Genomic DNA, 143,616 nt, shown 5'->3' with positions numbered 1-143,616 from the left:
GTGTTTGCAATTCTTTCACTCATCATTAGTCCTGGTGGCAATATCTCGATTTTCATAGAGGCAGCGTCAGTGGTACTATGGCTTTTGGTGGTGTTTCTACTTTTGGTTGGCTCTATCTTTATGCCAGTTTTGGACTCTAATTTTATGTCAGTTTTGGGCTTCGGCTTTATGCCTGCTTGAGTTTTATTTTCAGCGGGCTTTTACTCTTGCATTTGTTTGGACTCATTTTTATGAGTTCCACTATCATGTAATTGACACTGCCTTTCTATTAATGAAACTTGATTTCGGCGCAAAAAAAAAAAAAAAAAAAAAAAAAAAAAAAAAAGAGTCAAATTCCACCAGATACAAAATATACTCAATTGAATAGGAATCAAAATAACTCAGAAATGAAACTATATATTTTACCACAGAAACGAATTACTTATAGCTACAACAAAACAAACCTATAAATTGCTAGAAATTGTTCTCTCTGGGATCCAAAAAAATCCAAAAGCAATAGCTAAAAGGTGATTTCTGATAAAGTTTTTGAAGTTTACCCCGTTTGTTAAAAGACGAGATAATCATTTTGGGAGAAAATAGCTATCGATCACCGTGATTTTGGAAAGCACCTCAAGGGATGATTTTATTTCAGCTTTTGCGGAAAGCAAAACACCGAACCGGTGGTCTTTAATGAATTCTAATGAAATGCCCATAATATCCTTGTTAACTTTTCTAATTTACATCATCTATCCCTCATCTTCTTCCAGACCAACACGTTCCAACTATTCCTCATCTCCTTCCCACAAAAACCATCTCATTCTTCTCACAACATTTCAAAAGTGAAAACATTTCTTCTTATTTATCTGTCATAGCTGATTTATCTCACAACATCCGAATCTGTTTCTTCTTGTTTTGCATTAGATTAGCATGTTGGCTAGCTGTAATAGCTTATTGTTTTCACTTATATTTGTTACAAATTGTCTTACTTTTATGCCCTTCGGTTTCTGTTTATACAGATGGCTGGAACTTTTGGTTTTGGCGATGACTAGCTATTGAGGAGCTTTTGGCCATGATTGGCTGGGTGAAGGAGCGTTTGAGGAATTATTGTAACAAGAATTTCATAAATTGAGGTCTCTTGTGGCTTTTGGAAAATAATTATCTCTGCATATTATGAGATTCGATAGATTATTCTTTAAAGAAATATCCATTATTGAATAAATTCTCTATAGATATGCCATCATTATGCAAAATCTGATTGAGAGGCTGAGGCCCCTTTTGGGTTTGAAAGGCAGGGATTATTTTGTTATTTGCAAATTGAGTGAAGCCCAAAGATTAAGAGGAACTTTTTAATTAACAATTACCAATTCATGTTTCTTTTTGTGACTAATTTTTAGATTGTTTAATTTTTTATTATTTTTTAAAGGTTTATTGAGTTGATGGATTGTTGTTTTTCTGGGTCTGAGGCCTCAGACTAATGAAGGAAATGAACTTCTTTTTCCAGTTTATCCAGTCCTTCCATGGAGAGATACAATGCAGCATTCGAGAACAAATTCCTGCGATCTTCTTGCCCAGCTTCCTTCTTTGGGTTAGAAGCTTTTTTTAAGGCAGTTTTTCTCATAAATAGATTGCCCTCTTCTACACTTGAACACATGTCACCGTATGAGAAGCTTTTTCAATGTCCACTTGATTATTGATTTCTTAAAAGTTTTGGTTGTGTCTGTTTCTCTAGTATTGTTCCTTACAACACCAATAAATTATCATTTAAATCAATTAAATGTGTATTCTTTGGATATGACGACCACTACAAAGGTTAGCATTGTTTAGATGCTTTCAGATCGGGTCTATATTTCTCACAATGTGACCTTTGATGAATCAATTTCCACCACTACCTGCACCAAGCCTATCGTCAACACATACTGAGCCCAATTTAACACCACCTACTGATGAACCCAAGGCTGTCGTCAACCACCAAGGTGTTGAGCCCAATTCATCTAACCCACCTAATTATGTTGATGAGCCTCATATATACTTCCATACCTAATCGACCTGCTCATATTCGGCCCATTGTTTCAGACCAGCCCACTCGGTCACCACTTCACCCGATACCTATGCAATCTCTTAATGCCTCTCCCACACCAAACACTACAGAGTCCATCACCACCACCTGACAGATACATAAGTGTTAATAAACTTCGTATATGCTAGCATAATGATCAAAAGAACATATCTAGGGAGCAATCACTCTGTTAAAAAGTGTTCATTTGCCTATAATAATCTACAAAATTCCAGGAAAATTAAAAGTCAAATACTGATGAGGAATGTCTTTCGGGTGGGCTTGGAGTAGCAAATATTTGAGATATTAATCCCTACCTACTACACTACACGTGGCTAAGAATGGTGGCGGAGATGTCCCAAGTAACAAAATATCCCAGATATTAACATGGTAGAATAGCGACAAACACAAATGAAGAAGATAGTGCAAGCAACAAACACACTTGGCTAAGAATGGTGGAGATATCCCAAGTTGCTGGGACAACACGAGAACCAAGCAACATTCTATACATACATTTGATCTCTCCCAGTGGGGGACTCCCACTACGTAATCAAATCAAGCACAAATTGTGAAGCCAAGAGCTAAACCACTAGAAGGCAACATAGCCTACAGTGTTCGCATCTCTAGGAATTAATGAGATTGGCTTGACTTTGTTGGCTGTGTTATAAAATGACTTGAGATATGTGCGAATTTTGAGCTGCACGTAAAGTAGATGAGACACAGCATTTAACGAGGTTTGGCTATGCCTACATCCTCGGAGAGCAGCAGCAGTAACTTTTTCACTATAAAATAATAGAGCTACAACTTTAGTGTTTACAATATGTGTGGCTCACTGAATTTTCTCTCTAGGAGAATTTCTCTCTGCTCTCTCTTTCTCTTCTTTCTCTTTTTCCTTTTCTCTATTTCTCTTCTTCTCTCTTTCTCTTCTTCTCTTTTCTCCTCTTCACCTTTTTCTTCTTCTTTCTTTCTTTTCTTCTTTCTTTTTCTTTCTTTTTCTTCTTCCGTTGGTCTCTTCACCTTATGCCTATTTATAGGCTAAGGTTTTGGTAAATACAAAAGAAGATGCAAGGAAACTCTTGATCAAGGAAACTTCCTGTGGGCTCCACCATCATTTACAACACTCCCCCTTGGAGACCACAAATGAAACGGAATATGCCTCGTTAAAAATCTTGCCAGTAAAAAAAAAAAACTAGTGGGACAAAAACTGGTCGAAGGAAAAAGAGTACAGTGTGTAAAGGTCTTTATTAACAGCACGCTTCCCCTGATACTTGGCAAAATATCTTTAAGCCATACTGTTGATCAGCTTTCTGAATATCATAGTTGACACTACTTCTGTGAGTCAATAGTGTAACTGTCACACCCCGGACCGGCTCCGCCGTAGCGCGATATTGTCCGCTTTGGGCCTGGCTACATTCTCACCAGCCCGTACGGTTTTGTTTCTGGGAGCTCACGAAGCAACTTCCCAGGGTGGTCACCCATCTTGGGATTGCTCCAGCCTCCAACTCGCTTAACTTCGGAGTTCCTACGAACCCGAAGCAAGTGAGCTCCCAAAAGGCCTCACGCTATGAGGATGCGAGGTGTGCCATATAAGGCACATCACCCCCTCTCCGTTTGGTCGATGTGGGATCTCACAATCCACCCCCCTTAAGGGATCTGACGTCCTCGTCTGCACACTCGCACCCCACGGCAGAGTGGCTCTGATACCAAACTGTCACACCCCGGACCGGCTCCGCCGTAGCATGATATTGTCCGCTTTGGGCCTGGCTACATTCTCACCAGCCCGCACGGTTTTGTTTCTGGGAGCTCACGAAGCAACTTCCCAGGGTGGTCACCCCTCCTGGGATTGCTCCAGCCTCCAACTCGCTTAACTTTGGAGTTCCTACGAACCCGAAGCCAGTGAGCTCCCAAAAGGCCTCCCCTAAGTTCAGAGTGGAGCAGCGGACTGGCCCAACTCCACCTAGCAAGATATTGTCCGCTCTGGGCTGGGCCGACGCCCCCCTCACGGATTTGTTCCTGGGAGCTCACAGAGCAACTTCCCAGGGTGGTCACCCATCCTGGGATTGCTCTAGCCTCCAACTCGCTTAACTTTGGAGTTCCTACGACTCCAAAGTCAGTGAGCTCCCAAGAGGGGGTGATGTGCCTTATATGTGCACACCCGCATCCATCTAGCACGAGACCTTTTGGGAGCTCACTAGCTTCGGAGTCGTAGGAACTCCGAAGTTAAGCGAGTTGGAGGCTGGAGCAATCCCAGGATGGGTGACCACCCTGGGAAGTTGCTCCGTGAGCTCTCAGAAACAAAGCGGACAATATCATGACCAGGGTTAGGGTAGTTTGACTCACCTTCCCTGGGGGATTATCTGGTGCTAGACTATGGTTGGGATTTACACAATATTAGAATTACTTTATAGTTATATATGGATGTACAAGGGTACAACAGAGTCTAGAATGTCAGTTCGAGTGCTACCCGCACTACCTTAAGTACCCTCCCACGGTACTGACCAGGGTTCGTCCCGGGTTTTGGAAAAATTCGGGGCGGGTCCTTTCAGTTGGTATCAGAGTGGCGCGAGTGTGCCGACGAGGACGTCGGATCCCTTAAGGGGGGTGGATTGTGAGATCCCACATCGACCAAACGGAGAGGGGTGATGTGCCTTATATGGCACACCTCGATCCTCATAGCGAGGCCTTTTGGGAGCTCATCGACTTGGGTTCGGGGAACTCAGGTTAAACAGTTGGAGGTCGGAGCAATCCGTGATGGGTGACTACTACGGGAAAAGTTGCGAGCTGGAAAAAAACCGTCTCGGTGAAATGTAGCCCAAAGTGACAATATCCCTGGAACTGTGTGATTTGGTATCGAAACCTGACCTTGGCGAGGCCTTTTGGGAGCTCACTGGCTTCGGGTTCGTAGGAACTCCGAAGTTAAGCGAGTTGGAGGCTGGAGCAATTCCAGGATGGGTGACCACCCTGGGAAGTTGCTTCGTGAGCTCCCAGAAACAAAACCGTGCGGGCTGGTGAGAATGTAGCCAGGCCCAAAGCAGACAATATCGCGCTACGGCGGAGCCGGTCCGGGGTGTGACAGTATGAAGGTCTTTATTAATACCATGCTCCCCCGATGAATATCTCCCCCTCACATCATCCCAAAATGATGGTGATGGAGTTGAACCCTATCTGAAAAATATGATGTCCGGTATAATATACTTCCGGAAAATCATTAAAGTGTCCAACGGATAATCCTCATAAAAATACTTTAATACTTTCTTAGTATAAGCAAGAATCTCGTTGGCATAATGCTCGATCTTTAAGTCGAGACAAATATTTCTTGAGCTCGTCAGAAGCTTTAATGTGTTTGCAAACATATTAATGTACTCATTGAGGCAATTTATGCATATTAGTATTGAGTACAGATTTTGTGCTTCAGGCACATGTCATTCAGGGACTTGCTTCATGCAATTTCAATCCTTTCAAGGATTTTGTTTAAAGGGATTAAACTTTATGACACATTATATAGCTTTAACCCAGCTATTTATACATCTTTAGGGAATCGCTTCTGGCAATATGCTCCGTGCATTTAATAACCTTTAAAGATAACATGTTGGTCTCCGTAAATGTGCAATAAGGGGGCACAATTGAATTTGTAAATATGGAGAAAACCCAACATTCCTTGTTTATGCCAAAAACATTGTGTCATACAAAGTAGGTATATTCCCTTTTATTCCGAACACCCAAGTATAACTTTCAGTATTAACAAATTTTGGGGTTCGTACTGTGGGTTTGTTCTTTCACGTTCATTCTCATCTATAATGGAATTGCCTCATTCCATTTTGGCCAATGATATTGTCGACATTTAATAATTGAACGTGGTTCCAATCAACACAGCCCATTGATGATTTGAGTAGCTACTCCAAAATCAAAATTTGTCATTCATCAATTCATGATCCCACCATTCTCATTTGCATGCGCATGCATCAATTATAAGCATTTCTTTGCTTTTGGGTACCCAAGCCACTGCATGGGGCTTTTATTATGTGAGAATGTGGATTATAACCTCCAATGGAGCGTTATTTTATAGTAGGGCGTGGATAATCTCCATTTAGGGAGTTGGAACATTTAGAACCCATATATCTGTCATGCTGCAGGCATGCCACAGATTAATACATACATGTCAATTAATTTCTGGGACTTTAACCCATACAATTTGCTACGCATTAGGCGTGCACAATATCAATATTGACATGTCAAAGGATTGTCCTTTCGGGACTTCAATCCACATCATTTGCTACGCAACAGGCGTGCATCATATTGATCACTGCTATACCCATATTATGTTCTTATGGGACTTTAATCTGTGCAGTGTATTATCAATGTATCCAACTTGCAATCTGTAAAATTTGCATTAATAATTCATGGATACATACAAGCCATTCTTTTGGAATGGACTTATCTCCCCATTTGGTTACCTTTCAAGATAAAATATCAAATAAGTATATAAGCATAAAATAACACAAGTATTGCTTACATCCTTAGGTGGGAGAAACTTTTCTCAAGTATCATTCAAGCTCATATCGGCCCAGTAAATATAATGTAGCGCTTGATGATCTAGTTATATCCTGCAAGAGCAAAAATCACAATTCTTTTCTCTGTCAAAAACAAATAACCCTCAGAGTTAGGATCACTTCATGGATTCTTTCTTCAGATGTTCATTCTAAAGAAATAAAATCTCTTATGAACAGAGAGTTACAAAAAGAGAAAAAATGCAAAAAAAAATTGTGATATTGATTGCAAGATAAGGTAAGCAATCAGGGAAGGAAGCTTGGTGGGAGCAGACAACAAGCTCTCAATTCTCCTAGTCTAGAAGGACCTCAGGAGATTAGAGCATAAGGCCGCCTTCACAGTTCCCTGATCTTGCAGAAACATGATCAGGGATAGTCTTGCTTCCTGAATGGATGATCAGAGATAGTCTTGCTTCTCGGGCATATTAAGTGCTTACTGATAAGAAAAACAAGTAGATATCGCATCACTAGGTATGGAGTAAACTGGATGTCTTCTGCAAAGAAAATTTCGTTAGTAACACATTTATACACAAATACAATGAATAGGTAGAACCGGTGAATTTCAAATTAACCATAGGAAAATTGCGAGATTCTCGGGATACTTTTGAAAAAGTAGCTCCGTGAAATCCGTAAAGCAAGATCTGCTTTGAAAATAATACTTGAAAATGCCGAAAGTGCCGACAGGCATTATTAGAGGCCACGTGAAGTTTTGGACTCTGGGAAAGAAAAAGATAATATGGGGATTCGAGAAGATATTGGAATCCTGAAGATATTGCCACATTTTCGTCTATAGATATTGCCTTTGCAAAACTTGATTGGAGTAACTACGTTTCAACTCAACTTCGTTTCAACTCAACTTCCTTCATTTTCTGAAACTTTAGTTTTTGTAAGACTTTCTTCGAAACCTTCTTAAAATGGCTTCCTCTTCTTCCTGCCCAAATAATTTCAATTTAAATGATGCTCCCACAACAACCAGTGACGCCAAAGTTTGGCGTCCATCCTTTGTATCCCAAAATCGTCATCTCACAGTTAATGATTCTGTGATGATGAATGATGCTACTGCTGTCATAGTAGCTAGGAATTTCATTATTCCAATGGATGAAATGTTGTTGACAGGGAGGTCTGAGGAAGAGGCTATTGATGACTCAATGGCTTTTAGCATTCAGAGTGCTGCTTCTGTTTCTAACATGGCTGATCGTTTGCGTGCTAGAGCAAACGAGGTTCAGAAGCTAACAACTGAAAATTCGTCTCTTCAAAGAATGCTTCATGAGTCTCAAAAAGAGGTTGAGAAACTTAAAGGAGAGAATAATTCCTTGTTGAAACTGGTGAGTTCGTACTCTGTTGATACACTGAGAAAGCTAGACATGCTGCAGGTCTCAAATGAAAGAATTTTGGGAGACCATGAGAGGCTCATGGCTAGGCTTAAGAGGCGCCGTCCTCTTCCTTCAGAGGCTTCCAGAACATAATGTAATTTTATAGATTTTACAGGGCCTGCACCTTCATTGCAGGTGGAAAAAATCTATCTGTTGTATGCTCCTTTCCTGTTATAATAATAATGCGCACATTCTTAAACTTGCAATGTGGTTTTTACGTCTTTTCAAAATGACGGTTTGGAACCTTGTGCCTTATAGGTTCAAATAACCACATCGACTCTCCCAAATTTCATATCTCAACGCATGGTAGCCCGGAACTTTTGGCCTGGGCTAAACACAAACTCAGAATTTATTTGCCCTTTTCAAATGGACATGAAATATGAATTGAGTAAAAGCCACGATAATATCGCAATATAGTAGTGAAGAACATTAACTACTATATACCCACAACTTCAAGTTCAGGATCTCTCATATATTTGGATCCATGGGCTTCCGGCCCAGATATAACAAAATATGTGGGGAGCCTCAATTCATCATTTGAGGTTTATATTGATATTATCCATTTCGCGGTGTATTCTTAACAACCGGAATTCACAAAATATATTTCTTCCTTGAGGTGTCGATTATAACAAAATCGAACTTTATTAAATTCATCATTCTCTTATGCCAAAGAAATATGTGGTGTACCACAATTTGCAATAATACCTCAAGGGTTGTCCATTTAATTGTTGGAACTTTAGGTTCTCAATACTGTTAGATTTTGAACTTCGGGCCAAAATCACATATTCTCATGGTATGGACATTTTTACAATTTTCTGTACATATTTCGGGACTTCAAGCCCTTACATAATTGTCCATATTTTGAGGAACTTCTGGCATCTCATTTAATTGCTCATCCATGAGTTTAAGGAACTGCAGGTTCCCTTTTGTATATAGTGACGGTTTACCTAAAATGGTTAATATTTATGCATACGTCACTATTCATGTGAATAGTACTGTTCATCAAGTCATGAATACATATCTATTCATGTGTATAGTACATCTGCCAGTACAGTTATCATCCATGTGTACGGCACTATGAACCAATACGGTACTGTTACATCATTAAGGAACCCCAGGTCCTTATTTACATGTCAGGGATCAAGGACCCTCAAGTCCAATCACATGTTTACAAATATAGTACCGGAGAGACTGCCAGCTCTCATATCAATATCATCATCAAGGATCTTCAAGTCCTGATGTAATTGTATGATGAGGATCAAGGAACTTCTGGTCCTGATCTGCATACTGTAAAAACTCATCATACAGCACAATTAATCCATAAAATAAATTGCTGGTAAATAAATTACTGGTATGGACGATAAACCTGCACCATACTTTAAATAAATGTAAATGTGCGGTAAAATAAATTCATAAATTAAATTGCTTGCTGTATGGACGTTAATCCCGCACCATACCTTAAATAAAATTAAATGTGCGGTAAAGTAAATTCATAAATTAAATTGCTTGTATGGACGTTAATCCCGCACCATACCTTAAATAAAATTAAATGTGCGGTAAAATAAATTCATAAATTAAATTGCTTGCTGTATGGACGTTAATCCCGCACCATACTTTAAATAAAATTAAATGTGCGGTAAAGTAAATTCATAAATTAAATTGCTTGCTGTATGGACGTTAATCCCGCACCATACTTTAAATAAATGTAAATGTGCGGTAAAATAAATTCATAAATTAAATTGCTTGCTGTATGGGCGTTAATCCCGCACCATACTTTAAATAAAATTAAATGTGCGGTAAAGTAAATTCATAAAATAAATTTGCGATAAAGTAAACATGCTTGTATGGGCACTAATTCTGCTCCATACATTTAAATAAAAGTAAAGGCGTGGACGATAAACCCGCACCACCCTTTTAAATAGATATTGCGCTTGTATGGGCACTAATTCTGCTCCATACATTTAAATAAAAATAAAGGCGTGGACGATAAACCCGCACCACCCTTTTAAATAGATACTGTTGTATGGGTAATAAACCTACACCATACCATAAATAAAATAAATATGGGAATAAAACCACCACTAAAAATTGATCATATAATATAATATTATTATACTAATATATTAGCTATATGGCATATTATATAAAGTATGCAAAAAGTGATGGATATCAAGTTTGCTACTACTTTTCCACCTGCAGAGCAAGTTAAATAGTGTAGGATAATACTAAAGTAATTGAAATAGTGTAGCACAAAGATTATACCTTAGAGCTTTTCGTGCTGATAACGTGTTATAAAATGACTTGGGATATGTGCGAATTTTGAGCTGCACGTAAAGTAGATGAGACACAGCATTTAACGAGGTTCGGCTATGCCTACATCCTCGGAGAGCAGCAGCAGTAACTTTTTCACTATAAAATAATAGAGCTACAACTTTAGTGTTTACAATATGTGTGGCTCACTGAATTTTCTCTCTAGGATAATTTCTCTCTGCTCTCTCTTTCTCTTCTTTCTCTTTTTCCTTTTCTCTCTTTCTCTTCTTCTCTCTTTCTCTTCTTCTCTTTTCTCCTCTTCACCTTTTTCTTCTTCTTTCTTTCTTTTCTTCTTTCTTTTTCTTTCTTTTTCTTCTTCCGTTGGTCTCTTCCCCTTATGCCTATTTATAGGCTAAGGTTTTGGTAAATACAAAAGAAGATGCAAGGAAACTCTTGATCAAGGAAACTTCCTGTGGGCTCCACCATCATTTACAACAGGCTGCATTAATGGAGCTTTATTAGCAAGCTTGCTACATGTATAAATTCATGTTGTAAGTCATACAAAGAAATCAAGTTGAAAACAGAAAATGTTGTGTAGCTCTCATTCTCTCTACACTCTCCACTCTCTCTACTTGATCTTCTCTATATTTTCCAAACTTTTGATATGGTATCAGAACAGCGATCTTGCTGATTCTAGTCTTGAATTGTTGCTGCCATCATGGGAGAAGACGATTTCTTCCATCTTGAAAGTAGCACCACTGATCCTACTACTCCTTCTCAACCTACCTTCACCGAATTTGTTGCTCAAATGGCTGAGTTGATGAAGACACAAGAATCGACATTAACTACGACCCCGACCCCCACTACGACTATATCCTATGCAACCTCTTCTGCACATATTGGCATTAAGTTGGATGGCTCCAACTATGCCTTGTGGTCTCAAGTTATTGAGATGTATGTTGTTGGCAAAGACAAGCTGGGATATCTCACTGGTGAACTCCCAGCACCTTCTCAGATAGACTCGACGTTCAACCGATGGCAAACAGAGAATGCAATAGTGAAAGGGTGGCTAACGAACTCCATGGAGCCAAGATTAATTGGCAACTTCATTTGATTTCTGAAGGCCAAAGGAGTTTGGGATGCAATAGCCACAACTTACTTTGATGGCATTGACACCTCTTAGGTGTATGATCTTAAAAGACGAATCTCCCGTATGCGACAAGGGGGAGGCTCGATTGAAACTTACTACAATGATCTCCAAGGCTTATGGCGAGAGATCAATTTTCATAGTCCACATGAAATGAAGTGCGAGTTGGATATTAAGAAATACTATGATATCATCCAAGAAGATCATGTTTATATCTTTTTGTCAGTCTAATTCCCAACGTCCAATTCCCCAGTTGCTACTCCTCTCCAAATGCAGCCATTTGCCAACAAGACTACTCCACCTTCTCGACCCAAGGCTCCCACAGATGGGAATGGTTGCACTCACTGCGGGAATCCAAATCACACTCGAGAAAGCTGTTTTAAATTGCATGGCTATCCAGATTGGTTGGAGGGTCTTAAGGCTCGTAAACTTGCTAGAGGAACCGATCGTGCTACCCTTGTCACCACGGATCCTCCGCTAACGTTAATTCCTCCAGAAGAATCCACCTCAGCACCAGAAAATGACTCCTCGACTCTCAGTGACTCAAGTACTGTGGATATGTATTTCATACATGGAATACAAGTGACTCCACATGTTGAATTATTGACTCAGGAGCCACTGATCATATGAAGTTTGATCCAACTGATTTTCTAAGTACAACTACACCACAACGAACAAGTATTGCTAATGCAAATGGTATTACCTCCCCTGTGATCGGTGCTGGAACTATTAGTATTTCTCCATCTCTTTCTCTTCCAAATACTTTGCTTGTTCCATCATTGTCTAACAAATTGATGTTTGTTGGCCAAGCCGCTGAGCAAATAAATTGTTATGTACTCATGTATCCCAACTTCTGTTTATTTCAAGATATTCTCATCAAGGAGATTATTGGTCGTGGTACTAAGAGAGGGGGGTTGCATTATTTGGATGATTTCAGTATGGGAAAGGCACATAATGTGAAGCACTCATCAACTCGAAAGGATCAACAACTTTGTCTATGGCACCGGCGTTTGGGGCATCCGTCTTTTGACTATATGCCACATTTATTTCCAAATTTGTTTTCAAGTTCTTTTATCACTGACTTCCAATATGATACTTGTATCTTAGCCAAGAGCCACAGAGTCTCTTATCCCTCAAGTACAAATACAAGTATTACTGCATTTGCTTTGATCCATTCTGATGTTTAGGGTCCTTCACCTATCTCTACTACTTCTAGCTTCCGGTGGTTTATCACTTTTGTAGATGATTGTACCCACATGACTTGGCTCTTCATGATGAAAAATAAAACTGATGTGTTTCCCATATTCCAGTCATTTCACAAGCAAATTGAAACTCAATTCTCTACCAAGATTAAGATCCTTCGCTCTGACAATGAGGGCGAATATATCAACCATGACTTTCAGACTTACTTCCAAATGCACGGCATCATTGATGAGACCACTTGCCCTCAAACTCCGCAACAAAATGGTGTTGCAGAATGAAAAAACTGACATCTCCTTGAAACAGCATGAGCCCTTCTGATTGGAGCTCATTTTCCTCACCACCATTGGGATGATGCTATAGTCACGACAGTCTACCTCATCAACAGAATGTCTTCCAAGGTTTTAGACTTCTAGACTCCATTACAGGCTCTTGCCCAACATAGGTCATTGCCCTCCGTTCAGATGCTTCTGCCTCTAGTCTTTGGTTGTGTGGCATTCATCCATCTCCATAAAAATCAACGTGGCAAACTTGATCTATGTGCTCTCCGATGTGTTTTTATGGGCTATGCTGCCCATCAAAAGGGATATCGGTGCTATCGCCCCTCTAGTCGTCGTACATATGTCACCTTAGATGTCACTTTTATGGAGTCTAAGATGTTTTTCCATGATCCAATGTCCAACTCTCTACCTCAAAGGGACATACAAAGAGAAACAATGAGCAATGAGACTCTGGAAATTCAAGAACTTGGATTGGACCAAAACAAGCCCAAGCAGTGAGGGATCAAATGTAATCTGCCCAAAAACGACCGTTCAGGAGGAAACCAGCGGCCAGTAGCCTCGAAGCAGAGAGCAATACTTGTTTTCTGAATATGTCAACAATGATGATGAAGACCCCCCTCACATCTCAGTACTTACTGATCAATCTTCTGAGAATAATCTTGAGGTAAGTGCGTCTACTACATCTACTGCTTTACTTGATAAAATTGTTAGACATCAATTACCTGTTAGACAAAACCGTGGAAAACAGCCAATTCGGTATTAACTGGATAATGGCAGAGCATCAAAGTATCCAATTGCAAATTATGTTTCCACTGGAAAATTATCCAAACCTCTCAAAGGCTTTGTACATCAGTTATCGGCAATTCATATTCCAACCAAAGTGAGTGAAGCATTGAAGGATCCAAAATGGGTTCAAGCAATGAAGGAGGAGATGCAAGCTTTGGAGAAAAATCAGACGTGGACAATGGATAACTTACCTCAAGGAAAAAGGACTGTCGTATGCAGATGGGTGTACACTCTGAAATACAATGATGATGGGTCGATTAAACAGTACAAAGCAGGGCTTGTGGCAAAGGAATACACACAGACTTATGGTATCGACTATGAAGAAACCTTTGCCCCAGTTGCAAAACTTAACGTTGTACGAGTGCTATTGTCTATTCCAGCAAATTTTGATTGGCCTCCCTACCAATTTGATGTGAAGAATGCCTTTTTGCATGAAGAACTCATGGAAGAAGTATACATGGATATCCCACCAAGATATGTTACATCTACTTCTGCTAATGTGGTATGCAAATTACGAAAGGCATTGTACGGATTGAAGTAGTCTCCCCGGGCATGGTTCAAGCATTTTACCTTGGCAATGAAGAATTATGGTTTTAAGCATAGTAACTCTGACCATACTCTGTTCTTGAAACACAAGGGAGGGAAGGTAATGGCTCTAATAATCTATGTTGATGATATGATTATTACTGGGAATGATATGCAAGAAATCTCTCAACTACAAAACTGTTTGACAAAAAAATTTGAAATGAAGACCCTTGGTGGACTCAAGTACTTCTTGGGCATTGAAGTTGCTCGATCAAAGCAAGGCATATTTCTCTCCCAAAGAAAGTATGTTCTGGATTTATTAGGAGAAACAGGAATGCTAGATTGCAAACCCGTGGACACTGCAATCGTTCAGAATCACCACCTTAGGGAATATCCTAATCAAGTGCCCACTAACAAAGAAAGATATCAAAGATTAGTGGGGCGATTGATCTACTTGTCCCATGCCCGACCCGACATCGCATATGTTGTAAGTGTTGCTAGTTAGTTTATGCATTGTCCAAGTGAAGATCATATGGATGTGGTTCTTTGGATTCTTAAATATTTGAAGTCAGCACCAGGAAAAAGATTGATGTTCTCTAAAAATGGTCATCGAAATATCAATGGCCATACATATGCAGATTGGGTGGGGAATATCACTGATAGATGATCAACATCAGGTTACTTCACATTTGTGGGAGGTAACTTGGTTACTTGGAGAAGCAAGAAACAAAATGTCGCTGCCTTGTCTAGTGCAGAAGCCGAATTCAGAGGTATGACCAAAGGAATTTGCAAACTTCTTTGGTTAAAGAGATTGCTTACAGAGATTGAATATGCACCAACATCTGGAATGCACCTACATCTGGAATGCATCTATAGTGTGATAACAAGGCTACAATATCCATTGCACACAACCCTGTTCAACATGATCTCACTAAACATGTTGAAGTGGATCGACATTTCATTAAACAGAAACTTGAGGACAAAGAAATTCAGCTTCCGTTTGTCAAGTCAGAAGACCAGCTAGCCAATATATTGACAAAGGCAGTCTCTAGCAGAGTATTTCACAACTCACTGATCAAGTTGGGTATTGGCGATATCTATGCACCAACTTAAGGAGGAGTGTTAGTATATCTAGGAATTAATGAGGTTGGTTGCATTAATGAGGTTGGCTTGACTTGGGGAGTGTTAGACACCTACTTGTAATTAATATTGACCTTGGTTAGCAAGCTTACTACTTGTATAAATTCATGTTATAAGTCATACAAAGAAATCAAGTCGAAAACATAAAATGTTGTGTAGCTCTCATTCTCTCTACACTCTCCACTCTCTATACTTGATCTTCTCTACATTTTCCTAACTTTTGACATACAGTCCTATATAACCAAGCCCCGTAATCATTCTCTCTCTACATTCTGATCAAATTTCTCCATTTCTATTTAAAAACCTTTCTATTCTAACTCTATACTCTTGTCCTAAACTAACCCAAATACCTTTTAACCCCTTCACACAATCATATGCATATTCGAAAAAACATTTTAGTAACTCAAAATTAAGTGAAACCTTTACCTATAAATAATTGGTATGAAGATTTTAATACATGGAATAAATGAGAGAAGGTTGAGCAATAATAAGGTTCCACATGTCCTACATATATTGGATGGTACACTAGCCATTTGGTATACTCGAAACACCCAAAAATTACTTTAGATGCACCACATAAAGACATTATCAATTATTGTTTATAAAACGTTATTAAGCATGACCAATGGGAATGAATGCTATATGAAGAGAAATTATAGTCATAGGACACATGACAATTATAGAGTGGTAATATCACTAGCTAAAGTGGTGATATTGTATCACTCTATAATTTCTCCACATGACTAGTCAATCACATTTTGCAATAAGACAAGTCGGTCCAATTAATGTAATAGTAATAATGAGTACTTCATATGATGTGATGTATATATAAATCTCCACTTTCTAACCTTCACATATAAACGGTTGCCAACACTACAACAAAATTCAACATGGGGCAATAAATGTTGTGTACCTTAATGTCATTAAAAGTCTTATACATTTAATGGCAAGTCTTTGATATTGATGTATAGTTATGTTTTTTAAACTTATTTGATAGCTTTCGAAAACTCATTTGACCTCTAAGGACACGGTAGAACTACTAACCTTTTATTCTTTGACATCCCCTTATGAGCTTTGTAGATTAGGTTTCCAAAAAGCAATTTCAAAATTGTCATGTTGTTATCCACAACATGAATGTGAGCGTTGTCATGTTGAAACATTGGAGGATGTTTATTTAGTTAATTATCTATTAGTTTATTCTAAAAAATTGAAAGAAAGTGCATTGCATGATGGGATTTAACTTATTTAAGTTGATTATATAGCGAGATACGAGTGTAGAAAATATATAGTAATTAATAAAAGAAGATGAAATATACCATAATCATTTATCTATAATGATTTACTACAATATTTTACGCTTTATACATTGCATTGTAAAATACATCATACATAAATGACTTAGTACCATATAGAGTTCATATGAAGTTCAAATTTTTCACTATCTTCATCATCTCAATATTATCGATATTATCGCGATATCATGATAATAAGTTTTAACTGCTCAAAGAATTAGAAGGGGTTCACCGGAGAGTTCTAAGCAACTCTTCTATATTAATAGTCAATCTGAAATTACCAACACAATTAACATAAAAAGGAGTACAAACACACGAACATTAAAGATCCCATGGCCCAAATCTTAGAAACTAATCATCGAGGTACAGAGCAGCTGCCAATTCCTGAAGTGAAAGATGCAAACTTAAATATTATTACATTAAAACATACAAAACATATACATCCACTGCAAGTTATGATCATCGACTTGGTTAAAGGCAAACAAGAAGCCAATTCAAATCAGTCGTGGGCTACGCAGTTAGGTAATAGGTTATTCCAACCCCAAACCAGGTAGAATCTTCAATTGCTGGACTTGTTTCTGAAAAATTAAGTATTGTAATTAACAAACGGAACGGGTAAAAGAAAACCCAATCCAACCGCACTGTCATCTTGTCTTCTTCCTCTCGTTCTCTCTGGTCTCTGCCTTGTTCTCTTGTCCTCCTCTCTCTCCACTATTCAAGTCCATATCTCTCATTCTCCCCCATAACCCAAACCCAGATCAGCACCCTTTCACCTTCTCTCTCTCTCTCTCTCTCTCTCTCTCTCTCTCTCTCTCTCTCTCTCTCTTCTCCTCCTCCTCTCTCATCTACTCCATGCCTCTCATTTTTTTCCCATAACCCAAAACCAAATCAACAGCCAGTCTCGTAACCATATTGAGATGATTTATTTTTTCTATTTCAGGAACTGAGGAGTTGGGCTTTCGTGGGAGGAACTGAAATTCAAAGAAAAAAAAAAGGAAATCGGAGAAAGAGACATTTTTTTCTTAATTCTAAAAATAAAATTAAAAATAAAAAAGAAAATCAATTGGCACATACTCAGCATGTGCCAAGGGGCTAGTAACAATGACGATAGAAGAAGAGCGTGGAATTAAGGATAATGAAAAAGCTTTACCATAGGAGTATGCAGTCCCAATCTCTTGGACCACAAGAGTCCAAGATATTATGATCACCCACCATTGGATATTAATCCAATGATTCAAAAAAGTTTCTTAAAAGGAATGCAAGAGTGAGTGAACCATTGAATTTACATCTAACGGTGAGTGACCACAAATCTCTTGAACCCCTTTAGTCCAAGAGATCAGGACTATAAGAGTATGCAGTCCCGATCTCTTGGACCACAAGAGTCCAAGATATTATGGTCACCCACCGTTGGATATTAATCCAATAGTTCAAAAAAATTTCTTAAAAGGAATGCAAGAGTGAGTAAACCGTTGAATTTACATCTAACGGTGAGTGACCACAAATCTCTTGAACCCCTATAGTCCAAGAGATCAGGACTGTAAGAGTATACAGTCCCGATCTCTTGGACCACAAGAGTCCAAGATATTATGGTCACCCACCGTTGGATATTAATCCAATGATTCAAAAAAAGTTTCTTAAAAGGAATGCAAGAGTGAGTGAACCGTTGAATTTACATCCAACGGTGAGTGACCATAATATCTTGGACTCTTATAAGTTATGAGTTATGACTTTAATAATATTAAATAAAATTATAAGTTATGACTTTTACCGTAAATGAATACACCTCACTTTAACCTTATTTTAATTATTTAAACCACTATAGCCTTACCATATGCGTAATAAATATATTTATTATTATTTTTCAACAATTTAAATTATAAATTTTATAATAAATAAATTAAAAATCTAAAATTTGCTACGAACTCATTGTTACATTTCTCTTCGTCTTAAATTTCAAAAATCTAATTTTGACTTATAAATATATAGAATTATAACAAAAACTCAACTTTGTTTCTAAACAAACCAAACAACTAGTTAATGTTCTATGACTAACACTCTTATTTTATTGATCCAATGATTACCATGAACTCAAATATGTGAAACCATGATTACATACAAAATTCCAAAATATAACCCAAAAAACTCTATAGTCATATGAATTAATGTCATATATTCAATGAACTGTTATCATAAAACATCACACAATACTCGAGTTTGAGTCCTAACCTCATAAATAGTTATCATGAATAACTCAAATTTTGAGCTGGTAGTCCTAATAACTACAAGTGCTAAATATTTCATCATCTGACACTAAAAGCTAAAACAGAGCAAGAGTTACAAAAAAAAAAAGCTAGAGCACCAGCCAGCCAGTGTGTGATTACCTCTGTGGTAGAGGTGTTTATTTGCAAAACCCCATAGCACCAATTCGAATCCTCTTATGTGCGCCTCCCACCGCCACCCTAGATTAGTTGATATAGCTCTATCTTTAAAAAAAAAAAATACTGAAAATAATTATAAATATAAAAGGCCGGAGCACCAACATGATCAACATGCTGCACTGCACACATACATCTAGCACATACAAAAGGCTTGACAGCAACATGAGCTCCAACACCATTTCAATTTTTACAAGCTTTCCTTGTGCTTCCAACTCACAATTTTGCAGCTTGCTCAGTTTATGGTTAAAAGAATCACAAAAAATTTAGTTAACCCCCAAAAGAATCTCACAAAGTTGACAAACACTAAAACAAATCACAAAAACATAAATAAATAATTAGAAATAGGACGTCTTACATAGAAATAGCTGGTTTTCTTTAGGTCCTCCTCAGTGTCAACAGAATATCTTCATCAATCAAATATCATCATTCATCTGAACTTTTGGTAAACTTCTTGTTGGTGCTCAAAATGGCCCGGCCAATATTGAGTCCAACTTAGTGATGAGGTGTATAGAGTCTTCAGCAGAAAAGAAGGCTAAGGCCTTTGGTAAAGGGAGAACCTGCAGAAGACAAAATGGGAGAAGCAATCGTTAAGCTTCGGACACCGGTGTGGTGCTGGCTGAAGACTCTCCGATGCTTAAGTCAGCTATGAGTGGTAACTTTGGCAGAGTAACAGTAAAGGTGAGAAAGTAGTTACCCTTTTTACTTGGGTACTGTTCCCTATTTATAGAGAGGTAAAAGTGGGAGGTTTGCACGAAGTTTTAATGTAGGACTTTTTGCAAGTCGCGGTAGTGGTGACACGTGTCCTGGAGATTAGGTTTGGCAATTGGGAGCTTTGGTAGGTGTCTGGCACCTCGGAAGTGTGTCTTCCTTCGGTAAGGAGGAAGGCGTGGCTGCCTTGGTGCTAGTTGCTTTGATGCTGGGTAAACAGTAGTCCCTCAAGTTCGCGGTCAAGAAGTAACTTTTGGGTTGGGAACTTGTGAGTTTTTGTGTAATCGTGACCGAGCATTCCAGCTTCAGTGGGAGCCGTAAGGCATTCCCTCGTCCCCCAAGTTGGCAAGCTAGAAGTTGCGTCAATACATGGAATGTAAGATACAAGCTGTGTGAGCCTTTAGAACTGCTGGTAGCTGGGTACCTGGGCATTCTGCAAGGAGGCTGGGAGCTGGGCCCTTAGGTTTTAGGGGCTATGCTTCGACAGGGGAAGGATTGAGTTGGTCCTTTCTTGCTCCATCAAGCCTTGTCATTCGGCAAGGCTGTTTCGATACATATACTCTTTTTTATGTTTTTTTATTTTTATTTTTTATGAGAGCTGGGAAGCTAGACATTCAACAGGCTAATGCTTTGAAAATTTTAGGGGCTCCTTTTGACTTCCACGGCCCTTGCCGTTTGGCAAGGTTCCAGCTTTTTTTTTTTTTTTTTTTAAATTTTTTATAAATTTTTATAGAGCTAGGCCTTTTTTTGAGCTAAGATTGTTGTGAGCCCCCAAGAAAAGCCTCATGACTCCTGCCGTTGGGCAAGGGGTTTGAAAAGTCTAGGGCTTAGGCCTTTGGTTCCGTTTTGGAGAAAAGGTTGGGCTTCGGCAAGGCATGGGGAAAATAGAGTGGGGCTAAGCTTGTGTTGGAAATAGGGTTTGGGAGGAGCCAGGGTATCTTTCCTTGTACAAGAGGTGCCGTTCAGCAATGTATGTGCGCAAGGAGGCTAACCCGATTGCAGCAAAGGTTGCTTTCAACACCACCGAGTTGGCAACACTATCCCTACCGTTCAGCAAGGCATATCTAGGACTAAATCTATGCTTCTTTTTCTCGTCGATCAACGGTTTTTCACAAGGGTGTTGAAGCAGATTGGGTATTTGGTCCTTAGTTCTCGCGGGGAGTTGGAGTTGTCCCTATTAGCCAAAGCTCAACCTTTGCCGTTTGGCAAGGAGTGATCGGAAATTTTTTGAGAGGCCTCCTGCTGTGTATTCGACAAGTGGAGATTTTCGTGGGCAAGCTAGTAGGTGGTTTCAGTATAGCATAGTTTCGGCAAAGCCGGGTCGGTTGAGGCTAGGAACTCGAGCTTTGGAAAAGGCTTTTTCGAGCTGGTCCTTCAGCAACAAGTATGGTCTTGAGTCCCGATTTGTGCTTTCACAGCTCTTACCGCTCGGCAAGGGTGTCTTGATAAATTTTCGAAGCTTCTCTTTCCGTTGTGGTGATCTAAGGTGTTTTTGTTGTGTTCATGTTTCGGCAAGAGGTGTAGACTTGCTGTGAATTTCGTGGGTCTCTAAATAATTATGCACGGCCCTTACCGTATGGCAAGGCATGGGGAATTTGCTAAGTCTTGACTCGGCGTGAGTGCTTCTGTCGTAGCTTCAGCGTTGTATCTGAGAGCTGGGCCCTTGGATTTATGTCAAGAACTTTGGCAAGATAGGGTCGAGAGGTATTGGAGCTAAGCCATTGGCATATTGGTGGTGCCTAATCCCTTAACAAGAGCACAGCCACCCTTACGTACGTGTCTTCGAGTGTTTTAGTGCAGGTGAGTTTGGAGCTGGGCTTCGTCGGTCACCACTTGGTAGTTGGGCCATCCTTTCGGTAAAGGTAAAAATTTTGTGACCTCCCAAAATAATTTTTCATGGGACTTGCCGTTCGGCAAGGCCAGCCTTGCCCATTTTGTAGGCATGAAGGGGGTTGGTTTCGGAGCTTGGTTTGAGGTTGTACCTTCTTTCAAGAGGCTAGGCCTCTCGATTTTTGTATTTGAACCTTGGTGGGCGTTTAGCTGGGCCTCGAAGGTTTAGGCAATAGCCGGGGTGTCTTGGGGCTTCGGCAACACAAGAAAGAAACTGGAGCTAAGCTGGGTCATTAGACTCTTGGCAAGAGCTGGGCTGTGAAGGAGGATCCGGAAGCCTTGGGCTGGGCTTTTTCTTGTGGGAAGTGCAGCTAGGCCTCTTGCTAATGTAAATATTTTTTAAGGGCCTCCACTTTGTCATGCATTGGCTTTGCCATTAGGCAAGGTCCCTACGACTTCCTCTAGTGAAAAACAAAAAAAAAAAATTTGTTGAATTTCTCTCCTTTTCCTTTTCGCATGTTGCTTCCCATTCGGAAATTTGGTTGATTTTGGTTTGTTGAACTTGCAACAGGATCCCGGCAAAAGAAAGTGGGGCTTAAGCCCTTGGCTATAAAATAACGAGCTGGATCAACGAAGCCTGGGTGCTAAGCAGATTCGGCAAGGAGCTGAATTTGGAGCTTGGGCCCTTTTTTCAAACCTTGGAATCGAGTCTGCTCAGGGCGTGGATGTGTCAAGGCTTTTTGGCAAAGCTGAGGTAACTATTTTGATGAGGCCCCCTTTTTTGTTTGCATGGCCTTTGCCATTCGGCAAGGGCATGAGTTTCTTTGTTAGTTGTTTCGCAAGGCTTCTGTGGTGTTGACTTTGGGTTGGGCCTCTTAGAGTTAGGGCACAGATTTTGTTGCTTCATTTTTAGAAAAATGGTGAATGGTGAGCCCTTTCGTTTTACTTCCACAGGTCTTGCCGTTCAACAAGGTCCCTTTGAAATCTCTTCGCTGTTCTTTTGTGTTTAAAATATTTCAAATTGTGTGTAGGTACAAGAAATTTGAGAGGAAAGTAAGGGGGTGCTAGGGTTTTCTCGTGAACCGAGGCGTGGGTACCCTTGGTTCGTTATAAATAGGAACTTGGGGTGGCGAAGGCACTACACTTGATTTTTGGAGAAAAAGTGCTAGAAAGTGTGAATGAGAGAAGGAGATTTTAGCGAGGTTTGGTGGTGTTGCTTGTGGCCAAGGTGATTTTCGGCGATTCTTTCGTGGTGGTGCAAACAAGGTTAGGCCCTGTTTCTTTGAAATTTTTGAATTGAAATGTCTTTCTTTGCATGAACATGTTGAAGGCTAGGAAGAACACCTTGAATATGAGCATGAACATGATGAACACTTTGAGCATTGAGATGAACATGTTGAATGCCTGCTTGTAAACCAAAGAACATATAGATTATCCATCTTTTTGTGTTGTTGTGTTTTGATCCTTCTTGCATGTGCATTAGTTCTATTTTCTTGTTTTTGCATATTGTAGATGTTTGAAAGTTCTGATAGAGAAAGTCATGACCCCCTACCTTTGGTGAGGATGATACTGAGAGTGAAAAACCTAGCCAATATGTTTGTTCTGAAGAGGAGAGTTCAGAGACAGAGGGTGTGGTAGAAGGTATTATAGAAAGTAGGATGGTAGGGCATGGGGGTGAGAGGGGTGAGCCATCAGTAGACTCCAGGTCAGCTGCATATATTGAGATGTAGAGGAATTATATAGAGTTAGAGGCTATAGCGAATTGGGTTCTAGCTTTGCTGCATACGCTAGAGGTGGGTTCGAGCAACTAGGCATCATCATCGGGGTCCGTGGGTATAGCCGTGGCTTCAGTTTCAGAGGGAGTGGACATTCGGGTTAGTGTCCCTTTGGCGAGTCGGAACACATTTACAGAAGCAAAGTTGGCCCAGCTTCGGACAGACTATTGTGTTCCACCCTATGTGGGCATGAGGTTACCCACTACAGCTGATGTGGTTAGATATCCTTCGCATGGGTCTGTGATAATTTTTACAGATATGTACCGACATGGCTTCAGACTATCATTTCATCCATGGGTGCAGATGATGTTGGGAAAGTTGGGATATGCGCCGGAGCAATATAATCTCAACTTTTGGATTCTTCTTTATGGAGTTTATATCACTTGGTGGCTAGCTGGGTTGGGGGAGCCAACATTTGAGCATTTCATGTATTTGTACTCGGTTTCGAAACAACAGGGAAGTTTTGGCTAGGTACAGGCCAATTGCCGAAATGCGAAGGAAAGGGGTTACTTTATTAGTCACAAGCCATTTACGCAAAAGTCCTGGAGAAACAGGTGGTGCATAGTTTATGGTGACTGGGAGTATCCGCTAGGGAAGACCGTTACCCAACACATTCCTACCCACTTCCAGTATATAGGTCCTCAACCTCATCCTTTAAGATTGTTTGATGTTTGATTGTGTTTTTCCTGTTCTCACTCTTGCTTCTCTATGTTTGCTTGTGCAAGTGTAAATGGCTAAGTAGTATCTAACTTTTGGTGTAGGTTCGGTGAAGTGGGGGCCTATCTCCAAGGAGCAAGAAGACGAGGTTGAGAGGGTGAGGTCACAGTTGTCAGAGACCGAACATGAGTGCCAGAACCTAGCCACTTTTGTTGTTTGTCTTCTGAGTCCCTTCTGGTTGCAACTAACATAGTTTTGTTGTTGTTTTTTTTTTTTTGATGTGCAGTTGCGGGTATTATAAAGGGGAGCACGAAGGTGGTAGTGGATATTTATGATGCCGAGATGCAGAAGCGGCTAAGGGAGTCTCGGGCCAAGAAGGCTGAAAAGGAGACTGGAAAGCGCCCCAGAGATGATGATGAGGGCCGGGTTGCTGACGTGCTGGGAAAGAAGAAGGCCTTGGAGGAAGCTCATTAGCATGTGATGAGGATGGGGCCGAGACTTCCTTCCTTTAATCTGTAGGCACTACCGAAACTTCCATTTGGTATGGAGGATATTGCTGAAAGGGTGGAGAAGGTGGACTTCGGCAAGCTACGTCAGTAGAAGAAGGAGGTGAACTTAGCCATGCACCGGTAGGAGGTGCCCTAGTGAACGTCTTCCTGGAAGGCGTAAAGAGTGACCCCGAGGCTTTAACGAGGACCTCGAACTCTTCCTATATAGATCGGGCCTAGAAGACGATCCTCACTTCTTCCTATGTAAGTTGTGACATACATCTGTTTGTGAATTTGTTTGTATCATTCTTGTTTGGTCTGATTGATGATGCTTTGTTTTGCAGGCCTTTGGCGAGATGTATGTCAACAGGGCAAAGGCAGATAAAGAGATTCAGAGGCTGAAGAGGCGTGATGAGAGGGCCAAGAGTAAGATGGAGGAGGGGCAGGAGGCCACCCGAGAGAAGAACACATTGCTGCTGCAGAAGGCGGCTCTAGCCAAGGAGATGGAGGAGCTGAAACGGTCGAAGGCCTAGGAGGTAGCTGCTGCCCGAGTCGAAGCGATTGAGTCGTTCCAAACTTCAGGGGAGTTGAAGAGTTACATCATGGACCGGCTAGAGGATGAGCAACTTCGTTGGGAGGATAGGTTGGTTAAGTTCAACCCCTCGGTTGAGATTAACTTTAATACGAGCAGCGAGCCTCCTGCACCTGTTCCCACTACCGGTGCTACTGCTCCGACTCCAGAGGCAAAGCTGGCCACTGGGGATGCCCCCTCTACTGAGTCTTGAAGGCGTTGCCTTCTTTATGTATTCCAGCTATTTATTTGAAACACTTGATGTTTATTTCTGCTTTGTATGAATATTTTGCCTTGCCTGGGGTAATGTTATTTTGATTTGCTATGATATTAGACTTGTTGTCATTTGATATCAGTTGTCCTAGCAAAATGATAATCATGTAATTGATAGTAAGTAGCCAGAGTCAGGCATTTCATTTAAATAGGTGCCGGAAGGCAGGGGGTACAAGAGTTGGTTGAGTCAAGGCTCAAGACCGAAGTATAAAAGAACATATTGTCTTAGGGTCTAGGTATGTTTACTTATAGTAATACTTTAAGGTGATCAACGTTCCAAGGATGAGGCAAAGTTTTGCCCTTGGGATCATGAAGCTGATAAGTGCCGGAGCGGCAGATTCTGATAATCTCTTAAGGACCTTTCCATGTAGGACCCAAGGTACCTTCAGTAGGATTCTTGGTGGGCAAGGAAACCTTGCGCATGACCCAGTCTCCAATTTTGAAAGCACGAGGCTTGACTCGAGAGTCGTAGTATTTGGCGATATGCTGTTTGTATGCCACATTGCGCATGTTGGATTGGTTACGAAACTCGTCAATGAAGTCGAGGTTCAGGGCTAACTGCTCGTCATTGGCTTCGGCATCATAAGTGGAGGTTTGGTATGTGGACTGACCAATCTCCACCGGTGCTACGGCCTCGGTACCAAAGGAAAGAGAGAACGACATTTCTCCTGTGAAGGTGCGGAAGATGGTGCAGTAGGACCAGAAAACTTCTGGGAGTAGCTCTGGCCAGCAACCCTTGGCTTTGTCAAGCTTGGTTTTCAGGGTCTTTTTGATAATTTTGCCTGACCATTGGACTAGGGATGGGCTGGGGAGGCGAACCAAAGATGGATCTTGAGGTTGGAACAAAATTGTTTGAATTTGGCATTGTCAAATTGTCGGCCATTGTCTATGACGATGGTGCTTGGGATACCAAAGCGATATACGATATTTTGCCAAACAAAGGTTTCAATGTGGGCTACAGTGATGGTGGCTAAGGCTTCAGCTTCAGCCTATTTGGTGAAGTAGTCTACAGCTACAACTGCATACTTGACTTGACCCTTGCTCTCAGGCATAGGTCCGATGAGGTCTAGTCCCCATTGGCAAAAGGCCAAGGACTGACCATGGCTGTCAATGGTTCAGCTGGGAATTGTGGGATGTTGGCAAATCGGTGACACTTATCGCACTTATGGGTGAAGGCCTGGGCATCAATGTGAAGTAAGGGCCAAAAGTATTCTTGGAGAATTGCCTTATGAGCTAGTGAGCATGCGCCTGAATGGTTGCAGCAGAGCCTTCATGAATTTCCGAAGAACATAATTACCTTCCTTTGGAGTCAGACACGGGAGGTAGGGAAGGCTGAAGCTACGCTTGTATAGGGACCCGTTAATGATCAACTATAGGGTAGAACGATAGCGAACGCGTCGTGCCTTAGCAGAATTAGCTGGTAGTGTTTGGTTCTGCAAAAACTAAAAGATAGGTCCATCCATGTAGGGCTGTGATCAATGGCACAGATGAGTAGCGGTTGCGTGCTGGGCTGGTCCAAGAACTCAATGTGGATGTTGCGACCTATGCCCTGCTCCAAGGCCGAGGCTAACCTGGCCAACACATCGGCATGGCTGTTCTCAGAACGTGGCACCTTACTTATAAGATGAGCATCGAAGTTTGTAAGCAAGTGGCGGGCATGCTGGAGATAGGCTGTCATAGAGATGTCCTTGGCCGTGAAGTCCTAGTTAACTTGGTGGACAACGAGCTGTGAGTCATTGAATATTTGAATTTGCCTAACGCCTATTTCTTTGGCTAGCTGAAAGCCAGCTAAGAATGCTTCGTATTTGGCCTCATTGTTGGGGCCGTGGAATTTGAAGTGGAGGGCGTACTCAAGGACATCCTTGTCTTGGGAGATGAGAACGAGGTCGGCCCCACATCCTTGGGCATTAGAGGAGCCATCCACATATAAGGTCCACAGAGGCTAGGTCAGGTCTAAAGTGCCTTTGCTGGTGGCGTGGTCCTGTCTTGAAGGGAGATTGGGTTCGGTTATGAGCTAGGAAGCTGCTGAGGCTTGGGGTTCTGTGAATTCTGATATGAAGTCAGCGATGGCCTGGCCCTTTGTAGCTGGGGGGGTTTGTAGTGGATATCAAACTCACCAAGTTCAATGGCCCACTTAACCAACCTCCCAGAAGTTTCAGGTTTCTGCAACACCTGCCTGAGTGGTTGGTTTGTTAAGACATGGATGGTGTGAGCTTGGAAGTATGGTCTGAGGCGTCTAGCCGGGACTACTAGGGCGAATGCCAGTTTCTCAATGTCTTGGTACCGGACCTCGGTGTCCTGCAATGCCTTGCTAACATAATGCACGGGGTGCTCCACGCTATCCCTTGGTCGGATGAGCACAGAGCTAACCGCCGTAACCGAGACGGAGAGATAAATCATGAGGATGTCTCCGGGCTCAGGAGTTGACAATAAAGAGGCCTCGCCCATATACTTCTTGAGCTCGCTGAAAACCTTGTCACACTCGGCAGTCCAGGTAATGCTTCGCTTGCTACCCTTAAGTGCCTTGAAGAATGGGGCCCAGCGGTCAGTGGCCTTGGAGATAAATCTGGTCAGGGCTGCGACAAGCCCTGTAAGGCTTTGAATGTCTTTGACCGTCTTAGGTAACGTCATGTCTAAGATGGCCTGGATCTTCTTCGGATTTGCCTCAATACCTCTCTGGCTGATCATGAAACCAAGGAATTCGCTCGAAGCCACCCCGAATGCACATTTTGTGGGGTTGATCCTCATTTTATACTGCTTCAAGATGGTGAACATGACAAAGAGGTTAGGGATTTGCCTCAATACCTCTCTTGACTAGCATGTCATCAACATATACCTCCATGGTGTTGCCAATCAGTAGGGCGAAAAAGCTGTTCACCAGACATTGATAAGTAACCCTGGCATTCTTGAGGCCGAAAGGCACCGTACAGCAGTATAGGCCACGATCCGTAATAAAGGAGGTGTGGGCTTAGTCCTCGAGGTGCATGAAGATCTAGTTGTACCCTGAGTAAGCATCTATAAAGCTAAGGAAGGCGTAGCCAGCTGTGGCGTCAACCAGCTAGTCAATGGGGGGTAGAGGGAAGCTATCCTTCAAGCAGGCCCGATTAAGGTTGGTGTAATCTACACACATACGCTAGCCCTTTCTTGGTTTGCGGACCATCATCACATTAGCCAGCCATGTGGGATAGTCAACCTCCTTAATGAATCTGATACTACTCAGTCTATCCACATCCGCCCTCATGGCCTCATAGCGCTTGGGGTCATAAGCGCGACGCTTCTGTAGAACGGGTCGGACGACAGGATTAATACTGAGCCTATGGGATATGATGTTTGGTGATATGCCAGGCATGTCATTGTAGGACCATGCGAAGACTTCAGAGTTGAGGCAAAGGAAGGCGACGAGGTCAGAGCGAAGCCCTTGTGAGAGGGAGGTGCCTATCTGGACCTGCCAATCCGAGATGTCGTCATGAAGAGTAACCAGCTCCAGGTCCTCCACAGGTTCAGCCTCAGGTGTGACAGACTCCTCCTTGGGGTTCTCAGGTCTTTCAGTGCCAGCTTGAGGAGGGGCTGGAGCCTTGGTTGCTGCAAGGACCTCACTCTTATGTTGGCGATTGGTGGATTTGACTGCGGAAGCATAGCAATTTCGAGCACTAAGTTGGCCGCTGCGCACCGTGCCTGTGCCATTGGGTGTAGGGAACTTCAGCAGCAGCAGATGTGTGGAAATAAAAACCTTCATTTGGGCCAAGGCGGGGCACCTAAGGATAACGTTGTAAGCTGTGGGACAGTCAACAATGAGGAATGGGGTGGTGATCGTCGCCCATTTAGGTGCAGCTCCCATAGATATAGGGAGATGAATGCTTCCAATGGACTGGACAACATCACCAGAGAAGCTCCCAAGGGTGTGATGCTTCGGTCGAGTAAGTGAGACGGGACTTGCAGCTCATTAAAAGCTTCAGCAAACATCACATTGACCGAGCTGCCAGTGTCCACCAAGATACGCCAACGTCGAAGTTGGAAATGTCCGCACGGATAATGAGTGGGTCATCATAGGAAAGGATAACACCACGCTCCTCCTCCTCGCAGGAGGTAATGGGGACCCAGCTCGATTTTTGGGTCTTCGACAAGCGTCCTGCGTGGTGCTGAAGACCTGGTGCGCATAGGTGGAGCAGACATAATGTTTGATGGAGTTGTTGGAGGTTCCAGCCAAAGTAGGACCACCACTGATGGTCGAGATCATGTTGATCTGCCGTTGGTGAGGGTTAGGTGAGGGTGGGAGGTTGTGAACATAGTTGTCCAGCGTCTCTTCACGGATGAACCCTTCAATGATGTTGCGCAAGGCAACACAAGATTTGGTGTCATGACCGCTGAACTGATGAAAGCGGCAGAAGACGCCCATGTTTGGCATAGGCTTGCCGAACGATCTCCGGGGGGTGGCTTGGGGATGATTGAGGCTTCACGCACCAGGACGTTCTCATAGGTGGTGTTGAGGATGATGAAGACCCCGAACCTGGGCCTGGGTATGAAGGGAAGTGGGGCCCGATCACTTGTCTTGGGAAGGTTGCTTCCATAAGATTGGTGGTGGTTGCCATATCTGCCACATTTGTTATTACTGAAGGGATGCTGGTAGCTATCCTTTCTTTTTGGGTGTAGGTACCCTGGGTACTTGGGGCTGAGGTGGGGCTAGGGCAGGTACTGAAGCAGGTGGAGGATCAGCGAAAGTGTTACGCACCAGGTTGGTTCAATAGCGTGAACTGCTGCCTGCTTCATTGGCTCTGCATATGTGTTCCAACTGTTGCCATGAACCAGGTAGTGAAAGTTGGACTTGCGGAGGCCACTTTTGAAAGCCCCGAAGGCAGCGTGATCATCAATCTCTGGGCAGCGGGAGTATTCGTGACTGAACTGGGCTGCATACTCCCGAAGGAGTTCATCATCACACTGCCGAAGCATATACAAGTCGTCGGCGGAGTATAGGCAATCAGTCTTGATCATAAAATGGTCTAGGATGGTCTGTTTGAGACTGTCGAATGAGTTGATGGTGCAGGGGTAGAGCCTATAGAACCAGTTTAGGGCTAAGCCGCTGATGGTGGAAGGAAAGATGAGGCACATGCCTTCATCAGTGAGGCCCTTGCACCCAAGGGCAGACTAGAATAAGTAGATATAGGTGAGGGGGTCCCCCGTGCCAGTGTAGAAGGCAATACGGAGCGGCTAGATATCCTTCTCCTGGTGGTAGTTGAGGATACGTTCAGTAAAGGGCCCAGGTCGTGGTTTTGCCCAGACGGGTTGATGACTGCGATGTTGTTAGCTCTCCAAATACCAGATCTTCTCAAAGAGAAGCCTCATGGCCGGGTCAGCATGAGGGAGAGTCTCGGGTGCTGAAGGCCTGTGAGGTGGGCAGACAGGGGTTGGGGAACGTTCCTATTCTTCTAATGCCTCGGTGTGGTAAGGTGGCCAGGCTTCTGAATTATAAAATTCTCAGCTATCTGAGTCCCCTACGCCCTCTTTGTCGGGTAAGTGGGTGGGCCCTGTTGGGGGGCCCAGGTGTGTCAGATTTGGGTATTCGAGGTTAACAGGAATAGGGATCGACTCTGGTTAACGGTCCGAGATGCGGTCCCTGTAATCTTTGTAGATCCTGACTGGTTCATGAGGCCGGTTCTTCAGCGGGGGAATGCAAAAGAGTTGCGACTGGGTTAGCTTCGGATGAAGGTGAACTTTACCCTTGCGAAGCCTAGATTGGGCCGAGGCACTGTGGCTGAAATGTACTGGCTGGTTTGGCTGGGTATGCCCAACATTCTGGGTGAGGTCTTGTTGGGCATCCTGGGTGTGAGTCCTCTCCCAGTTTTGCTTTAGAACATGATAGTCATGCTCCAGCTCAACATTCCTGCAATGAAGATGCTCGTATTTCTCCAACAATTTAGTAAAACTGTAGCGAAGGCGCTCCACTTGTGCCTGGAGATTGGCATCTGCCGAAGGTTTTCTTCGGGAAGTATCATCGAGGGGTATGGTGCTAGGCATCGTGTGATAGGACCCGCCCCTGAATTCTCGAAAAGCAAAGCGAATCTCGTCTCGTTACCGACATCTCCCCAATGCTAGGCCCACTTACTAAAAATCGAGACTTTCTACCAAAATTTTGGCAGAGTCTCTCCTGTAAATTGAACATTTCCCCAAAAATTCAACCTGCTCAAAATTCACAGTTTAAGGTACCCAACCAGCAGTATGCTTTAAAGCAAATAAACAGTTTACAACAAAGGCCTCCGGCCTCAAAAATCAAACCCTAGCAAGGGCGATCACAGAACATATCTAAGGAATTCAATTACAACAAAAACAAAGTTCAAGGGAAAAAGAATGAAAGAGTCCTACGAAGGCTCAAGGCTCGTAAGCACACGATTCGGCTCAGCTGCGGAGCTCAGTCAACTACTGGCTGAGGGGCGCAAAACAGAAAAATGTGAGTGGACAAAAAAAAAGTTCAGTTTAGTGTAAACCAACATAATATAACCCCACTGTTTAATAAACCATGCAAGAAATCCAAATGCATCCCAAATTATCATAATCAAATAAATATCTATATATGTCAAAACCAAACCAATACCGGATGCCAAGTCCGAAATCCAAACAGAACACTAAACAAACCCACCAATTAAATATTATAAGTCCCAAACCAAACTCTCGAAAGCGTACCCATTGGCACGACCGGCAAGGAAGTATCCTCACTGAAAAACAAGAATGAATGAATAGTTATATACATATGTAAATATATATATATATATATAATAATAATATGACCAACACCTAGTTGTACTGGGGAAACAATCCAACCGGGGGATTGTTTGACTAGTCACCATGGCAGAGTCCTGAAGAGTCCTCAATTCACCATGTAACTAGGGAACGAGCCGTCCAACTGGGGGACTAACTCTCAGCCAGTACGTACAGTCGATACCCTCAAAACTCGTACGTCTGTGACCAGTCCTACGCGCGCGACTACCCAATCAAGGGTCTACAGCAACATCCCGTCAAGGATGCCCCGGGTTCCGACATTTCCAAGTATCTCAAGTTTCCGTATCCAAGTTCCAAATCTGGGGAGGTACATAGGGTAGTGCTTATAGCACTCCAAACTGACATTCTATACTCATCACTTTCCAAAATCTCATCTCAACAACCCAAGTACCCCACACATAGCCAAACATATATAGAAATTCTCAAAATCCATATATACATACTCAAGATACTCAAATATGTCAAAACCCAAAATATATTACCAATACTTTATGAAAATAAAGAATTTAACTATTAAATATAACATGCATTTCAATAACTATTTAATTCATATGCATAAAATTCTCATTATAAAACCATGCTTATAAGTTGAAAACAAAGTCCACTCACAAGTAGTCCCACACTGCTTGACCCTGAGAGGGTCCCGCCTGCTGCGTATACGTGGTCGGAGTACCTATTTCAGAATACCAATACGAGATTAATACAAAGTGTTTCGAACGAGAACTTGAATTAAAATCCTAATTTCCCGGGTTTCTGGCGGGTGTACGAGGAACGGAACAAACTGGAAGTTCCTAAGAGTTTCACAAGGTTTAAGACAAATGTCCAGTAATTTTGGTCCGAAAAGGACGGTTAGATCACAGATCGCTCACGATCAGACGGTTATCGAAAAATCTTCAAACTTTAAATTATTGAATCAGAACATTCGGGATTCCAATTCATGATCCTCAAAATCCTACGCACTCGTGACAACTAGGAGATCGCATTGGGACAAAAATGCAAGTTTGCTACAGTGCCCACACACCTCCACATGCGTTGGCAGTGCGTGGGTGTTCAAAGCGATAACCCTTCGTCGGAAAAACTCAACACCTCGGCACAAAACTCCTATCCTAAGTACAACACCCTATTTGGATTCACTTTTGTTCTTGGGCCTACCCCAAAAAGTGACCAGAAGTGGCCGGAATCGGAAATCCAAAATCGGCCGAACCCTATGTTAAAATTCAACTGACCTAAGCTCACAATTAACAAAATCCTACCCAACCATCAGCTAGAGCATGGAAAATAGATAGAAAACCATACCTTACTCGTCAAATTTGGTGGAGAAATGAGAGAGAACGAGAGGCCGAAAGTTGGATGAAAAACTATCAAAACAGCTTCATTTCGTGGCTGTTTCCGGCGACCACGACGGCGGATAGAGGCTGGGACCAGTCTAGAATCGAAGAGGGAAGTGAGGAGGTTCTAACGGGACCGGTGCCGCCCCAAGTGGCGGTGTGTGGTGGCGGTGGCGACGGTGGGAAGTTGCTGCCGTCGCAAGCGAAAAAAAAAAAAAGGGAGGGGGGTTTCTGGTTCACAGGAGAGAGAGAGAGAGAGAGAGAGAGAGAGATCTGGTTTTTTTTTAAAACCAACTTCGAAATATTTACGATTTTGCCATTGTCGATGTTTTGATCGTAACTTCTTCGTTACAGCTCCGAATCGAGCCTACTACGTGTCTACGGACTCAACTCAATACAATCTACCCAAAAATACTAGCCACTACCCCAAACTCTATCCTGGTAATAAAATGACCAAAATACCCCTACCCCAAGGGTAAATCCGTAAATTCAAAATTAATTAAATTAAGAAATTTAATTTAGAGTCAGGGTGTTACATAATTACCATAGTACTTCCAAGGTTGGCCTTCTTAATTTGCTCTACATTAGCCCTTAATCTCTCGTATTGTTCCTTGTATGAACCTTCAATGACCTCTTTGCCAATTTTTTTGCCCTATACACTTGATTCTGTGTAACATTCATTGCATATGTTCCCTCACCTCATCTTGAAGTTGCCCACATTCCAATTGGGATTTCTTCTCATCTTATCACAAAATCTTTGTGAAATCCATGTTGAATTAGCATATCTCAACCTGTCTACTCTGCCACATGTATGATTAGCATGTATAGCCTTTACTACAAAAGTGGATTCCTCTTTATCAATCCTAGATGCACAAAGAACAAATGCACAGTTCCTAGATCCATGACACAGGACCTTCATTCTCCTCTTGTCATTTTTATCAAATTTCAACAGCTTGCCGTTTACAATGGCATACTCCTTTATTGCTTCTTTCAAGTGCTCCCAATTTGCAAATTGCATCCCCAAATGAAATTCTGGATTTTTAAGGTCAGTAACTCTCCTATATTGCTTGAACTTTGGTAGGCAAATCCTCTGTTTTTTGTCACATGTTGATTGCTATTCTCATTATCTGAGGTGTTCCCATCAGAATATAAAGTATCAGAATATGCCCTATCATAAGATATCTCTACTGGCCTTTGTGTTGCAGTCTCAACATTCACTTCTTCATCACAAGGCATATTTATGTCTACATTACAACCTTTTTTTGCCTCCTCATATTCACTAAATGCATAATCACTATCCACAAACTCTGAATCTTCTTCTTCTTCATCAACTGCAGCTTCACAATCTCCAAGAGAAACAACATGCTCATCAGTATCTAAAGCCTCATAACCTCATTCATTTGGTCTTCATTAAATCTCCCACAGTTGTATTCTTCACTCTGCAAACCAGGCCATTCCACAGATGTTTGAGTCCAAGTATTTTCACTTCTTTTTTTTTGTCAGTGTAGTATAACACTAACACTCTGTTACTTGTTATGCAGCCAACCATGTCACATATAACACTGTCATTGTCAATGAGCTTTACATTAGTTTCACCTTTACTATCATACATCTTACAATATATTTGCAAACATATCTCCTTCTTAGTTAGGTCCACTTCATATCCTAACACTATACCTATTTTCCTTAAATCCAAGAGTGATAGATAATCATCCACACAGTTCTCCAAATAACACAATGTCCCCCCCTTATACACCCCATCTTGTACATCACCCCCATGGTGAATTTCCAACGTGCAGAACTCACTCTTATCTACAAATGAAGCAGTAATCTCAGTTCATATATTCAACACCAATTTTTAAAATCTCAGCTCACCTAAATAAGGATAAATCACACTTCAATTAAAGCAAGGATAGTACATACCAAGTGTGCTAGTGTGTGTAACTGTACAATCAATTGACACAAATCATACCAGTAGGACCACAAACCCTTAAATTCAACCAAGGATAGTATGACCAAGTATGGACTCAATGCCTGACCAAAACACAAGATATGGATTCAATGTTGACATAAAGACAAAAGAAAACAGTTTTTTATTTGCCCAAAAGAGAGACAATAATAAAACCCTCAATTGCTACATAGTTGGAGAAGACACAGATAGAATTCCAAAACAACATAAAGCAATTAACATATAAAAAAGCATTTCTTGTACTTTCATTAGCATCGCATATTGTATATTGGGGGGGGGGGGGGGGGGGGTGGGCTTGGGGTGTGGTTGTGGGGTTCTCTAGATGATCTGAATTCAAACTCTCCATCAAAGTTGTCAAGAACACCTATTGACCCCACAATGAGATAACCAACACATATCGACCTAGACGACCTTAATAAACAATGACCCAGACAAAATCGACTCAAACTGCAGTCCAATTCTTTAGCTTTTTTGCTATTGTTTGAAATCTTTAGCAGAAACCCTTTTGTCTGAAAGCTTTGTCTTGTTGACTCTTCAGCCTTTTCTTTTCTTGTTTGGTTCGTACCTCTGGTCAAAGTTCTGATGTGTTATAACTCGTATCAGAGAATCTAAAAGAGTAAAAGTCTTTTCTGTCACTCAACTACTCCCCACATGCCTTAAATTTAACGAAAAAATTGACAGAAGTAACAGTGGGACTAGTTGTTCACACAAAACTAAAGTTAAAGGACCACGAGTACTATTTTAGAAATTGAGGTACTCAAATGCAAATCGTGTCAAAATTAAAGGCCTAATAAAACGATTAACCCATTGATATCGATTGCTTTGGCTTCTCCAATAATACATATAATTAGTAGTTTAAACATTTCACGCAAACAAACCCTAACTATTCTAATTCAAAACTTTAAAATAAAGAAAAATAAATCAGTTTTCCAATCTCTGCACTCACAGCCGTCAGCCAAAAGAAACTAATGGAAACCCAAGGGGGATTAGCCTATTGCACAAATGCAAAGCAACACAGCCAAACTTGGACAATTAAGTTTGTGAAGAACACCTAGTGAAACATATAATAAAACCAATACTATATAATTTGGAACAGATTACCGATAACTATTTTATTGGACTAAATAAGGGTTCTATTATCATAAATAACTAGCTATATGCTCCCTAAATTTGTTAAATTCTCATTGTAGTTGAGAATATAAAGCCAAAGAAAACAAACCGAGAACATATGAACAAAGAATTAAGGAACTTAATCCTAATCATATCACTTTAAGCTGTTCCAACTTCAACTAAAGCCTACGTCAACCCTTTTTTTCTTCAAATCTAATCCAAACAACCCATAAGTTCTCAACAAAAAAAGAAGAAAAAAGTTGAATTTAAATTGTGGGCATTGTCTGAATTATACCACTTGAGAATTAAGCAACAACGTAGTAAAAAAAAAAATCCATTAAGATTAATTGAATAATCCCATCGATTGGAAAAGTTCATCAAAACTAAAATAATTTCGAGAATCTTATTTGAAACCTGAATAAAAAGTAAGAGTAGTATAAAATTTTGAGATTACCTACCCAAATTTTGAGGAATTGGGTTTTTATATTTTTTTTCTTTTTATCGAGTAAGAAATAATTAACACTGTTGAAAATGGAGTGCAAGTTAGAAAATTAAGTATAAAGAAAAAGAAATAATATAAAAGTAAAGTAAAAAGAAATTAATATAAAGTAAGAGTAGAATAGGAAAGAGAAAGAACAAAGAAGAACAAAAAAGAACAAAATTGATTAAAAAATATTTAAAAACAAAAAAGAGTATAAGTAGACAAAAGAGAAGTGGGAAAATGAAAAAAAAACCTCTAGAAACCATATTTGGAGTAACATACAAAAAATTGTGTAAAATAGAACCATTAATATTATGTAGATATATATATAAATTCAAAAATAAAATAAAATAAAACATACAAAATCCAAAAAAATTAAAAAAAATTAAAAAAAGAAAGGAAACACATGCACTAATATCATAAAGTGGGGTACAATGTATGCGTGGATAAGGTTTGTGTATGAGAGAGGTAGCAAAATTGTGTGTTGTAGAGAAACAAAAAACAGTCGTGTCATGATTACAAGGGTATTAGAGATAATTTTAGAAATAAATAACCATCAGCTTTATTGAAAAAAAGGACCGTGAAGTAAAATTTCAAAAGTACTGTCCTTAATCAAGTGGGCTCTCATTCTGGAGTTATTAATCATTTTCTCACTTTATATTAAGGCATTTTATTTGTTTACAACAAAAATATGCAAACAAGAACCTTTCAAAATTCAAACCTAGGGGCAAAATCATCAAAGCTAAAATTTCGGGATAGGTCATTATATTTTACGTGTAGTTAAGATCGTTCGGTGAGGTTCGTCTAACCTGCCAGTGCACGTTTTTTAACTCTATAACAGCTCATATTAGCACCTGAGTGTCCATCATCACAGCTCCGATTGGCGTCTTTTTGCACATTATAAAGTATAATTATCCTTAAGTAAGTGCACATTATGGACAAACATAAAACATTTGCTCAATTAGATCTGCACTTCCAAGAGCCCAAAGTTTTTTTTCTTTTTTGTTTTTGTTTTTGTTTTTGTTTTTGTTTTTGTTTTGTTTTCCTTTTAAAATAAGTAAGAATTCTATTCAAGAAAGGGGGAAAAAAAATATTGCATCATGTGCAAGCCCATCTTGCACGTATAGAAATACCACTGTCATTGTGTTTTTGATGTTTTGCATTAAAATATTTTATTGTTGATTGTCAAAATGTGGGCCTTGTATTGGTAGTTTAGTTGAATTAAATTACTATATTTAAGCAAAAAAACATGTGCAGAAAAATTAATTTTTACATTTGGTTAAAATAAATAAAAACATATCAGATGGGACATGGCTGAGTATGGTTATACCATCCCCGTCCCCGTCCTCACTCCCAATCCTCGTCTCCTTACCCGGTATGAAATTTCAAGGAATCCTCGTCCCCATCCCCATCGGGGGATTATATCCCAAATCTAGCCTGAATCCCCGATTATATATTTATACAAATATAAAAACTATCCATATTACACTTCAATTTCACCTTAAACTATCATTTAACTTAATTAAATTCAATAGAACTATAAAATTTCACTCAACTAGTCAAATTCATTTCAATTTAATTTGAGAAAAATAATAAAATAATAAATTTTTCTTAGAGAAAATGGGGTAAAAATTAATGAAACTAATACAACATAGTGTTTTCATCAACAATTCATCATCAAGATGAATGTCCACACTCAATTGAAAAAGAAAAAAACTTGCACAAGAAAGGGATATGTGGCTGTACATACAGCTGCTAAATTACAACTGCTATGCTACTTTAATAGACTAATTTAACTTGTAAAGGACCCACTAGTGTAGTGGTTTGAAGTATTTACTTCCTCAGGCAAGGTCTTGGGTTTGAGTCCTAGCATCCTTGCAGTGTGTTTGAGTTTAGTGTGCTATCGCCTCTTTCAATAGGAAATGTCCTAAATAAAAAATAAAAAATAAAAGACTAATCTAACTTAACTTAATATTATTTAATTAGTTATTTATACATTAAAACTTTTTAATTGTTATATTATATTATGTTATATATATTTATTAATTTAAAATAAATATATCATTTATTGGGCTGAATCCAAAGATGAGGATAACAATACTATCCATACCTAATCAGATATTTTTTAAAGGCTTATTATCACAAAACGTCCCTAAGGTTTACGAAACTATCAGATTGCATCCTTAATATTTTTTTGTGTCATTCGTGGTCCTCAAGGTTAGTATGCATGATCACAAATGGTCTCTATCGTTATGTTCCGTCAAAACTCTGTTAGTTTGTTGACGTGACATATATATATATATCACAAAACATCCGTGAGGTTCACACACCTATTACAAATGGTGCTTACAAAATTTTTAAAATTTAAAATTGATAACATTTTTTTTTCTTTTTAAAATTTTATGAATTTAAATTATTTTAAAAAATATATTATATTTTAAATACATGTGACACTATATTATTGTAGATGTGGGCTCCATATATATGCCACATCAACAAACTAATGAAGTTTTTTAAAATAATTTAAAATTTAAAAATGAAAAAACTAAGGGTTTAGGGTTCATAAATAGTCTCAAGATTAAAATCCTTCTAGGTGTGTGAACCCAGGGATGTCAGCAAACTAACGGACTTTTTGACGAAACCTAACGGCAGGGACTATTTGTGATTGCACATACTAACTTTGAGGACTATGAGTGACACAAAAAAAATTAAATGATGCAATCTTTAAAAACCGATCCTCGTGCTCGCTCCCATTTTTAAGATCCCCGTGCCCGCTCTCATTTTCTCGTACCCACTTTTTGAGATCTCCGTGCCCGCTCCCATTTTCCCCGTGCCCACTTTTCTCCGTGCTCACTTTTTGAGATCTCCGCTCCCATTTTCCCCGTGCCCACTTTTTCAGCAATAATAGACCCGTAGCAAGATGGAATCTACTTTTTCGAGTTTTCAGAGCAATAATAGAACCATAGCAAGATTTCTAAGCAATAATTGATCATCTTTCTCTTCTAGTACATCTGAGCTGAGCCCCATCCCACCACCACACAATCGAATCTTATCTTCTCACATGTATTTTTATTTTTAAATTTTGTGTTTCATCTGGTTGATTGCTCCCCAGAATTAATTCTAGATGTGTTGTTTTGATTAAGCTAGCATATACCAAAATAAGGCCATTATGACGTCAGTTCCAGAAGGCCTCTTCATTGGCAAATTTGTAGCAATTCTCGAGAGTGAAGCAGCCTCCATAGCGGGTGTTGGTGATCAAGTTGATGAGATTAAGCAGGAGCTGGAATTCATGAAAGCCTTCTTAGCGGATGCTGACGGGCGCAACAAAGCACACACACAAGTAGAGGAGGTGTGGATCAGAAGCGTTCGAGACTTGGCCAATGATGTTGAAAACATCATTGATGAATTCATGTATCACGTGTACGAGCAGCAAATTGGCGGTCGATTTGCCCGGTGGATCCACAAAACCATTCAGTTTCCAAAGCAACTTTGGTATAAGCGTAAAATAGCTACAAAGTTGCAGAAAATTGCGATTGCAATTAAAGCTATTCCAGAGAGAAATAAAAGATATGGTGGTGGTGCAGCTGTAGAAGGAAAAAGTACTTCTGAGGATATTCTCAGATGGGTGCAGAATCAAGCGGAGTCTTCTCTTTATCAGAAGGAGGATGAACTTGTCGGGATTGAAGGCGATAAGAACATGTTACTGGGATGGCTGAGGGATGAAGCCAAGCACCAAACTGTTGTGTCCGTGGTCGGGATGGGAGGATCAGGGAAGACAACTCTAGTTGCAAGGACCTTCACCGACGACGTTGTGAAGAGCCATTTCGAATGCTATGCGTGGATTACTGTTTCCCAGTCTTATGTGATTGAAGACTTACTTAGAAGATTGATCAAAGAATTCCACAAAGCAAAGAAGGAAGACCCTGCAGACATGAATGCCATGAGTTATAACGAATTGCTGGAGATTTTGGTGAACTGCTTGGAGACTAAAAGGTACCTAGTTGTATTGGATGATGTGTGGGATGTCCACCTTTGGGAGAAAATAAGGTTTTCATTTCCAGATAAACAACTTGGAAGTCGAGTCATGCTTACAACTCGAAGAGAAGACATAGCATCCTCTTCTTTTGGAGTTGAAAGCCATGTTCACAAGATTCAACCGCTGGAAAAAGGTGATGCGTGGGAGCTCTTCAGCATGAAAGCATTCTCAAGTTATCCAAACAAATCTTGTTCAACAGAACTTCTGCCTTTAGCTCGGGAACTTGTGGAGAAGTGTGAAGGCCTACCTCTAGCGATCGTAGCCTTGAGTGGTCTTATGTCTTCTAAGAAGTCACTTACAGAGTGGAGCACAGTCTACAACAGCTTAAATTGGCATTTAACAAACAATCCTTTGCTAGAACCTATGAAAAGCATCTTGTTGTTTAGTTTTAATGATTTGCCATACCGATTGAAGCAATGCTTTCTATATTGTTCCCTTTTCCCCGAAGATCATGTGATCGTAAATAATAGGCTCATCTCATTGTGGATCGCTGAAGGATTTGTTGAACATGTCGAAGGGCTCACACCAGAAAAAGTTGCAAATGGCTATCTTATGGAACTCATTTTTCGTAACATGCTACAGCAAAGGTTTCGAGGACCCCTCCCAGCATGTAAGATGCATGATCTTTTGAGGGAGATTGCTCTGTCTATAGCAAAAGAAGAAAAGTTTTGCGCTGTACATGATGGGAGTGAAACAATAGAAGAAACTGGGGCACTCCGTTTGTCAATTCAAACAACTAATGGAGAAATTGGATCATGCACACGTATATCACGGCTTCGTTCGTTTCTTGTCTTTGCCACTGCCGTATCCTCATTCTCTTTCCCAAATAAATTACCTTTTGACCTTAAATTGTTGACGGTTCTAGATTTGGAGGATGTCCCAATTGATAATCTGCCAGACAATCTAACGTCCTTATTTAATTTAAAGTTTTTAAATTTGAGTAGAACTCCAATTAGGGAGCTTCCAGAATCCATTGGAAATCTCCGCAACCTTCAGACCTTAAACATCACGCTGACAGAAATAGTTGCACTTCCAAGAGGGATTTCCAAGTTGATAAACTTGCGCCATTTACTTGTGGGCAGGTTCATTTCCGGAAATTTTATTGGGGTAAGAATATCATCAAGTATTAGTAAGATGAAGAAATTGCAATCTTTGGCATATATTGAATCAGAAGGAAATAGTATTAGACTTATTGGAAATATGACCCAGCTTAAGAACCTTGGCTTTACAAATGTGAAAGAAAGAGACGCCGAGGACCTATGTGCCTCAATTCAAGAGATGAAGGCGCTTTCCTCCTTGGGTTTAATTGTAGCAGAGGGAGAGGAATTTCTTCGAGTTGACGCATTGTCTTCACCGCCTCCCTGCCTTGATATACTTGACCTGGTCGGCAAACTGGAAAAGGTACCACATTGGTTTTGTTCTCTCCTGTCTCTCACAAAATTGAATCTGCATGGGTCCAGACTTGAAGAAGATTTACTACCTCATATTGAAGCGTTACCCTCTTTACATTTTCTTTTCCTTGATGATGCCTCTGTTAGGAAAGAGTTATGTTTCAGCAGAGGCTTTGTGAAGCTTTGGTTTTTGCGGTTGGGGAATCTCGCATTATTAAATAAGATAACTATAGAAAAAGAGGCGATACCAAATCTCAAGGTCTTATTCATTCATAGTTGCATGATGTTAGAAACATTGCCACAGGGTGTTGAGCACCTTACTAAACTACAACAATACAGATTTGATAATGTTTCAGAGAAGTTTAGAGAGTCCATAAAAGAAGGAGGTGTGGATCATCCAAGGATGCTACTCGTCGACGACAGATGTAAGAAATATACGTAAGTATCTTTTATCCTTTCATTGACTTTCCTAAACTTAATGATTTGGAATATTGCACTTGTGTTCAAGAAATTGTTCTCGTTCACATCTCTGTTAATGGATGTAAAGCCATATAAATTGTTTGTTAATTACAATATTGCTTTTGTCTTTTTATATATTTTGCAGAAACAAGTCCAGGTATGTCGATGTTGAGAATTCACAGTATCCCACACAATCTGGGATTAGTTAGGAAACTATTTCATTGTTGTAATTTGTAATTGATTCTGTACTCTTAGCCAAAGATAGATGATAATTTTCTTCTGGTGCCTATGTTTACTTTTATAAACTTTTTCATTTGTATGATTCGAACTCTAAAGAGGGGGGAGTAAAATGAATATCTACAAGCTCTAATATGAGGTTATATAATTTTGCTTCACAAGTGGAATGCATTCACAAACCTTTAAGAAGCTCACACAAAGCATGGTTTTGATTGGCAGATTGAAAAGCTTCACAAGTGGAGATGGCGCTCACGTCTCAGATATCCTCGGATCTATATAATTTAGAATTATGGTGGAGGTATGGGTGCAAAGGAAGTTTGGAACCATTTGTTGGATAGGGACTGTGTATAAGTTTTGGTCCTATTTTCTGTAGGATTTTTACTGATAGCTGGGGGTGTTTTGTTGTAAGATTGTACTGTTTTGATGGATAATCTTTTTTATCTGTTTCTTATTCAGGAGTAGTAGTTCATGATTTTTGACATGTTCGTTTGTTAAAACTTTGAAGGGTTTTGAAGATAAGAAAACAATTTATTTATATTTTTACTGAAATTATCTGTTTGGTGATTGATTGTTGACTGATACAAGTGTATTTTTGGGTCAGCTCATTTTAGGCTTTGAGTTCAGACCCGACCCGAACGAGAACCAATGCCTTACTCAGTTTGGCCCAAGGGTAGCACAAAATTAGACTCGACCCGAACTGTGCCCAGGCCTATATTCTGTAATAAAAACCTAGTCATTTATTAATGACAATTATGAAATGAACAAGTTCTATTTATTTTCGCCAATTTTTCATTTCACATTTTGTTTGGGCCAAAAGTAAAAACGCACGCTAGCCCACTTCTCACAAAGGCCCATAAAAGAAAGAGAAGACAAGGGACTGAGCTTTGATTCAAAGTAAGGGAAAGCCCAAAAGAAAACAAATAAGAAGGCCCATGGTTTTTTCACGGAAGTGGCAGAATTGTAAAAACATCAAAATTCAAAAGGGCAATCAACCCCTGAAGCAGTTCAATAAAAATTGAGAGGAAAATTGAATGGGGCCCAGCTCCTGGTTCACCAACTATTTTCAGAAACCACGTGACTGCCTGATTTAGACAAAGTCAACAATTTCAACTATCACAAAAAGTTGATTGGGAATTAAATGAAAGCAGGTCATTAGCAAATGACTTCTCTGAAACTCTGGGGCTAAAAGATCAGAATCCTTTTTTATACAATTCTGCGTCAAAGTAGGTGATCCTTCCAAGAGATAAGCAGGAAAATAGGGAGTTGTTCAAACTAGAAAATCAAACTAACTATCACAGTTTTTGAGCTCTCACAAGGGGCAGTTGAAATTGAAGAGGGGTTAGGTTCTCTTTCAAAAAAACAAGGAAATGATTTTCTTAAGAACTGACCATTGAGGGTGATAAAACCCCATTTTTCTTTGCATTTAAAAATGAAAGATCTTTTGAGAATTTTGCCGCCCATTATTAAAAGAAAGAAACCCTACTCCAAAGTATTTCTTATAAATATAGGAGAGGCTGAACAGAGCAAAGGACTCAAAAAATTCAACAATCAATCAAACAATCAAAAATCAACCAAAGGCAAAAACTCAAAATGATCACTTAATCACTGAGAACCTTCAAAACAAACTGGAGCAACTAGAAGCTCAGTTGATCCACAAAAGAAGCCAGCTATAGATTAGAACTTCCAAAGTTCAGACTTAGAGAAATAAGTCATTCAAAACGAGAATTCTCTCGTTACAAATTTGGTTCAGCAAAAACCAAGACAAGCAGAGTTTGAGTTTTCACAAATATGAAAACCTCAACAAATTTATGAAGAGCCCTGATCAAGCAAAACAGGTACTATAGTGAAGTTCCAGCTCAGTAAGTCCTTAAATCTAGCCACTTCTGCCCCTTCAGATTAAAGAGGCTGTAGTTCTGCCCGTTCAAAAGTCTCCCAAGGCTTGAAATAAATTAAAGCTCTGCAAAAATTAAACTTTGGTATCGATTTACAGCCGAAGCTAAGCAGTTGAAGTTGTTGACAGTTCAGTCCAGCACAGACATACCCAGTCCAGCCCCAATTAGAGACTTCTATCCAGGCAGAAATGTAATCCCAGCTTTCTTTTTGTCTTTGTAGAGTTGATTCTTTCCTTTCTAGTTTTGTAAAAGGCAGTTCTGCCTAAAAACAGTCCACTTTATTATCAGTTATTCTGGCTAGAACTACCAATCTTGTACTGAGATAAATTGTGAAGTCCTCACCAGTCTGAGGCAGGAAAGGAACTTACTTGGAAGATATTCCTCACCCAAATTCACAATCGCTTATTTAGAAATCAGTAACTTGGGGCGCAAGTTATCTATTTCAAAGAAGTCTGCTAGGGTTTTCATTGCTAGCAGTGGCATGCTCACACACTAAAGAAAGCTGACTTGTTGACCAGTCAATGGTTTTCAAGGCAGTAGGGAACTTTACCTTCCATCACAAGAGCAAACTTAAAACGGTTGAACACATTTCATTCAATTATCATAGATGGGCGGAATAGACAAAAACGAACCAACGTATTTACATCAACTACTCAAAAAGTCAAGTAACATTTATATTCATCTTTCCTTCGATCCCAAGATCTGTTTATATTGCTTGTGGATCCCACATAGTTGGATAAAACTTCTTTAACCATTTGCCATTGATTGGCACAACATGGGCTTCTTCATCTTGATCTTGTAACCTATATGCCCCTAATCCAAGGACTTGTTTAATTACAAAAGGGCCTTCCCAAGTAGGTGATCATTTTCCATAACCAGCCACGTGGGCTCCAACGGGCAAAACTGTTCTCCAGACAATCTCTCCCTCTTCAAAGCTCTTGTTTTTAACTCTTTTATTATAAGCTCTTTCCACAACTTCTTTTCCTGCTAAGAGTTTGTTGAGGGTATCAATTTTGCTTGTATTCAATCCTTCCAATTCTAGCAGTATTGCTTGTGAATAGTCTTTTCCAACTAAGTTATGCTGCTGGGCAATTCTAATGGATTGGACTGTGGTTTCCATGGGCAAAATCGCGTCATATCCATAGGTTAGAGCATATGAGGCCATGCCAGCTGCCTCTCTATTTGAAGTTCTTTAGGCCCATAAGGTTTCCGATAATTTTTCATGTCATTGCCTTGGATTTTCCTCAAGCATTTTCCTGATGATATTAATGACCACCTTGTTGCTTGATTTTGCTTGTCCATTTGCCTGAGCATAGTAAGTAGTGGACTGGAGTAACCTAATCTTAAGCCAACTTGCCACATCTTGCATCTCTCTGGATATGAAAAGTCCCTCTATCAGTTGTGGTTGATTATGGTATGCCAAACTTATGCACAATCTGTTCTTCATTGAAAGTGATGATCTCTTGAGATGTGGTGGATTTGACCAATTTAGCCTCCACCCATTTAGTGAAGTAATCTATAGCCACAATGATGAAACAGTGGTGTTTGCTACTGGCTAGATAGATTTTGCCAATGAGGTCCATTGCCCATCCCCTGAATGGCCATGGCTTAACGACTGGATTCATGGGGACTGAGGGAGCTTGCTGGATTGGTCCATGTCTTTGGCAATATTCTATGCAGTCCTTCATCATGGTAGGCCAAAAATAACCTTACCTTCTGATCAGCTAGCACATTTTACTTCCACCTTAATGTGCTCCATAGATTCCTTCATGGACTTCTTCTATGACTTTCATGTATTTTTCCTTTCCCAAGCATCTCAAGAGTAGTCCATCCTTGCTCTTTCAAACCAAATCTTCATTCCACATGAGGTAATTTAAAGCCATGATTCTTATCTTTTTCTCGGTGTTCACCCATTTTCTGTTTGTTCCTGTGATGGCAGGGCAAAGTTCCCCATTGCCTTGAAAATCATTGATTGGTCAACCAGTCAACTTTCTTTAGCGTGTGAGCGTGTCACTGCTATTAATGAAAAATCCTAGCAGACTCTAAAATAGATAACTTGCGCCCCAAGTTACTGATTTCTAAACAAGCGGTTGTGAATTTGGGTGAGGAATTTCTCCCAAGTAAGTTCTTTTTTTGCCTCAGACTGGTGAAGACTTCATAATTTTTTACAGTATAAAACTGGTAGTTCTAGCTAGAATAAATGATGAGAAAATGAACTATTTTCAGGCAGAACTGCCTTTTATAACACTCAAAAGGGAAAAATCAACTCTAGAAAGACAAAAAGAAGGCTGGACTTCCATTTTTGCCTGAATAGATGCTTCTTATCCGGGTTGGACTGGGTATGCCTGTGCTGGACTGGACTGTCAACAATTCAACTGCTGAGCTTCAATCGTAAATCGATACCATAGTTTGAGCTTGGCATAGCTTTAGTCTATTTCAAGCCCTGGAAGGCTTTTTGAACGGGTAGAATTATGGCCTCTTCAGTTTGAAAGGGGCAGAAGTGGCTGGACTTGATATTTATTGAGCTGGAACTACAGTGTGGTACCTGTTCTGCTTGGTTAGGACTCTCCATAAATTTGTTGAGGTTTTCATATTTGTAAAAACCCAGACTCTGCTTGTTTTGGCTTTTGCTGAACCAAAATTGTAACGAGATAAATCTCATTTTAAATGATTTTTCTCTAAGTCTGAAACATATTTGCAGCTAGCTTCGTTCTTGTGGTTCAATGAGCTTTTGGTATGCTTTAGTTTGTTTGAAGGTTCTTTGAGATCAAGTGATCATTTTGAGTTGTTGTCTTCGATTGGTTTTTTGGTTGTTTGATTAATTGTCCCTTTGGTCTGTTCACCCTCTCTTATATTCATAAGAAGTGTTTTTTTTGGAGTGGGGCTTCTAATTTTTTAATAATGGGCGCAAAAATTCTCAAAATATCTTTCATTTTTATATGCAAAGAAAAAATTTAATCAATTCTGGCAGATAAGCTCTCAATAGTCAGTTCTAAGACAATCACTTCCCTGTTTTTCTTGAAAGAAAACCTAACCCCTCTTCAAATTTAGCTGCTCTTTGTAAGAGCTCAAACTGTGATGGTTAGTTTGATTTTCCAGATGAACAACTCCCTGCTTTTCCAGATGAACGACTCCCTGTTTCCTACTTATCTCCTTTAGAAAATATAGCCTGCTTATCCTTGGAAATGGCACCTGCTCTGGAGCAGAATTTTTTAAACATAGAAGAGGGATTTTGATCTTTTGGTTGTAGAATTTCTGACAAGTCTCCCTGTAATGGCCTGTCTTTATTAATTCCATATCACCTCCCTTTTGAGATAGTTGAAATTGTTGACCTTTTCAAAGTCAGGTAGTCACATGGCTTCTGAAAATAGACTTTCAAAAAAGAATCTGATGATCTTTTACTCTGGGCTTTGAGATCAATGGTGAGCATTCAAAAGCCGGGCCCAATGTAATTCTTCTTTCAAGATCTACTTCAATGGTCAATTGCCATTTAATTTTGACATTTTTACAATTCTGCCACTTTCGTAAAAGATATAGGAAAGCCTGGTCCTTTGTTTTTTTGTCTTGTGGGCCTTTCTTTGCGAAGATAGGCTTGCGAGCGGATTCCTTTTGGCCCAAACACTCGGAAGGGAGGGTTGGATATTGCAAATAATTGATTATAGGCAATCTCCAATCCTCCACAGTCATTATGGCAGAATTGACATCTATCTCTATTACCCTGACTAGAACAGATGGTAGACTCTTTTTCCCCATTTCGATGATTCTCTGTACACAGTCTTCATGTATTTGCACTCCTGTTGCAATCTGAGCCATTTCATTGGCTGCAAAATTCTCTTCCCTTGGTGTTCCCAAGTGGCTTCCATGAATTCTGCCAGGAGATTTTTGGCTGCCACCAAATAAACAGCTAAGGAAGGATTCAAACACTTGTATTCTCTAGCAATTTGCTTTAGAACAAGCATGGAATCTCTTAGGATTTCCATAGACTGGATTCCTAGTTCTGCCATCATCTCAAGACCAACGATCAAAGCTTCGTACTCTGCTCTGTTGTTGGTGCACTGGAAATCTAGCTGGGATAAATAATAGTGTCTGATTCCCAATGGATCATCTAAAATAATTCATGCTCCAAAAGCCAGGTTGATTTTAGATCCATCAAAATATAAATTTCAAGGGGTGAGATGGACTGAGTATATGGGATTATTAAGACAGATGTGAGCTCTACTCAGCAGATCTGCATTGGCCATATCCATGGAATCCATGTTCTCAATCTCTTCCCCTGGATGATCTGCCAGGAAGTCTGCAAGAGGCTGTCCTTTGATAGCCTTCTAAGGAACATATTTAAAGGAAAATTCTGATAAGGCCAAAGTCCATTTACCAATTCTGCCTCTCAATATTGGCCTTGTTAGCATGTACTTGATCAAATCTATTTTAGCAATGATGTAGATGGTAAAGGGTAGCATGTAATGTCTGAGATTTATAGCAGTGAAGTACAAAGCCAAACACAACCTTTCAATCACAGAATACTTTCTTTCCACTTCTGTTAGAGTTCTGCTCAGGTAGTAAACTTCATGCTCCTTCAATTCCTTGTTATCTTGAACCAAAAGGCTCCCAATAAATACCTCTAATGTAGGGACATATAATTTGAGTGGTCTGCCACTCTTTGGTGGAGACAACTGGTGGACTCGAGAGGTTCCTTGAAAGCTCGCTGGTGCTGTTCTTCCCATCTAAATGCTTGTTCTTGTTTCAACTTTAGCAATGAGGAGAAAGGCTGGATTTTCCAGGCAGAATTGGATATGAATCTTCTGGGAAAGTTGATCTTCCCTTAGAGACTTTGCAATTCTTTCTTCTTTCGAGGTGGCAAAGCTTCTATGATAGATTTTGCTTTGTTCTTGACAATTTCTATACCTCTTTGGTGGATTAAGAACCCTAAGAAATTGCCAGCTTGAACCCCATAGACACATTTTTTGGTATTCATCTTCAACTTGTGTTGCCTCATTCTTAGAAGAGCTTCTCTTAAATTAGATACATAATTTCCCTTTTCTGGCAACTTAATCACCATGTCATCTATGTACACCTCTAGGGAATGGCCTATCATGTCCTGGAATACGAAGTTCACTGCTCTTTGATAGGTAGCCTCTGCATTTCTCAAACCAAAAGGTATCACAACATATTCAAAGACGCCTATGTATCCTGGACACATGAAAGTAGTTTTGTCAATGTCTTCTTCTGCCACATTATCTAATTATAGCTAGCGTTGCCATCCATGAATGATAGCTTTCGGTTATGAGCTGCTCCATCTACCAACATATTGCCATTGGCATGAGGTACTCATCTTTGGGAGATGCCTCGTTCAAATTCTTGTAGTCCACGCAAACTCTGATTGCTCATGTCTTTCTTTTAAGAACTGGTACAATGTTGAACAACCAATCAACATAAATGGCTGGCCTGATAAAACCTGCTTTAACTAGTCTTTCTATTTCCTCTTTGACCTTCAATTATGTCTCCATAGAGATCCTTCTTCTGGCCTGCTTGACTGATAGGTATCCTTCTTTTATTGGCAGTTTGTGCTATACCAATCCTCTGTGCAGTCTAGGCATTTCATGATAATGCCATACGAAAGAGTCTCTGAAATCATGCAGAAGTGCAATGATTTCATCCTTCAATGGTTCTTGTAGCAATGCACTGATAAAAGTAGGCGTAGGATCCTCTTTTGTCCCTAAGTTTATTTCCAGCATAGGGTCTACCACTTCTGGCAAGGAGTCATCCAATGCTGCTGGTGCAAACTCCAATTCCTCCTCCTGTAAACTTTCTTCCTGCTCTTATGCACTCTCATGCATGAATTTTGCCGTATTAACGGCTAGATTCTGCATAGAGAGCTTCATTTCTTCCCAATATACCAACAATCTATTTGTAATGGATCGGGTTATTGCAACTCGATCCTTCTCTTGTTGGTTTGAGCTAAACATCAGAATTTTGGAGGTTTAGGACAGAAGGCCTATTCCAGTTTTCTAGAGAACTGGCTAGACCCTCTTCAAGGAGCCTTTGGGCCGTGACACCATGGGGGCGGCCATTCTGATTGACTGTAAGGAAATTAAAAGGACCAAGATCATCATGACAATACCTGGCCTCGAAACACATTGTAGATGGTAGAAATGGCCATGGATCGGCCTCTACTATCTCCATAAAACCTTCTTCGTTCCAGAGGGCTAATTGTTGGTGTAGGGTAGAAAGAGCACATAGGCTCTGGTGGATCCAGTTCCTACCGAGCAATGCATGGTAAGTGGTAGAAGTGGTGTCTACCATAAAGAAAGCAATCTTAAGCTTCTTGGTTCCTACTATGACATCCACATCTAGTATCCCATAGGTCTTAGTGATGCCCCCAGCAAAATTGGTGACTGTAAGACGCGTTGGGATTAGGTCTTTTTCTATTCTGCCCATCTTAGCCAAGGGTCTGTGAGGTAGCAGATTGATGGTTGCGCCTCTATCTACCATTACTTTAGTTATAGGAATCCGACCAAAATTTGCAATGATGAACAAGGGTCTGAGATGATTTGTCATTTCCTTAGTAGATTTGGTAAAGCACAACTGCTCTGCATGCATTTTCATGGCAGTTCTGCCTGTTTTGACACCGATGTTTTGCTGTTATGGCACTTCTTCCACTTCTGCCAAACTGCATTCAAAACTTTCTTGGGATAGTACATCCCCTACCATGGTGCTTTCTTGTCCTTCTGCTGCTCTAAACTTTTCTGACAAGATAAACACCATGTTGATGCATAAATCACCCTGTAACAAACCTTCCAGTTCTGCACCAGGAAAGTTTGAGTTTCTTCATCTAGTTCTCTATCGTATTTCACCTGTTCTTCTCCATATTCCTTAGTCCAGTTCTCTTGATCATCTATTTCAAGGATTCCAGTTTGGTCGTCTACAGATGGTTCATAATCCATCTGCTCTTCCTCATATTCTCCAGTCCAGTTCTCTTGGTCATCTACTAGAAGAAGTCGAGATTGATCCTGTAACTGTGAAAGCTCCAACTAATTACTCGCAGATGAAACTTGGTGGATAGATTATTCATTTAGAAATTCTGCTTCTGTCAGTTCCTCGGGTTGGTACACTGCCTGCTCTGCTTGAGGATCCCCTTCTGGATCATTCTCAATTATGGGAGAACTGATATCTGCAAACACCTGTGTGTTATCCCTATTCTCAAGGTAAGTGCAATATTTCTTCTGGATTCTCATGCTCTATGTTCTGGTCAGCTTGAGGGTTGGCTTGCCTTTTTTTTTTTTTTTTTCCCCAACAGAATACCATTTGCCTTCTATGATAGTTACCAATAGCCTATCACTTCTGGGTATTTTGATTGGCATTTCCCTCTTTGGCTACTCAGTCACCTTTCTAATGTGTTGGGCAGGCTTCTAATAGGACCTTTATCTGGCTGTGGCCCTGGATAGGGTTGGAATTATGGTCTGCTGGTGTGATGGTCCGATTCTGTAAAAAAAAACGCTCGTTATGGGTTGTTTCTGCTCATCCCGAACTATCTCCAGCTCGCAATTGCATTTGCATATGCTACACAGAACTACTCCAACTGAAATAATAGCCTTTGGCTCTTGATTCACCTTTTTGTGACTCTTCTTCCCACGTTAGGACTGATTTCAAATATCAATTTGCCTTTCTCCTGTTTTGGCCAGCTTAAGTTGACCATGTTCACCTGAAGTTGAGGAAAATGATTTGTTGTCACTGTGGGGGATTTCTTAGCTAGCTTGAGCCTTCATGCTATTACTCCTTCTTATATGATGTCTCTAAAAACAACACAACTATTGGTGGAGTGATTCCAAGAGTTATGCCATTTGCAATATTGTTTACCCTTGAGTTCTTCTACCTTCAGCAACTTTTGAGGTGTTTCTATCGCCTTCTGTAGGAGCATTTCATTAAACAAAGCGTCAACTTGGGTTAAATCGAAAGAATAGGTCTTGTTATGTGTTGGTTTGTTTAGGACAAATCCTCTTGTAAATGGTGGTGGCTTTTGATCTCTTGGTGGTTTGATCAAAGCCCTGCAGTTGATAGGGTGCTTTAGCTTTGCCATTTTTGCCACTACCACCTCCATTACTTCTGAACATTCTTGGCCTTCTTCTTATTTCCCTACAACCAAATGGACTGAGGAAGATGGTGTCTTGTAGTATGTGCCTTTAGAACAATTTCTCTTATGCTGCTCTTCCCTTAGCAGTTCTCCATACTTGGATGCCTTATTTGCCAATTCTACCAAGTCTTCAAGCACCATTCCATCGAATCTCTTTCTCAGAGAAATATTGAGGGCGATTTGGGCCATCTAGATGAAATGCCTTTCTTCCATGGGGATTCTGCACTTCATTTTGAGTTTCCTAAACCTGGTGATAAAGTCCTGGGCAGGTTCATCTTTACTCTGCTTAAGAGCAGCAAGGTCACTAATGGTTACTTCTGGCTAAATTCTGAAATAGTAGTCGTGGAAAACATGCTTCATCTGAAATGTCTGCAATGTCTGGACGAAATTAGCTGGCAAATTAGTATACCAGGTAAAAGCTTGTCCGGACAGGGAATTCCCAAAAAGCCTAAGCTTCAATTGGGGATTATTCTCTATAACTATGCACTGGATAGAAAATGTGCCTATATGTTCTACTGACGACGCGTGAGTGTCCTCTCCATTGAACAAAGTGAACTTGGTATTTTGAAACCAGGGGATAGAGGTATCTGATCAATGTAAGTAGGATATGGCTTCTTGTAAGTAGGCCTTTCACCTCTTCTGGCCTTAGGATCTATCATCTCTCTAATCATTCTTTGTGGTGCCCCCATGTCATTCAAAGCGCTAACAGGGGGTAAGTTTCATCCCTATTCTGGCTGATTATGTTTGGCCTCTGTTCCATTCTATATGGTCTAGCTATGACCTTTTCCTTATGTTCTTCTTCTTTTTCGAAATCTGGATGATTTCTCCAGTTTGCCCACTTCCTATTCCTGTCATTGTTGGCAAAAGGGTTAATTTCCCCCTCCACCTCTTCTGCCTCTTGGCAGTGGGGGAAATGGATTAGGATCCATCCTTCTAGGTCTGTAAGACAACATTATTCTCTGTTTAGGCAGATATGCCACTGGCCGGCCATGTGGAACTTCTGGTCGTAGAACAGGTAGAAGTTCTGGCTAGTTTTAAGAAACCTATACTACTGCTGGACCAACTGGATAAATTGGAGCTTCCTGTTCCTGGATGACAAAGGCTCATCCCCTTTGTCCAGCCTGGATCTCTGTCGGTCTAGGCACTCCAGTTATTTGTTCAATAAGTGGATTTTCCTGGTATGACCATGCTAATCCTGGTAGAGGTCCGAAAAGGAGTTCTAGCTGCTAGATTATAGAGTTTGGGTTTGGAATTCTCGCAAAAGCAGCCTCACGATCCTTTCTGAATTGCCTATTGACTTGCCATTGCATCAGGGGTGTCATGTTGTTCAGAGTGTCGTAGCTTCTTTGTGTTGCAGCTTCTTATCGGAGCACAACCCCCTATACTGGAGCCAAACTGGGACGTTGACTCCTGGTACTGCCATTAGCTGATTGCCTAGCTTCACTCTCCTCTGACTCATGTCCTCCGTCCTGGAAGGCTGGTTGATCTCTTTCCAAGGCAAAGCGCGGGTTTTGGCTAGAACTTCCAATATTCATATGCTGGAAAGAATTCTTTAGGAGTATGTATATTGAGACGTCCTCTTGGGCGTGCCAAATTGTTCACCCATATTGATTTAGTTTTATGATGGTAGAGTAAAGCTCCCCATTATCTTAAAAACCATTGGTGGTCAACAAGTCAACTTTCTCTAGTGTGTGAGCGTGCCACTACCAGCTAGTACCTATTCTGCTTGATTATGAATCATTCGAGAGCTATTCTGGCAATTCTGAGAGACCAAGGCATTTCTGTAGATTTGTTGAGGTTTTCATATTATGAAAAACCCAAATTATGCTTGATTTGGCTTATGCTGAACCAAATTTGTAACAAGAAAAATATTGTTTCCTTTGTAAACTGTTTCTTTAAATTGAACTGAAGTCAGACACCTAAGTTCTGGATGATCTATCTTTTTATAAATCAAAGAGTTTGGTTGCTTCAGTGTTTGAAGACTTTTGAGATCGATTGATCTTGTTTTGAATTTGTCAGTATGACTTTGAGAATTTTTGTTTTTGATTGCGTTTTTGGCTGTCCTCCACCCTGTTCATCTCCTCTCATATTTATAGAGAATCTGAATGAGGTTTTATTTATTTATTTTTATTTTTTTTTAAGATATGGGGGCAGATCTTTGAAAAGGATTTTCCTTTTCCCAACGCAAAGGGGAAGTTTATTTTAATCTGGCTAAAAGAACCATTATGATGGTCAATTTACTTTTTATGGCAAACAACTCTCTTGTTTCTTGTTTTCATTTTTTGAAAACACAACCTGCTATGATGCGAAACCCTCGTGAGTATAGAAAGGAAACTTGGCCGCCCTATTTTTCTGGCATTTTTAAATGGTCATGGAGAGTGTTCTTCTGCTTAGCCTATTTTGATTAACTCCCTATCACTTCCTCTGCCCCAGTTGAAAACTTTGACTTTCATAGTCACATGGGCTTTTTCCTGAGAGAAAGATCTTTCACAATATCTGCTGATTTGAACTCTGGAATTGAGATCAACGACGATGATCAAATTTTTGGGCCTTTGGAGAGATTAGAAGCTGGGCCTAATCGTAAAAATCAATTAGAAACTGTTTTATCCAGATTTAAATCACCATTTAATCGCAATTAATCTTTAATCTGTTATTTTGACTCTTGTTATTTGGTCTACAACGGTTTGGGCCTCTAAAACCCTCTGGACTGATTTCTGTCTTTGATAAACAGGGTCCAAGCTCCTATTTTTGACATGGGCCGATAATCAGTTGGGCTGATGTGTGCATTTTAGGCACAAACAAAAGTCAAGAGCGAGCCGTGCCTTTTGGTATTACTTAAACTTATACTGTGTTCAGGATTTCAGATTCTCCGTTCGATTGGCTATTCCTTATAATTATGTACATGTATGTTGTTATTTAGAGAGAGAGGGAGGGAGAGAAAGGCAAAGTGTACAAACTAGAATAATTGATATCTCTCTAGCAATCCAAGCCTTGAGTGTTGGTTGATTGAGCTACTTATATCTTGCTCTCTGGCTATGGTCTTTTACTAAATCCGGCTCTTTCCTTTTTGTGTAACTTCAGAAACAGAGAACATGATCTTCTAAGAATTAAGTAGGATTTTCAAAACCAATTTTTCAATTTGATCCCTACGCTGCATAAAATATAAAAAATTAATACATGTGCTGCGATGTTTCTTGTATTTTTACTTGTATGTGTATGCATGTCTCTGTTAGATAGCAGTAAAAATTTGATCAAATTGGTATAATGCTCATCTGATTTTGTTGACTTATGACAGTTCAGCTGCCACTTGTGGACATTGTTTTTAGAGATATTTAGTGATATACCCATTTCTAGCACTAATATTATAAATAAACCCTACACAATTGAATTCCTATAAACAAACCCAAAAAAAACCCAAAAAATGATAGCTGGCCTTATTGAATTTAATATTGATTATTAAATTACTTTGATGCCCTATTGAGTGCTTTGGGTATTTTTATGAGATTTTGGGGTTGGGCTTGTTTTAAGAAATTGATGGCAGTTTGTAATTTATAAGAAGTTAAAAGCTTTTTTGTTATGTTGTAAATGGGCTTTGGGTGTGTTTCTAAAGTCCATTTTATATAGGGTATTTTTATAATTTGGGCCCTCATATTGGGTATAATAGTGAATCTCCCTTGTTTTTACTCTCTGTAGATCGATTGAAATTCTAAGTGAGCAGTTGTTAGGGTAAATCTCAAGAACCTTGAAGCCTCTGATTCTTCCAAAGGGGAAAGGCATAAGGTAATTCATTATTCACGTTAACATTGTCACATTATGGATTTAGTTTTGAAGTGAGAATCTTACTTGTATTTCTCGTAGACCACCTATGCAATTCAGCACAACCTACTACTCTGCACTTTTCTAAAAGCACAAGCTCTTCAGATGAAATCAAATTTATCTTATAAGTTGTTCTTTAGGGTAAGTTTCAATGTTACTTACTAATATCCCTTGACATAATGTTGTTATTGGATATCCTATATATGTGATCACTGTAGGTTAGTCGGTTGAGCATTGATTTTGGTTACTTCTCATTTTGTATGTCAAGGCTAAAAAGTTTGAAGAATGGTCCATCCTTTGCGTTAAAAAAGACATGAAAAGTGTTTACACCATAATCAACCGAGCATACCCAGCATCAACGCAACTAGCACCAAGGCAGCCACGCCTTCCTCCCTCCCGAAGGAAGACACACTTTCGAGGTGCCAGACACCTGCCGAAGCTCCCAATTGCCAAACCTAATCTCCAGGATATGTGTCTCCACCACGGCGACTTGCACAGAGTCCCACATTGAAACTTTGTGCAAACCTTCCACTTTCACCTCTCTATAAATAGGGAACAGTACCCAAGTAAAAAGGGTAACTATTTTCTCACCTTTACTGTTACTCTGCCAAAGTTACCACTCGTAACTGACTTAAGCATTGGAGAGCCTTCGGCCAGCACCACACCGGTGTCCGAAGCTTAGCGATTGCTTCTCCCATTTTGTCTTCTGTAGGTTCTCCCTTTACCAAAGGCCTTAGCCTTCTTCACTGCTGAAAACTCCACACATCTCATCACTAAGTTGGACACAATATTGGCCGGACCATTTTGAGCATCAACAGTTTGACGCCGTCTGTGGGAAACGACACTTGAATCCCCTCTTTCTCTATCAGCCCAGCTGGCTCCTTCACCTATCAGGCCCCGTCGCCTCTTCTTCACCCCACACTCTGCTATGCTGACCAAGGATAGCCACGATGTCATATCCCGGGATCAACTCCACCGCAGCACGATATTGTCCGCTTTTGACCCCCTCTCTGCCCTCACAGTTTTGTTTCTGGGAACTCATGAGCAACTTCCCAGTGGGTCACCCATCCTGGGATTGCTCTAGCCCCCAACTCGCTTAACTTCGGAGTTTCTACGACTCCGAAGCCAGTGAGCTCCCAAAAGGCCTCATGCTAGATGGATGCGGGTGTGCACATATAAGGCACATCACCCCCTCTCTGTTGGTTGATGTGGGATCTTACAAATTAAAACTGAACTAGCAAGTGATGATTCATTGTTTGAACGAATTTATATTTGTTTAGCTGGTTGGGTTTCTTAGAAGGGTGTAGGCCTATCGTAGGTGTTGGTGGCTGCCACTTAAAAGGACCCTCCTTATGGCAGATCTTAACTGTAGTTTGTATGGGAACAATGATATGTTCCCATTAGCCTATGCCATAGTTGAAATAGAAAGCAAAAGTAGTTGGATATGGTTTCTAGAACTCTTAATTGCAGACTTGGAGATTCAACATGATTTGGCATGGTAATTTATAAGTGATAAACAAAAGGAGCTAATTCCTGCTATGTGAACAATTCTACCAAATGCTGAACACAGAATGTGCGTGAGACATTTGTATAACAACTTCAGAGGCCAACACACAGGACTTGCTCTGAAACATTTGTTATGGGCTGCTGTGAGGGCAACCACGTTGCCTTAGTGGGAAGCAGAGATGGATAATATGAAGGAGGATGTAGATGCTTGGGGGTGGCTAATTGAGAGGCCAACAAAAAATTAGTCAAGATCTCATTTTGCAACACACTATAATTGTGATTTGTTGTTAAATAATATATGTGAAAGCTTCAATGCAGCCATTATGGATGTAAGGGATAAGCCAATCCTAACATGCCTTGAGAGAATAAGGATGTATATTATGATTAGGATGGCTAATAGAGTGGCATCTTGTCAACATTGGAGGTATACTGTTGGTCCTAGAATCTTCAACATAATAGAGAAAAATAAGTTGGCATCACGTCAACACATACCAAGGTTGGCTGGGGAGAAGAAATATCAAATAAGTCATATGTATGGGGGAGAATTTGTTGTAGATCTAAGAGCAAAGACTTGCCCTTATATGGGAGGAGAGAGGAAAGAGAAACATTTACGTCCAAGATGCACTCGTAGGTTTTATCAGGCAGCAGAGTTGCTGCCTAAGTTGTAATTTTTTTTTTTTTAAACACCTAAGCCAAAATGATGTCGTTTTTGGCCAGTTTTTTTTTTTTTTTTTTAAATTTAAACTCTTAAGTGGAACAACGTCGTTTTGACGTAGAGGGAAAAAAAAAAAAATGCATTGAGCGCTGCACAGGCACGCAGCAAGCTGCTTGTGTGTGCTACGGCTACTTCCTCTTTGTGGCATTTCCTCAAACACCTTCTAGGGAATTTTCAGGGGTTAAGTTCTTGGCCTCCTATGGTAAATTCTGGGTTTGCAGGGGTCAATTGACCCCTCTTGCCCCTATGTGAATCTGCCATTGCACATAGGTCCTCTTCGTCTCTTTCTTTCACATTTGTAATGCCAAGGAACGTAAGCTGGGTCATATTTCCAATAAATCTAATAATGTTTCCTTCTGGTTCAATATATGCCAAAGTTGCAATTTCTTCATCTTACTAATACTTGATGGTATTCTTACAAACACAATTAACATAGACAAAAGTACAAACACGCCAAATATAAAGAATCCATGATCCAAATCTCAAAAGCTAATCATCGACAAACGTCTGCCCATTGTTGAAGCAACAGATGCAATTTTATGAACATCAACTTGGGTATTATTTGATTTTCAAAAAGAGTAAAAAGAGTACTCATGGGTAAATTCTTCAATCAGTGTGGACTTGTTTCTGCAAAATGCATAAAAAGACAAAAGCGATATTATAATAACAAACAATTTATATGGCTTTACATCCAAATCATTAATTTTGGAAATATTCCAATTCATTAGGTTTAGGAAAGTCAATGAAAGGATAAAAGATACTTACATATGTTTCTTACATTTCTCGTCGACGAGTAGCATCCTTGGATGATCCAGACCTCCTTCTTTTACGGACTCTCGAAACTTCTTTGAAACATTATCAAATCTGTATCCTTGTAGTTTAGTAAGGTGCTCAATACCCTGTGGCAATGTTTCTAACGTCATGCAACTACGAATGTCTAAGAACTCGAGATTTGGCATCGTCCCTTTTTCTATAGTTATCTTATTTAATAATGCGAAATTCTGAAACTGCAAATACCAAAGCTTCACAAAGCCTCTGTTGAAACATAACTCTTTCTTAACAGAGGTATTATCAAGCCACAGAGAAAGTAGAGAGGGCAATGCTTCAATATGAGGTAGAAAATCTTCTTCAAGTCTAGACCCACGCAGATTCAAATATGCGAGAGAGTGGAGTGAACAAAACCAATGTGGTACCTTTTCCAGTTTGCCGACCAATCTAAGTCTATCAAGGTAGGGAGGCGGTGAAGACAATGCGTCAACTCGAAGAAATTCCTCTCCATCAGCTACAAATAAAAGCAAGCGGGAAAGGACCTTCATCTCTTGAATTGAGGCGCATAGGTCCTCCTCGTCTCTTTCTTTCACATTTGTAATGCCAAGGAACTTAAGCTGGGTCATACTTCCAATAAGTCTAATAATGTTTCCTTCTGATTCAATATTTGCCAAACTTTGCAATTTCTTCATCTTACTAATACTTGATGGTATTCTTACCCCAATTATCTTTCTGGAAATGAACCTGCCCATAAGTAAATGGCGTAAGTTTAGCAACTTGGAAATCCCTCTTGGAAGTGCCTCTATTTTTGTCCCCGTGATGTTCAAGGTCTGAAGGTTGTGGAGCTGCCTAATGGATTCCGGAAGCTCCGTAATTGGAGTTCGACTCAAATTTAAGTATTTTAAATTAAATAAGGATGTTAGATTGTCTGGCAGATTATCAATTGGGACATCCTCCAAATCTAGAACCTTCAACAATTTAAGGTCAGAAGTAAATTTATTTGGTAAAGAGAATGAGGATAAGTCAGTGGCAAAGACGAGAAACGAACAAAGCCGTGATATACCTGTGCATGATCCAATTTCTCCATTAGTTGTTTGAATTGACAAACGGAGTGCTCCAGTTTCTTCCACTGTTTCACTCCCATCACGTACAGCGCAAAACTTTTCTTCTTTTGCTATAGACAGGGCAATCTCCCGCAAAAGATCATGCATCTTACATGCTGGGAGGGGTCCTCGAAACCTTTGCTGTAGCATGTTACGAAAAAAGAGTTCCATAAGATAGCTATTTGCAACTTCTTCTGGCGTGAGCCCTTCGACATGTTCAACAAATCCTTCAGCGATCCACAATGTGATGAGCCTAAGATTTAAGATCACATGATCTTCAGGGAAAAGTGAACAATATAGAAAGCATTGCTTCAATCGGTATGGCAAATCATTAAAACTAAACAACAAGATGCGCATCTTCATAGGTTCTAGCAAAGGACTGTTTGTTAAATGCCAATTTAAGCTGTTGTAGACTGTGCTCCACTCTGTAAGTGACTTCTTAGAAGACATAAGACCACTCAATGCTACGATCGCTAGAGGTAGACCTTCACACTTCTCCACAAGTTCCCGAGCTATTGGCAGAATTTCTGTTGAACAAGATTTGTTTGGAGAACTTGAGAATGCTTTCATGCTGAAGAGCTCCCACGCATCACCTTTTTCCAGCGGTTGAATCTTGTGAACATGGCTTTCAACTCCAAAAGAAGAGGATGCTATGTCTTCTCTTCGAGTTGTAAGCATGACTCGACTTCCAAGATGTTTATCTGGAAATGAAAACCTTATTTTCTCCCAAAGGTGGACATCCCACACATCATCCAATACAACTAGGTACCTTTTAGTCTCCAAGTAGTTCACCAAAATCTCCAGCAATTCGTTATAACTCATGGCATTCATGTCTGCAGGGAACTCTTCCTTCTTTGCTTTGTGGAATTCTTTGATCAATCTTCTAAGTAAGTCTTCAATCACATAAGACTGGGAAACAGTAATCCACGCATAGCATTCGAAATGTCTCTTTACAATTTCATCTTTGAAAGTCCTTGCAACTAGAGTTGTCTTCCCCGATCCTCCCATCCCGACCACAGACACAACAGTTTGGCGTTGCTCTTCGTTCGTCAGCCATCCCATTAACATGTTCTTATCACCTTCAATCCCGACGAGTTCATCCTCCTTATGATAAAGAGAAGACTCCGCTTGAATCTGCACCCATCTGCGAATATCCTCAGAAGAAGTACTTTTTCCTTCTACAGCTGCACCTGCACCACCACCATATCTCTGACTTCTCTCTGTAATAGTTCTAATTGCCATCGCGATTTTCTGTAACTTGTTGGCTATTTTACGCTTAGACCAAAGGTGCTTTGGAAAGTGAATGGTTTTGTGGATCCACCTGGCAAATCGACAGCCAATTTGCTGCTCATACACGTGATACATGAATTCATCAATGATGTTTTCAACATCATTGACCAGGTCTCGAACACTTATGATCCACACTTGCTCTACTTGTGTGTGTGCTTTGTTGCCCTCGTCAGCATTCGCTAAGAAGGCTTTCATGAATTCCAGCTCCCGCTTAATCTCATCAACATGATCACCAATACCCGCTATGGAGGCTGCTTCACTCTTGAGAATAGCTACAAATTTGCAAATGAAGAGGTCTGCTGAAACTGACGCCATAATGACCTTATTTTGATATATGCAAACTTAATCAAAACAACACATCTAGAATTGATTCTGTTGATGCGAAAAAGTGGTTTGACACGTGGCTCGCCCAACTTAGTGATATTATGTCTTCGGAAGGGAGTTAGTCTTCGGAAGATTAAGTTCCTGCAAAAAGGACACGTTCGGTAAGACCTTGGGGTACCGGTGCGGTACCGGCCGAAGGCTCTCCGATGCTTAAGTAAGTACGAATTTAGTAAATGTCAGATTACAGATCAAGCGGTAGCGTACCGTTGGTTCTTCTGTCCCCCTCTTTTGGGAATAGGGGTCTCCTTATATAGGCCTTGGGAGGCGTGCACTATGTTCATATTTCCGATGTGGGACTGTAGGAGCTAGTCGTGAGCATGACACGTGTCCTAGGGCAAAAGCATCAAGATGTATAGGATTCGGTAGGGGCCATGCCGAAGGGCCTGTACTGACAGGTGTCGATTCCGTCCACGTGTCAGGTGGTCATTGGTTGTTAATATATGGTATAAACAGTAGTCCCCCAAGTTCTCTTCCGAAGGTTCTTCGGAAGGGAATTTGGTTCTCCCCTGATGGTTCGTAGATGCCCTGCCGTTCGGCAAGTTTGTTTGGGAGAGGCTCCCCTGAGACCCGAAGGGTCGCCGATGCTGAGAGGGGTGAAGGCAGAGACGCTTCGTTTTCTGCGCCTGGCGTGCAGAGACGCTTCGTCTTCTGTACCCGGCGTGCAGCCTACGCCACCATTCATTGGGCGACACGTGGCTGGTGAAGTGACGCCTGACGGCGGCATTTATGAGCCGTTTGGTTTCCCGAGGTGTACCGTTGCAGCCATCTTCCTATAAATTGAGGCTGCTCCAGGCGTAAAACTCACTTTGCATTTTAGAGTTGACGCGAGAGCTCTGCGTAGGCGATTTCCGAAAGGTGTAAACGGCAATCGAGGCAATTTTCAAAGGAGTTACCGGCAATCAAGGCGATTCCCGAAGCATTTGAACGGCAACCAAGACTTCTTATAATACTCGAGGTAAGATACCGTTCGGTACTCTCATAATAATTTCTCGTATTTTCGTGCATGCTTTCATAGCATAGGCTTAGCCGATCGCCTATAGGGGATTTCCTTCGGTAGTCTAGTGAACCATAGGTTGTGGCGTAGACATCGGTGGGGTAGTTCATTACACAACCTTAGCCATCTTTTCCCTGTTTTGTAGATGTCTGCTAGCGAGTCGTCCTTCGGCAGTGAGCCCAACGCGTTCGATGGGGAGTTGTTTTCGGGCTGGGACACGTCCAGTGGGGCTGCGAGCCTTGAAGCCGAGGGTGGAGAGGACACTGATGTAAAGATACTCGGTGAGGAGGTGAACTCCGTTCCCACCCACGGCATCGGCAAAGGACTGATGACGGGGCAACCGCATCCCTTGGCCGCGTCTATAAGGACGGTACCCGCGTTGGTATCTTCGATCAGCCGGAGGCCTCTATATCCGGTCGTGATGAGGTCGTTGTCGGTCCTTCTCGTCCGAGGGTGACGATCGTCCACCGGGAGCGATCTAGGATACCGGTGGGCATACCGAAGAAGACCCTGTTTGGGGTCGATTATATGGAGCCGAACAAGCTTACCGAACGGGAGCTTGAAAAGATTAGGGCCGAGTACCTCATTCCGGACTCGGTGAAGATGATGATTCCGAGCCCTACCGAATCCCTCAGCGATCCTGGGGATGGTGAAGTCGCCTTCTTCACCGACATGCTTTTGCAGGGGGTCAAGTTGCCGTTGCAGCCAGCCGTGCAGAAGATACTTGCCCAGATCGGGTATGCCCCGGGCCAGTACAACCCCAATTTCTGGGTGGCCCTGATGGGGGTGATAGCTGCTTTCGGGATTGCTGGGGAGGGGGAGCCTTCCTACGAGCAATTCTCGTATCTCTACAGCATCACCAAGTCGAAGAGTGCCGATCATGGTGGCTGGGTTCAGGCGAACTGCCTGAAGGCTTCCGAGCGGGGTCACTTCATCTGCTCGGTGCCGACTCCCCAAAAGTCGTGGAGGAATTGGCGGGTGCTACTCTCTGGTGATTGGGAATCGCCATCGGGAGTACGTCCGCAGTTCCCGGTGCCCACGACGTTCCAAATCGCCGGTAGGTTTCTTAGTTACAGATCGGTAGGATGTATTTCTGTTTTCTTTTTATATTTGTTTACTAACTCTCTCTTCGGTCAGGCAAAATCAAGCAGCCGACTCCCACACAAAGTGAGATTCGGCAGATCGACAGGGTGAGGCTGAAGGTCCCTGCTGCCGATCGAGTCTACCCGCGCTTCCTCTTCACCAACAATCTGATCAGAGCTGGGCTCGTCGACCCTGCCGAGAGTGAGTATACTTGCGTTTTCCCTTTTTTTTTTTTTGCATTGTTTTTCTTGCTAACTAACCGAATCTTCTTGGTCAGTGACGGACGCCAAGAGAGCTGCCGAGGCTAAAAAGATGAATTAGTCCTCCAAGAGGCGCCTCATGATGGGCCTGGAGGGCAAGAAGAAAAAGAAGCAGCCCGAGGCAGCTCCTGTTCAGCAGGAAATGGATCCCGAGGATGTGATCCTCGAGAAGCGCTAGCAGCAGTTGGGCGCCGAGGCCATCGCTAGGCCTTCTGCCGACGCTCACGTACCGAGGCAGTCGGATGCCGAGGCTGCTGCCACAAGAGCAGCTGGGAAGCGACCGGTAATGGTGGACTTGGAGGCCTCGCCAGCTTCCAAACGGAGCCGTCCTTCGGAGGCTTCGAGGGCCGTTTTCGCGGCTGAAGACGAGGACGGACCTACCGAGGCCGTCACCATCGCCTGCCCATCGAAGACGGTCCAGTTCGTCAACCACATGATCCTCGGATCTCAGATGGAACTATCCGAGGTTGATGAATTGCCGAAGAAGCTTCTTCGGGAGCAGGCAGGACGCGCCTTCCGACTGCAGGCGTCGGTAAGAATTCTTTTCCTCCATTGTCCTTTAATTATTTTTTGCTGCCAAGTGGGGTTTCTCTGACTTTCTTTGTTGTGCACAGGCGTCCATGGAGATGTGGCTCTGCGTCAAGCGAGCCATCTCCGCTGCCGAACGGGCAAAGAAGGCCTATGACGACGGCCGGGCAAAGGTCGCCAAAGCGGGTAAGGCTATCCAGGACCACGCCCAGCTTCTGAAGGAGAAAGAGGCTGCCGAACGGCTGGCTCTCGCTTCAGAGGCGATGGTGGTCGAGATGCTGGCGGCTCTGGAGGCAGCGCGGGCGGCAGCGCGTGATGCCGAGGCCGCTTCGGAGGCGGTTCAGGATACCTTAGAGGAGTCCGAGCGGACCAAGGCTGCGGAGGTCGAGGCTGCCGTTCAATCGGCAATCCAGGGATACCGTTCTTCCGAGGAGTTCACTGCCCTGCTGGACGGGGAAGTTGGCTCCGAGATGGCGGATATGTTGTACCGATTCAAACGGTACAACCCTGGCCAGAAGCTGAACCTCAACTTCGCTGCCGATCCCCCTCCCCTTCCTGAGGGAATAACTGAGGAAATGATCGAGGATTACGAAGGGGAGGACGCCGCCGAGGGACCTGGAACTGCTGAGGCCACCGCCGGGGACGAAGCCGCCGCCTGAGGGCGTTTTTATCTTTGTACTTAGTTAAAATTTGTTTTTATTTATATTCCGAACACATTGGTGCCGAGGGCATCCTTTATGCCGAGGGCATTTTAACCCAACTGTTGATTTGTAATTGTTAATTGCCGTAGGCTAATTACTAAGTTTGAGTACTTTATAACTGCTAATTGCCGTAGGCTAATTGCCGATAGAACGTCACTTATTACCGTAGGCCAATAGGGACGCTGTTGGAGGTTGAGTTTCAATTTTGACAAGTCCCGAAGGGATCTGTAGGGTAAAAACTTTAACGATCATTTATTGCCGTAGGCTAATATAGAATGTCGTAGGATGATAACTCTTAGCTGCCGTGGGCTAGCGGGACAGTTAAAGAGAGGTTGAAGTAATAGTGCCGAAGACTTTCTATTAACGAGTTTCGAAGAACAAATACATTGAGTAATTACAATTCCAACCTGCCGTAGGCTAGGTCACTTGTAGTAGTACTTGAGATGTTCTACGTTCCAAGGATGGCCGAGGGCCTTGCCGTTGGAGCCTCTTAGTCGGTAGGTTCCCGAGCGAAGGATACCGATGATTTCATAAGGTCCTTCCCAGGAAGGTCCGAGGGTTCCTTCCGTGGTATCCTTCGTCGCAAGCGATTCCTTGCGCATGACCCAGTCCCCGATTCGGAAAGAGCGGGGTCTGATTCTAGAGTCGTAATACCGAGACACACACTGTTTGTAGGTTTCATTCTGAAGGTTGGCCTGTGCTCGGTGCTCCTCGAGTAGGTCAAGGCTTAGAGACATGGCCTTTTCGTTCTGCTTCGGTGCGAAGGTTTCCGTTCGGTAGGAAGGTTCGCCTATTTCCACGGGCACCACCGCTTCCGATCCAAAAGCCAGGGAAAAAGGGGTTTCTCCAGCGGACGTTCGGTAAGACATCCGAATGGCCCACAGTGCTTCGAGAAGCTTCTCCGGCCAAGCCCCTTTGGCCTTGTCTAGCTACCGTTTCAGTAGCTTCTTTACTATTTTGTTTATCACCTCGACCTGACCGTTCGACTGGGATGGGCTGGTGATGCGAAGAACAAGTTGATTTTCAAGCGGGTGCAAAATTGCCTGAAGAGTTCCGAATCAAATTGCTTGCCGTTATCGGTGATGATTGCATATGGGATACCGAATCGACAACAAATATGAGTCCAGACGAATTCCTCCATCCTTGCTGCCGTTATGCTTACCAGAGGTTCGGCTTCCACCCATTTGGTGGAGTAGTCGACGGCAACCACTGCATATTTGACGTATGGGCCTTGAGATATGGGGTGGTGTAGCCACGTTTGTAGAGCACATCGTTGATGACTGTGTATCTTGTTGATCAGTATCTAAGCTTCCGCGCCTGGGCCTTGTCCTCAGGAAGGGTGCCGTTCGTCAGGTACAAGTAGATATGAGACATCCATGTATCCTCATACCGTACGGCACACGCTTCGGAGGCTACCGTGCTCGGTGGGGTAAGAATCTCCACCGGTACCTTTCTCCCGACCTTGTCATTTATTGCCGAAGCCAGGCGTGCCAGTGCATCGGCATGGCTGTTTTCGCCTCTGGGGATCTGTCTGATCTCGTATGCTTGGAAGCTCTGGAGTAGCTGATGGGCGGTTGAAAGGTAGGCGTACATGGAGGCGTCCTTGGCGGCGAAGTCTGCCGTTACCTGGTTCACGATGAGCTGGGAGTCGCTGTGAATTCGGATTTGCTTTGCATTCATGCTCTTGGCTAACCAAAGGCCGGCCAAGAGGGCCTCGTATTCCGCTTCATTGTTGGAGGTCCGAAAGTCGAATCGGAGGGCGTACTCGATCTTGAGTCCGTCCGGTGTTGTCAGCACCAAGCCTGCTCCGCATCCTTACTGGTTTCCCGAGCCATCGACGTGCAAACCCCATATGGGAGTTAAGGTGTCAAACCGTTCGGCGTCCAGCTCGTCCGGCAAGGCGGTCTCCGTACTCGACTCGTTCGTCGGCTGTGCTGTTGATGGGGTGAGCTCGGAGATAAAATCGGCAACAACCTGGCCGTTTTCGGCAGGCCTCGGGACGAACTGTATGTCGAATTCTCCGAGTTCGATCGCCCACTTGATCAGTCGGCCAGAAATTTCTGGTTTCTGGAGCACTTGCTGGAGCGGTTGGTTGATCAGGACTTTGATCCCGTATGCCTGAAAGTATTGCCGAAGTCTTCGTGCCGAGACAACAAGGGCTAGAGCAAGCTGCTTTAATGGGGGATACCGAAGTTCAGCACTCTGGAGTGCCTTACTGACATAGAAAATTGGTAGCTCTGCCTTCTCTGGTTTCCGAATCAGTACCGAGCTGACGGCAGTTCCGGATACCGAAAGGTATAGGTATAGGATTTCTCCGGCCAGTGGTTTTGACAACATGGGGGCTTTGCTCATGTAGTTCTTTAAGTCTTGAAATGCCTTATCGCATTCGGCAGTCCATGTGATATTCTGTTTGCCCCCTTTCAAGGCTTTAAAGAACGGTACACATTTATCGGTAGCTTTCGATATGAAGCGGGTCAAGGCGGCCACGCGTCCGGTAAGGCTTTGAATGTCCTTCGTCGTCTTCGGCCTCTCCATATCGATGATTGCTTTTATTTTCTCGGGATTCGCTTCGATTCCCCTCTGACTGATCATGAATCCGAGGAATTTCCCGGAGGATACACCGAAGGCGCATTTCTTCGGGTTCAGTCTCATCCGGTAGTCTTTTAGTATGCCGAACATGATCGATAAGTTCTGCAGGTGATCTTCGGCAGTTCTGCTTTTTACCAACATGTCGTCAACATAAACCTCCATGATGTTGCCGATGTAACCGGCGAAGATTTTGTTGACGAGCCTTTGATATGTTGCCCCCGCGTTCTTCAAACCGAACGGCATGACATTATAACAGTACAACCCCTTTTCCGTTATGAATGCGGTGTGTTCGCTATCGGGAGGGTGCATGAATATCTGATTATAGCCGGAATAGGAATCCATAAAGCTCAGCAGTTCATGGCCGGCAGTGGCGTCCACGAGTTGGTCTATCCGTGGTAACAGAAAGCTGTCCTTCGGGCAGGCCTTGTTGAGATCGGCATAGTCTTGGCACATTCGCCATCCGCCCGTGCACTTTCTTACCATGACGGAATTTGCCAGCCATACCGGATACGTTGCCTCCCGGATGAAGCCGATGGTTTGAAGTTTATCGACCTCCGTGCGCATTGCTTCGTACCGTTCGGCATCGTATGATCGGCGCTTCTGCCTCACGGGCTTATAGGCGGGGGAAATGGTGAGTTTATGGCTGATAACCTCCGGGGCGATGCCGGGCATATCCTCGTAAGACCATGCGAATACTTCCGAATGGTGCCGCAGGAAGTCTATGAATTGCGTTCGGAGGTCTGCAGTAAGTCTTGTGCCGATTCTAACCTGTCGATCGGGCTGCTCGTCGCTCAAGGTTATGGTTTCCAATTCTTCTGCAGGCTGTGTGTGAGGGGTCGAGGATTCATCTCTAGGGTCGTCCACCGGTCCCATACCGTTCGGTAACCCCTGCACAGTCATGGTCTCGTTAGGGAGTTTGAAAGAGGTTGCCTTGAGTGCCGTAGCGTAGCAAGTCCGCACACTCAACTGATTTCCCCGGATTGCTCCCGTGCCATTCGGGGTTGGGAACTTCATCAGTAGCATGTGGGGCGAAAGATGTGCCTTGATCCTTGTAAGTGCCGTTCGGCCAACGATGACGTTGTATGCCGTCTGGCAGTCAACGATGAGGAAATGATCGTATGCCGTCGCCTTTCTTGGCGCCGTGCCAAATGTAATTGGCAGTTTAACGCTGCCGATTGGTTGGACCAGGTCCCCGGAGAAACTCAGCAAAGGTGTCAAATGCCGGTTGACCAAGTTGTCGCTGATTCCCATCTCTCTGAAAGCTTCGGCAAAGATCACGCTCACGGAGCTCCCAGTATCGATCAGCACTCGCCCTACATCGTAGTCGGCAATTTCAGCTCGGATGATCATCGGGTCGTCGTGGGGATAAAGGATTCCCTCCTCTTCCTCTTCGCAAAATGTGATCGGTTCCCAATGAACTTTTGGTACTTCCTGATGCCGATTCATCTCGATGCCGAGCACCTTAGGAAACTGTGCGGCACGCACGTACTGTTTCATCGAACGGTGGCTCATCCCTGCAACGGTAGGTCCACCACTGATAGTGCTTATCATGTTTATCTGCCGAGTTGGGTTCGGCACCGGCCCCGGTGGGTCCCTGGCGATGTACTGGTCCAGTCTCCCTTCTCGGATCAGCCGCTCCACAATCTTTCTCAGGCTTATACAATCTTCTGTATTGTGGCTGTTGTGCTGATGGTATCAGTAGAATTTACCGGTTTCCCGGTTGTCTTGCCGATTGGGTCTTCGAATATTCAGTTTGGGTATTATTTCTTGTTCGATCATCAGAACAGCCTCATACGTGGTATTCAGTAGGGTAAAGACCTCGCTGCCGTGGTCACGATTGAGTAGGGGTCCTCGGTTGTCGTTGCGACCATACCGCCCTTTTCCCTTCTTCGGCTGATCTCTTCGATCGGCACGGTTGTCTTTCCACTTATGGTCTGTTGAATATGAGTCGACCCTCTCGTACAGCGGCGTCTTTGCCGGATAAGCGTTTGGCTCTGTATCCTCTCGGCGTGCCGAAACACTTGGTTTCGAGTTAAAGTACTCGGCTTTGGCGTGCACCGCTGCTTGCTTCATCAGCTCATCATACGTGCGCCAGTTGCTGCTGTGTACCAGGTATCGGAAATGCGAGGACCGAAGGCCGCTCTTGAAGGTGCCGTAGGCTGCCCTATCATCTGTTTCCGGACACCTTGAGTATTCGTGACTGAAGCGCGCCGCATACTCTCTCAATGGCTCGTCTTCTCTCTGCCGAATCGTGTACAAGTCATCGGCAGAGTAAAGGCGATCCGTTTGGATCATGAAGTGATTGAGGAAAATTTGTTTTAGCTCGTCAAAAGAATCTACCGTTTCCGGCTCCAACCGGTAGAACTAGTTCAGGGCTGCTTCGGTAAGTGAAGACAGGAATAGTAGACACTGCCCCTCATCACTCAGACCCTTGCATCCGATGGCGGACTGAAATGAATGAAGGTGAGTTAAGGGATCCTCGGTACCAGTGTAGAACGGTATGCGCAATGGCTGCACTTCCCGGTCCTGCCGAGAGCGTCGTGAACGGCCCGGGCCGAAGTTTTCCCCATTCCGGTTCCTGGGAGCGAGCCTTGTCGTTTTCCATTTTCTGGACCTTCTGAAAAAGGAGTCGGACAACAGGGTCTCGGCTTGGTATTTCCTCGGAACCATAGTCTTCCGAGCGTCTTCGCGGGCTCACAGAGTAATCCCCCGAGTATTGGGTCGGTGCCGAACGGTAGGTAGAAGTTTGCGTATTGGAAGGGATATACTCGGACGCCGACTCCTCTGTGGTGCCCAACCCTTGGACCCTCCGAATAGGCGACTTGCTTCCTAAGGTGTTCATCCGGGATTCCCTTAGTCGAGCGCTAATCCTGATCGGAGACCTCTGTCTTTCCGCCTCTCGATCGTTAAGCCGATGTCGGCAATCGGACTAGACCTTCTTCGGGACGTGTGGTTGATCCCGGGGTGTCGGCACCACCAACTGTTTGGAAGGCGTGGGCGTTGCCCTTGCTGCCTTTCCGTACTTCCTCCTCCTATGAGGGGTTTGCAAGCTCTCGGAAGAGTGAGTTGTCTGGATGTTCTGCGTGTGCTGCTGGTGCAGTAGTTGCTGGGTTTCATCCACCTTGGACGAAAGGAGGTGGTTGTGTTCCTGAAGCCTAGCCATGTCCTTCCGCAGGGACGCGATTTGGACTACTAGCTCGGCTTCGGCGGGTGTTTGGGTTGAGGGGGCGTTTCCGAAGGGAGTGCATGGGGGTAGCACTGGGCTAGCTCCAATTTGCCTTCCGAACAGCACTCCTTCTTCTGATAGGAAAGTGGGTACAGAAGTGGTCCCCATGTGTCTAGGGCATAGTGGGTTGATGGTTTTTGTTTCGTTTCCCACAGACGGCGCCAAATTGTTGATGCGAAAAAGTGGTTTGACACGTGGCTCGCCCAACTTAGTGATATTATGTCTTCGGAAGGGAGTTAGTCTTCGGAAGATTAAGTTCCTGCAAAAAGGACACGTTCGGAAAGACCTTGGGGTACCGGTGCGGTACCGGCCGAAGGCTCTCCGATGCTTAAGTAAGTACGGATTTAGTAAATGTCAGATTACAGATCAAGCGGTAGCGTACCGTTGGCCCTTCTTCTCCCTCCCTTTTGGGAATAGGGGTCTCCTTATATAGGCCTTGAGAGGCGTGCACTATGTTCATATTTCCGATGTGGGACTGCAGGAGATGGTCGTGAGCATGACACGTGTCCTAAGGCAAAAGCATCAAGATGTATAGGATTCGGTAGGGGCCATGCCGAAGGGCCTATAGTGACAGGTGTCGATTCCGTCCACGTGTCAGTGGTCATTGATTGTTAATATACGGTATAAACAGATTCTGGGGAGCAATAAACCAGATGTAATAATAGGTAAGAGAAGAAACTTGTTCTCTTGTGATAATCAAAAGACAAAGTAGTGGGACACTATTTTAGATATTGATGATGTTCCTTACTTCATGCAGAATGAAGAGAAAATGGTGGCTTGATATAATAGCCCCTACCGACCTTAAAAACACAACTAATACCAAACACCGTTATTATTTTAACCCACAACTACTACCAGCCAACTTACAATTTTTTTAAAAAAAATTTCCTCGGGTCTCTATAAAACAAAATGAAAAGCCCGGGCTTACATCCAGGCCAAGTCCTTTTCTGCCTGTGGGAAACCGTTTTTCTTTTCTTTGCTGATTCCTCTCAATGAAATTTCCCAAAAAAAAAAACTACTACCAGCCAACTATTACTATTAATGAAGTCGAGATTATTTTTAACAAGCATCCGCTAAGAAGGCTTTCATGACTTCCAGCTCCCGCTTAATCTCATCAACTTGATCACCAACACCCGCTATGGAGGCTGCTTCACTCTCGAGAATTGCTACAAATTTGCCAATGAAGATGTCTGCTGAAACTAACGCCATAATGGCCTTATTTTGGTATGTGCTAGCTTAATCAAAACAACACATCTAGAATTGATTCTGGGGAGCAATCAATTTAAAATTTTAAAAATCAAAATACATGAGAAGATAAGATTCCATTGTGTGTGTTGACTTGTTCTTTATCACTTTAGTTTGTCTCCTTTGTCTCCCCTCCAATTGTGGCGCCAATTGTGGCATAAATCAAGGAGTCAATCTCCTTATATATATTGTTGTACAATTGTAATTAAAATCAACCTTTTGAAATCAAAAGAAAAGCATTCTTTCTTTTTTGGTATCAGAGCTAGCATTCTCTGATTGTTTTTTTTTTTTTTCTGCCGTGTTCTTGATCAATTGCAGCGAGCAATTGTGAAGTTGTTGCTGCCCCTGTTTTGTTAGTCTGTCCGTATTGTTCCAGAATCCCATCAACGCTGCAGGTTTTAGGCTATACCGACAGCAAGAGAGATGGCTGAAGAAAAGGGAGCTGGTTCTCAGATTGTTCCAGCGGCCGCTCCAATTATGGTGCAGTCAGAGAATTCAAGCTTTAATATTGGTATGGTTTTGGATGAAAAGAACTATGATTTATGGGCTCCTCTCATTCAAATCCATATTGCTGGAAGGAAGAAGATGGGATATCTTCGTGGGTCTATCAAGGCACCTAACGAAGATGATCCTAAATATGATGATTGGTTCTCTGAAGATCAAAAAATTAAGAGTTGGCTTTTGTCTTCAATGAAGCCTGAGATTATGAAACGGTACATTAGGCTGTCTACATCGAAGGAGATTTGGGACTCCCTTAAGACAGCATACTTCGATGAGAATGACGAGGCTAGAATTTATTCGTTGAATCAGAAGGCATCACGTCTTCGTCAGAATGGCCGACCTTTGGCTACCTATTTTGGGGAGCTAACTGAGATTTTCCAAGAATTGGATCACTTTAATAAAGTATCCATGGAGTGTGAAAATGACATCAAGGTGTTTCAAAAATCCACTGAGAGACAACGAGTCTATGTGTTTCTTGGTGGTCTCGATGATGGGTTTGATCAGGTGCGTGGAGAAGTGCTACGGAAGGATCCCCCACTTGGCCTTCAGGCTTCTTATGCATATGTTCGTCGTGAAGCCGATCGGAAGGAAGCAATGAAGACGGAGGTTGACAAGAGTGAACCCGCTGCCATGGCAGCAAAGGCCCGTGGATCACCTTATGGGCCTAACCGAGAAGGGTCACAAAACCGCCCAGGACAAACTCGGACTAGCCAGCCAAGCCGAGATCGTCCTCAAGGTAAGTGCCCACACTGTGGCATGCCAGGACACTCCAAGAGTCGCTGTTTTGAGCTGATTGGATATCCCGAGAATTGGGATAGGACCCGTGATCCTCGGTGCAACAAGTCTCGAGCCTCTGTTGCAGAAACCAAGAATGATTCGGACCAAATCGCAGACAAGGCATCTGCCATGATTGCTGCGGCAGGTAGTGATGGTAAGGCACTAAGTACCTCTACTTCTGTTATGAATAATACATGGATAATTGATTCCGGAGCTACTGAACATATGACTTGCGATTCTAGACAGGTTCCATCACTAAAAACATCAACACAAACCGAGGTCAATGTTGCTAACGGTAATGTCGTCCCGGTTATTGGGGAAGGCACTGTTTCCCTTTCTAAAACCATGAAACTTGACACTGTTCTTGTGGTTCCCTCTTTAAATTATAATTTGTTGTCTGTTGCTCAAATAACCCTTGCCTTACAATGTTTGGTTATTTTTTGGCCCTATTTTTGTGTTTTTAAGGACATCCGGACGCGGAAGACGATTGGTTATGGTATTAGAAGAGGAAAACTTTATTACTTGGAATTGACCACCAGTAGTTCTAGCTTGCTGACTCAAGCTCTTTCTGTTGATGATTCTCATGGGGATACTAATAAAGTGTCGGACATCTGGATGTGGCACAGGCGCCTTGGGCATGCTTCCTTTAGCTATCTACATAAGTTATTTCCTAGTTTGTTTGTCAAGACTGATGTTTCTCAATTCAAGTGTGATGTTTGTGAAATGGCTAAGAGCCATCGAACCTCATTTCCTCCCAGTTCCAATAAAAGTATCATTCCTTTTATGATCGTGCATTCTGATGTATGGGGACCGTCAAAAATACCTACTCTCGGTGGTGCTCACTGGTTTGTTACTTTTATTGACGATTGCACCAGAATGACTTGGGTTATTTTGTTAAAATCGAAAAGCGAAGTTAGTTCGGCCTTTCAAAGGTTCCATAAAATGGTTGCTGTGCAATACAATCGGAATATCCAGGTTCTTAGAAGTGACAATGGTGGTGAATATGTTAATATGGAACTTCGTTCCTTCCTAGAACTGCATGGTATTGTTCATCAGACCACGTGCCCATATACTCCTCAACAGAATGGGGTTGCTGAACGCAAAAATAGACACCTGTTAGAAATGGTTCGTGCTTCGCTCATTGAGGCACATCTGCCTCTACATTATTGGGGAGAGGCGCTAACGTCCGCAGCTTATCTTATTAATCGTCTTCCTTCTCGTACTATCAACTTCCATACACCATTTCAGGCGCTCACATCTCAGACTAGCAGTCCACCGACTCCCAATCTTCCCCCACGGACCTTGGGGTGTGTTGCTTTTGTTCACCTCCATCCCCATCAACGGCATAATAAACTTGAGCCTCGAGCCATTCGTTGTGTTTTTTTGGGTTATGCTACTACCCAGAAAGGATATCGTTGTTATCATCCTTCGAGTAAAAAGATGTTTATTACTCAGGATGTGATTTTCCATGAGAATGAAATGTTTTTTGGATCCCCCACATCCTCACTTCAGGGGGAGTACAGAAGTAGTGAAGTTCTGACCCGAGATAATACTGAAGTTTTGACCTTTGATTACTCTCATGTGGCTAGAAATGAGCTGCATGAAGAGCAACCATTGCAGTCATCACGTATGGAGTACACAGCACCTAGGGAAGGGCAGCAGTCCACGTGTCATGGTGATCAACTCACGACATCTGGCGATGGGCAGCAACCCGTGTGCTTTGGTCATCAGTCTACTGAGCAGGTCCCTGAGGAGCAGCAAACATTGCAGGAGGAGGAAGAACATCCCATAGGTCCCACGGGGTTTGGGCTTGATGATGAGCTGCAGCCCACTATTTGCAATGGAACCGAACAGCAACTACAGCAATTGCCACGTGATTTTCCTTCCGATGTTATATCAGATCCAAGTATAAACTCATCTTATCTTAATTCTCATAACCAATCGTCTTCTACACCGGATGCAACTCCACTCCGTCGCCTTCCAGAGCGGATTAATCGAGGTATTCCCAAACCCACTTACGAGGCAGATCCTAAGTGTAAACACAAGTATCCCTTGAGTGAGCCAAATTCCGATTCAAGAGTGAGATACCCACTAAACAATTATGTGTCTACCTGTCACCTGTCAGAATCAAATAAGTCATTTGTATATCAATTATCTACTGTATCTATTCCTAACAGTGTGCAGGAGGCCTTAGCAGATTCCCGCTGGAAAGATGCAATGAACGAAGAATTAAGATCGTTGAAGAAGAATGCTACCTGGGAAATAACAGACTTGCCAGCCGGAAAGAAGTCCGTGGGATGCAAATGGGTTTATACGGTCAAATACAAAGCAGATGGAACGGTAGATCGCTTTAAGGCAAGATTGGTGGCAAAGGGGTATACACAGAAATATGGCATCGACTACACTGATACCTTCGCACCAGTGGCAAAGATTAATACAGTTCGTGTTCTACTTTCCTTAGCAGCAAATCTAGATTGGCCTTTGCAACAGTTCGATGTGAAAAATGCATTCCTCCATGGAGATCTAACTGAGGAGATTTACATGGACCTTCCACCAGGGCTGAGTGATCCGGACATACGGAAACAAAAGGTATGTAGGCTCAAGAAATCATTGTATGGATTGAAGCAGTCTCCAAGAGCCTGGTTTGGTAGATTTACCAAATCCATGAGAGCATTCGGGTATATGCAAAGTAATTGGGATCACACGTTATTCCTGAAACGCAGGAATGAAAAGGTTACAGCTCTCATCGTATATGTGGATGATATGGTGGTTACTGGTAATGATCCAGTTGAGCAAGCAGCCTTGAAAAATTATTTGTCCACAGAATTTGAAATGAAAGATCTTGGTTCTTTGAAATATTTTCTTGGGATTGAGGTGTCGAGGTGCAAGTCTGGGATATTTCTATCACAAAGGAAGTATGTTCTTGACTTGTTGAAAGAAACTGGCATGACAGCGTGCAAGCCAGTGTCTACTCCGTTGGCCGAAGGAATGAAGTTGGGTATTGATCAGAACCAAGGATCGATTGATAAAGGGAGATATCAAAGGTTAGTGGGAAGATTGATGTACTTGGCTCACACTAGGCCGGATCTTGCTCATGCCTTAAGTGTAATTAGTCAATATATGCACAATCCGGGAGAACAACACATGAGTGCAGTTATGAGAATATTGAGTTACTTGAAAGGAAGCCCTGGTAAAGGAATTTTATTTCGAAGAAATGGGCATTTCAGAATTGAGTGCTATACGGATGCTGACTGGGCCGGATCAACGGATGATAGGCGCTCGACATCCGGGTATTTTACCTTTGTTGGGGGAAATCTAGTAACATGGAGAAGTAAGAAGCAGAATGTTGTATCAAGGTCAAGCGCAGAAGCCGAATTTAGAGGCATGGCACTCGGTATTTGTGAACTCTTGTGGCTTAAGTTTCTATTACAAGATGTGGGGGTCAAATGTGGTCAGCCGATGAAGTTATTTTGTGATAATAAAGCTGCTCGTGATATTGCTCATAATCCGGTGCAACATGATAGGACCAAGCATGTAGAGGTTGACAGGTTCTTTATTAAGGAGAAGCTAGATAGCAAAGTAATTGAGGTTCCTCCCATAGGAACGGACGATCAAGTAGCAGATATTCTCACTAAGGCGGTTTCGAGTGACAAGTTCTCCAGGTTTCTAGACAAGTTGGGCATGTGCAACATCCATGCACCAACTTGAGGGGGAGTGTTGACTTGTTCTTTATCACTTTAGTTTGTCTCCTTTGTCTCCCCTCCAATTGTGGCGCCAAATCAAGGAGTCAATCTCCTTATATATATTGTTGTACAATTGTAATTGAAATTTCAAAATTGACTATGAACAGAAGTTATTGCTATGTTTTTATTATTGCTCTGGAAACCCGAAAAAGTAGATTCCATCTTGCTATGGGTCTATTATTGCTTTAAAAGTGGGCTTGCTTTCATTATGTTGCTGAAAAACTAGATTCCATCATTTTGCCCAATAAACGATATATTTATTTTAAATTAATAAATATAAATAACATAATATATATTTTATTTTGTACATTTTATTTTTAGAATTAAGAAAAAATAACATGGGTTTTTTTTTTAATATCAAATACATGGGTAGTTATGTTCCATAAAAATAGGACCTATTATCAGATTTTGTTTTTAATTTTAATTTTTTTTAGTATGAAAAAAATGTGAATTTACCATATTATCTTCATTTAATTAGTAATTTCAATTTTTAATATTTGAATTAATCAAGGGCATTTTCTGGTATTTTGAATGTTTCATCATATTTTCTGGTATTTTGAATGTTTCATCATTCTCTACCTTTTGCTTTATATATATAGATAACAATTAAAAAGTTTTAATGTATAAATAACTAATTAAATAATATTAAATTAAGTTAGATTACTCTATTAAAGTAGCATGGCCGCTATGATTTAGTAGCTGTATGTATAATGTGTAAGAACCCAAACCAAAATATCTAAAAATTAAGAGTTCTTTATTCAAGCCAAAAGACAATTTTGCCCTCGCATATTTTAATGGGGGAAAATTTGACTTTTTGATCGGAAAAGAATTTAGCAATTCCGCTTACGCCGTTGCGTAGAGCACGACGAAACGAGTCCGTAGACACGGAGTAGACTCGAATCGGAGTTGTAACGAAGAAGTGACGATCAAAACATCAACAATGGCAAAACCGTAAATATTCGAAGTTGTTTTTTTTAAAAACCAGATTTCTTTTTTTTCTCTCTCTCTCTCTCTCCCGTCATTTTTTTTTTTCTCTCTTCTCCCTCTCTCCTCCCGATTCTTCCTCCAACCCCCCGACCTTTCCTCCTTCTTCTTGACGCCACGGCTACCACACTTGGAACTGATCTCCGCCGTTGGTACCAAACGAGCCACCACTCGGCCACCGACGTTTCTTGACCCTTCGCCGGAGTTGCCGTAGCCGGATCTGGCCGGAAAACTCCATTTTCGCCGGATTTCCAGTTCAAACTTCCAGCTCGATTTTCTCCTTCAATTCTCCACCAAATCGATCGAGTAAGGTATGGTTTCTCAGCTATTTTTCGTGTTCTAGCTGATGGATATATGGGTTTCGATCGATTTTAGCTCTAAAGGGTTCGATTTTCGACTTGAAGTTTGGCAGAAACTTCGGCCGCCAAAAACTACTGTTTCCGGTCACTTTTTGGGGGTTGACCAAGAACAAAAGTGACTCCAAATGGGGTGTTTTACCTAGGATAGGAGTTTGGAGTCTTGGTTCCAAGATTTTTCGGCCACCCGAAATCGCTTAGGACACCCAAATCTGTCCGGGCGTGCTGGGGCTCGTGGGCGAGGGTGGTGAAGTAACTCTGGGCAGTTTTGAGATCATCGGGTCGTCACGAGCGCGTAGGATTTCGCGGATCTCAATTCGGAGTCCGTTTGAGCCCCAAACGGATTTTCCATAATATGCGATTCCCGGGTGCAGTGTCGTTGAGCTGTTGGATCGCACCCCATTTCTGATATGTCGTTCTATATTATTTTAGGATCATGTAGGATTCAGCGGATTGCGAATCGGAGTCCCGGATACTCCGAAATCGCGAACCCTGGGGCTAGGGTTTGGATTTTAAGCGATAACGCGATTTTAGCTAATCCGACCGTCCGTTTCGGACTAAATTCGCAGAACTTGGTTCCCGCACTATTAGAACTCTTCAGGGAAGTTCAGATTGGCCATCGGACATCGTGGACCCCACGGGTCCCAGGCCGGCGCATCTGACAGGTTATCGCTTAGCTGAGCATCGGACCTTCCAAAACTGGTCCAAGTATCTGAAAGGCATAATGTGGGCATAGGAGTAGCTTGAATTGAAAAGCACGTATTTTTAGGAGCCTGGGGCAGGGTGTTTAATTTAAATTCTTTTTACCCAGCAGTTTATTAATTTATTATGCTTGGATAATCAGGCACCAGGAGTCTAGCAGATCCACAGGAGGGACCTTCAAAGGGTCCAGCTAGCTCGGACCAGCTGTGAGTGGACCTTTCTTTTAGAAATGATTTTATGCAAATGAATTTCAATATTTGATCTTGAATAAGTATTCCAGTAAATCTTGAGCATGCTTTATACTATTATATATATTGAGGTATAATAGCAGCAGACCTTGAACTTTATGTAACAACATAGTAGGAGCATTAAGATTACAGTTAATTTATCAGCTTTCAGAAATTATCAGATGTTCTATTTAGACCCTCATGTGTCCATGTATTTATGGTGATTATCCACAGTCAGACCGATGTCTACGGACATCTAGTTGATTTCAGTTTACGTCAGTGCTCTTGATTTATGCCTCACGAGTTTCGGGGACGCTCGGACCGTGAGTGCCAGGATTTGCGGCTCGGCTGACTTATGTCCCCGAGACCTGCCAGGATTTGCGGCTCGGCTGACTTATGTCCCCGAGACCTGCTAGGAATTGCGGCTCGGCTGACTTTATATCCCCGAGACCTGCCAGGAATTTTGACGGATTTACAGAGGCTTTAACAGAATTACAAGGGTACACCTCGGTGGTAGGTTAAAGAATTTCAGTGCTTTTATGCAAATACGGATTACAGCGATGTTACTCGATATTGCCTTGGTATTGTATATATTTATGTGAACGCTTTGGAATTTCCCTAATTCAGTGCAGTTTATATATAAATATTTATTCAGTTGTATGATGATTAATATTTTTACAGTGGGGGTTATTATGTTATAAAATGTTTGAGAACTCTATTTTAGTCCACTCACACTTTTAATGTTTTACGCCCTCCAGGCAGTAGACGTGCACAGGAATCCACCACTCGGGCCATCATCCTAGTTTCCGACCCACCACCAAAGTGTAGGAACTCGTGTAACTTTCTTGGATCTGTAAATATGTATAGAAATGCTCTGATATTTTGTTGAACTTGAGAAACTGAAGTTGAGATTTGTTGGATGTATTAATCTGGCAGTTGGTGTGTTAGTTAGAACTGTTTGACAGGTGGAAGAATTGGGTATGGTCAAAATACAAGGGAGACTCTGCCGAAATTTCGGCAGATGTCTGAAAAGGAAATTAATAAAAGAAATTGGAAAAAGGAAAGGATAAAATGGTCATTTGTGCCCGACATTCGCCAGGTGTCGGACACGCACAGGATTCGGCTCGGATTCCAAAGCGGAAATTGGGCCGGGTCTTGTCATAATGTACAGCCACATATCCTTTTCTTGCGCAAGTTTTTTTCGTTTTCCATTGAGTGAGGATATTCATCTTGACGATGAATTGTTGATGAAACAATATGTTGTATTAGTTTCATTAATTTTTACCCCATTTTTTCAAAGAAAATTATATGATTTTATTATTTTTGTCAAATTGAATTGAAATGAATTTGAGTATTTTAGTGAAACTTATAGTTCAATTGAATTTAATTAAGTTGAATGATAGTTTAAGGTGAAAGTGAAATGTAATATGGATAGTTTTTATATTTTTTAAATATATAATTGGGGATTCGGGCGTGGTTTGGGGTATAATTCTTAGATGGGATCGGGGTCAAAAATTCGCCAAAATTTCATACCAAGGATGGAGGCGAGGACAATACCATCCCCATCCCTCTCCCATCTAATGTGTTTTTATTCATTTTTTAAAAAATTAATTTTTCTGCACATGTTTTTTTTTTTGGCTGAAATATAGTAATTTAATTCAACTAAACTAAAAATGCAAGGCCCACATTTTAACAATCAACATTAAAATATTTTAATGCGAACTTTCTTTTTGTGCGCATTAAAAACATAAAACATCAAAAACACGATGACAGTGATATTTCTATACGTGCAAGATGGGCATGCACATGATGCAATATTGTTTTTTTTTTCCTTTCTTGAAGGTGTTCTGATTTATTTCAAAAGAAAAAAAAAATAGAAACTTTTGGCTCTTGGAAGTTCTGATTTAATTGAGCAAATGTTTGTCCACAATATGCGCTTACTTAAGGATAATTATACTTTATAATGTGTAAAAAGACGTCGATTGGAGTTGTGATAATGGTGTTGACGTGAGTCTTCTAATTAATCAAGGAGATTTACTTCCTTGATTAATTAAGGGATTTACTTTCCTATTTTTTATATAAGTGATAAATCATTGTATAATTAAGAGATACTTTCCTAATTCTTTACTATATCTAATTCCTTGTAAAACCTTCATATGTAAACTCTTATATATACCTCCTTATGGAGAAAAATAAAGAACAACCCAAAGTATTCAAACCATATTCATATTTTAGCAAATGAGCACTCAAGCGTTAATGGGAGCTATTATGGAGTCAAAAGGTGTGCATTGGCCGGTTAGACAAACCTCACCGAACGACCTTAACTACGTGTAAAATAAAACGACATGTCCCGAAATTTCTTTTGGATAGAGAAATTTTTGCTTACTTGGATGATTTTGCCCCTAGATTTTCAGATTTGAATTTTGAAAGAATCTTTTTGCATCCTTTTATTGTCAACAGATAAAATGCCGGATTATAGAGTGAGAAAATGATTAGTAACTCCAGAATGCGAGCCCACTTGATTAAGGACAGAAATTTTGAAATTTTACTTCACGGTATGTGCGGCAAGAAATTACTGATCATCCGGTCCTATTTTCAATAAAGCTGATGGTTTTATTTCTTAAATTGTCTCTAATACCCTTGTAATCATAACACGACATCTCTATAATTATCGTATGGTTTTTACATTATTTTTTCTCTTTCTGCTACCCAACACACACTTTTGCTATGCATACAACACATGTAGAATTGATTCCGGGGAGCAATAAGCCGGATGTAACACAAAATTTAAAAATCAAAAATAGGGTAAGGCAGTAAATGATATATTTATTGCTAGAAGAGAAATAAATATAAGATTCCATTGTGCGGTGGTGGGTCGATGCCCAAATGTACAGAAATAGGGTAAGGCAATAAATGATATATTTATTGCTAGAACAGAAATAAGGGTTTTTCGCAGCTATGATCCTTCAACTATACCCGTAATTGCATTTGGGTCACCGAACTCAATTATTAGTTGCAGATGCCACTCAACTGTGTGTTTCGTTGCACCGTTAGTCCCTACCGTCAAGTCTCTCTAACGGAAGGGACTAATGGTGTAACACAACACCTAATTGAGTGACCTCTATAACTATTTTTTAGAGTTAAGTGACCAAAATGTAACTCCAAGTAGAGTTGAGGGATCATTGCTACAAATAATCCTAACTGAAAAGTCACATTTGCCCATCAATAATTGGATAGATCTTGCCATGTCATCATTTTAAACGGAAAAAACTTACGGACTTGACGGAAGGACTACTGGTGCAACGAAACACATAGTTGAGTGACCTCTGCAACTAATAATTGAGTTCAGTGACCCAAATGCAATTACGGGTATAGTTGAGGGACCATAGCTGCGATAAACCCAGAGAAATAAATATAAGATTCCATTGTGTGGTGGTGGGTCGATGCCCAAATGTATAGGGTAAGGCAATAAATGATATATTTATTATTGCTAGAAGAGAGAGATGATCATAAGTTATTGCTGAAAAAGTGGGTCTGTTTTCTTCATGTTGTGATCACAAGTTCCTCATCCTCGAACCCAGCCCAATAAATGATATATTTATTTTCAATTAATAAATATATATAACATAATATAATAATTAAAAAGTTTTAATGTATAAATAACTAATTAAATAATATTAAGTTAAGTTAGATTAGTCTATTAAAGTAGCATGACAGTTGTAATTTAGCAGCTGTATGTACAGCCACATATCCCTTTCTTGCGCAAGATTTTTTCGTTTTCCATTGAGTGAGGACATTCATCTTGATGATGAATTGTTGATGAAAACACTATGTTGTATTAGTTTCATTAATTTTTACCCCATTTTCTTTAAGAATAATATATGATTTTGTTATTTTTCTCAAATTGAATTTAAATGAATTTGAGTAGTTGAATGAAATTTTATAGTTCAATTGAATTTAATTAAGTTGAATGATAGTTTAAGTTGAAATTGAAGTGTAATATGAATAGTTTTTATATTTGTTTAAATATATAATCGAGGATTCGGGTCAGATTTGGGATATAATCTCCCGATGGGGACGGGGACCGGAATTTCCCGAAATTTCATACCAGGGATGAAGGGGGGAGACGAGAATGAGGATGGGGAGCGAGAACGGGGATGGGAATGTTATTGTCATATTAATTGAGCAAATGTTTTATGTTTGTTCATAATGTGCGCTTACTTAAGGATAATTATACTTTATAATGTTTAAAAAGACGCCAATTGGAGCTGTGATGATGGGCACTCAAGCGTTAATAGGAACTGTTATAGAGTCAAAAGGCGTGCACTGGCAAGTTAGACATACCTCATCGAACAATCTTAACTACGTGTAAAATATAACGATCTACCCCGAAATTTCTTTTGGATAAAGAAATTTTATCTTACTTGGATGATTTTGCCCCTAGGTTTTTATATTTGAATTTTGAAAGGATCTTTTTTGCATCTTTTTGTTGTAAACAAATAAAATGCCTGAATATAAAGGGAGAACATAATTAATAACTCCAGAATGAGAGCCCACTTGATTAAGGACAGTACTTTTGAAATTTTACTTCACGGTCCTTTTTCAATAAAGCTGATGGTTATTTATTTCTAAAATTGTCTCTAATACCCTTGTAATCATGACACGACTTTTTTTTGTTTCTCTACAACGCACAATTTTGCTACTTCTCTCACACATAAACCTTACCCACGCATACATTGTACCCCCACTTAATGATATTAGTGCATGTGTTTCCTTTTCTTTTTTTTTAAATTCATTTTTTTTGGATTTTGTATGTTATATTTTATTTTATTTTTAAATATATATATATATATATCTACATAATATTAATGGTTCTATTTTAAGTCAAATAATATAGGTAAAATATTTTTCAGGTTGTATTAATATTTCATTCTTCAAAAGAATGTATTTATTGTAAGAACCCAAAACAAAATATCTAAAAAAGAAGAAAATATCTAAAAAGTAAGGAAAATATCTTCTTGCAAAAAGACAAGTTTGCCCTCGCATATTTTAATGGGGAAAAATTTGATTTTTTGATCGAGAAAGAATTTGGGAATTTCGCTTACGTCATTGCGTAGAGCGCGTCGAAAGGAGTTCGTAGACACGAAGTAGACCCGAATCGGAGTCGTAACGAAGAAGTTACGGTCTAAAAACCGCGAAGGGCAAAATGATAATTTGGTCAAAAAGTCAGATTTTTATACCCCCTCTCTCTCTCCCGTCACTTTCTCTCTCTTCCTCTCTCTCCTTCCGCGCGAACTGGGCAGTGCGCCCGTTCGACTTCCAGGCGGCGGCCCGGCCACCACAGGCCGAGCCGATCTCCGCCGTAGGGACCTACGGGTCCACCTCCGTGTCGCCGTCACAACCTGACCAACCTCCACCCCGGGGCCGCTCTGAGCTGGCCGGAAAATCGTGTTTTCCGACGGAGGTTCGTCCGAAGCTACCCAAACTTCCAGCTCGAAATTCTCCTTCGTTTCGACACCAAATCGATCGAGTAAGGTATGGTTTCTCAGCTATTTTTCGTGCTCTAGCTGATGGGTATATGGGCTTCGATCGATTTTAGCGTTAAGGGGTTCGATTTTCGACTTGAAGTTTGGCCGAAACTTCGGCCCTTCAAAACTACTATTTCTGGTCACCTTTTGGGGGTGGGCCAAGAACAAAAGTGACTCCAAATGGGGTGTTTTACCTAGGGTAGGAGTTTGGAGTCTTGGTTCCGAGATTTTTCAGCCACCCGAAATCGCTTTGGACACCCAAAGCTGCCCGCGCGTGCTGGAGCGCGTGGGCGAGGGTACTGATGTAATTCTGTGAAGATTTGTGACCCTCGTGTCGTCACGAGCGCGTGGGATTTCGCGGATCTCAATTCGGAGTCCGTTTGAGCCCCGAACGGATTTTCCATATCGCGCGATCCGTGAGTGCAGTGTCATTAAACCGTCGGATCGCGCTGAATTTTGGATATGTCGGTCTACGTGATTTCAGGATCGCGTAGGATTCGACGGATCGCGAATCGGAGTCCCGGATACTCCGGAATCGCGAACCCTGGGGCTAGGGTTTGAGTTTTAAGGGATAATGCGATTTTGGCCAATCCGACCGCCCGATTTGGACCAAACTCACAGAACATGGTTCCCTCTCTGTAAGGAACCTTCAGGGAAGCCCAGATTGGTTATTGGAGATCGTGGACCCACGGGGTCCCGGGTCGGCCGATCGGGCAGTGTATCGCTTAGTTGAGCGTCGGACCCTTTAAGACTGTTCCAAGCATTTGAAAAAGGCTAATGTGGGCATAGGAGTAATTTGAATTGAAAGGCACGTACTTCTAGAAGCCGAGGGCAGGGTGTTTAATTTAATTCTTTTATTCAGCGGTTTACTGATTTATTATTCATGGGTAATCAGGCATCAGAGGTCCAGCCGACTAGCAGGAGAAACCTTCGGAGGGTCGAAGTAGTTCGAACCAGCTGTGAGTGGACTTTTCTTTCTTAAAAAGATTTTATAATTATATTTTATATTTGATCTTGAATAAGTGATTTAGCAAGAATTTTATTATGCAAATCCCTTGATTTTTATGAAAATTAGCTAAGTAACAGATTTAAGATTTTTGAGCCGAAACAGTAGTTTAGTTCAGAGTTAGCAGAATTCAGAGGATATAAGCTTTTATCAGAAACAGTGATTTTGACCACCATGTACCCACCCTACAGTGGTGATTACCCAGAATTGGACCGATGTCGACGGACGTCCGGTCTGATTTCAGTTAGTCAGTGCACTTGAATTGCCTCACGAGTTCCGGGGACGCTCGGACCGTGAGTGCCAGGATTTGCGGCTCGGCAGACTCTTTGTCCCCGAGACCTACCAGGATTTACGGCTCGGCAGACTCTGTGTCCCCGACACTTGCCAGGATTGCGGCTCGGCTGACTCTGTGTCCCCGAGACCTGCCAGGATTGCGGATCAGGCTGACTACGGTCCCCTGTACACTGCCTGAGCGACTCGCGTGACTTGGTGTCATCGAGGATCTGCCGGCGGATCAGGCTGATCATAGTCCCCTGATTTCGCCAGTTTGCGGCTCGGGTAGCCTGTGTGACGCCCGAGACTTGCCAGGGAATTAACGGTTATCAGGGGTACAATTCAGTGGCAGTTTTAAAGGATTTTAAAGCTTTTAATGCAGTTATTGCTTACTCATTTTTATTAGTAAATTCATTTGAGTTATACTGATCTATCTTTGTTTAGTATGTGATTATAATCATGTTATTTATATTTATTTGAATATCTCGAGTTGATTATGATCAGATTTTAGTTCTATATCCCTATGTTTTCAAACGGGGGTTATTATGTTCTCAAATATTTTCACGAGCATTATTTTTGTCCACTCACACTTTTAAACTTGTTTTTCGCCCCCAGGCCGTAGAAGAACGAAGGAAACCATTCGGGCCATCAGCTTAGTTCCCGACCCACCACTAAAGTGTAGGAGTTCGTTGTAACTTCTTTGTAATCTTGTAAATATGCTCTGATATCTCGTTGAACTTGAGAACCTGGAGTTAAGATTTGTCTATTGAATTAGTCTGGCTGTTGGTAGGATTTTTGAGACTGTTTGACAGGTGGAAGATTTTTGGTTTTGGTTAAATTACAGGGGAGACTCTGCCGAAATTTCGGCAGAAGTCAAGAAACTTAATTAAGGAAAGGACAAAAAGGTTATTTGTGCCCGACATCCGCCAAGTGTCGGACACACACAGGAGTCGGCTCGGTTTCCAAAGCGAAAATTGGGTCGGGTCCTGTCATTTGTAGTACAAAGATGTAATCCTAGTAGGGTCAAACTAGGAAAAAGATAAAATCCTAATTACACAATATCTGTACAAAAGGAAAGAAATATAATCCTAATAAACTAGGAAATAAATATCCTAATTAAGCTAGGATCTCGCTAACATTTTACACAATTTTTTGTATGTTACTCCAAATATGGTTTCTAGAGGGTTTTTTTTTTTCATTTTTCCACTTCTCTTTTGTCTACTTACACTCTTTTTTATTTTTTAAATATTTTTTAATCAATTTTGTTCGTCTTTGTTTTCTCTCTTTCCTATTTTACTCTTACTTTATTTTAATTTCCTTTTAGTTTACTTTTATATTATTTCTTTTTCTTTATACTTAATTTTCTAACTTGCACTCTATTTTCAACAGTGTTAATTATTTCTTACTCGATAAAAGGAAAAATATATATATTAAAAACCCAATTCTTCAAATTTTGGGTAGGTAATCTCAAACGTTTTATTCAGGTTTCAAATAAGATTCTCAAAATTATTTTAGTTTCGATGAACTTTTCCAATCGATGGGCTTTATCAATTAATCTTAATGGAAATTTTTTTTTATCCTATGTTGTTGCTTAATTCTCAAGTGGTATGGATCAGACAATGCCCACAATTTAAATTCAACTTTTTTCTTCTTTTTTTGTTGAGAACTTATGGGTTGTTTGGATTAGATTTGAAGAAAAAAAGGGTTGACGTAGGCCTTAGTTGAAGTTTGAACAGCTTAAAGTGATATGATTAGGATTAAGCTCCTTAATTCTTTGTTCATATGTTCTGGGTTTGTTTTCTTTGGCTTTATATTCTCAACTACGATGAGAATTTAACAAATTTAGGGAGCATATAGCTAGTCATTTATGATTCTAGAACCCTTATTTAGACCAATAAAATAGTTGTCGGTATTGTTCCTAATTATATAGTCTTGGTTTTATTATATGTTTCACTAGGTGTTCTTTACAAACCTATCTTTTGTTTTTCAGTGCATCACCAACAGGACAACAGAATCATTATTTCGCCCAGTTTTGTTCTTTCTATTTCCACAATAACAAAATCCAATCTTTGTTTCTCTTTTTCTTATTTGTTTCCATGGAGTAGTATCCCACGGAAATGGCATTTTTCTCAGATAATCTGATTCTGAATTTTTTATTCATCCACATCGCCAAGAAATCAATGAACTAGATAGTGGCTAAATCGAACGTCTGAGTGGCTTTTCTTCTTGTCGAAGTTTGGCTGGGTTGCTTTGCATTTGTGCAATAGGTTAATCCCCCTTGGGTTTCCATTAGTTTCTTTTGGCCGAGGCTGTGAGTGCAGAGATTGGAAATTGATTTATTTTTCTTTATTATTTTTTTTTTGAATTAGAATAATTAGGGTTTGTTTGGGTAAAATAGAGAGCAAGAGTGAAAGGTTTAAACTACTATCCACTACTAGCAACACCGATATTACCCCCAACTTAACCACTTATAAAGTCCAAAAGGGTGGGGTTTTATTACAAAAGGCCTCGGTGCAATTAATAGTAGAACAACTTATTATAAGTTGTAATTATTTTGTCAAGTTTTCAATGTGAGATTTATATTCTTCAACACGCTCCCTCACGTGAGACCACCACATAGTAGGCCACACATTGAGCCAAGTCAAACATTCAAATCCAACACATGAGCACTATATACTGGGCAAGGTAATTATGAAACAAATTAACTTCAATGCATGTATATATAAAGGAAAATACTTGCCTCATTCCCGTGGAAGGTTCGAAGATAATCCCTATCCTACAAGCCACACAAGCCCACCAAACAATTAAGTTTGATTAATTTCTAATAATTGACTAAAATAAACATAGATCTCAAAGGTTTTTATTTAATTTTAATTGATATTGATGTTTTATTGATATTTCCGTCAAAATTTGTTAGAACTTGCTTAACGTGTATCAGCTGGCATAAACTTTTAATATCTTGATGGAGAGATCCTAAACGCCAAATACCTTGGCAGGCATTACTTGTTTACCATTGTTTACTAGGCGAATGTAATCGATTCGGATGACTTAAAGTTATCACAATCCATTCATCATCACATGCATTGGAGAATCCCCAACAGTTGTTTAATCTCCGTACTTGTCTTATTGCGAAATGTGATATTGGCCAGTTGAGAGAGCATATTCCCAACAGTTGTTTTTTTTCCTCTTATAACAACGATTACTTAAATGCTTTTACGAATATACATAAGATTGATTGCTCCCCTAAATCAATTTCAGATTTGTTGTTTTGATTAAGCATTTACCAAAATAAGGCCATTATGGCATCAGTTGCTGCAGACATCTTCATTGGCAAATTTGTAGCCATTCTTGAGAGTGAAGCAGCCTCCATAGCGGGTGGTGGTCATGAAATCCTTCTTAGAGGATGTCGATGGCGGCAACAAAGCACACACAGAAGTAGAGAAAGCGTGGGTCGCAAGCGTTCGAGACTTGGCCATGTTAACCATGTGTTTTAGTTAAGAGATTGTTAAGTCTCATGTACAGCTCACGTGCTTTCTGTTAAGTTTGTTAGCATAATATTAGGAAGTGTGCACTGTACAAAAGCTGGACCAAAAGCTGTGTTTCTAATAAATCAATCTAATAAGAAATACTGGTTTACAGAGCTCTCTTGCTTCTTGTTTTTCTCTAATCTTTCTTCTCTTGAAATCCCTAAATCTCATCCTCTTCTTCTTGTTTAGAGGCCAATGATGTTGAACACATCATTGATGAGTTTATGTATCACATGTATGAGCAGCAAAGCGGCGGTCCATTTGCAAGATGGATCAACAAAACCATTCACTTTCCGAAGAAGCTTTGGTATAAGCGTCTGTAGAAGGAAGAAGTACTTCTGAAGATATTCGCAGATGGGTGCAGAACCAAGCGGAGTCTTCTCTTTACCATAAGGATGATGAACTCGTTGGGATTGAAGGCAGTAAGAAAATTTTAATGGGATGGCTGATGAACAAAGAGCAACGCCAAACTATTGTCTCCGTGTTGGGGATGGGAGGATCAGGCAAGACAACTCTAGTTGCAAGGGCTTTCACCAACGACGCTGTGAAGAGCCATTTCGAGTGCTATGCTTGGATTACTGTTTCCCAATCTTACGTGATTGAAGACTTGCTTAGAAGATTGATCAAAGAATTCCACAAAGCAAGGAAAGAAGAGGTCCCTGCAGACATAAATGTCATGAGCTATAACGAATTGCTCGAGATTTTGGTGAACTACTTGGAAACTAAAAGGTACCTAGTTGTATATGATGTGTGGGATATACTTCTATGGGAGAGAATAAGGTTTTCATTTCCGGATAAACAACTTGGAAGTCGAGTCATGCTTACAACTCGAAGAGAAGACATAGCATCCTATTCTTTTGGAGTTGAAAGCCATGTTCACAAGATCCCATCGCTGGGAAAGAGTGATGCGTGGGAGCTCTTCAGCATGAAAGCATTCTCAAGTTATCATAACAAATCTTGTTCACCTGAACTTCTGCCATTAGCTCGGGAACTTGTGGAAAAGTATGAAGGCCTACCTCTTGCAATTGTAGCCTTAAGTGGTCTTTTGTCTTCTAAGAAGTCACTCACAGAGTGGAGCAGAGTCTACAATAGCTTAAATTGGCATCTAACCAACAATTCTTTGCTAGAACCAATGAAGAGCATCTTGTTGCTTAGTTTCAATGATTTGCCATACCGATTGAAGCAATGCTTTCTATATTGTTGCCTTTTCCCAGAAGATCATGTGATCGTAAATCATAGGCTCATTAGATTGTGGATTGCTGAAGGATTTGTTGAGCATGTCAAAGGGGTCACCCCAGAAGAAGTTGCAAAGAGCTATATTATGGGACTCGTTTTCCGTAACATGCTACAGGAAATGTATCGAGATTACCACCCAGCATGTAAGATGCACGATCTTTTGCGGGAGATTGCTCTGTCTATAGCAAAAAAAGAAAAGTTTTGCGTTGTACATGATGGGAGTGAAACAGTAGAAGAAATTGGGGCACTTCGTTTGTCAATTCAAACAACTAATGGAGAAATTGGATCATGCACAGGTATATCACGGCTTCGTTCGTTTCTCGTCTTTGCCACTGGCTTATCCTCATTCTCTTTCTCAAATAAATCACCTTTTGACCTTAAATTGTTGAAGGTTCTAGATTTGGAGGATGTCCCACTTGATAAACTGCCAGACAATCTAACATTCAACTCCAATTAAGGAGCTTCCAGAATCCATTGGACAGCTCCGCAACCTTCAGACCTTGAACACCATGGGGACAAATATAGAGGCACTTCCAAGAGGGATTTCTGGAAAGGCAATTGGGGTAAGAATACCATCAAGTATTAGTAAGATGAAGAAATTGCAATCTTTGGCATATATTGAATCAGAAGGAAACATTATTAGACTTATTGGAAGTATGACCCAGCTTACGTTACTTGGCATTACAAATGTGAAAGAAAGAGACGAGGAGGACCTATGTGCCTCAATTCAAGAGATGAACGTCCTTTCCCGCTTGTTTTTATTTGTAGCTGATGGAGAGGAATTTCTTCGAGTTGAGGCATTTGCCTTCACCGCCTCCCTACCTTGATAGACTTTATTTGAGCGGCAAACTGGAAAAGGTACCACATTGGTTTTGCTCACTCCACTCTCACAAATTTGTTTCTGGGTGATTCTAGACTTGAAGAAAATTTACTACCCCATATTGAAGCATTGCGCTCTCTACGTTTGCTTTGCCTTGATAATTCGTCTATTAGGAAAAGAGTTGTGTTTCAGTAGAGGCTTTGTAAATCTTAGATATTTGGAGGTTCTAAATTTCTCATTCTTAAATAAGATAACTATAAAAAAAGGGGTGATGTCAAATCTCGAGTTCTTAGACATTAGTAAGTGCTTGAGATTAGAGACATTGCCACAGGGTATTGAGCACCTTACTAAACTACAAGGATACGTATTTGAGAGTGTTTCAAAGCAATTTACAGAATCCATACGAGAAGGAGGTGTGTATCATGTAAGGATGCTAACTGTCGACGAGACATGTAAGAAGCACATGTAAGTATCTTTTATGCTTCCATTGACTTTCATAAACTTGTGTTCAAGAAATTGTTCTCATTCACACCTCTGTTAATGGCTGGCTGTAAAGCCATATAAATCATCCCAAGTCAGAACCTTCGTGTGCTACTAACTGGTTTTCAAATATTGATGGAACCTTCGGGTCAAAAGTATTTCTCAGATGATTTGTGAGAGCAGGAACCTTTGATATTTATATGCATTAATTCAATACAGTTCTTCCCAGCATATAATCATATTAAAAGTACTGTGTATTTAGCCTATATGTTTTACACACTGAACATAAAAGTACATATCGTCCAAATCTTAGAGACAAATCATCGACATACAGTTGCCAACTGCTGAAGTCAAAGGTGTAAACTACACCCAAAAAATTTAAAATTTAAGTCGCAATTTATTAACAGAATCTTGGATATACTATTATACTGCTATTCGATTTAAAATAGGCGGAAAAGAAGCCGAGATCAATCTTCACGCTTCACACAAGAACAGGCTCTTCCTGGGACAAACTAGGTAAAAACTTCAATTCTTGGACTTCTTGTTTCTGCAAAATATACAAAAAGGACAAAAGCAATAAGGTAATTATCAAACAAAACTTCAATGCATATGCATATAAATGTATTGTGTGTCTCATGAATTTCAATTGGAAGGATTTATATGGTTTGATATGCATTAACAGAGGGTGAGAATGAGAACAATATTTTCTTGTTTTAAGTACAGTTCAAATGATTAAATTTATGAAATTAATTCGATGCAAGGATAGAAGACATACTTATATTTCGGACGCAAGTGTTGCACCTTTGGATGATCCGCACCTCCTTCTTGTATGGACTCTATAAGTTGCTCTGAGACATTCTCAAATCCGTATCCTTCTAGTTTAGTAAGTTATTCAAAACCCTGAGGCAATGCCACTAAACTAGAGCATCTTTTAATGCTCAAGAACTCAAGATTTGGCATCGCCCCTTTTTCTATAGTTACCTTATTCAACAATGAGAAACCAAACAACTCCAAATATCTAAGCTTTACGAAACCTCTTCTGAAACACATCTCTGTCCCTACATAGGAATTGTTAAGGCAAAGCCATCTCAGAGACGGCAATGCTTCGATGTGAGGCAATAAATCTTCTTCAAGTTTAGACCAACGCAGGCCCAGAAATGTGAGCGACTTGAGTGAACAAAACCAATGCGGTACCTTTTCCAGTTTCCCTGACAAAAAAAGTCTGTCAAGCAGGGGAGGTGGAGAAGATAACGCGTCAACTTGAAGAAATTCCTCTTCATTCGCTGCCCGTAAATCCAAGAGGCAAAGGACCTTCATTTCTTGGAGTGAGGCACATAGGTCCTTCTCGTCTTTTGCTTTGACATTTGTAATGCCAAGGGTCGTCAGCTGGGTCATCTTTCCAATAAGTCTAAGAATATTTCCTTCTGATTCAATAAATGACAAAGCTTGTAATTTCAACATGTTAATATTTGATGGTGCTTTCATCCCAATGAGGTTTCTGAAGATCTTATAATCACGTGTGTAACGATTCATAAGTAGATGACGCAAGTTGAGCAATTTTGAAATGCCCCTTGGAAGTGCCTGTATATTTGTCTCCCTGATGTCCAAGCTTTGAAGGTTGCGGAGCTGCCCAATGGATTCTGGAAGCTCCTTGATCCGAGTTCTTCTCAAACTTAAATATCTTAAACTGAATAAATACATTACGTAATCTGGCAAAATGTCAACTGGGACATCCTCCATATCTAGAACCCTCAAGAATTTAAATTCGAAAGGCGATGTCTTTGAAAAAGAGAACGAGAATATGTCCGTGGGAAAGATAAGAAAAGAACGAAGGCGTGACATACCTGTGCGTTGTTCAATTTCTCCATTAGTAGTTTGAATTGACAAGCGAATGGCTCCAATTTCTTCAGTTATTATTTCGCTCCCATCATATGCAGCACAAAACTTTTCTTTTGCTGCAATGGACAAAGCAAGCTCTCGCATAAGATCGTGCATCTTACATGCTGGTTCCGTGTCGTAATGCCTCTCTTGTATCATGCTTCGAAAAATGAGCTCCATAAGATAGCTCTCTGCAACTTGTTCTGTTGTGAACCCTTTCACATGTTCAACAAATCCTTCAGCAATCCACAATCTAATGAGCTTGTTATTCACGATCAAATAATCTTCTGGGAAAAGGCAACAATAAAGAAAACATTGCTTCAACCGATATGGAAAATCATTGAAACTAAGCAACAAGATGCTCTTCATAGGTTCCCGCAAAGAATTGTTCGCCAGATGCCAATTTAAGCTGTTGCAGACTTGGCTCCACTCTGAAAATGTCTTCTTAGAAGACATAAGACCACTTAAGGCCACGATCGCCAAAGGAAGGCCTTCACACTTTTCCACGATTTCCCGAGCTAAAGGCTGAAGTTCGGGTGAACAGGATTTGTTATGATAACTTGAGAATGCTTTCATGCAAAAGAGCTCCCATGCATCATTGGTTTCCAATGGTTGAATCCGATGAACATGGCTTTCTACTCCGAAAACAGAGGATGCTATGTCTTCTCTTCGAGTTGTAAGCATGACACGACTTCCAAGTTGTTTATCTGGAAATGATAACCTTATTTCTTCCCAAAGTTTGATATCCCACACGTCATCCAACACAACCAGATACCTTTTAGCCTCCAAGTATTTCACCAAAATCTCTAGCAATTCTCTATAACTCATGGAATTCAAGTCTGCCTTAACCTCTTCCTTCCTTGCTTGGTAAAATTCTTTGATCAATCTTCTAAACAAGTCTTCAATCACATAAGACTGTGAAACGGTAATCCATGCATAACACTCGAAATGGCTCTTCACAATGTCGTCGGTGAAGGTCCTTGCAACTAGAGTTGTCTTCTCTGATCCTCCCATCCCGACCACGGACACAACAATTTGGTGCTTCCCTTCATCCATCAGCCATCCCATTAACATTTGCTTCTTGCCTTCAATCCCGACAAGTTCATCTTCCTTATGGAAAAGAGAAGCCTCCGCTTTGTTCTGCATCCATTTGTGAACATCCTCATAAGTACTTTTTCCTTCTACAGAAAAAAAAAAAAAAAAAAAAAACATATCTCTGATTTCTCTCTGGAAAGGCTTTGATCGTTCTGGTGATTCTCTCTAACTTGTTCGCTATTCTTCGCTTATACCAAAGCTGTTGGCGTGACTTGTGGATATTGACTTACTTTCCTTACACACCAAGAATTCCTATTATAATTGTAATTGATTTACTTTAATTCCTGATTTCCTACTGCAAATAGATTTAGGAATTTATTATTTACTTGCCCATTCAGGTTTCGTTGTATTATAAATATGACCTCCTACAATGAGAAGAATACACAGAAAATTCCCACAAACAAATATTCTCTTATAGTTTTCATATTTTAGCATGGTATCAGAGCGGCGATCTTGGAATTGCTGACTCTAGTTTCAAACCCCCGCCGCTGCTATGGGGGTTGATGATTTTTTCAACCCTCATGGAGGTAGCACCACCGACTCCTTCTCTCATTCTCCACCAACCATCGTTGAGTTGAGTGCCCAGATGGCTCCGCTCCTACAGATGCAGACTTTGACCCCGAACCCGATCCAGAATCAGGATCCTCTTTTGACGACCCCGACCCCGACCCCGACTATGACGACGATGACCCCGACCCCGACTCCGAAGACGACCCCGACCCCCACTCCGATGATGACCCCGACCCCGAATTTGTCTCTGATTCAGACCTTGATCCCGATTTTGACTCCGACTCCGACCCCGACTCAGGCTCATATTCCGATCCCAATTCCTACTCAACCTGTATCCTATGCATCTTCCGCTGCATAGATTATGACTTCTAGACTAACGACCCCAACACATGGACCAGATTGCGCATATTGTGGTGATCCGAGACACACTTGTGAGACTTGTTTTAAATCGCATGGCTACCCCAATTGGTGGGCTACTCTTACAGATCGAGGACAATGCAATATGACCAGTAATGGTACTGGTTATGGATTTCATACTTCCGATAAGATTGATTCCAAGAGTTGGATAATTGATTCCGGTGCAACTGATCATATGACGTTTGATCCTGATGATTTTCTGAATACTACACAACCTCGACGAACCTGTATTGCAAATGCCAATAGTGTTACTTATCCTGTGACAGGGGCTGGCACTGTTGCACTCTCATCCTCTCTCACACTGTCTAATACTTTACTTGTTCCATCTTTATCTACTAAATTGTTGTCAGTTAGTCAGCTTACTGAACAATTGAATTGTTGTGTACTCATTTACCCAAGTTTTTGTTTGCTTCAGGATATTCACACTAAGAAGATTCTTGGTCATGGTACTAAGAGAGGGGGGCTATATTATGTCGATGACTTCAGTCCCGGCATGGCTAACAGCGTGACACATTCCTTTGATAGCAAACAAAAGCAAATCTGGTTGTGGCACCGTCGATTGGGACATCCATCTTTTAGTTATATGAAGCATCTTATACTAGATTTATTCTCATGTTTCAAGGACTCTGACTTCACATGTGATACTTGTATTTTGGCCAAGAGTCACCGTGTGCCCTACCCGTTGAGTACGAACAAGTGTACTACTCCATTTACGTTAATTCACTCTGATGTGTGGGGACCTTCTCCTATCACTGCTCCTTCTGGTGTTCGATGGTTTATCCAGATCAAGTTCTAACTAACAAAGAAAGATACCAAAGGTTAGTGGGAAGATTGATCTATTTGTCACATACTCGACCAGACATTGCTTATGCGGTGAGCGTTGTCAGTCAATTTATGCACTCTCCAAGTGAAGACCATATGAATGCAGTTCTTCGGATACTTAGATATTTGAAGTCTGCACCTGGAAAAGGACTTATGTTCTCAAAGCATGGTCATCTAAATATTGATGGTTATTCAGATGCAGATTGGGCAGGTAATGTAACAGATAGAAAATCCACATCGGGTTACTTCACATTCGTGGGAGGTAATTTGGTGACATGGAGAAGCAAGAAACAGAATGTAGTAGCTTTATCCAGTGCAGAAGCCGAGTTCAGAGGCATGACTAAAGGGATTTGTGAACTTCTTTGGTTAAGAAAGTTGCTTACTGAACTTGGGTATAAACCTACATCCACAATGAATCTCTTTTGTGACAACAAGGCTGCTATAGCAATTGCACAGAATCCTGTTCAGCATGATCGTATTAAACATGTTGAGGTGGATCGACACTTTATCAAACAAAAGCTTGAGGCTAAAGTGTTTCAGTTTCCTTTTGTGAAATCCGAGGATCAATTGGCGGATATGTTGACAAAGGCGATTTCCAGTAAAGCATTCCACAATTCACTAGATCAGTTGGGCATTGGCGACATCTATGCACCAATGTGAGGGGGAGTGTTGGCGTGACTTGTGGATATTGACTTACTTTCCTTACACACCAAGAATTCCTATTATAATTGTAAGTGATTTACTTTAATTCCTGATTTCCTACTGCAAATAGATTTATGAATTTATTATTTACTTGCCCATTCAGGTTTCGTTGTATTATAAATATGACCTCCTACAAGGAGAAGAATACACAGAAAATTCCCACAAACAAATATTCTCTTATAGTTTCATATTTTAGCAAAAGCTTCTTTGGAAAGTGAATGGTTTTGTTGATCCATCTCACAAATCGGCCTCCGCTTTCCTGCTCGTACACGTGATACATGAACTCATCAGTGATGTCTCCAACATCATCGGCCAAGTCTCGACCGCTTGCGACCCACGCTTTCTCTACTTGTGTGTGCGCTTTCTTGCCGTCGACATCCTCCAAGAAGGACTTCATGAAGACCAGCTCCTGCTTAATCTCATCAACTTGATCACCAACACCAGCTATGGAGGCTGCTTCGTTCTCAAGAATGGCTACAACTTTGCAGATCAAGAGGTCTGTTGTGGCTGTCGCCATAATGGCCTTCTTTCGTATCAGCCTAAACAAAAAAAAACATACAATTTAGTGAAAGGATCAGGAGGGCTGAAACTGGTTTTGGGTGGAGATCAAATTATATGGAAGAGCAGGTGAACAACAATAAGGATTTCATTGTTGGGGTGGGTGGGGCTCTGATGCAACACAATGCAACACAACGGATATAATCAATTATCAATTATAAATCGCCGTTAAGCATAACCAACAACTATATAATAACCAGACTGGTCTTATTGCAACTATTGACTAATTGGAGAGGGAGACAGAGAGAGACCATTTCTATTGCCCATTTTCCTATCAAATAAAAAAAAATATTATGTAGATATGGACTTAGCCAAGTTGGTTAGATTAAATGTGCTCTCCATTTTGCATCTGAGTTTAAATCTCTCTCCCCGTAGTTTAGAATAGATTAAAGTATAATATTATTGGTGTGACTTGTGAACCATTGACTTATTTTCCTTATACACCAAAGATTTCCATTATAATTATATTTGATTTACTTTAATTCCTGATTTCTTACTGTAAATAGAAATATAAATTTATTATTTACTTGCCCATTAACGTTCCGTTGTATTATAAATATGACCTCATCTAAGGAGAAGAATACACAGAAAATTACTACAAACAAGTATTCTCATATTAGGTTTCATATTTTAGCATGGTATCAGAGCGGCGATCTTTGGAATTGTTGACTCTAGTTTCAAACCCCGTCTCCGCTATGGGGGTTGATGATTTTTTTCAACCCTCATGGAGGTAGCACCACCGATTCATTCTCTCCTTCTCAACCAACCATAGCCGAGTTGAGTGCCCAGGTGGCTTAGCTCCTACAGATGCATACTTTGACCTAGAACTACATTGTGAATCAGGATCCTATTTTGACGACCCCGAACCCGATCCTGAATCAGGATCCTATTTTGAAGAACCCAAGCCCGACTCCTACTCCAATGATGACCCTGACCCCGAATTTGTCTTTGATTCGGACCCAAATCCCGACTTCAACTCTGACACTGGCCCCGACTCAGGCTCAGATCCTAATCCGGATTCCTACTAAACCTGTATCTTATGCATCTTCCGCTGCACAAATTATGACTTCCCAACTAACAACCACGACACATGGACGAGATTGCGCATATTGTGGTGATCTGAGACACACTCGTGAGACTTGTTTTAAATTGCATGGCTACCCCGTATGGTGGGCTACTCTCAAAGATTGAACACAACGTTATACGACCAGTAACGGTACTGGTTATGGATTCCATACTTCGGATAAGATTGATTCTAGGAACTGGATAATTGATTCCAGTGCAACTGATCATATGACATTTGATCCTAATAATTTTCTGAATACTACACAACCTTGAAGAACTTGTATTGCTAATGCCAATGGAGTTACTTATCCTATGACATGGGCTGGCACTGTTGCACTCTCATCCTCTCTCTCACTATATAATACTTTACTTGTTTCATCCTTATCCAATAAATTGATGTCTGTTAGTCAGCTTACTGAACAATTGAATTGTTGTGTACTCATTTACTCGAGTTTTTGTTTGCTTCGGGATATTCACACTAAGAAGATTCTTGGTCGTGATACTAAGATAGGGGGCTATATTATGTAGATGACTTCAGTCCTAGCACGGCTAACAGTGTGACGCATCCCTCTGGTAGCAAACAAAAGAAAATCTGGTCGTGGCACTGTCGATTGGGACATCCGTCTATTAGTTATATAAAGCATCTTATATCATATTTATTCTCAGGTTTTAAGGACTCTGACTTCACATGTAACACTTGTATTTTGGCTAAGAGTCACTATGTGCCCTATCCGTTAAGTACGAACAAGTGTACTACTCTGTTTACATTACTTCACTCTGATGTCTGAGGATCTTCACCTATCACTACTTCTTCTGGCATTTGGTGGTTTGTCACATTTGTAGATAATTGTACACGGATGACATGGCCTTATTTGCTGAAGAATAAAAACGAAGTGTTTTCCTGTTTTCAGTTCTTCCATAAATAGATGAAAACTCAGTTCAATGCTCAAATACATATTCTTCGCTCAGACAATGGTGGAGAATTTGTCAATCATGACTTTTAGGCTTACTTCCAATAATTTGGAATTATCCATGAGACGACTTGTCCTCAGACACCACAACAAAATGGTGTTGCTGAATGAAAGAATCGACATCTTCTTGAAACCGCCTGAGAACTTCTAATTGGCGCTTATGTTCCTCGCCATCACTTGAATGATGCTATTGTCACCAAAGTTCACCTGATCAATTGCATGCCTTCTAGTTTGATGTAAAGAATGCCTTCCTTCATGGAGAACTCACGAATGAGGAGTATATGCCTTACTACTTAGACTAGAACAATATGCAAATTACGAAAAGCGTTGTATGAACTGAAATAATCACGACGTGCATGGTTTGGACGGTTCACCATGACAATGAAGAACAATGGTTTCAGACAGAGTAACTAAGATCATACTTTGTTCTTGAAACATCAGAAAGGGAAGGTAACAGCTTTAATAATCTATGTTGACAACATGATTATTACTGGGAATGATAAACATGAAATATCTTAGCTATAAGACTATTTGGCTACTGAATTTGAGATGAAGAATCTAGGTTGACTCAAATATTTATTGGGGATTGAGGTAGCCCGATCACAACAAGGCATATTTCTCTCTCAAATGAAATATGTCTTGGACTTATTGACAGACACAAGAATACTAGATTGCAAACCTGTAGACACTCTTATTGTTCATAATCATCATCTTGGAGTATACCCAAATCAAGTTCCAAGTTACAAAGAAAGATACCAAAGGTTAGTGGGAAGATTGATCTACTTGTCTCATACTCAACTAGACATTGCTTTTGCGGTGAGCATATGTAGTCAATTTATGCATTCTCCGAGTGAAGACCACATGAATGCAGTTATTCGGATACTTAGATATTTGAAGTCTGCACCTGGAAAAGGACTTATGTTCTCAAAGCATGGTCATCTGAATATTGATGGTTACACAGATGCAGATTGGGGTAGGAAGTATAACAAATAGGAAATCCACATCCAGTTACTTCACATTCGTGGGAGGTAATTTAGTTACATGGAGAAGTATTTAACATAAGGTGGTCGCCTTATCCAGTGCAGAAGCCGAGTTCAGAGGTATGACCAAAGGAATTTGCGAACTCATTTAGTTAAAGAGGTTGCTTACTAAACTTGGGTATAGACCTACATCTGTAATAAATCTCTTTTATGACAACAAGGCTGCAATAGCTATTGCATAGAATCAAGTTCAACATGATCGTACAAATATATTGAGGTAGATCGACACTATATCAAACAGAAGCTCGAAGCTAAAGTGATTCAGTTTCCATTCTTAAAGTCCGAGGATCAATTGGTGGATATTTTGACAAAGACAATTTCAAATAAAGCATTTCACAATTTACTGGACCAGTTGAGCATTGGCGACATCTATGCACCAACATGAGGGGGAGTGTTGGCGTGACTTGTGGACTATTGACTTTCTTTCCTTACACACCAAGGATTCCCATTATAATTATATTTGATTCACTTTAATTCCTGATTTCCTACTATAAATAAAAATATGAATTTATTATTTACTTACCCATTAAAGTTCTGTTGTATTATAAATATGATCTCCTATAAGGAGAAAAATACATAGAAAATTCACACAAACAAATATTTCATATTAGGTTTCACATTTTAGCAAATATCGCTTGTAATGGTTTGGAGTAATTGCACCCCCAAACAAGGTCTTGAGTTCGAGTACTAAAATCCATGTAGTATACATGAATTTAATATACTATCATCGCTTTCAATAAAAAAATCCTCAACAAAACAAAATCTTATTAAATGGAATTACGTGTCTAATTTGCGTGGTCAAATTTCCTTATATATAAAGCAAAACACTTTAATGTTTGTATGGTCAAATTTTCTTATATATAAAGCAAAACACTTTAATGGTCAAATTTTTAAATGTTCGTTCAAATACCCTCTGATTAATTTTATTTTTTTTAAACCGTAGTCCAATAAATCAGAAACATTCGATCAAAGCATGGGGAGGGGAGGTAGGAAGAGCCTATTCACACTTGACCCGAAAAAGGCTAGTAATGATTAAGAGCAAAACAAGACCCAAAAATATATTAACAACTAAGAGATGGATATGAGCAGTTGGCAAGTATCTTCTGCAACTGACTTCAAGACTTTTTCCAATTTTCCGGTAGTATATTTAAATAGCCTCTTTTTTTACGATAGAATTTTTCATTTGAACCATCGGTTGGAGATCTTTCTTTTCAAGCAAAACATAAATATTCTCAATATTCTGGCCCAAAAAAAATACATATTCTCAATATATATTGTGCTCACACACCTGCAGTCAACTTTGTTTAGGAATAAACGAGAGAAAATATACTAGTTATTAGAGATAGGAAGATGGAGTAGTGGAAAGAAAAACATGGGAGGATTTTACTTTATATTTTATTTTAAGTAGTTTGTAATTATTATTTTGCCCTTATCATATTAAATTCTTTTTTAATTTAGTGTAATAATTGGGGTCTTTCAATATAGACCTAATCAATGACCAAAATGTTGGAAAAAAAACCCTCGTATACAGTTGTTGAAAAAAAAAACCCAGTTTTCATTTATAACTTGTTTTTTAAAACTATTTTGCCCTTAAAGATAAAGAAATGAAAGAAATTTAAAGTGCTTCATCTGATGCATTTGTTACTCCCAAATTTTGATTTTGAATTGTGAACAATCTGCCTCCAATTAAACGATTTGTTAGCAATTATGTACACACAAGTATAACACATAAAAATTCAATTACAAACATATAGTTTTACTCAACCTCATGCACAGGTAAACAACAATACTATTAGCGGGAAGACATAAATTAGTTTACCTATATATGAACTCGTAAATCGTATTGCTCTTTGTTAGGTAGACTATCTCAACACCCATTTGGTACGTAGTTAACATAAACCCCTTCTACTTAGGTACACAAATGACCTAAACAAATCTCTACCACGATGAACAATAATTATCTATAAAAAGAATCAAGAAGCAAAAAAGAAAATGTAAAGAAGACATAAGTTAGTATACCTACGTATGTTGAAAACTTACAATTTGCGCTATAGGCACCAACACTATTATATCAACATTTTAATATCAATTGATGTGGCATATGATATGGCTATCCATATCACTTGCCACACCATCTGCTTTAACTTGCTTAGCTTTCTACTTTTTATCAATTATTTTATTTTAATCTTTGAGCCTTGTCGTTCAAGAGTCCACTTCTTCCAAGGATGACAAATGACCTACACAAATCTACCACCATAAACATCCATCTTTTTTCTTTTTTTTTTTGAGAATCTTTTCTATTGAGAGGGGCGATAGTATGCTAAACTCATACACACTACACGGATACTAGGACTCGAACCCAAAATCTTGTCTGAGGGTGTACTCCAAACCACTATACTAGTTGGTCATTTGCATAAACAGCCATCTATAAAAGCAACAAGAATAATGAGAGAAAAAGTAAAGAAGAGAAAAGGAAGATAATAAAATAAAAATAAAAATAAATAGGAAAGGGAGAAAAAAATAAAATAAAAGAGAAGATGCCAACGGGAGATAGGTTGAAATAAGGGGATGTAACCATGTATATATGGAAATTATTAATTAAAATCTCAAATCTGGTAATTATTCACCTTAATTTTTATTCCCATAAATTAAATTAAATTCTACAACAACAATGGGTTGATAAAAAATAAAATAAAAACTGTAGGAGGGTAAAATAGGCACACACACAAATTGACTAATTGAAATAATAAATATGCGTTGACTCATCAAGTTTGCTGATGTGGATTGCTAGTCGGGTTTACTTAAAGGGTCATGCTACAATGGGTCTCACGCTCTATTAGAGAGATGATACACAAGTTGGTATCTAAAGTTTGTCTCCCTAACATTTTCCTTACTTAAAAACTTAAAAATTCTTGGGTTTCTCCTAATAAACCTTAGAACATTTGGAGTTTCATATATTTTTCTATAATTTAAATAAGTGCATAATTTCCACTTTGGCGAAGAGTATTCTCTTTTAGAGTAAGCGATAATTGTATTCATAACTTAAGTACCAAGACCATAAACCACAAGAACATAAACTAACTAAAAAAGGTTTATATAAATGTGGAAGTAAAGTAACCATACAGGGTTATTCCAGATGCAGAGAAATACACCATAAGGTATATCTCCATAGTTGCATAAAGCCAAACAAATTTCTGCATGCAAGCCGCAAGCTTGAACAAATCAAACATGGACCGCAAAGCCCAAAACTACCAATACAACTACAACTTTTAAACTCTCACAAGTAAAAATACAAGTAGAGGCTCAACTACAAACTGAACACCCAACTCACAAAGAGTTGATGTTATTATTACAACCCAAAAAACTGCAAAACCAATTGAGATGACAAAAAGTAGAGTCGTCATCGCCACCACAACGAAGAACACCACTGTCGGGCACAGATTGAGGGGAAAACTGCAACCACGCAAAAACCTACAACAACAACACAAAAACACACCCTCAAAGGGTCAAAAATCCAAGGAACATAACAAGTATACGAATTACTTAAGGTACTGAAGAAACAAGAACAACAACAACTAATTCATCAGCTAAAATATTTTAGAAAAGTCGGAAACTAAGCGATAGGGGTTTTGTGAAATCTTCTAAAATGTTAATGGGTAAAAGGATTGGAGTTGGTTGAATGTGTTTACCGAAATAACCTAATCCTTTTATTGTAAGGCCCGCATAGAAATATGCTACTGAAGTGAGTAAAGCTAAAGCAACGGTAGTATTTATATCATTTGTGGGTGCAGCTAACTCCCCATGAGGTAACTGTATGATTTTCCAAGGTAAAAGAGCCCCTGACCAATTCGACACAATCAGTCAATGAGCTGTACATTCTTAATTAGTCTAAGTCAACTATTTGATTATGCAAGATTATAGGAACATAATTACTTTCCTAGAATAGTTTCCTAGACTCTGTATATATAACCTTCCTATTTGTTATATATCAATATATGAATGAAATATTATGTTTTACCCAATCTGATATGGTATCAAAGCTGTCGATTATGATTGTCTCTTGACCTAACCCTAGCAATCGCTTCGGCAACAGCAGCCGTCAACAAACCCAGCACCAGAAAATCACTCAACCGTTCCCTTGCCTTCTTTTTCCCAAAACCTCTATTTCTTATTGCAAACCAACCTGTATTTCATCTCACAACCCAGCACCAGTTTGTCAAACTAGTTGTCACGTCATTCAACAAATATTCAAATCTCACAAACCAACTCAAATCACCGTTTCTCTTTAGTTACCCAGAGTAACGTTTACATATTTTTTTTTTTTTTGCCTCTTTTTTCTCTCATAACTTGTAAGCCAATATCATGGCCAACGATGATGGGTCAACAAACACCAATCAATCCTTGGTGTCAGGAGGCTCCAAAACTACCACACAAATCGTCACTGTGTAGAGTGACACCTCCAACTTCTCCGCAGGAATCAAACTGGATGAGAATAATTATTCTCTATGGCATCAAATCATAGAGATAAAGATAGCTGGGCGAGAAAAACATGGCCACTTGACCAGTGATATTGCCCAACCTGCAGACACAGATCCCACATTTAATAAATGGCGTGCATCGGATTGCCAAGTCAAGAGTTGGTTGTTCGACGCCATGCAACCTAATCAGATTAAACGATTTATTCGTTATGACACAACAAAGCAAGTCTGGGCTGCAATCAAGCAAACCTATTCAGATGGTGCTGATGAAGCCAAGATTTATGACCTTCACAGACGGTCATTCATAATGAAGCAAGCTGGCGCATCAGTTGCCAAATATTACAGTGAGCTCACTAAGATTTTTCTGGAGCTTGATCAATTAAGTCCAAGCACCATGGAGCATCCGAAAGACATTGAGACTAGACGCAAAGAGGTTGATCGTCTCCGAGTTTATATATTTCTTGCAGGTTTGGACAATAATTTCGATCAAATCCGAGGAGAGATTTTGCGGATGGAGCCAAAACCCGAACTGGAGGCCGCATATGCACATATTAAAAGAGAAAGTAACCGACAGGGAACCATGTCTGAAGTTGGTGTAACCTCCGAAGCCACGGCCTTGGCTACTGCGAGGTCCAGACAATCTCGGCCGAACAACTATAGTGTCGACCTTACTCGTAACCGGCTTCCAATGAAGTGTACCAAATGTGGTTTAGATAACCACACAATTAAGGGCTGTTATGAGATCATTGGTTATCCAGAAGGATGGGTCCACAAAGGGCGAAAAAAGGATTCTACCAGAGCCTCATTTGCATCCGCTCAGTCATCCGAGGAGACTGCATCAGAACCTCCATCAGGTACATCTGGCTCCAAGGCCTTGGCCACCTCAGGTACCTCTTGCACATCTTCACTTACTTGTAATAGATCATGGATTATTGACACTGGCGCTACTGATCACATGACATCTAGTTTTACTGGGTTGCACTCTACCAAACCATCAAGCCAAACACACATTACCAGTGCCAATGGAACCACCTCCCAAGTTATGGGAGAAGGGTCTTTATCTCTTACATCTTCATTAAGTCTTGATCATGTCTTAGTTGTCCCTTCACTCGACTATGACTTGTTATCTGTTCCTCAAATCATTGATTCCCTTAATTGTACCGTGTGTTTTTGGCCATTGTATTGTCTATTTCAGGATCTTCTCACCAGGACCGTGATTGGATGTGGTACTAGGAGAGGAAAGTTGTATTATCTGGACTTGACAGAAGACAGCAGTACAAGATTGAGTCAGACACATCATGTGAAAGGAGATGAGTCTATCAGGATGAAGAAAATTTGGCTATGGCATAGACGATTAGGGCATGCTTCTTTTGGTTATCTGAAACTTTTATTTCCAGATTTGTTTCTCAGTTTGCTGAATCAGACTTTCATTGTGAAACTTGCATTTTGGCCAAAATGTAAGATCTCACATCAACCAACGGAGAGGGGGTGATGTGCCTTATATGTGCACACCCGCATCTATCTAGCACGAGGCCTTTTGGGAGCTCACTGGCTTCGGACTCATAGGAACTCTGAAGTTAAGCGAGTTGGGGGCTAGAGCAATCCCAGGATGGGTGACCCACTGGAAAGTTGCTCGTGAGCTCCTAGAAACAAAACCGTGAGGGCAGAGAGGGGGGCCCAAAGCGGACAATATCGTGCTGCGGCGGAGCCAATCCCGGGATGTGACAATTTGGTATCAGAGCCACTCTGCAGTGTGGTGCGAGTGTGTTGACGAGGACGTCGGGCCCTTGAAGGGGGTGGATTGTAAGATCCCACATCAACCAACGGAGAGGGGGTGATGTGCCTTATATGTGCACACCCTCATCCATCTAGCACGAGGCCTTTTGGGAGCTCACTGGCTTCGGACTCGTAGGAACTCCGAAGTTAAGCGAGTTGGGGGCCAGAGCAATCCCAGGATGGGTGACCCACTGGGAAGTTGCTTGTGAGCTCCCAGAAACAAAACCATGCGGGCAGAGAGGGGGGCCCAAAGCAGACAATATTGTGCTACGGCGGAGCCGATCCCGGAAGGTGACAATTTGGTATTAGAGCCACTCTGCCGTGTGGTGCGAGTGTGACGACGTGGACGTCGGGCCCTTAAGGGGGGTGGATTGTAAGATCCCACATCAACCAACGGAGAGAGGGTGATGTGCCTTATATGTGCACACCCGCATCCATCTAACACAATGCCTTTTGGGAGCTCACTGGCTTCGGAGTCGTAAGAACTCCAAAGTTAAGCGAGTTAGGGGCTAGAGCAATCCCAGGATGGGAGACCCATTGGGAAGTTGCTCGTGAGTTTCCAGAAACAAAACTGTGAGGGCAGAGAGGGGGGCCCAAAGCGGACAATATCGTGCTACGGCGGAGATGATCCCGGGATGTGACACAAAAGCCATCGTATTTCTTACCCATTAAGATTGAATAAAAGTTCTTTGCCTTTCATGATTGTCCATTCTGATGTTTGGGGACCATCACGAGTTCCCACTATTAGCAGTTTTAAGTGGTTTATGACGTTTATTGATGATTGCACCCGGATGACCTGGGTTTTTCCCTTAAAGCAGAAAAGTGAAGTCACCGCCAAATTCAAGTTATTTTATCAATATGTTGCTACTCAGTTTGACAAGAAAATCACTACGCTTCGATCTGACAATGGAGGAGAGTACGTCAACCATGACCTACATACTTTTTTAAGTCAACATGGAATTGTTCATCAAACCACATGTGCCTATACACCACAACAGAATGGCGTCGCAGAGCGTAAGAATCGTCATCTCTTGGAGGTTGTTCGTGCCTCTTTATTTGAGGCCCGTATGCCTCATCATTTTTGGGGGGAGGCTCTTTGTTCTGCTGCTTACCTCATTAATAGAACACCATCCAGCCCTCTTCAGTATCAAACTCCATTTCAGACATTGACCACTCTCCTCCCCATGCCATCCACACCAAATCTCGAACCACGTCTCTTTGGTTGTGTTGCTTATGTTCAGGTGTATCCACATCAGCGTGGCAAGCTTGATCCGTGTGCACTGCGTTGTGTCTTTGTAGGTTATGCTGCCACTCAGAAGGGCTATAAGTGTTTCCATCCTCCCACTCAGACCATGCATGTTACCGCAGATGTGACTTTCCACGAGAGTGAGTTCTATTACTCAGGGGGCGTTTCTGAGCATCCTCTGCAGGGGGAGAGCTCTATCTTTGCAGAAGATACTCAGAGCATCCAAATTCAACAAACTGTTTTAGAGCAGTCAGTGTCCGAGCAACCAGCTACAAGTAGTGCAACAAGATCAAGAGTTACTGGAAACTCCAGATGATGGTTCAGATAATTTCCCTCCTACTACAGTACCATCACCAATCATCCAATCAGGTCCTGAAGATTCCCCGCTGGTAACTGAGCATTTAAACTCCAACTTAAGCATTTTACATGAGTCGAGTCACACAGGAAACACAGGTTATCAGTTACCTATTCGTATCACTAAAGGGATTCCTAGACAACAGTATGACCCGGACCCAAAAACAAAAGTTAAATACCCTATTGCTAATCATGTGTCCCTACATAGGTTGTCTCCATCATGTGCATCATTTGTATGTCAATTATCCACTGTATCTATTCCGAGTAATGTGCAGGAAGCTCTAAAAGATCCCAAGTGGACTCAAGCGATGAATGATGAAATGGAGGCCCTTCAGAAGAATTCCACTTGGAAGATGACTATCCTTCCCAAAGGGAAGAGAACAGTGAGGTTGTAGATGGATATATACAGTAAAGTTCAAGGCAGATGGCACCATTGAACGATACAAAGCAAGATTGGTGGCGAAAGGTTATACTCAGACTTATGGGATTGACTATGGGGAGACATTTGCCCCTGTAGCCAAGATAAACACAATTCGGGTACTTCTTTCTCTGGCAGCAAACCTAAACTGGCCATTACACCAGTTTGATGTCAAAAATGCCTTCCTGCACGGCGACCTAGAAGAAGAAGTCTATATGGATTCCCCTCCAGGGTGCAAGATGGGGCCCAATACTAGCAACATGGTGTGTAAACTGAGAAAGTCTCTTTATGGCTTGAAGCAGTCACCCAGAGCATGGTTTGGAAAGTTCAGCAAATCAATGAAGGATTTTGGATACAAGCAAAGTAACTCAGATCATACTCTTTTCTTGAAACATAAGAAAGGTAAAGTCACTGCCCTTATTGTATATGTTGATGACATGGTAGTTACCGGGAATGACCCAGTAGAAAAGGCAACATTGCAGCACCACTTGGCAAGTGAGTTTGAAATGAAAGATCTTGGTGCTCTGAAGTATTTCCTAGGCATCGAAGTGGCTCGTTCAGAACAAGGAATATTTCTATCACAACGGAAATATATCCTTGACATTTTGACTGACACTGGAATGTTAGCCAGCAAACCAGCAGATACGCCAATGGAGTTGAATCATCAGCTTGGTGAATATCCTGATCAAGTACCCACCAACAAAGAAAGATATCAACGCCTTGTGGGTAAGTTAATCTATCTAGGACACACTAGACCTGATATAGCATATGCTGTAAGTGTGGTGAGTCAGTTCATGCATGCACCAAGTGAAGCCCACATGGATGCGGTAAACCGAATTTTGAGATACTTGAAGTCATCTCCTGGAAGAGGATTGATGTTCGGACGACATGGTCATCTAGATGTTGAGGGTCACACTGATGCAGACTGGGCGGGCTCTATTACTGACAGGCGATCTACATCTGGATACTTTACCTTTGTAGGAGGCAATCTAGTATCTTGGCGAAGTAAAAAACAGAAAGTAGTGTCAAGATCAAGTGCTGAAGCAGAATATCGAGGTATGGCGCACGGAGTATGTGAGCTACTCTGGATAAGGAATTTGTTGGAGGAATTGGGGTTCAAACCCAAACATGCCATGCAACTGAATTGTGACAACAAAGCTGCAATAGACATTGCACATAATCCAGTGCAACATGATAGAACCAAGCATGTTGAAGTTGACAGACATTTCATCAAGGAGAAGCTCGAGGCAAAGATCATTAAGGTATCATTTGTTAAATCCGAAGATCAACTTGCAGATGTCCTCACCAAAGCAGTCACAGGCAGGGTATTTCACAGCTCACTTTGCAAGTTGGGCATTGACGACATATATGCTCCAACTTGAGGGGGAGTGTCAATGAGCTGTACATTCCTAATTAGTCTAAGTCAACTATTTGATTATGCAAGATTATAGGAACATAATTACTTTCTTAGAATAGTTTCCTAGGCTCTATATATATAACCTTCCTATTTGTTATATATCAATATATGAATGAAATATTATGTTTTACCCAATCTGATACAATCAACCAAAAAAACCAAAAGGAATGCAAGAGTAAAAGAGCAAGGAAGAAGAGGAGCAAGATTGGGAAGGAGAACGAAGGAACCCCGTCCCCTTGGATATGAGCAATGGCTAGGGTTTGAGAGGGAGAGAAGTGGAGAGCACTTGGAAAGGTTCAATGTAATTCATTTTAATCATCACGAAGAGCATTCTCTTAGATAGTATAGATTATTTTTTTATAAAGGAGAACATATTCAATCAATATATCTATTCTATTAATTATTGTTCTAATGAGTACGGAAAATTGTAAAAGTAAAACATTCAAAAAATTTTAAAATATTCTTGCTTAAAGGATAATTGTTGAAATTGATTCTGCTATTGCTGTCCATCTCATTCTGCAGCCTGTTTTAGATACGCTTCATCCGCTTGCTGGTATTGTGGCTAGTTGTGGTAAGCTCATGAACCTGTTTGATAGCTGTGCTGTTAGGCATATCTACAAAGAAAAGAACTGTTTTGCAGACGGATTAGCTAACTGGAGCTATAACATGGGTCTTGGCGTGTGTCATTTTGACTTTGCTCCAAGTTGAATAGGTTCTTTAGTTTTTGATGACTTGATTGGGGTGTCTCATCCCCGTCTTGTTTGTGTTGATTTGTTGTAGTTTTGTTGCTTGGGGTCTTCCCCCCCAAGTTCACCCAAAAAAAAAAATGTTGGAATGCCACAATTTAATACAATTATGTCAAATAGTAAGAATTTAATTTGCTAAAAACAAAAAAATAAATTATGGAAGAAGAAGTTACTCCTCACTCCACCCGTATTACTGGTTTTTCAGTTTTTTTATATTTTTATATATCTATATTAAAAAAGAAACTACTTAAAAAACAAATAGTGCAATGGCACACGCTCCAAGAGGCTAGTCTCAATAACATTTTTTATTTTCAAAATAAATACAAAAGGATGACAACTTTTTTATTTATTAAAACGTATCAAACCATTGAGACTCATCATAATTGTAACTCATTACATCACCCTTCCTCACTAATTGGAGGAGCCCCAAAAGCTACTTGATGACATTGTCAATTCGGTGGTCCATCGATTAAGGTTAAAAGACAGGCCAACCCAGACCGTGCCCGCCTCTACATCCAACTCAAAAGAATGATAGGAGTCAACACACGAGTCGTCGCAACATATGATTTTATTCTGGGGTCCCCTCATCTCATACTGCGCCTCATTTGAGAAAAATAATTACTTGAACGATGATATATATTTAGCATCACATAGATGATAGATCTGTCCATGATTCGGATGAATCATGTACTTCTTTTTAACACAGTGGGGTTGAATGTTACATTCATATATCTCAATCAATTAGTAACTCAACTTTCCCCAAACTATAGATCATATTAACCAGAGTAAGGTAACCTGCAAAACAAAGAAAACACAATAGAAGAATTATAGAGAGAGAAAAAAAATAGAGAGTGAAGCAATTTTTCTAGAAAAATTGCCGTAGTTTTTTTATTAATTAGCTGACCACGTTATGCAGCAGTCACTCCATTTATAACTGTGGATTACAACTCATGTAATAAGTGGATTCTACCTGCCGTATAATGTTCGTTGCTAACGTACTTCATGGCAGGTGTCAGTAGCTACATTTCTGTTTAAAATTGGAAAATGCTTTCTTGCCAAAGTAAATATAGGCATGCAAATATTAATTCGACTCGTCTAAACAATTTTTACTCTAGAAAAATTGCTTACGAAAATGGTCATGAGATTTGGATTAGTAATGTCATGGGTACTTATGCAACGGGTGTATACAATTTCCCTCTCTAAGTCGGGAGCTAGCGCATGAGAGTTGATTGGGAGAGGATGAATTTTCTTAAGATTAGGGCATATCAGTAGAAATTAATGCATCATATCAAGAGTATAAATTAGACTAATTAAACGCACCCCAATTTGAGAGATGTATCTGAGCTCTCATAGTCTTGAGGAGCGCTGTTAGAGTTGCAGAGGTTGGTGGTGACAGACTCTGATGACTGACCCTCCTCCATAACCATGTTTTCTGAATCGGCCCGAACCGGCTTCTGGCTATTATGTTTCTCCAGCACCTTCAACAACCATACCAAGAACCATTACCAGAGAAAGACTCGAAACATAAACATAGATGAAGAATTAATGGAGAGATCTTATACTTGCTGTCTCAGCCGTTCATTCTCTTCAACCAATCGCATCGCCTGCACGTTCATATACAAATCATGTCAAGAAAATAGAGGAGGAAAATAATTATATGGAGGGCAATATTTATTGTCCTCACCTCATGCCTTTTTTTTTTTCTTTCAAAATAAGCATGAACCATCTTTCATTTGCATAAATGGAATGTTTGAAGATTACAATTGAAATCATTTTCAGGCTCAGGGAAGCCTACTCCCATGGTCGCCCTAGGAAACAGACGGGGCACAACAAAGACGATAACATCCACATAATCAGATCCTCAAATCATTATACAGATACATTAGTTCGTATTGGTAACGCAGTACCCTAAACTTTTGACATATGTTTAGTTACTTGAAACATGGGAAGTCGTGAAAATGATAGAAACTGAATTGAAATTGGATCAACTACTCCCCTAATCAATCTAATTTCTGATTTTTCATGTACTAGATCACGGATTGTGATGTGAAGTTCACATTACTTTAGGAAAAAAAATAATTTCAATACTCGAGTGTTAGTAAAAGTAAGAGAAGTCGGGAATAAGAATAATTCCAATACGCATCCCAATTCGAACACATAATATTTACGGCCTTTTAATTAACCCAGATATTATGTATGTCTGAAAGCAATGTCATATATCAAAGGATGATAACTTTAGGTATGATTTTATAGGCAGGTGATTTTATAGTTGAAAGAGTCTAACATTGCTTTCGAGATCGCTGATCTCTTTCATAATCTTTTCACCCTGAAAAAGACATACACAAAGATTTCCATTAGACACACATATACAGAGACCCCAATCTAGATTCAAGAGACTAAATACAGACCTTTTTCTCTATTACGCGGCCCAATCCAGCTTCAAGAGACTTCTCCAGTTGGTGCAATTCTTCCAAATTTAATCCTTGGATTTCTTCTCCCCTTATCTGCCTATATGTCAAAGATTTTATTTCTAAATTATGGAGTATAAACAAGTAGTTATTATTTGAAACAGAGACTTATAAATACCTAAGTTGTTGACTTTGTGCTGTAATTTCCTTGCTCAACGCAGAGTAGTTGCTGTTCTCCACTAGCTACATCAGAGTTAACAATTCTTATAAATCAAAATATAAAAATGAAAAATAGGAAAAACAATATATAATCCGAAATAAATTCATAAAAAAACCCCAAAGAATTACTCGTTTAAAATAAGCTCTTTTTCCGACTCTCTTACATAGAGCGGAAACTTGAGAGAACATAATAAGTCGTGTCCCTAGCATTTTCCTTAACCAAGCATGCAGTGTGCATCTAGAATCCACTCACTCACACATCCAATGCACGACTCAATGAAAAATTTGATTTCATTCTAGCTAGGGCTCGCATACAAATACTTTCCAAGACTTCAAAACAAAAGGAAAAAATCTCGAATTGGACCGATATGTTGAATCATTGAGATTAATAATTGTGGAAGGGTTAGCTCAACCGTTACTTCCTAGAGAACAAAGAAAAACACAAGGCTTAAGATTACCATACAAAACACTTCAAGAAGATGAGATCAAAGTTTTAATGAATTGGGAAGGAGAGACAACACATCACATTATATGCATTTATTTATGTCTACATATGTTATGTAAAGGACGAACCTGTAACTCAAGAGATGGTTGTTCTATTTTCGAGAGATTCTTTGCGTGCAAGTTGTGACGTTCTAGAATTTCCTTCATGCTTCGGAAGAGAAAAATAATACACATCACTAGCTGGTTAACTAGAAAGCTTCAAAGCAAATAGCAGTAAAAATGGAAAAGACATAAAAAGATGTTATTCACATTTTAGTGCAATTTTTTGGTTTAGCATCTCGAAGATGCTGCTGCAACTTGTTACACTTTTAAACTTAAAATGCTTTTCCCCTCAAGAATCTTACATATATAGTATATGAGCAATTTTTGTTCTCATCGTGACGCTGTTGCATGATATGACAAATTTATCTTAAAATATTTACTTGTCGTTCATTTATGTTATAACACGTGAATTAACAACTTTGAAGCATTGTGTTACAAAACCGAATAAAGGGAAACTTGAAAAAGAAAAATAGATGGCTGTAATTTATCAACTCCTTAAGGTGCAATTTCTTAATTTTGGCTGTTTTAATTTCTTTGTAAGTAGTAAATTGTTTAGTCATGGTTGGTCAAACTTGTATTCGGTGTTCATTTTTGCGTCACAAACCCAACCATGGTCAAAAATGGGCGGTATCCAATAAGAATAGCAAGTGATTAGACCCCAATAAGAACAGTGTCTTATCCCTTGTTTGTTTTTATGTATATTATATGATTATATTCATCCCAGAAAACAACATCCACATCCAAGTTGCAGACCCTTCACCCTATTTTATATACATTTATATACATACATACATACATATACATATACATGTATATATATGCTTTACGGATGATAATATATATATATAAAATAAAATAAAATAAAATAAAAATAGAGGGCTTGAGTTTGTGAGAGATAGAGAGACCTGGAGCTGGCGTATTCAAAGAGCTTTCCAGTGGAAGAAAAGATGATAAGAGCAATATCTGCATCACAGAGAACGGAGAGCTCCTGAGCCTTCTTGAAAAGCCCTCTCCTCCGCTTGGAAAAGGTCACCTGCCTCGCCGTTGCGTTGTCGATCTTCTTGATCTGAATCTTCTCCCTCGCCATCGATCGATCTTCTTCTTCTGCTTCTGCTTCTTCTGCTGCTTCTGCAAGCTTGTGAAAAAAGGAGAATGATATATTATAGAAAGAAAACTCTAACTTTGTTTGGAATGGAATATTTTGCTTTCTTCTTTAGGTTTAGTTATCTTCAGTCAGAGAATATAATCAGCAAGAAACTAACCAGAAAAGGCAAAGAAATTAGAAGCAAAAGGAAACGAGGGCTAATTGGAGAGGGACAGGTCCGGTGCGAGAAATGGCGGCATTTTGCCAAATTTAGCCAAGAATCTGGGGGGGCGAAGGCAAACCCTAAATATGCAATGAAATGAAATGCAAAATTTTAGAGAGAAAGAGACCCATCACCCATCTCCATCTCTAGATTCTTAGATCCAGAGAGAGCTTTTTCAACACCAACAAGGCTCAGAAAATAAAAAATATACCAACCAATTGGAGAAAAGAAACAATTTCTCAGGATAAGCTAGGGGAGGGCCTTCTAGATTATTAGGTAAAAAGGGGATCTGTTTGGTGCTTTTTCAAGTTTTTATTTGCTTTGTATTTAATGATTTACTTACCAGTCTGAGTCAATCTGGGGTTTAGTGTTCTGTGAAACTTCAAGGCCACCAATGAGATTGGGAGAGAGAGAGAGAGACAAAAAATTATAGAGAGAGGGAATGTTTGTGGAAGTGTGGAAAAGGAAGGTCCTTTTTATGGTGAAGCAAACTACTGGCTGTTTTCCACGTCCTCGCCCTTTGGTTACTATTTTTTTGCCCTTTGGTTACTTTAAAAAAGGTTTAACCGATGGTGTGAAAAACTGAAATGTTGAGGTGCAGTGCAGGGAAGCATTGAGCTCAATCTGGATATATATTTTCTCGGTATAAGTCATGGTACAAACTAAAAGGACAAGAGACTTCTTATATACACACAACTTATGTCATGTAAGTCGAATTTAAAACCTCATCCAACTAGATAGATACAAATATAACTAAACCAAAAGCTAGTTCATCGTGAGAGATATACTCTCTCACTATTTTTTTTTTAACTAAATTGGTAAAAATAGTTTAAATCGTTGATGAGCAAGTGTTTCTGTCATGGTAGTCCCCACTCCCCCTCATCTCATCTTGAATATATATAATTTATCATATTCGATATGCCCCTGATTAGAATCATTCTAAAGCATTTTCTCCATTCATCAATGTCTTTCTCATCTTTTGAGGTTACAGTATTTGACATTCACATAATAGAACGCGGCTAAAGTGAGTTATGAGTTTGATTTGTGCCCGCAAACAATGAAGAATGTCCAATTAATTGTTGGAAGCTGTTGAAACCAATTTCTTTAATAGAGACATCAGCAGAACCTTTTGCAAAGTTGCATAAAGGTTTTAATAAAGTCATCATGATTGACGGGTTGATCTGTAAGAACTTGAGCTACAAGACAATAGATAAAACCAACAAAATGTCTGCAACGTCAGAAGAACCAATAACCAAGCCGGCCTATTCACGAGGCGTGAGTACCAGGCGGCTACCAAAGGATTGCTCAATATCTACCACAGACGTAGACATACCAAGACAATAGACAACCCACCAAACAGCAATAAGGGGAAAGGACGACAGTAAACGAACCAGTCCCTAAGTTAGGGGAACGATTACCACGATGATGGACTGGGGCAATGGTGCACAGTATTGATGCCGAGAGTGCAGACGTGATTGGGCAGGGAGGATGGGGGGCGATGAGGCGCGCACAGAGAGCGCAAGGAGAGGGACCGAGAACGACGAAAATGGCCGTAAAATATTTACCGAACGGGCTTTAATTGTAGGAAGTTTTGGGGAAGGATCTCGTCGTTAGTGTAAACCAAGTTTTGAGTTAGAATTTGGTTGAAATGGACGTCACATACCCGCGTCTTTTTTCTTTTCTATTTTTGGACAAAAGTCATTACTTCTGCTTATTAAATACACATCTAAAGACTAACTTGGGACCAAAAAACCTTAAAGACAGTTGATGGGGCAGTTTTGTAATTAACTCAAATGTGAAACCTTAATTGGAGAGCATATAGCATAGTTGAGCAAAACGTGAGTTGTGGGACTAATCCCATTAAGCTCTGTTTGGTTCAAGAAAAAAATTTGAGGGGAAAATAACTAGGAAATACTACTTTATTTCTTTCCTCATGTTTGGTTGGCGTAGGAATATAAAATAAAATTTATTTAATTTTCTAATTATACCAATATTAAATTATATATATACAAAATACATTTAATATTATATTGTAATTCTAAATTGTTTTTGTGTCATGAGAAAGGTGCATTTAATACTGGTCTTAGTTTCCCACAGGTAGGGAAAATGAAATCCAAGGGCAGTGGAGAGTTTCATTTTTCCTCCTATTTTTCTATGTGCAAGGCAACCATTTCATACATAGACTTACCAGATATGAGAAATCATTCTCAAGCCCCATTTCTTAAGAACCAAACGCACATTGGTCAAACGGTGACACGTAACCAATTTTCTTGAAAGCTTTATTAGAAAACAATGTCATGAACCAAATTAATGTGCATACCAAAAAATAAAGGGTGACATTATTTGATTTGAGAACATAAGACTAAAATGAGACTTTAAGAAAGTTCAAAAAAAACTTTTTATTTATTTATCAAAGAACAACTTCATTACAAAATCTTCAATAATACAAATTAAGACATCAACATGACAGCCAAAGCATCAAATCCAAGAGAGCAACAAAAATAACACGCTAAAAAAGCAAACTAAAGGGGGATAAAAGTTGCACCAACAACTACTAGTTCACATCACTACAATTAAACATAATCTCAATAAATACCCACACAATCCTATATAACCGAACCCCTAAAGCAACTGATGAGCATAAATGTGAAGGAAGTTGAGGTTTCACTCCAAAATTATTGTTAAATAATTCATTAACAAGGAATTTTGCAACCACAAATATGACAAAATAGAAATTTTTTTTTTTTTTTTTTCTGTGGTCGAAACAAAATAGAAACTTGTGATCGTAAAAATAGAGTTTATATATATATATATATATATATATATATATATATTTAAAATTAGTATATTTTTATCATTATTTATTGGGATGGTGGCGGTGGTGGTGGTGGTGGTTGTTAGGTGATTGATAATGAAGACACACACGTAGAGGATATTTTGGCCAATGCCCATACCGCTGATGTGACCTGTGGTCGGTGGGTTTCGAGATTATCTGTGTTGCTATGTTAGCTTTTTACGGAGAAACCAGTGAGCGATGGTGACTAGCCTCTACACCTAAACCTGGCCAAGCATGTCCCCTCCCTCACCTCCTCAATCACACCGCACGGTGTATGTGATTCACACCACTAATTTCTTTCTCCTTTATTTTTACTTTAATAATTAATCATACCTCTTTTCTGGTTTCTTGGGTTGGCTGCTTTCCCAACCCAACTCATTAGTATTGGCAGGCAGCAATGGCTTTTCTGGTGCCGTACTTCTGTTCATGCATGCATTCTCAGTTTGTGAGTGTGCATTCAGTTTGTGAGTGTGCCTTCAACTCATGCACACAAAAACGAAAAAACTTTAACCATTAAAAAAAAGAGGCACATATATTGATTTCATTTTTGGAGTTAATTTGATTTAGAATAATTAATACTACTAATTTTACTATTGGATTTAAATTTGGGCAGATTAATTTTCTTTTACAGTTGAGATTGTTTTGTTAAATCCCAACGGTAAAAAAAAAAGAAGAAAAAAATAAATTATTGTGTAAAACCAGCTAATTATTGTGTAACCAAGAATAAAAAAGAACCACCAAAACAAGACAAAGGACGAAATTCTTTTTTGGTAGAAATCGGTCTGAGGCCCATCAAACGGGCCCTAGACATTTTGGACTTGATCCTCTAGTGAGAACTGTCCCTTCGCTGGCACCACTTTAGTAAATGTACTATATTTTCAATATGGCCCATATATAAAGCCCAACTGATAGAAGATCCATAACTATCCATAAATATTTAAAAAAAATATTAAAGAAATATGGCATGTGCAAACGGTATGAGAGAGACACTAATGGGCTCTAGCCCAGTTTTAAAATGTCTTGATGCTCAGACCAATAGTGTTATGTTCGAATCTCCGGACATAAGAAATAGGAGAGAGAAACATCTCTACTATTACGAAAAATTAAATTTCCGAAATATTACAATATAACAAACCCATTGGGCTAGTTTGCTTTGTTTTATATTCTTCGGCCTTGTTTTTCCAATTCAACCAAAAAATAAAAAATAAATCTCTAAACTAATTTGCATGAAATTATTAAGTGAAAATTAGGTAAAATAAGTGAGGATTACGCTTATTTCACTATGTTCATTATGCTTTCATGCACGCTTGTTTCAAGTTCAAGTCATTTGCTCTCTACATAATTGTCCATTTAATACAATCATAAACTATATATATATATATATTATTTATCAAAGGCATAATTTACTTAAAATATCATAGCAACTTGGGTTTGATTAATCTGTACATTTGCAGGATTGATTATTATGATTATCGAATTTGTCTATGGTGTGGGCCAAATACCACCAAGCCCCAAGTGTTCCATCATCATTACTGTTGGGTATAAAGAGCAAACGAGGACCAAAACAGCAAATTTTGAATTGAGCTGGGCGGGTCTTTCAAGCTAAATGACCCACCACCACACAAGTGAATTATGCAAATCCACTTGTTTTTGTTTTTTTGGTTTTTCATTCTTTTACTTTTTATCCCCAGTAAAATAAAATAAAATGTACCATTTAAATTTTTAAAAAGGGTTTTTAATTGTAATCGTCCTTCAATTTATACTCGAGTGTCCTTCAATTGTGTTACTCGTGACAATTTGGTCACTCAATCAATTTTGTCGTTAAAATAAATAGATAATTTTATTGATTATTTATACATAGAATTGACAGTTTTACTCCTTAAATTGATGATCATATTAATGGAAAGTACCGCTATAATACAAGTAGAGCCCATCCATACAAAGTGGTACATAATGTTACACACAAAGGTGGCATTTTCTCAATTAAAACCCCAAAGAATTTAACATTTTAGGATCAAATATTCGAAGACTCGGGCTAGAAACTAACAGTTGGCGAGGAAGTTCTGAACAATCCGCACGCACAGTCACGTGCGCTGCCTTATCTAAAAACTGCAAGTCTACAATCGAAGGCAAACCCCATCTGAGAGCGAGGTGTGAAGTAATAACGAGCGCAAAAATTTTGTGACTCAAAAAGCCGAGAAGTGTTCCCCCAAAATGTCCAAACGACGTCGTTCCCAGCCCAACCACAAGGCAGTAAAGTACAGATATGCATACCAGTGTCTTCACTCCATTTATATATCCCAAAAGCAAAACATTTAAAGAAAATGGCTGAAATTAGATGATCCCTATTCTCTAGGTCCACAGAGCCCAAGCCAGAACCACTGAGAAGCAATTTTTGGCTTCTTTTGGGGTTTTGAATTTTGGGTTTTCAAATTTTGGGGCTACGTTTGTGGGGGAGACGGCAATGGCGGAGCAGAGGAACAACAATAGGTGGAACTGGGAGGTCAGTGGCTTTGAACCGAGGAAGTTGTCTTCTTCGTCGTCGACGGCTTCGAGCTTCGACCATGACGATTACAAGCCTGGTGCGCCTTTAGTTCGGAGGTACTCGATCTCTGCTGCCTCGGCTTTGGCTCAGTCCGAGTTCTCCAACCACTCTGTGACTTCTAAGCTCCAGAAACTCAAGGACCAAGTTAAGGTAATGCGATGTTTGATTTTGGTTTTGGTAGTTAGGGTATGAGGCTGTGATTAATGGAGTTTTGAGCTGAATCAGTGTTAAAGTCCGTGGTTTGTGGTTCAAGAGTGTGTGTTGTTGGAAATGCATTTTGAAATTATGATAATTTGGCTTGGAGAATGTGAACGCTTTTTGCATAATGTGAGAGATTGTATTAGTGAGAATAAGTGGTTGCATCTGTTCTGGAGCCTTTTGAAGTTATTTTACTGTTTTTATGTGAAGATTATGTTGGGTTTAGGAGGTCTGCTACAACATTTCTTTTTGGACAGCTTGCTAGAGAAGATTACTTGGAGTTGAGACAAGAAGCAAGTGAGTTGCACGAGTACTCTAATGCCAAACTCGAAAGAGTTACACGTTATCTTGGTGTTCTTGCCAATAAAACCCGAAAGCTAGGTAAGAGATCTGGTTATGCTGTTTCATTGTGCGTTTGTCGGTTTAATGGATTTCTGAAGTGGGTGGTATGGGACTTTTGTCTAAATTCAAGATGAGTGATATTTTTTGACATGGGTACAAGGTTTGATGTTACATTGCAACAAAATAAAACTACTTTTTTCTTTTTCTTTTGTGATGTATTTGCACTTTGAGATTAGTTAGTTCAAGAAAATTTAATGTCCTTCACCCCAGCGTAACTTTTTGTAAGTTTTTTTTTTATGTTCTGGGTTATCTTAATGGATTTGAAAACTTGTCTACATAAAAATGCCAGATCAATTTGCCCTTGAAACTGAGGCTAGAATTTCTCCGCTGATCAATGAGAAGAGAAGGTTGTTCAATGACTTATTGACAGCCAAAGGTACTCATCTTCTGTGAGTTTTCTCCTTTTGGGACTCTCTCTCTCTCTCTCTCTCTCTCTCTCTCTCTCTCTCACACGCAGTCACTCATACCCATAAAAAAAAGGCATGCCACACATAAGCACTTTTAAATTTAATTTTCAAGGTTGTTGAGGTATTTAATTGATCTTACAAAAGTTCAATGGGGTTTTATTTTCTAACTAGCCTTTAATTCCAGGAAACATAAAGATATATTGTCGTGCAAGACCATTATTTGAGGATGAAGGTTCCTCAATTGTTGAATATCCTGATGACTACAACATCCGTGTAAATACTGGTGATGATGCCTTGTCCAACCCCAAGAAGGATTTCGAACTTGACAGAGTTTATGGACCTCATGTTGGACAAGGTGAGCATAACTTTCTTAGTTCATTGTTTTCACCTTCCTATTGTGGTTGTGCTAGGTGAAATATTAAACATATTCTCCTATTTTAAAGTTGTCTTTGGCTAAAACATCTTTTACTTTTTTTGTTTGTCAGCTGAACTTTTCCGTGATGTTCAACCTTTGGTGCAATCAGCATTGGATGGATATAATGTTTCTATATTTGCATATGGACAAACCAACTCAGGAAAGACACACACAATGGTTGCTCTCTTTTCCCCTTTTCCTCCCTCTGCATTTGTTTGTGTGTGTCTTTGCTGGAATGTGTTTCTGATGCATATAAATTTGTACTTGTATGCTGACTTCTATTCCTCTAGCCAGTTCAGGGCCTTGTAACTTGATATTTTCTATTACAAATTTGTAAAATGAATTGATTAAAAATTCTACGTTGATGTATTAGGGACTTTAAAAAATAAATGAGAAGTGATTCTTCACTATTAGATTTGAACCTTAAAGCGTGGTGGGCTTTTCATTGTTTGTTACATTCCTTTTTGTAATCTGGATAATTCTTTCCACTGGTTTACCACAAAATGAACAATGGAATTCAATGTACTAGAGCATGAATTTAAATTGCCACAATGAGTGGTGTGCCTTTTACTGTTTTTGGTACAGTAAGAGATTTAGTGGCAGTTGTTTCATTTTATTTATTATGCAACTAGTTTCAAGTTGTGCACGAGTTTCATGATATTTGGCCTTCTGTAACCTTTTTTCAGGAAGGATCTAGCCATGATCGTGGTTTATATGCTCGTTCTTTCGAGGAACTATTTGATTTGGCCAACTCTGATTCAACTTCTACGTCGAGATTTAAATTCTCTGTTACAGTTTTTGAGCTCTACAATGAACAGGTACTTATTTTTTGATAGTAAATTGTCATGATTTCTGGTTTATGTTTGTCTGAATGGCTTTTGAGCAAGGAATCCTCATGATGGTTTGATGTGGATCCCTTCCATGCTCTTGTAGATAAGGGATTTACTCCCAGAATCAGGAGATGCTCTACCAAAGATTCGCATGGGATCACCGGAGTCCTTTGTAGAACTTGTGCAGGAGAAAGTTGATAACCCACTGGACTTCTCTAAAGTATTAAAAGATGCATTTCAGAGCCGGGGAAATGATCCATCAAAGTTCAACGTTTCTCATTTGTATGTTCCAAATTTTGTAGGCTCATTATATGTCTGTTATAGTGTAAGGTCGTACTTTTAGTAACATAGTTTAAAGTACTATGGTAAGCTTGACCTTTCTCTTAGAAAAAGTCCCGTCAGATCACTGAATGAGAAGACCATGCTTAAACTGTAAAATATTTATTTATTTAATTTTATGATCCTCAATTTGTTCTCAACTTTTCTATCGCATCACTTCTGTGCGTTCACTTGATTCAGGAGAAAGTGGTCATTATCACTTGTACACCTTTTTCTGGAAAAAGGATCTATTTGAGCACACTAAAAGTTTTGTTCCTTTTGATAGAAAAGATAGTCTTTAGTTAATTGATCTTAACAACTTGAACTAGTTTGTTCACTTTCATCTACTAAAATACATTTAATTGCTACATAGTTAAAATAAATTTATTGCTGACATCTTTGATCTGCTGTTGACTTGGTGGAATATTGTCTGACATTTTACCAACTTGGTTGAAGCTACAATCAAGTGGCCTATTACAGGGTTTCTTTTTTACTTACCGGGTGTAGTCTCCAAACTTGACAAACGGCCACTGTTGCACTGTCCAGTTTTTAGGAGTGAAAACAGTTGAAGAAAGGGAATATAACTGTACCATTAAGGAAAACTAGAAAAGAAGTTCAGTATATGCAGTCATCCATTTTTTTTAATTTTTTATGTATGCTTGTCTATGTGTTACAACTGGTCGTTTATTAATTTATCTAAAATAGATTCTTGTTCACTATTGTCAGGATCATCACGATACATATATATTATAACAATTTGATCACTGGAGAAAACACATACAGCAAGCTTTCTCTAGTTGACTTGGCTGGAAGTGAAGGTTTAATTGCTGAAGATGACAGCAGTGAGCGTGTGACAGACTTGCTGCATGTGATGAAATCACTTTCAGCGTATGTTTGGATGACTTATCTCATTTTTCTGATATTGAAAAGTTTTGGTTTCTAGCCCTTCAGGTTGCCTATAATTTTAAGGATGGTTCACATTGGTCTTAAACTTTTGAACAATATACGGTTTTCATTTTGCATGATCTTGATACCATAGTATGGCATTTCAAATCTATTTTCTTAGCATGTGATCACCAATGTTGAACGGATACAAATTTGGGATACTAGAGACGATACGAATATCTCCAAAAATTAGGATACATATACAACGGTTAAAATAATATATATGGGAAAAGGGAATGTTTGTCTGATTGTCTGGCAAATTGTGAATCTAGACCCTTGATCAAATTGAATTTTGTCAGAATCTGTGGTACAGATTCACAGTATCGAAACATAAGCATTTTTTTGGCAAGAGAACATTAATCTTCTATAGGTATAATATGTATTATTTCTTCTCTTTAATCAGAAACGTTGAAAACCTATCCCCCTTTCTCATTTTGTTGAACCACAAAAGAGAAGAGACTTATGTGGCCGGTTAAAATTAGTTTTTGAACAGTAGACCCCTTTTATAAAATTTCAGGAGGACCCATTTTGTATCCTGACCATGTCTTTTCCTTAACAACCGCATATCCTTGTTTTATCTGAAAGTTAAATGTGCCCAAAAGACACATACTCCAAATGCTGTACCTGATATGTATGCGGCCGTATCCGTATTGAATACTCCATATGGCCAAATTTGAAGGATCTGTGCAACATAGGTGTTCACATTACTAAAAGGATGGTTAATAAATAAATAAGTGATTTTCCGCTGGTCCCAACAGTACATCAGCTTTTCTTTTCCAACCCGTACTGAATTTTTGCATGGTGGCTGCTTATATCGATCTGTTATCTTTTATTTTTGCATAGATTGGTGAAGCAATGACATCATCATGTGTGAATATTGTACCTTTTGAATTTACTCCTGCCATCATGTACTGAAATGTTAGTGCAATTGATGTTGTGCATGTAGGTTGGGAGATGTTTTGTCTTCCTTGACTTCCAAAAAGGATGCTATTCCTTATGAAAATTCAATGCTTACAAAAGTACTCGCAGACTCGCTAGGTATTCAGTTCTCCTTATTGTTTATGTTAGTACTGATTTAGCTGTGTAATTGTACCATGAAGCGAAAATAAAGAATGAGAAGTAGTGTATAATGCTTTTTATGGTTGTATGTGTTGGTAACTGGTCAATGGTTACTTGTGTCAGATTGATCATGGTGTCCGTTACCCTCTGTTCCACTGTATCATTGACTGGCATTATCATTTGGGTTTTTTTTTCAGTTGATTTATATTAATTGTCTTTCATCACTCTTTGATTTCTTATTGAAAAAAACTTCTGTAGGTGGAAGCTCAAAAACTCTGATGATTGTTAATGTCGTTCCAAATTCTGCGAATTTGTCGGAGACACTATTATCTCTCAACTTCTCTTCTAGAGCTCGAAATGCTGTTCTAGGCCTTGGGAATCGAGATACCATAAAGAAATGGAGAGATATTGTAAGTTCTCTCTCTCCCCCCCTCTTTCTATATATACTATAAATATTTTGCTTTGGAGTCACACGAGCACATCGAAGCAAGTAAATTGCATCGAAATGATATACATTTGATTAATACTGGATATACTAACTTGACCATAAAAAAAGTATGGAGCCCCTAATAAATAACTTCTTACCTTCCGAATTTGTTCTGTTTAAGACACAGTTATGAGCAAAGTTATGAATTCATTTCTTCTGAATTTTTATTTGTGATGGTTCTTGTAGGCAAATGATGCACGTAAGGAGTTGTATGAAAAGGAAAAAGAAAGTCAGGATTTGAAACAAGAGGTTTTGGGACTTAAACATTCACTCAAGGATGCAAATGATCAATGTGTCCTACTCTTCAATGAAGTCCAGAAAGCGTGGAAAGTTTCTTATACGTTACAGTCAGATTTAAAGGTTTTATAACTTCCTGAATTTGCTACAGTTTTCCAATTGACTTGCATGCTAGTGAAAGTCAGAAAAATTTCTTCCCAAATAATTGTTTGGACATGTTCTTGATATAAGCCAATTTTAATGTGTTTTCCTTTATTGTTCAAACTGTTAATTACTAGATTTGAATGTACAATACAATTAAGGAATTTCTCCAGAGTTGCCTCTCTAGTCATCTAGTTTAATGATTTTCAGTTTTATCATAAAATTTTCTTGTAAACTATATGCTAGCTTTCTTGATCTATCTATTTTCACATTCCAATTTTCTAGTTTGTCACAATGTTTGGCAATTTTCATCTTATATCTGGGGAATGCATTTGTAGTTTGTATTCTAAATTGGTTTTTGGTAATGTTTGACATTTTTCACTTTATCACCGGGGAATGTATTTGTGGCTTTTCTGTATTTTAAATTGGTGTTTGGCGCTGTCTTGTCTACTTGTGTGATTCAACACTGATCATGTAGTTTCTTCTAGTAAGCAGGTTGCTAAACTGGTTTAATATTCTCATTTTATGCAGTCAGAGAATATTATGCTTGCAGATAAGCAAAAGATAGAAAGGGAACAAAATGCGCAGCTCAGAAATCAAGTAGCTCAACTGTTACAGTTGGAGCAAGATCAAAAAGTGCAGATAGAACAACGAGATTCTACAATTCAGGCCTTGCAGGTTGGTCATGTGTCTGTTTAGTCTTCCTCATTTATATTTTGAGCGTTCAATATTTATTTTGAAATGTTCAGGAACTCCCGTAGAAAACCTGTTCAATGTTATTGTTGTGTTACATTCATATTTTAAGTGTAACCTACGCTACATACTTGGGATGGGTGTTTCACTATAATATGATTGAATCATTTGGAGTTTATTTGGGTCAGCAGTTGGTCTTTTGCAGCATGGTTATTTTTGACACTGTTCCATAATTAACTCAGCCCATGATATTATATATTTTTTTTTTGGGCAGGTAGCCCCTGATATTATTTGAATATCAATGTTTTCAACTGTTGCTTAATGTGGTTCTTCATTAAAGTAACTATGGCACATATTCATTTGTCAATGTCTAGAGGTTTCAGTTTTGTTGCATTATTAAAGAGTTGAATTATGATGGACGTATGCTAATGTATGAAAGTTTCATATTTATGTTTCCTAAAAAATAAATTTACTTTGCAATAGTGTTGCACCATATGGTGTTCTCTAACTTTAATTGTCTCATTCAGGCCAAAATGAAAAGCATTGAATCCAGACTCAGTGAAGCCCAACATTCCAGTGAAGATCAGTCAGCATTAGGCTCATATCTATCAAATGCCAAGGCAATTGGGGATGGCATGGATTCTCCACCAGTTACTAAGAAATTGGAAGAGGAGCTTAAAAAACGTGATGCATTAATAGAGGTGTGCTATTCTACCATAAACGTGATGCATTAATGATCATGAATCATTATTGCATGACCTCATATTTGTATCCTTGAACATCTTATTGATGCTATTTGTAGCCTGTATCAATATTCATTTCCCATGCAAACTAGAAGTTCACGAGCCTAAGTAGAGACTTGAACCTTTCAAGACATTAAATATTGACATTTAGAATTAAACTCACAATGGCAATCCATTAAATCTGTAAAAATAAGAAAGCTATATACCCAAAATGACCTAGCTAACAAATCTGCTAATGTCATGAAAAGTGCCACATGAATAGTAATCATGCTACATTACCGTTAACAGTGCTCAGTAGTCTGAAGACCATTAGACTGCAAAAACTAGAATGAAGTACCAAAGGCTCCTGTTTTGGTCTCCTTGGGACCAAAAAGTTGCGTTATGAGGAGTCTCTTCCACAATGACTTGGTATCCTCTACCAAGTCATTGTTTGTGTGTGCCACATGAAAAGATCATCTATTTAAATCTATATTTCAAATCTCAATCGATATGCTCCTTTATATATAGTTATATTTCGTTCTAAAAGCTCTCCCTCTCCCTCTCTCTCTCTCTCTCTCTCTCTCTCTCTCTCTCTCTCTCTCTCAACAGAGGTTACATGAAGAAAATGAGAAGTTATTTGATAGGTTGACAGAGAAAGCATCTTTGGCTGGATCACCAAAGGTAATTTCTATTTGTCTCATTTTAGATGTGGTTGTGTGCTTTCATGCTATAGATGTATCTTTGTGCAGTTGATTATTTTTTAAGCATTTCAAGTATCTGCTACAGTCTTTTGGTTTTATTCATTTTCTTGTGGCATCTTTTGTGCTTATTGTTGCATTCATTGCTTTTCTTGATTCAGTAATTCATGGAAATCTGAGGAATGCAGTTGTTAGATGTAATTCTGGGTGTTTATTGTAATAAAACACTTGAAGATTCTGGGCTGAAAGTGTTTTCAGTTAGCAATCTGACTCTATGGTAGCTGTTTCATTTATTCGTATGATATTGATGGTTCTGTTTTGTAATGCCATTTGGACCGACTGAAAAAAGTTTAGGAGAAATTTAAAATTCTATGAAAAAGTTAGAGTTTGCAGAATTCTGTTGTCCTATTCGAATCCATTGTTAGATAATAAGCTGCTTCCTTATTTAATTTCATGTGATCATGTAAACTATGTTCACAATTTTTTGTCTCATTTATGAAATTTAAGCAATTCTACTTCTGTGATTTGTTTAGGGTATTGCTCCATACTTCTAATATGTGTTTGTGTGTGTGTGTGTTGTATATTTAGCTGTCAAGTCCATTATCCAAGGGGCCACTAAATGTGCAGTCTCGGGACCTTGTGAGGTAAGACTTTTGGCGACACTTTGTGGTTAATGTAATTTTTGTCTTATCTTTCTCTATTCAAAAGCCCTTATTTCCTAAAAGAATTATTAAACTTTATTTTTTAATACCATAAAGCAGGAATGATAGTAAGGGGCATTCGATGGATGTTGTTCCTTCATCACCGGCACTTGCTGCAGACAAGACTGAGGGTACAGTTGCTTTAGTGAAATCAGGTGCGGATAAAGTGAAAACAACCCCTGCAGGAGAATATCTTACGTCTGCCTTGAATGACTTTGATCCTGAACAACATGACAGCCTTGCTGCCATTTCAGATGGAGCAAATAAGCTTTTGATGCTGGTACGCGTGGTTTTTTTTATTTTTCTTTTCATTTGTGTTTGTAATCATACTGACATAAGATGGTGTTGTCATGCATTTCTTATTTTGAAGTGAGTATTAAAACTTCAGTTTCAACATTTCACCTTTAGTTGATGTTGAAAATGTCATACTAACTGAGGCTTTTTTTCTTGATTAATTTTTTTTTTTTTTTGGGGGGGTGGTGAGCTTTACATAGAGGAGCTTGTTAAATTATTGATTCATAAGTATATATAATAAAAAAGATTCTTGTAAACCATTCTATATATTATCTGATCTCTTATCACCCTTCTCACTTTCCTCTCCTTGTTCTTTCTATTTCTTTAACTGAAAACAAAAACATTACTGCACGATACCTAGGATCATAAAAATTAAACAACTTTTTACTTGGCTTGACTTAGCTTGTATGGTGGATCATGATGTCAGAATGGTAATGCTTTATTAGTCTTTCAGGTTTCATTTGAGCACATAATCTTTCTTTTGGTCGGAACATGTTAATGGTTGATGATAATTATTCTGCAGCTAAAGCTTAAGATGTGATGATATGTGTTCACTTGTCTAGTATGGATTTTCTGCTATTTGGCTAGTATTTTACCTATTGGTCTTTCTATATACAGAAGTTTCAACAGTTTGTCAATAACAGGAACTTGTACACCTAAGGCAAATCCTGAGTAATTTGTATCTTAGAAGTGGAAATTCCAAAAGTAACTGTATTTACAAATTACAGGTTCTGGCTGCAGTAATCAAAGCAGGGGCTTCTAGGGAGCATGAAATACTTGCTGAAATAAGAGATGCTGTTTTCTCCTTTGTTCGTAAAATGGAACCACAGAGGGTAATGGACACCATGCTTGTATCCCGTGTTAGAATTTTGTATATTAGATCTTTGCTTGCTAGATCACCGGAGCTGCAGTCCATCAAGGTAATGAAAGTTATGAAACAATAGAGACCTTACCATTCTATTTGTATGCTCTCTCTTTTTCCTGGGGGGTTGGGGTCAAGAAATGTGATGTCAAATGCATATTATTTAATGCTGTTTCCGTCTTATTATTTATAGGTTTCTCCCGTTGAGAATTTTCTGGAGAAGGCTAATACTGGACGTAGTAGAAGTTCCAGCCGAGGTAACAGCCCTGGAAGATCTCCCGTGCACTATGTTGATGAGCATATCCAAGGCTTCAGAGTGAATCTAAAGCCAGAAAAGAAGTCCAAGTTTTCATCAGTTGTATCAAAGATACGCGGTCTTGATCAGGTTGCTGCCATCTTTATGCTCTGTATCTCTGTCTCTCTCTCTCTCTTGCTCCTGTCTGTTGATATAAACAAGAAAGAAAGGATAAATAGAAAAGAGAATCCCAATACACATGCAGAAGGCTAGCTATTCTTCCGCCAATTTTCTGTTTTAATGGAGAAGTCTGGAAGTCAGATGTATTCTCTTTACTTTTCTTGTACCTATCTTTCTCATTCTTCTGTTTTTGGGTGCTTCTTCACTATCACTACTTAGTTTAAACATTTTCTGCTAGAATTCTCTTTTGTTGCAAATGGTTTATATGATGTGGCCCTAAGCACTCAAATGTACAGGATACTCCACGGCAGCAGGTAACTGCTGGAAAGCTTAGAGAAATAAATGAGGAGGCTAAAAGTTTTGCAATTGGAAACAAAGCTCTTGCTGCTCTCTTTGTTCATACACCAGCTGGTGAGCTGCAGCGCCAACTTAGGTCCTGGCTTGCAGAAAATTTTGACTTTCTCTCTGTTCTTGGAGATGATGCATCAGGAGGGACAACTGGTCAGTTGGAGCTTCTTTCAACTGCAATCATGGATGGTTGGATGGCTGGACTTGGTGCTGCAGTGCCTCCTAATACAGATGCTCTTGGTCAACTTCTATCTGAGTATTCAAAGCGGGTCTATAGTTCTCAATTGCAGCACCTGAAGGTATGTCTGGATCTTGGGTTAGTCTCCTATTTTAAATAGTTGGCTTAATATTTCTTTCAACCCCTTTAAAATGGTTGAGGGCCTAAGGACTTATTTACATTAACCTGGGAAATCTCCATTGTTTTTAATGGTGGTCCATATACCCGGGCTTTTCTATTGTTTTCGGTAGCATCTCTGTTGTATTTATGTCCATTAGCACATTTGTGGTTTACTTGCTAAATTTGGTGCAAGACGTGCATGATTTTCCTTCAAATATGAGATGCCATATAATTGTTATTTATTTATTATGTAATTGAGATGCCTGCCTACTTGTTCTGTGCATCTCTATCAATGAATTATTGGTTTTTGTTGATTTCCCCCCTCCATATTCCAGGATATTGCTGGTACGTTGGCATCAGAAGGGGCGGAAGATGCAGCACAGGTTGCAAAATTGCGATCAGCTCTCGAATCTGTTGATCACAAAAGGAGAAAGGTAATGTTTTTTATTGATATTTGTGCACATCTTAGAAAGTATATATTTTGCATATTTCATGTACATTTTTTTTGGGTCTGAAATCTATCATGCACTTCATAAATGCAAACTTGCGTGTTCAACAGAAAAGAAGAAGAAATCCTTGTAACAAAAAGGATGTAATCCTTGGGATATTCAAGTTTTTACCTTAGTTTTTGTTCCGTTTCTCTAATTTTAAAAGGTTGGAAATTCATGATGCCAATCAATGCTTGGGTCAGACAGGGAACATTCCTTTTTCCTCCTTGCTCAGGAAGTTATTTTGCCTGTACTTTATTTTTCCTTTTCATTTTAAACCTGTTTGTTTTCTATGGTTGTCCTCTTGTTTAATGACATCTCAAATTTATGTTTCTAAAAGATCACGCATAGAATCTCTCGTCTGAAGGAGGTTTCTTGATATCTAGGTCTGTCAACTGAATAAATAGATTTAAAAATAAAAGGTATATCAGAGTTCCTATGTTTGACAAGTTATTCAATAAACCATCCACTGGCATGCAAGTCAAAATTCTTTTCTTTTTATGTTTCCATTTCCTGTGGTGACAAACACGTTGGCTGAAATGATCCTTGTTTCTATCATCTTCTTGGACCAATTGTTGGATATTATGCTAATTTCTTGGTTTCATCAGATTTTGCAACAAATAAGAAGTGACGTAGCCTTATTGACATTGCAAGATGGTGGTCCACCTATTCAAAATCCTTCTACTGCAGCTGAAGATGCACGATTAGCATCTCTCATTTCCCTTGATGGCATAGTGAAACAAGTCAAGGTTTACCTCTTTGCACCTTTTTATTTTATTTTATTTTATTTTTTCCAGGTGATACCTGATGCTTGGGCTATTGGTAATTTGAGAAACTAGAAAATGTAATACATTTTTCTTGTACAGGATATAGTGAGACAATCCTCTATGAGCACCTTGAGCAAGAGTAAGAAGAAGCAAATGCTTGCATCTCTGGATGAACTTGCTGAACGGATGCCTTCCCTTCTTGACATTGATCATCCATGTGCGCAAAGGCAAATTGCTGATGCTCGTCATGTGATCCAGGTATCTATGAAATGCTTAACACTTACTCTTGTCAGACTTATGTTACCAGACTGAATTTGAACACATTCAGTCAAAAAGTTAACCTGATCAATGGTCCAACATTGTCCGGAAACCTAAGCATCTTATGTTGCCAGACAATCTGGTTAGAAGATATTTCCCTGCAGATACACACACACATGCTATTTTTTTCTTTTCAACACAGGTTGCTTCTTGTAAAATTGATGGGTAACTGTATAAAATTGGTTTTTAAGTTTGCTTTTGGTGCATTAGTGCTTTTTCCTGACAATGCAGTTTATTGTTAATCTCTTACTTCACCCCCTGAATCATCTCTATGTTTCAGTCTATTCCCGAAGAAGATGATCACCTTCAAGAGCAATCTCATGCTCTCAAACCATCTACAGATTTAGGGTTCGGTACTGAAACTGACGTGGCACAGTGGAATGTCCTGCAGTTCAATACAGGCGCTACGACGCCATTTATCATCAAGTGCGGAGCAAACTCTAATTCAGAACTAGTCATTAAAGCAGATGCCAAGATTCAAGAACCTAAAGGGGGTGAGGTTGTGAGGGTTGTCCCAAGGCCATCTGTTCTGGAAAGCATGAGCTTGGAGGAGATGAAACATGTATTCTCCCAACTCCCTGAAGCTCTAAGCTTGCTTGCCTTGGCAAGGACTGCAGATGGAACACGAGCTCGTTATTCTAGGTTATACAGGACTTTAGCCATGAAAGTGCCGTCGTTGAGGGATTTAGTCGGCGAACTTGAAAAGGGGGGTGTCCTAAAAGATGTGAGGTCATAAAGTGCAGAAATCTGTCAAGCTTCATGATTTGCCTTGCTTTTCTGATGTATTATAAGATTATTTCATTTTGGGTTGTTCAATATTTGTTGAGCTGTGAATCTGTGATACTCCACGCATCATCTACACGTACTCATGCATGCACAGTGATACCCATCACTGGCATATAGCAATCTCTCTGTATTTTTGCATCCTCTTTATTATGAAAAGTTTTTAAATTTCTGTCTTTGTTCATCCCTAACAGCCCTGCAGTTGCCGTAGTTTTTATTTTAAGACGACGCTTTCTGGTAGAATAGTGATGCAACAATACTCATGCTAAGAGCAACTCTAGCGGCAAGCCCAGCCAGAGGCTGGGGGGAGAGAAAAAAAAAAAAAAAAAAAAACCCAGTTCCAGCGAGGAGTCTAAGTCCGGGTTGAGAGTGGGATCCACGAAGTCAGGCTGGGTTGATGTCATTGCTGATGTCAGGCTGGTGTCAACCCTCTCATTTTAATTTTTTTTTTGCCATGTGGCGTCATCTGGGCTCTCTGATCGGATTTTTTCCTCCAATCCAATGACAGTCAATTTTTTTGCAATAAAATACTGAAAAAAATTCGGAAATTTTTTTTTAAAATACCCAAAAATTAATGAATTTTTTTCCTATAAATACTAGCCAATTTTTTTAAAAATTTATATGAAATTTGAAATTGAAAATTTTATCCGATTATGAGATATGAATAGTATTGACACGTAGGAACCCGAAAATCTTATCCGAAAATATTATCCAAATTAATTATTGAGATAAAAAAAATTTGTGAAAAAAAAAAAATAGTAATTGCCCTTTGCTATGGCAACGGGTGGAAACACAAAATACAATTTGCAAGGGCAACCACTATTCAAGTGAATAGTAGCTGCCCTAGCTCCACCCTTGCTATGGCTAAGGGCAAATGGGTGGAATTGCTCTAATAGAGAAACAAATCAATTGGCGGACAGTTTGGCTAAGAAAGGACATGCCACTTTGAAAACTTGTATCTGGTTCAGGAATTTTCTATCAGAAATTTTACACATTGTATTTGGATTTGTGTAGTTCAAAAATCCAAGGGGCTCCTTGTAATCATGTTTTGGTTTGAAAAAGAGGAAACTTATTTTAAATAATTTAATTTTTGTGTGGGTGGAACCCAATATGTCCACTACTTTTTTCTTATTATTTTCGTTTAAAAAAAAAGTAAATTTTGAACATGAATTTTGAAAAGAAATAATAAGAAACATTAATTTTTGTGTGTCACCACCAGATGTGATCAATGGATGACTTAGAAATTCCAATCCAATATCAATTTCATGAAATTTGAACATGATCTATGAATGACTGAGAAATTCCAATCCAATATCAATTTCGTAAACATGATCAATGGATGATCTAGAAATTTCAATGCAATGATCAATGGATGATGCAATCTCATTGCCAAGGTACAAATTTCTAGTCTCTATTCTTCGCTTACATTCCTTGGCTAGCTATTTATTTTTAGAAGGCTTAAATATCAAAATGGTCCTTGTGTTTTACTTCATCGGCCAATTTAGCTTGTGCTATCAATTTGGCCAATTTAGTCATTGTATTTGCATATTTTAGCAAATGTGGTCCTTTTTGTCAAAATTTTGTTGAAATTGAAGAAAAAAATATTTAAATTGATTAGAGATATTCAAATTCAAATAATAATAAAAACTTAATTATTAAAAGCCATTTTCTTGCATTCTGTTGCAAAGAAAGTTATTGAGTCAATCATATTTTCTTGCTGCAATCATCTTCCTTCTCCCCACTAACACACAATGTGTACTTTTTGGGCTTGAAGTGGGTGTAGTGAGAGTTGCTATGAATTTAGGAGGTGGTTGAGGTCTGAGCATGAAATTGGGGGAGGAAAATGTTACGATTGATTCAATAACTTTCTTTGCTACAGAATGTAAGAACATGGCTTTTAATAATTACGTTTTTATTATTATTTGAATTTGAATTTGAATATTTCTAATCAATTTAAATATTTTTTCATCGTTTAAAAAAAAATAATAGAAAGGATCATATTTGCTAACATACACAAACACATGGACAATATTATTTCACGTTCATTCATTTCAATGAAACACCTCTATGCCTTTAGAATCCAAATTCCAAAATCTTTTTTATCATCATCATTTGAATTAACTTATGAGTTTGTTTCGGGTCACACAATCAAAAGTTGATTCTGATGACGAGGATGGAAGAAGATTTTGGTAACCATTTGAGTTCTCTATATAGGGCAGACATATTTTCCATTGAAATAAATGAACATTTATGTACTTCAAGACTTTCATCTCTAGGACAAGAGTAGAAAACATTCATTTCAACCCAAAAAAAGAGTATAAAAGATTAATTTAAAAGCGTAGGCTGCTAAAAAACAATAGCATAAGGTGTTGGGCTTGAGGTAATTGATAGGTTTAGGCCCAATTGCTTGGGGTTGAAGCTAGGAATGGACAGAAGGTTAAGGTAAAAGCCCACTATATATATAAAATGTAAATAAATTATTAATTATATTCAAGCCGGTCTGGTTCGCCCCGGTCCAATTTTTTGATACAAGGAATCGAAACCAGAACTAGCTAGAACCAGTCCAATTTGGTTGTTGACTTTTTGGTCAACTCAGTTTTTTTCGTTGCCGTTCTGCTCGGTTTTTCAGTTTGTCGGTTTGAATGCCCACCTTTACTAATCTCACCAAAGAGTCGGCTTAGATATTCTTTGCCCTAATGATTTTGGTAAGGGTATATGATTGGAAAGAGGAGATGAGTTCCTTGACCTTTGCCACGTAAGCGTCACCTAGTTGACCACCAGTTGTGAGTCGCTATTAATGTTGATGTGTGCAACAGTGAGCTCATTTGCCAATCGGAGCCCAAACAAAGGGGCCTCGTAGTCTGCTTCGTTGTTAGAAACTTGGAAATGGAATTAAATGGTCTATTCTACCTTAGCTCCGCCTGACGAGATCAAGACCAGGCAAACTCTTCAGGGTTGTTGATTTGATGCACCGTCAACATACAAGACCCATCGTGGCTGCGCCAAGGTAGCAGTGGTGATATCCATTGTGGTTAGTAGTGGGGCGGGCGCCGGGTCAGTCTTGGTTTCTTGCTACTCACTTATGAATGTCGACAGGGTAAATTCTGAGATGAAGTCGGCAATAGCTTGGGTTTTTATGGTCATCTGTGGTTGATATTTAATATTGAATTCACCTAGCTCAATAGTTGATGAGTTGACATGGCATTTTTGGCTTTCGCAAGACATGTTTGAGTGGATGGTCGATCAAAATGACAATAAAATGTGTTTGAAAGTAGGGCCTCAATTTTCTAGCTGAAACCATTAAGGCCAGTGCTAAGCATCGAGCTAAGGGCTAAGGCGGGTCTTCTACTCTAGCGGTGCACGACTTGCTTAATACACTGGGTGCTGTATTTTATTATGTTCGGGAGTAACTGGTCACCTCGCGGAGGAGATCTTTATATGTTTTAGGGGATTCCTGGTAAGGGAGAAAAAGAAATCTTTCCTTGGATGCCCTCCATCAAGGCCATACAAGTTGTATCCTTATCGCAACCTTCACATTGCGCATACTTGTTATTGAATCGAGTGATGTAATCCCTAAGTTTTTAATCGAGTTGTTGTTTGACTGCTAGTAAATCATTTGCGATGTACAACCGATTAAAGATTATCATGTATTGCTTCAAGAAAACCTTTCTAAGTTCGACGAGAGAACCAATTGATTCAGGAGCAAGTCGTTTGCATGAGATCATAACATGGCCTTTGAGCGTGGTTGGGAATATACGACACTTAGTTGCCTAATTTACTCCGTGTCCTTCCATGTCCAGATGGTCATAGGGGTCGGTCATCCTATCATATAATGGAATATTTTGGGCCTTCGAGTCTCCTGGCATCCTGTAAATCATGGATGTTGGGTAGTGGAATTTCTTCCTCCTTGAAATATGGCCCCCTAGGCATATTTGATTTCTCCACTTGGTTAAGCTCATCCCAGACGCTCTTCAGCTTGCCAGTGACCAGGTCCTTGAGCATGAAGGTTATGCCACCAACACCATCCTCTGCTTCGTTTGTCTCAGCAGTGGTCTTTTATTTACACTCTTCACTTAGGTGCCGATACTGCAGTTGATCCTAATTAAGCCTTAGTGTCCATCTACATTACCCGCCATTTGGGGTTGGCACTAAGATTGCCATTTTGTTCCTGGTTGGCCTCACGCTGCAAATTTACCCTCTTTACCAAGTCTTCTTGATTTACCTCATTCTGTAAGCGGATGATGTTGCTGAAGCTATGGACATTCTTCACGCCTTTCAGGATTCGGCTCATTTTGTTTTCCAAGTTGTCGAGACTATCCATTTGCTGCCTCTTCTTCTTCTGTCTCTAGAAGTTTTTCTCGGTAGAGCTTAAGAGGGCCTTATTTTTCAAGCTTTGGTTCAGCATGGTTTGGTTTGTTCGTGTTGGACTTCAATAAGGGAATGAGACTTTTGTTTGCAAATTCCCACTGGTGGTGCCAAATGTTGACTGATACGAAATCCGTTAGCCAACTAGGATCTTGGCCTGGGCCCAGATCTGATGTGAATAAGACTAACTCTGCGCAAATGGGCCTTCTTCAATTACCCAAGTGATCTGCACAACGTTAAGAACAAGTTATCAAAGAGGCACTGGTGTGGTACCAGCCAAACTTTCTTTGATGCCAAAGATAGAAGTAGAACGAACTAATATTTAGGAAAGTGAATGAGTAGTGTTTCTGGATGGGGAAAAATCTATTACCTTTGTCTGGTTGTAGATGAGGGGTATTTATAGGAGGTGAAGAGAAGGCATATCTCTTTAAATCCAGCACAAGAAGATCTTTAGCCACCCTCATACTAGGGTGAGAGGGTGGCTCTAGGCACTGGTTACTATACCAGTTATCAGGGGGGCTAATGGTTGGATGACACATGGAATTGATCATAGGTGCAGTAAATGTCTTCTCCACCCATAAGTTGACACGTGTAGACTAGTGTAATTGGGAAGGTAATATGTGGCGAGGCGTCAGTCGACCACGGTCCTTTCCTATGCGACATTTGGGCGAGAGGAAGATTGGGGGCAAAAATGGTTTACAAGTGTGGGAGTTAGGTGATCACATGAGTGGATGACTAGAAGATCAAGCCGACCCTCCAAATCGACTATTAGTATAAGCCCCATAACATGACAATAGGTCGGACCGGTGTAAGACTAATTTGTCCTAACTAGCCTATTCGGATGAGTCGGTATGGCTTGATAAAAGAAGGCGACCAGGTCAGTGCAACATGTATCATTCATTTATCTACGTGGTCTTGTTTTATGGGCTTGGCGATAAAACCTGTTAACAGTGTTAGAGAGAATATTGGAGTGAAGTTGATGGTGACGAGCATATGCTCTTTTGGTTGTATTCTTTGTATATTTTTTACAATCTATTCTTATCACCATCAATTTCAATCCAATATCCTCTCTGACACCAACCTCATCAACCTGCCTACCATCTTCTTCTCCATGTTTCACTGGCCCCATTTTTTTGCCATTGTTCTTTTCCTCCATGGTAAAATTATGCACTCTTTGCTCTCTATTTAAGTTCCATTTTCTTGAAAAAATTTCTCTAAATTTCTCAATAATTGGAATCGCCAAAGAGACCCATGCCAACCCCTTCATGTAACTTCAATTTGATAATAAAAACATTGCACTTAACGGAAAATAAAAAAATATCTATAAATTGTAAACTCTAAAAAACACAGTGACCAATTTGGCTAAACTTTTTTCTCAATTACCAAATTGAATTTCTAAGTAAAACCCAAAGACCAAAAAAGTATTTAACCCTAAATCATAATATACATGGCTAGACAATTAGAATAAGTTATGTAATATTGTAAGTGTACCTACCTAGTGTTCAATAGTATAACAATTTTGTTGTTGTTGGTGAAATGCCTTTAATTAAAATTGCAGAAAATGGCATTGACTTGCATATAAAAAATCTCAAGTTCGAACTCTCATGACATCTTAATTGTGTGTGTGTATGAGAAACTCCATCCCTATAATTTAAACTACCGTTTATACTATAAAAAAAAAATTATGAAGAAAGTTTATTATTATATTTTGGTACGTGATTAGTGATATATAAGAAATACCCCTCCGTGTGGTTTAGACTATCGTTTGGACTAAAAAAAATTGTGAAGAAAGTTTATTATTATTTATTGGTACGTGATGAGTGGTATAATTCAATTTCTTATTTTCAAATTAAATTTTAATTTTTTTGGTAATTGGAGGTCAAGTTAGCACACTAATCTGAAATTAACTTTAAAAAAAAAAAAAACTATTTTTAAAAATAAAAATAAAAACTTATAACGTCAGAGTGTCTCAGGTTCCACTTTCAATTTGATCCAAAATTTTAGGATTTGTTTCGATCGTATCATAATTGATTGCTCCCTTTGATAATTTCTCGTTATATGATCCTCGGGGAAGCATTCGAAGTTCCAATTCAGCATAGAGATTTAGGGTTCGTAAAATGCCATGGCTTCTAACGTGCTCGAAGCTGACGCTCTTCACCATGGCTGGAGTTGCGATTCAAATGGTTGGCCTCTCCATCTTCGTCTTCGGCTTCTTCCCTGTCAAACCAACCCTACCTGGACACAGGTACTCTGGTTTCTTAGAATAATACCAAGGATCATAGAAATTGAAACATCAACAACCAAAAGAAAACAAAGCACTTTTTTTTTTGTCTGAGTTGGTTCATTTCACTGACAATGGCAGTGGTCCGGAGAGTTTTCAAGCACCCAAGTGCAATTCGATTCAAAATGAGACCGAGAGAGACCTGCATCCTCATCACCTCGGGTCACTGTATAAGGTACTTGTTTCCCTCATCAGTTTTGTGAAGTTTGACAGTCTTCTAGCTCTAAATGCATACTTGCTCTGGTGGGTTTTTGGTATTTGTAATTAGTCTTCACTATTTAGCTTCGGAACTGTTCATACATGTGGCAACAAAAGTTTTGTGGAATTTAATGACTTCCAGGGCAATCCTTTTCCAGATAGTATGTTTGGGCTTTAAATGTTGCAGTGTCAGGGTTTTTGCATTTGTGTATGTACACATGCATACATACGTAATTCCTTGTTCTATTGGCAATGCAGGAACTATCTGGAATGCCCCCTGCATTTGACCGGCTAATACTAATGGTATATTTAGTTTGTGTCTGTCAACATCTGTGCGGTTTTTTTGATGTGTTAGTCGATAAAGATGTTATCTAGAGGATAAGATTTGGTTTGTCCTTTACAATCATGCCAGTTTAGGTTATTGATGGTCTTCCAGCAGAACTTGTGCTTGGCAAGGATGGTAAGCCTCCAAGCAAGGCATTAATGGAAGCTATGCCATATACTCAATCACTGCTTGCTAATGGAATGGCAATTGGGTATCATGCAAAGGCTGCACCTCCAACTGTTACAATGCCTCGTTTGAAGGTTGTCTCCATCACAATATTTTTATATGTAGACAATAATTCTTGTAGAGGTCTGCTTTTTCATCACCCCTTGGTATAGGATTGCAGGCTATGGTTTCTGGAGCAATAGGGGGATTCCTGGACGTGGCTCTGAATTTTAACACACAAGCTATGTTAGATGACAATCTTCTCGGTTAGTTGATAATTTATACTTTAATGTTAAATTCATTCACTATGTCAAATGTTTTGAAGACTGTCCAGAATTTCATGATACTTGTTTACATCTTTGCCTCACAGACCAGTTTTTCAAGATTGGTTGGAAAATGGTGATGCTTGGTGATGAAACATGGCTTAAGTTGTTTCCAGGATTATTTATTAGGCATGATGGAGTCAGCAGTTTCTTCGTAAGTCTCTTTTTACATCATCAGCATGTTACATGTCAAAGCTTGCATATGACGATTAAGCTTCTACATCTTCACTTTTGAAGTGTCTGGATGCTAATGGAGT

The 143,616-nt window shown here is 40.0% G+C and overlaps 7 protein-coding genes, 2 long non-coding RNA genes and 1 pseudogene across 17 annotated transcripts in view; 7 read left to right on the top strand and 3 right to left on the bottom strand.

Annotated features, from left to right (window-relative positions):
• The first annotated feature begins 39,805 nt into the window (after nt 1–39,805).
• On the top strand, nt 39,806–43,630 carry LOC117631793 (disease resistance protein RPM1-like). 2 transcript variants are annotated; one of them, XM_034365095.1, is made up of 3 exons: nt 39,806–42,837; nt 43,004–43,015; nt 43,315–43,630. In XM_034365095.1, exons 1-3 carry the CDS (start codon nt 40,142–40,144, stop codon nt 43,373–43,375), a joined length of 2,769 nt encoding a protein of 922 aa, XP_034220986.1. In that variant the 5' UTR covers nt 39,806–40,141; the 3' UTR covers nt 43,376–43,630. The 2 variants fall into 2 exon arrangements, with proteins under 2 accessions (XP_034220986.1, XP_034220987.1); XM_034365096.1 differs by lacking the exon at nt 43,004–43,015 and having other exon boundaries at nt 39,807–42,837.
• Nucleotides 43,631–59,664: 16,034 nt separating this feature from the next.
• On the bottom strand, nt 59,665–62,628 carry LOC117630415 (disease resistance protein RPM1-like). The gene is made up of 2 exons (XM_034363147.1): nt 59,918–62,628; nt 59,665–59,779 (listed from the first exon to the last, which is right to left on the bottom strand). The coding sequence occupies exons 1-2, from the start codon at nt 62,626–62,628 to the stop codon at nt 59,722–59,724; spliced, it is 2,769 nt and encodes a 922-aa protein (XP_034219038.1). The 3' UTR covers nt 59,665–59,721.
• Nucleotides 62,629–79,374: 16,746 nt separating this feature from the next.
• Nucleotides 79,375–81,592, top strand: LOC117632515. Its single transcript, XR_004586478.1, has 3 exons — nt 79,375–79,639; nt 80,529–80,592; nt 81,372–81,592. It is a non-coding gene; the product is annotated as an uncharacterized LOC117632515 (long non-coding RNA).
• Nucleotides 81,593–86,109: 4,517 nt separating this feature from the next.
• LOC117632939 lies at nt 86,110–88,167 on the top strand. Its single transcript, XR_004586541.1, has 3 exons — nt 86,110–86,148; nt 87,037–87,100; nt 88,036–88,167. It is a non-coding gene; the product is annotated as an uncharacterized LOC117632939 (long non-coding RNA).
• A 2,552-nt stretch (nt 88,168–90,719) lies between these two features.
• On the top strand, nt 90,720–93,472 carry LOC117630414 (annotated as a pseudogene).
• Nucleotides 93,473–93,964: 492 nt separating this feature from the next.
• LOC117630413 (disease resistance protein RPM1-like) lies at nt 93,965–99,424 on the bottom strand. Its single transcript, XM_034363144.1, has 3 exons — nt 99,149–99,424; nt 94,465–96,501; nt 93,965–94,030 (listed from the first exon to the last, which is right to left on the bottom strand). The coding sequence occupies exons 1-3, from the start codon at nt 99,422–99,424 to the stop codon at nt 93,965–93,967; spliced, it is 2,379 nt and encodes a 792-aa protein (XP_034219035.1).
• A 7,984-nt stretch (nt 99,425–107,408) lies between these two features.
• On the top strand, nt 107,409–108,373 carry LOC117632766. The gene is made up of 2 exons (XM_034366332.1): nt 107,409–107,906; nt 108,215–108,373. Exons 1-2 carry the CDS (start codon nt 107,414–107,416, stop codon nt 108,250–108,252), a joined length of 531 nt encoding a protein of 176 aa, XP_034222223.1. The 5' UTR covers nt 107,409–107,413; the 3' UTR covers nt 108,253–108,373.
• Nucleotides 108,374–113,325: 4,952 nt separating this feature from the next.
• On the bottom strand, nt 113,326–117,886 carry LOC117631286 (MADS-box protein SVP). 3 transcript variants are annotated; one of them, XM_034364349.1, is made up of 10 exons: nt 117,672–117,700; nt 117,412–117,536; nt 117,055–117,284; nt 116,177–116,255; nt 115,563–115,627; nt 115,385–115,484; nt 115,261–115,302; nt 114,539–114,580; nt 114,297–114,454; nt 113,326–113,771 (listed from the first exon to the last, which is right to left on the bottom strand). In XM_034364349.1, exons 3-10 carry the CDS (start codon nt 117,234–117,236, stop codon nt 113,753–113,755), a joined length of 687 nt encoding a protein of 228 aa, XP_034220240.1. In that variant the 5' UTR covers nt 117,237–117,284; nt 117,412–117,536; nt 117,672–117,700; the 3' UTR covers nt 113,326–113,752. The 3 variants fall into 3 exon arrangements, with proteins under 3 accessions (XP_034220240.1, XP_034220241.1, XP_034220239.1); XM_034364350.1 differs by lacking the exons at nt 117,412–117,536; nt 117,672–117,700 and adding an exon at nt 117,800–117,886 and having other exon boundaries at nt 117,055–117,277; XM_034364348.1 differs by having other exon boundaries at nt 117,055–117,277; nt 117,412–117,694.
• Nucleotides 117,887–122,589: 4,703 nt separating this feature from the next.
• On the top strand, nt 122,590–135,878 carry LOC117630672 (kinesin-like protein KIN-14B). Of its 2 annotated transcripts, none has more exons than XM_034363374.1 (23): nt 122,590–122,987; nt 123,293–123,416; nt 123,727–123,813; nt 124,029–124,199; nt 124,330–124,436; nt 124,946–125,077; nt 125,193–125,371; nt 126,134–126,295; nt 127,299–127,390; nt 127,670–127,821; nt 128,085–128,258; nt 128,808–128,954; nt 129,497–129,670; nt 130,301–130,372; nt 130,978–131,033; nt 131,148–131,370; nt 132,113–132,304; nt 132,440–132,631; nt 132,958–133,308; nt 133,682–133,780; nt 134,443–134,583; nt 134,701–134,859; nt 135,200–135,878. In XM_034363374.1, the coding sequence occupies exons 1-23, from the start codon at nt 122,757–122,759 to the stop codon at nt 135,653–135,655; spliced, it is 3,873 nt and encodes a 1,290-aa protein (XP_034219265.1). In that variant the 5' UTR covers nt 122,590–122,756; the 3' UTR covers nt 135,656–135,878. The 2 variants fall into 2 exon arrangements, with proteins under 2 accessions (XP_034219265.1, XP_034219266.1); XM_034363375.1 differs by having other exon boundaries at nt 122,591–122,987; nt 131,151–131,370.
• Nucleotides 135,879–142,058: 6,180 nt separating this feature from the next.
• The window catches only part of LOC117631501 (GPI ethanolamine phosphate transferase 2), an 8,402-nt gene continuing 6,844 nt past the window's right edge, over nt 142,059–143,616 (top strand). For 3 of the 5 annotated variants that reach the window (XM_034364703.1, XM_034364702.1, XM_034364701.1), the window contains exons 1-6: nt 142,059–142,312; nt 142,430–142,523; nt 142,805–142,849; nt 142,964–143,131; nt 143,218–143,302; nt 143,407–143,513. In XM_034364703.1, coding sequence (XP_034220594.1) covers nt 142,185–142,312; nt 142,430–142,523; nt 142,805–142,849; nt 142,964–143,131; nt 143,218–143,302; nt 143,407–143,513 — 627 coding nt within the window. In that variant the 5' untranslated portion in view covers nt 142,059–142,184. Of the gene's footprint in view, nt 142,313–142,429; nt 142,524–142,804; nt 142,850–142,958; nt 143,132–143,209; nt 143,303–143,406; nt 143,514–143,616 lie in introns of those variants that run through there. The other 2 variants (XM_034364704.1, XM_034364705.1) reach the window with 2 other exon arrangements.

Source organism: Prunus dulcis, chromosome 6, assembly GCF_902201215.1.
Source record: "Prunus dulcis chromosome 6, ALMONDv2, whole genome shotgun sequence".
Lineage (NCBI taxonomy): Eukaryota > Viridiplantae > Streptophyta > Magnoliopsida > Rosales > Rosaceae > Prunus > Prunus dulcis.
The sequence above is the reverse complement of the archived record's forward strand: the minus strand, read 5'-3'. Positions and strand labels throughout refer to the sequence as shown.

Bases quoted from the DNA above. Each gene is read 5' to 3' on its own strand.
- LOC117631793 (XM_034365095.1), top strand. From the start codon at position 40,142: ATGACGTCAGTTCCAGAAGGCCTCTTCATTGGCAAATTTGTAGCAATT.
- LOC117630415 (XM_034363147.1), bottom strand. From the start codon at position 62,628: ATGGCGTCAGTTTCAGCAGACCTCTTCATTTGCAAATTTGTAGCTATT. The intron at 59,780-59,917 runs GTAAGTATCTTT...TGCATTTTGCAG, and splicing joins GAGAAATGTAAGAAACATAT to AAACAAGTCCACACTGATTG.
- LOC117630413 (XM_034363144.1), bottom strand. From the start codon at position 99,424: ATGGCGACAGCCACAACAGACCTCTTGATCTGCAAAGTTGTAGCCATT. The intron at 96,502-99,148 runs GTGAGATGGATC...AAATGGATGCAG, and splicing joins AGGAAAGCGGAGGCCGATTT to AACAAAGCGGAGGCTTCTCT. The intron at 94,031-94,464 runs GTAACTATAGAA...TATATTTTGCAG, and splicing joins GTTTCTCATTGTTGAATAAG to AAACAAGAAGTCCAAGAATT.
- LOC117632766 (XM_034366332.1), top strand. From the start codon at position 107,414: ATGGAGCATCCGAAAGACATTGAGACTAGACGCAAAGAGGTTGATCGT. The intron at 107,907-108,214 runs GTACCTCTTGCA...TGTCTATTTCAG, and splicing joins CAAGGCCTTGGCCACCTCAG to GATCTTCTCACCAGGACCGT.
- LOC117631286 (XM_034364350.1), bottom strand. From the start codon at position 117,236: ATGGCGAGGGAGAAGATTCAGATCAAGAAGATCGACAACGCAACGGCG. The intron at 115,628-116,176 runs GTTCGTCCTTTA...ACTCTGATGTAG, and splicing joins AACCATCTCTTGAGTTACAG to CTAGTGGAGAACAGCAACTA. The intron at 114,581-115,260 runs GTTAGACTCTTT...ATGAACGTGCAG, and splicing joins TCAGCGATCTCGAAAGCAAT to GCGATGCGATTGGTTGAAGA.
- LOC117630672 (XM_034363374.1), top strand. From the start codon at position 122,757: ATGGCGGAGCAGAGGAACAACAATAGGTGGAACTGGGAGGTCAGTGGC. The intron at 131,034-131,147 runs GTAAGACTTTTG...AATACCATAAAG, and splicing joins CAGTCTCGGGACCTTGTGAG to CAGGAATGATAGTAAGGGGC. The intron at 132,632-132,957 runs GTTGCTGCCATC...TCAAATGTACAG, and splicing joins AGATACGCGGTCTTGATCAG to GATACTCCACGGCAGCAGGT.